Raw genomic sequence first — 121,896 nt, 5'->3', positions numbered from 1 at the left:
CTCCTCTGTCATAGCATGAGGAAGAGTGGGCAAGTTTTAAATGCACACGAACATGACAAATCATGACCTTAGACAACCCCGCTTCCAAAATGCATGTACAAAGTACATGATATCATCAAAAGATTCTGAGAATCTGGAGATATTTCTGTGCACAAGAGACACTACTTGAAATTCATATTGGATGCCCAACACTTTATGGGCTCAAGAACACGTCCTTCAGCATGGTTACATTCACAGTTGAGTTGAGCCACGGTAACAGTTTGACATATAACTGGACCACTGGAACTGTTTAGATGCACGAGAGCGGAATCAAGTTATTGTGTGAGGTATGTCTGATGCTCCAATGCATTGGGGAGTGAGAAAATGTTCAAAACCTTCTGGCACCTCTAACTACTATGTGGGAGATCATCATACATGTAAGTACAGTTGATTTCAATGTCTTTGAGTTTCTTGAATGGTGAAGTTAAAGCTCTATCGTGCAGAGAAGGCCTGAACATGATCCAGAATCACTGCCATCTTCTTTGGGCCAAAGCTCATTTAGGACAGACTGAAGGAAAATGGAGAACTGTTTTGGAGTCAAAAGAATCATTATTCTAAATTTCTTTTGGAATAATCTACTCTGTGTTAAAGAGGAAAGGGAGCCTCCAGCTTGTTATCACCGCTCAGTTCTAAAGTCTGCGTCTCTGATGCCTTTGGGGTGCATAAGTGTGTATTGAACTGGCAGCTTGCACATCTGGGAAAGTACCATCAATGCTGTAAGGTATAAACAGGTTTAAGAACAACATATGCTCCCAGCCAGACAATGTTTTTTTCAGGCAATGCCTTGCATATAATAGCAAAACTGCGTCGATTGTACAATCATGTCTTTGTAGCAGAAGAGTCCAGGTGCTGGACTGGCCTGTCTGGACTGGACTGTTGAGCAGCTAGAATCCTATATCAGACAGGAATGGGACAACTTTCCTCTCTCAAAGGTGGTCTCCTCAATTCACTGACAATTACAGACTGTTGTTAAAAGAGAGGATGCTACACAGTGGTAAACATGGCTGGGTCCCCACTTTTTTTAGTTCCTACCATCAAATTCACGATGAGCTAATCGATTCCAGGAAATAAGATAATTTCATTGCATTTGACATATTCTAAATGTTAACCCTAACCCAGTAAATTATTTGTTCATGAGATTAGCAAATGAATGCATTCTGTTTTTATTTACAATTTGTACAGCGTCACAGCTGTTTTGGAGTTGGGGTTGTAATTTTGAGCCTGATAGGTGTGAAATGGCATGAAAGGACAGGGCCATCAGAGGGGAGTTCACTTTTGATTGAGCTGGTACAATGGTCAGTTACAGTAATTTTGTTTTAACGATACTATTAGATTTGAAAGAATGATATAACAAAACAAGAGCCGGTCACTGGAGGGATCATAAAGGACTTCATGTCAAAAGACTGGTTTATGGGCTCTTAGTCATGTTACACACTGTGTGTTGGCCATTGAATCGCTTCTCTTGTAGCTTCCCAGCTGTCCAAAGGCCCAAACTTCCAGCAACCAGACACATGTCAGTATTGATGGGTAAAAGAAGGACAGCCTGTGAAAAAGGGGGAAGGCTGTACATACATCAACTTTGTCCTCCCAAATTGGCATGGATTGTCACAGTGTAACACAATCCCTGTTTTCATGCCCTCAGAGAGAGGAGAGCAAGTGAAAAAAGTAATCCCAAAATCCCCCAGTGGACACCCAATGTCTTGTTTTGGAGGGTCTGCGGTACTCAGAATTCTTCTGGTAACAGAAACCCAAAGTGAACGATGTGCGTTTTCTATTCTTAGCATCAGCTGAATCTCCCCAACCTTTGCTTCTTCCATGCTACAAATATCACATTGCTGATGTATTCCATATTAAATTACTGAGTTTTAACAGAGCAGTGACATGCAGTGTCTGTTATCTGCAACCATAATGTGGAAGATTAGCACACACATGATGCCCACCTGTTGCCCAGCTCTGTTTTATGAAGGTCACAGCTGTGATACTGAAACCGGTCTTTTTAAAGGCTGTCGTCGTCGTCTGAGGCTGGCGCTATTCAAGAGTCATTCAACAGAAATAAAGCTGAAATGTAATACTTTTGAATATACTGCATTTATACTAGATGACCAAGAACTGACAACATCAAACCCTCAAACTTTAACTTCATAAGTATTTCATTAAATCTAAAAAAGTCGTCATGGAAACTTGAGGCGGCCATGTTAAAATTGTGTGTCACAGTTCACGATCCCAGGAGAAGGACCCAAGTGCACGGCAAAACAGGCAGGTTTTAAAGAAATAAAAGCTCTCCTTTCAACAAAAGGATAGGCACCACCAAGGCAAGAAACACCAAAAACCAAAACCATTGAAGTAGCTGTACTGGGGTGAACAGAGGTAGTTATGATGAGGATCTGGTAACGAACACAGAAAATCAGGGAGTTTTTGTATGAGGAAGCTAATAAGTAACATGGGGCAGGTGATGGTAATCAGCTAACTGAAAGAAAGAGTACAGGGAGAGCAATTAAATTCAATATAGTTTTAATTGCATAGCACCAAATCACAACAAATGTCATCTCATGGCACTTCAGAGATGGTCCAATTCTATTTTGACAAAATTTCAACAGGTTGCATTAAAACTTCTCTTCGATTCAATCCTCCATCCTGATCATGGAAAGAACACTCCCTTCTAACAGGAAGAGACCTCCAGCAGAACCAAAGGACTAAGGAAAGGACAAGTTCCTGTGGACAAAGATTCAATATGAACTAAACCAAGCTCACCCACAAAACCTCACTTCCTGTTTGTCAGCATAGCTACCAGTTCAGTGAGCCTGCGATGGACAACCGCTTTCCAAAATCAAAAAAATACAAACTAGAACTTTTGTGAGGCAGGTGTTTACATCTGTGCCAGCTTTGATGAAGCCTGGAGAGATCTCAAGGTCATTTCAAGGCTCCTTAAAAAGATCGTAAACATGTTGCTGGGGGCGAGGCATGTTTACCATAGTGTTACACCAGCCCTCATTTTGATCACACGTTTTAGTTGCTTGAGAACTGAGGAGACTAACTGTGATTATAAGATTTCAGCTGTTTAAGAGTTTGTGGTTGACAGTGACTGATTCTCCTCCCTCTGATGCATCATACTGTACATTTTCAATTGGAGACAAATCTGGACTTTAGGCCAGACAAGCATACACACTCTAACAATGTAGTGACATTGATGTAAGTCGTATAGAAGAAGGTCTGACAATGTCCTGCTTAAATAACCTCCAGGGTCTTCTTATTTGACACATAGAGGCCAGTGTGAGTGTTTTTTCTCTTTTGTTAAAAGAAAGCTGAAAAGTGGACTCAACTAACCACAAAGCATTTCTACTCTCGAGCTGATATATGGCATCCTCCTTGAGTAATACAGTTTCATGTTACATTTTTGGATGCAGCAGTGGACTGTGTTGAGTGGAAATTGTTTTCCCTAAGCCCCCACACGCCCATGTGGCTATACTGATCATGGTGACATGAAGGTTTCTCATGCAGTGCCACCTGAGAATATTGAAAATAAAATTCAAGTGCAAAATTAAGAAACTGGTAAACAGCACAATAAACAGAACACTATATTTATATATTTGGGCTTGGGTTAGCAGCAACAGCAACAAGTGCCATGTTAGCATGTGTTGATGTGAGGTGCTTCATAAGATTCAAGGTGCTTGAGGCAGACATGGATGACGTCTTTTTTAAACATTCTTGTCTTTAATTAAAACGAGAGAGAAGTTGTGCCGGTACCTCCAGTCTGAGAACGCTACCTTTGCATTTCCCTGGCTCGTCGCCATTGTCGATGTCATGCTGTGTTTGGCGTAAGACAGCGTGAGCAGTGCACGTTCCGCCCACCCAGCCAATCATCATCGCATTTGCAACGGCGTCATCATCCCCACCCCTGCTCTCTCCAGGCAGCTGATGTGTGGCCAGAACCTGACACTTCATCTGACCAACTTCACATTCTCAGTAACGGCAACGGCGTTACAACGATGGGAAAATAATTAATTAGATTACTCGTTACTGAAAAAAATAATGCTGTTATACTCTATAATCTTACCAACACTAATATAGGCGCAACTTTGAGACATTTTTAAATTTTCTTTAACTGACTGATGATTATCTAATGGAATTTGACACAAAGTAGGAAATGATTAGCCTTTGGTGTCTCCTTTTATCCTCAGTCTGGACACGCACACCTGTCACTTCTGCTGAATGTAGAATCTTTTCTGTACTTCTTTGTCTCTTTTGAGTGTGTTGCTGGCTTACAGTTCCAGATTTGTCTGTAAAGAGATTGTGAGACAGGTGAAAATTGTTTCCTTGTAGTTCTACTTCTGGCGGTTAAATGAAGAAATTGAAAAAAAAAACTGTCTATGTTTATAGAAAGAATATTGGTGCCTGAGCAACGTTTTTGCTTGGGTCCTAGTAATACTGAAGTTTCAGCTGAGAGGAATGAAATTATAATGGACTAAAGTTTATAAGAAAATATTGTAAAACATTAATAGGCTGTTCATTTACTTCATGTTGTTTATGGATATTGAAAACATTGTAATGACATTATAACATATGGTAATCAGCTGTTTATTTGAAATTCTCTGCATTTTCATTTCAGACAGTTTCTCTCTCATCTCAGTTAACGGTTCTGCTCTCTTATGAGTCAGATATCACTTTATGATTGACCTGTTCCTGTGCTTAACAAATATTTTCTGTTTTGCTTCCACATCTGTGACCAAAACTTCATTTTTTTTTTCAGTTTGACCTGGGATTGTTCCTTCTCTAAAGTCAGAAATGAGTGACACTTCCTGCATTATGCAACCATAGATTTGCTAGTTTCTTTGTATCACTGAGTCTGTGGCTCATAATGAGAGATATTTATCGAGGCAGATTAATGCAGGTGCATATGCACACTCAGTAAATTCTAACGTTCTTGTATGTGCAAACAGACAAACCACTTTAAGCCGCTTCATCATCATTTTCTTCCCCAGAAATTACAGTTGAAAGGCTTTCACATAATTAACATAAAAATGAGTCACACGGCGCTGGTGCCAGAGTCAAACGGTTTTACAGCTCTGTCGAACGCTGTCTGTTCTGTGTTCCAGCCGTCATCGCACAGCAGAAACACCATGTTGGACCATTTCAGCTTAATGTCAGCCAATATGCCAGGCTTTTTCCCTGAAAGAAAATGATCCCATTCCCCTCGGACTCATGTCAAATTAAGCAAATTTACAGCTTAGCACTTAAGAACTTCTCCGTTTGCCAAGAAAGCGGCAGCAGCAGCAGGCCTCAGTTGCCAGTTAGCGGTGCTGTGCTGCGGCGACTGAAGTGGAATGAGAATTACTCTGGCTTCTGAGAGAGAGAAAAGGCCCCTCTGACTTTTTGCTGTAAGCTCTCTCGTTTTGGATCAGACTTATGAAGTGATGAAATGCTCCCACTCAGCTCTGGAGATCACTGGTCCAATTCTGAGGCAAACTACTTGAGCGGTAATGGCCACGTGGCTTCAAGCCAGCTTTGATCAGCCGTTTTATGCACTTCTTCCCTGCTGTTTGTTCTGCTGGCAAAGTTGTGTTTAACTCTGGGAATGACTAATCTACGGCAATAGGGCAAACTTGCGGAAAAGTAAAACAAATAAAACACAATGTTTGGTATTTCTTAGTAAACATTTATGTAACCGGGTTGACAGGAGGCTCATTTTTCACAAGCTTTTTAATGGGACTCAACACTAATCTTTCCAATGGATTGCATTTGTGTTTGTAAGATGACAACTGCATGTTTACCAAATAACATCTCATGTGCAGCATTACGTTCCCACCTTTCCCCTTTTGTGAAAATGCGTTCTGCTCAGACAGAGCCGACAGAAAGATGGGAACTGTGTTTATTCCCAGCCTAACTACACTTGGTCATTTCTCAGCTTGTGGTGGAAGGTTACAATCAAGAAGTTGTGCAGCAGGTCTCGTCTGAGGAGTTTCTATTCAGCCGTGGTGAAAAATTACTCAAGTTTCAGCAAACATAGTTTAAAAGGTCACAATTATTTAATTTAGTTTCTTATTTTTAAAAAAAGCCTTGACTAACTTTCAACACCTGTGTCTTTATTAAGCTGCTCTGAATTTGCACTTCTTTTCAAGTGCTCTTGAGCATGACCCTGGGCCTCGGTCCTCTGACACACCCTGACGTCACTGTGGGGCTAAAAAACGAAAAGGACCGGAGCTTTTCAGAGAACAATAATAAAATGATCTGAGTCATTTCCGTGACGACCAGATCAACGGTTTCCAGCAAAAACTGTGCAAAGAGAACGCTTTGTTATCTGCACGTCCTCCACTGAAAATGTGTTGAACGATGAAGATTTCTAGATACACCTCCCTCTGAAGAATGTGAAATGTGTTTATGGGAAGAAAGAAAGAAAAAAAGAGGTGGACAAAAAATGTCACCAGACCAGAAACAAAACACACAGGTGCTGCGCAGGCGAGAACGTCTGATTTAGATTTAGATCTGCTGAGCGTATAGAGAAGTAGATCTGTGCTTTAAGGGGGAAAAGAACTTTAAAGACAATTATATATTCGCTTAACGAATGAAATCATGGAGGAAGATGAAGTCAATACTTGCAGTGGTTGCTATGTTAAAGAGCTTTACAAAAACTTAGCTCTCTTGGTGTGGTTGGAAATATATGTGGAAAGTATAAAACGGATGGAAATCTTGTATTTGCAGATCTTTGTGGACCAGCTTTGCTGTTTGATGTCTGAAACGATCTCATATTACAACTCAGACTTTCCTGTGGATTTCTTTAATAGTTCCGTACACATGGAAATTGCAACAAGTACTTATTGCAGTGACGGCTTTGAGTTAGTTTTTTTTCTGTCTGTATACACCACTGAAGCAGAGTGACATATAGATATCACATTTTGATCCCAAATCACAAATGCCAATAATATCACAGACCCCAGTCACACGCATTCAAGAGGAACAGCAGCACATCTCAACAGAGGCACATAAGGCAAAGCCACATGTTTCTAAGGGCCTGCATCCAATAAGTTCTTGTTAATGGTAAATTGGATGAGTGTGTGTCCAATTCTCCATTTCCTCAGAGGTGTCTCAGCAACAACAGCTGCTACCAATGGCAAAGCTGCTGTTTTCACACAGCCCCCTTTTCTGCAATGTGACTGAGGTCTTTCCAAAATAAGCTCATACACATGCAAAAATAGATAAATAAGCATCTATTGCAAAGGGCACAGCATTTAAAGAGAGGTCTAACCAGGGCAGAGTGCTGAGAGAGATGAGGGACACATCTCATCCAAAAATGTGAACTATAAATGTGCCAATGAAGCAGTGAAATGAATGCTGCAGACCTGTCATATATACACAATCCATTATATGTTGTATACCTGTGCGGACTATCAACAACAAGCTACTCTTAAAACAACGATATCACACACAAGGTAGCTCATGCATTTTATGCAAAAGGCTTCTGTCTCATTTTGCAATGTTGAGCTTGGCAGCTCCAGGGCTTAGTTATAAAAACTTCTCCTGCTACATTAAAGGCAGGCATGATCACAGTGGATGATTTAAACATCTACTGGTAGAACAAATACCATCTCACAGTCTAAATTAGTCAGTTGTTAAGCTCTCAAGAGACACTTGTCATTTTCTCACCATGTTTCAGAATTTGTGGGTTTTCGGGGTTTCAGTGACAGCACATTTCTCGGATGCTGACGCTGTATGTTTTGTAGTTCATTATTGTTTTGTTACCAGATGTTTTTATGTGTGCACTTTCAATTTGAGGATAAAATCACTTGAATGAAAACAAGATTTTGGGAACATCAGATAGGTTTAACTGAAACTTTTTATATCATCTTGTGTTGCCACTTATCTCAAAGAACCAACATGTTAGTGGATAAAAAGATGTGTATACTTGCATTTTGTATTGTCAAGTTTAAAATTTATGATGAATAACGAGGGAAACACATCACTCAAACTCTTTTGGAAAGATAGACATAGACCATTTACATAAACTGGACTGTTGTGTTAGTTCGACCAAAACCTACTTTTAAAATCCATGTTAACCTGTGAGATAACGTACTGAATTTTCATGAAACTGAGCTTCTCAAACCTGGGCTAACACACCCATATAATGCGCTTGGGGTTTGACTCACTCAGTATGCATATAGAAAACTAGACTTAAATAGGCCTGCGTGCTTCACACATGCACCAAAGTTCCATTTTTATGGATCACTTGGTAAAAACAGTAATGAGTAGTATATTTCAATTTACAAGAAAGGTGCTCTCATTCAGTGCTGCATGGTGATGTGGTGGTTAGCATTGTCACCTCACAGCAAGAGGGTTGTTTCGAATCCCAGCCGGGACCTTTCTGTGTGGAGTTTACATGTTCTCTGCGTGTATACGTGGGTTCCCTCTGGGCACCTCCTTCCACCGTCCAAAAACATGCATGTTAGGCTAATTGGTGACTCTGAATTGTCTCTGGTAGTGAGTGTGAGCATGCATGGTTGTGTGTCTCGTTTGTCTCCGTGTGTCCCTGTGATGGATTGGCGACCCATCAAGGGTGTACCCTACCTCTCGCCCAATGACAGCTGGCATAACATGCTTCAAAATATTAGAATGATAATATTCTGACTTACGTATGCACTCTCGCGTGTCCAACCTGTCAGTGACATTGATAAATAGTGTTTCTCCAAACACATTGTGGTGAATAGAGAATTTAATATTTTCTGTTTCATGACTGTTATTGGTCAAGGATTGGCTTCTTGTATGTCCTGTCTTTTGGCTTTTGTGTATTTCACCTGGTTGATTTTACAAGGAATACATTTTTTTTTTTTTTTTTGATAACTTTTGCTAAACATCTGATGAGGCTTGAACAGTAGGCCATTTATCAAAACTCTAAAAAGCTAGCTAAATTATTAATTTTGGATATCTGAAAATGATGTGCATCTTAAATTTCATCACAATGTTCTTAAGTTTCCCCACAGAAAAGCCTCAACTTTATCTTATAGTTTTGACAGAATGAGATGAAAGCTATCAAGATACACAAAAGGTTGGAGGTTCAAACTAGCTAGCTGCAGGAAGCTAAGTATTGTAGATTAGATTAGATTTCCCTTTATTGTCCCACAATGGAGAAAGTCACATTGTTACAGAAGCAAGAAAGAGCCTTAGCCCAGAAGAAAGATAAAGAAAAAACAATAGAAACACACAACAGCAGATAGTATCAACAATAGCAGCAGTTGTACATGGGCTAGTGAATTGCACAGTGGAAAAGTGGTTGGTGTACATTAATTATTGCACATTTGATCTTATTTCACAGTATTTGAATGATTGTTAAGCAGTCTGACAGCAGCAGGAAGGAAGGACCTATGATATCTCTACTTCACTCACTTGGGGTGAAGGAGTCTGTTGCTGTATGTGCTGTATTTAGCAATGGCTAAAGACCACGAATAATAATCTGTCGTGAAAATTTGCCTATAAAAACAATACCTCCATCGGGACAAAAAGGCAACTTCAGAGATCTTTTAAAGTTCTGTTTCTGTCAACATAATGAATTCCAGTAAGACACCCACAGTTTTAACTGGTCTCCACCAAGGTGCTAAATTCACCAGTTTGTTCAACAATGACTGTCTGTATGCAAGTTTGGGCAGAACAGGTTTTACGCAGTGTGTTTATCCGAGCTTTTGCTCTTTAAACAGCTGCTGGGGCCAAAAACGAGAACCAAAACAGATAAGTTGTGACTGAAACACCAAAACGATTAAATGTAAAGTTGTTATAAGTTTCATTTCAAGGTGCAGTTGCTATATAATCCAATAATATGAAAACCTTGATTATAAGGGCACATTTGTTCTCTGTGTTAAATCAACAAGTGCCTGTTAGGATTGAAAAACTGGTTCCAGAAACTTACCTGAGGTCTTTAGTGAACCTATAACTGCTAGCTAACATCAAAAGGCCTGATGGCAGCAGGCAGATCAATTAATCCCAAATAGTCTGTTTTTGTGGTGTGACTAAGCTCAAATACAATGCAAAGAGATTTCACTGATAAATGTGTGTGGGGTGTGAATCCAGAGTCCTATAAAAACTCCTTATTGTTGGCAGCCATCACACATTAAAGTACATTCAGTCCAAAAAGATACAACTTTACTCTCAAGACTTTAATCATTGAGTTTTCTGTGGATGTGGATGTTTCTGTGTGGATCCACATAAATGTTCACAATATAGTAACTGTGAGGAAAGACATGAGCGCAAAAACTTCTCTTGTTGGTTTCAAGCAGTGCCTACATATCTTCATTTAAAATGGGTACGTAATTGTGTTATTTTATATATCATTTCTGTGTTCATCTTTAAATGTGGACATAATTAGATGTTTACACACACTCGTGAACAAAACATAAAATAGAATTTTTTTTTTTTAAATGTATTTTTTTCCCAATACATGTCATATGTCTGGCAGCCTTCTTACTTTTGAAATGTTGCTCATATTTATTTGGACTGTTGTGCAATTTGTTCTATATCTGTACATGTTCTTAGTTGTTGTTTTTTTCAGCGACAAACTATCCACACGTTTTATTATAGCTCTACTCTCATCTTATATGATCACACTCTCTGGTTTCATAGCTGACACATTTTTCTCTCAGAGCTCTTCCAGCTCTCTGCCTATTACTGCAGGACTCAGGAACAGGCAGGCGGTGAGTCCAGAGCAGGCAAATCTCCATAAATCCTTCCACAGCAGCTACGCTCTTCAGGCTCCGCTGTACAATATCTGTCTTCATCTAGGAGTGCACAAGCCCAGCCACCTGCTTTTCCTCTGTTCACCCCCCTCCTCCTCCTCCCTCTATGCTTTGTGAACTTAATAAAAGCTGCCATTAAGCAGCGCTTCATCTGTTTGGGCCCTAATCTGCCTTATAGGCATCATGTGACCACATATGCACTACACACCTGTCGTGTATGTTCCCAGCCTCAACTGTTGCCTCTCCACACTGCTTGCACACTCACTCAACCTGTTCCTGGCACATCAACCAACTGCATGTCAGCTTTGGCCGGCACATAACCCACAGCCGCCACACGCACAGTTGGCACTCATATTATGTGTAACTTGAGGGCTTTTTTCCCCTTTTTTTCTGAAAAAAGCAAAAATTACTACAAATTAAGTTTTTTTTTCTTCTTTTTTTTACACATTGACACTGACACTGAAAAAGGCCAAAAGTTTAGTTGTTTTTTTTTATTTCACTGAGTGAAGAGCTCAGTCTTCACATCCGACATGCAAACTAGAAGGAAAACACAAATAAAACACAAAGAAGATGAACAGCACTGTATGCAAAGAGAAATAAGCAGTTTTATTAGAATGTATAGTAGTGCTGAGGGAGACCAGTTCAAGTAGAGACTTGTTTTAAAAATATGCTTCGTTGACTATTTTTCAAACAAAATGTCTCACAAATCTGGCTAAACTGAATGCTAATGGAAGATAGCTTTTAGTCCAAAACTCCAATATATTTTACAAGGTCTGACATGCTTTTCTGTTGATCCACTGCTCTGCAGTAAGCAGACAGATTCCACATTACATTGTTCCATCAGTAAAAAAAGATCTCCTCCACTGTTTTATACCATCCTTTTTATTCTGTTAATTAAAGCAGTAAAATGATCTGTCTTTTCAGTATCAGCCTATGCAGGATTTGGAGGTTGTTTCCGTCTGGTTTTTGTGTAATATAATTTTCATGTTTATCTTTTTTTTCTCCTCTGGTAGATTATATACAGGATACCAGCTGGCTGACAGATGGTGATGCTTTTACCCATGTTCTTTTTTCCCCGTCTTTTTTTATAAAAAAAAAAATCACGAGGAAGAGAAGAAGGAAGGACAGGAACAGCTGTAGATGAGGGGACAGACAGTCGGCACTCTGGCCACTGGGTAACATGAGGGAGGAGCACCCAGCATGTGGCTTGAGGGAAAAAAAAAAAAAAAAAGATAGAATAAAATGATAATAATAAATGTGCCCTGTTAACGGTGAGAGATGCAGAGAGCTATCTTGTTAGTGATAGCAGACCTCTAAATCTTCCTAATGGTCTTCGACTCCTATCTTGTTCTTGTACCAGAACGTGAGGACTGAACAACCCCAGCAAGAAACCTCGTTGATTCCTCTAGCTGCATGAATGCGGGAGGTTTTTGTTGTCTTCAAATCCTGCGACAAAAAGTGTTCCAGTTGGATTTCTAGGGGTCAGAAAGCAGGAAAGATGCACAACACGATGAGGTTACCGGTTTGGAATTGGAGGTCTGAGTTGCTGAGAAAGAAAAAAAAGACGTCTGCTGTTACAGTCTCTTTCAGGAGGGAGACACATGCAGACACACACCTCAGTGGTATCACTAACTGACACAGAGCGCTACTTTGACCTTCTGCCCTGTTGTTATCATCCAACACCTTTCCCCTCCACTCGCTCTGTAATGTCCCCAGGCTGGATCCCTATCAAGCATTACATGTTTTCTGTCATTATAATTATGGTTTCTTTATTTTCAACTTTTTACAGATCCTGCTATTTTACACCCTGACAGGCACACACACGAACACACACACACACACACACACACACAAACTGAATTCAAGTGCATGACGCCTCCCAGCCCCTACAGTTGATCTCAGCAAATAAGGAGAAAATAAAACAATTGCAGTAATCCTTCTGCTTTGTGACAGTTTCCAGGAAACATTTGAGTCTGTGAGTGAAGCACATCTACAGCAAAGTAAAGACAAACCAAGAATTTTAGTTAATGAGTCAAAAAGAAAATCATAATAAATGAGTAAAATAGAATACAAAACACAGAAAAGTGACAGTGAATAAAAAGAGTCAATAAATAAACAAGAAACATCAGTGAATTAATTCAAATCAGTGTATTTGAGTTTGAGCTTCTGACAGAGTTTTGAAAAAAAAAAGGGAAAAAAAGAAAATCTACAAAAACTGGAATCTGCACCTGCTGTAGTATGAACAACTTTGGGTGTTAATAAAAAAAAAAACACACAAGCAAACTATAATGAGGCTATTTGAATTTTTAACTTTTTATTATTCATTTCTCCTTTTAAGGGTTTTCTTTTTAAAGGAAACTGTTCATCAAAGAGCATTTTGTTCATATATAGTTATTTTTACAGAGGAAAATACTGTACAACCTTTTTTTTTCTTCTCAAAACAATATCTGGAAGGAATATCATCTACACATATTATTATTCCCTATATTGTGATCATTTATTTCCAATGCCAAGCTCAGGAGATAATTCAATGTGTCCACTCCTCAGTTGTACATATTTGCTCAATAAAAACCAGAGGGTGGTTTGACAGATTTATAATTTAGTACTACAGTAAGTGAACATTGCTGTGAACTTAATTTGAACCACAGTCCATATTAGTGTTTTGTATTGTGGCGCCTTTTTCTGGCGCAGCGCAGTTCCTTCCTTTTTTTTTTTTTTTTTTTTCAAATTTCAAACTGTCCAATCATAGCAGAAGCAAAATAAAAACCTTTAAATAAACCACAGAACAACAATTTGTTGTCACACTAACATCTATTTGTGCATGAAAGCAAAAGTGAACTAAAACAACATATTTTAAAGCAAATTCCCTGTTAAAAGATAGATATCATTCTTTTTTTTTTTCAGACGGTAAAAATGAACCTAAAAAGTGCAATAACACCCTAGAAATTTCTCATTGGAAGGTCACATAAATATTAAATAAAAACTGTTAACAACAGGAGCTCAACCACAGCCATAGTGAATGGAAAACAAAATGCCATTGAGACATTTTCGGTCTGTACATTTTCAACATAAAACACACTCCCTGACGCTTCCTCTGTCGTCCAGCCTGCTGCATCTGGGAGACTCATCGTTTCCTCTGGTCAGTCTGATCAAACCCCCCCACCCCACCCCCCAAACCCCCCACTTAATCCGAACCGACTCGCCAGTCATAAAACATGACCTCACCTGCTTACAGATCGATATGCTTCTGACTGACAGCACAACAAAACGTTTTAATGCAAAGATGCAAAAATGGTAACAAAAATATTTTTAAATATACTCAAAACGTATCTATCATCACCGTTATCATCATGGTCAGCTAATATAAAAGTGCACTATCCACGCACAAACTTGATTCCTCCACGGGTGGGTAAAAGTACATGGGCTACTCTTGGAGTTGGTGCCAGCTGAACGTTATAAGCGAATGTCGGAGAGAACTGTTGAGGCTGCCGGCCTGCTGGATGCCTGGCCACAGCTGAAACTGACCAAACAGTTACTGGTCAATTCCCTGTTTTACTGAGAACAAAGAAAAGCATACCAAAGAGATGGGAACAAAATGTAACCCCTTTATCTCGCCATCTAATAATATTAATCAATATTAATATTAATATTATCAATAATACAGAAAAAAGATTAAATGTTTGAAACACATCCTGTTTCCCTTAGTGATTCATGTCCCTTTTTTCTATGTATCCATGGCCCTGCAGTTCACGTCGCCTGTGCCAGCAATTTCCTTTTCTATATCATCGTTCATACACACACACACACACTCACACACTTACATATATAGTTATATAGAGAGATTTGTTTTTGTTTTTCTAATGTGTTTTTTTTTCCACACACAAAACAGTGAAAAAAATGAAAATAAATTAAAGTCAAACATGCACGCACACAAAAAGACTGATGTGTAGTAAAATGCTTTACATTGCTGCCCCACGTGTAAAACAGGGCCTAACTCTGTGTGTCTCCGTTCATATTTTTTAATGCATAATTGAATTAATAATGTTGGTCATCTTGTAAACATCATGATAAATCATTTTGGGCCGTCATTTTCTCAACGCTGCTGTTGTTTTGTTGTTGTCATCTCAAGTCTCTAAGCATGATGAATGAGGCCACTTTCATTTGAGTTAATTCATAGTACACAGGATTTTTCTGCAGTTCCCACAGTCACTGTTGGTTTGTCTTTTTTATGGGTCAGCATCTTGCTTTTCCAACAGGGAAGTATCAGTGTGGTTAACGGAAGCTTCAAAACTCTCGCAGTTGTCCTTTTCACCATCGGGCTCTGCCATTGAATCATCATTTGAGTCAGTGTTGAGATCATCTTCTGCCTCTTCCTCGTCCTCTTCTTCATCCTCTTCCTCAGCATGTGCCTCCTCCTCTGGCGACATGTCATCTTCAGCCTCTCCGGATGTTCCTGTGGTGTCATCCTGAACTGTTTGCAGACCGAGCAGGGGAGCAGAATTGAGGCCCAATCGTGCTGCATTGTGGGGGATCTTCTTGCTGAGGTCCAGCGAGTCGCTGAGACCCAGACCGGCTGCGTTCTTCAAGAAGAACAGTGAGCTGCTGGTGTCGGTGCCCAGGTTGAGGGAGCTGTCCAGGCTGATGGAGGACAGCTGGTATGAGTGGTTATAGTCAGAACTGATGCCACCCGTCTGGTAGAGCATGGAGGGAGCACTGCTGTTAATATGGTGGGGCAACCCGTGGAGGCTACCAGGTGAGGAAGTAGAAAGAACCATGGAGGAAGGAGGGACCGCCACCACATTTCCTGTCAGGCGGTGCGCCCCTTCCTGCTTTGGTGACACAGATGGGATCTCACCTCGCTCTTGCTTCTCATGCTTTCTCTTATGGGAGTCCATCTGGGACATACCCACCACCGTGTGTTTACACTCAGGGAAGGTGCAGTGGAAGTGTGAGCACTTGAGCTTATATTTGCAGTCAGGAACTTCACAGTCCACACTGGAGCTGTACTGGCAGAATCCAGCAGCACTGATCACATCTTGCTTGCCATGGTGCTTGCGGTGGGCCGTCACCTTGGTGCTGTCAGTGCAGCGGAAGCCACAGCGCAGACAGTGGAAGTGGGTGCTGTTGCCAGAAAACTGGCAGTCAGGGAAGTTGCAGCTGAGCGAGGATTTGAAGCGTTTGAAGTCATCCAGGACCAGGTTGTCCACACGGTCATGGTGCTGCGCATGTTTGTACATGTGGGTGCGACCACAGAACTTGTAGCCACAGTTCTCACGAGTGCAGTGGTAGTGGGTCACCTTCAGAGAAAACTGGCAGCTCGAGTCCTTGCAGTTCTCGTACAGGTCATAGCGTCGGAAGCCCTCCAGCATCATCCCTTCGTCCAGCATCTTACGTGATGAGGCTGTCTTGCGGCGCTTGCCATATGGTGACATGTCCTCGATGATCCAGAAGCGCTTCTTTGCACCAGTGGCTGTGGGAATGGAGATGGTGTTGCCTGGAGAAAAGACGGAAGGAGATTAAAGATTAATCAATCGGTATACAAAGTAAAACCCACAAACTACAAGGAAATTAGTGTCCGGGTTAAAACTCTTGTGTTAAACTTGACTCAGCCTGAAGTGGTTCACAGCTGAGTAAGCACAGAGAGCCACAATTTATTTATTTTTTTCTAATTTCTAATTCCCAGAATGATTAAAGGAGGGGGAAAATGATAAATTGACTGTGGAACATGACACTTTTACAGGGTGTCTCCAGCCTCCAAACAGAGACGGAGCTGTGAGTCTTAAGCAACCCTCTTCTCTCCTTGTTGTTTTATGAGGGGCACCCACCTTTTGCAACACCCTGGGGTCACTGCTAATGATGTGATCCCTGTTCTGCGAGACAGCAAGCAGTGGGTCTCGATAAAACTTGAGGCGTGATTAAAATAAGAAGCTGCTGATGCAGCCTTGTTAATGGAAACTAAACAAGGCCCAGGCTTCATAGAACAGGTGCTGGATTTACTGCGCTATCTCTTTATAATAGTAATGCCAAAGATGAAAGCACACACGAAGGTGTACTTGAAGCAATTCAACATATTTTTGTTCTAACTGTAATGTTCCATCGTTTCCACATAAATGTTCTCTTTTTGCATGCCTCTTATTTTTTTCATCTCTCCATTACAATAATGAAGAGAAAGGCTGGATCACACAGTTAAATGCTGCACAGAACTCAGTAACTTAGAGTGACAGCTGCAGTGTTGGTTTGCGCCGGGGATAAGTACCTGCAGCATCCTGCACTATAGGGACGTCATTTTTAACCGGAGACGGAGTGGCAATGATGGGGCTGAAAGCTGGTGTGTTGGTTGGCATGACAACACTCCGAGTGGCTCCCAGAGAGGCGCTGAGCAGAGAGTATGACAGACAGGATGGAGAGAGGAGGTATGGGAGTGAGGGGAGAGCAGGTCGGAGAAGAGCAGGAGAAAGGGATGGGGCCTGGGACTGGAAGCCAGGCTGAGGAGCGGAGGGAAGAGGTGGTGGTGGTGGTGGTGGAGGAGGGGAGGAAGTAGGTGCATTTTGGGTAGCGCTAGTGTCAGCAGGGGTGGTAGGAGCAGAAGTGGTGGCGGGGCAGCCTTGTCCTGGAGAGACAGGTTGACCAGAAGGGGTGAAGGACAGGCGAGAAGGGAAAAAACACGTACACAAAAACAGGGGCAAAATCACACATGCGCACACACCCACGCGCGCACACACACACACACACACACACACCCACAAGGATGGGAGGTAAAAAGGGAAAGATAAAAGATAAGAGAATGATACAAAATGAGGCCCATTCAAGACAAGTAACCCAAACACCAGCCAAAACGACAATGATGAGAGTAGTTGATAATATTGGCAACAAGTGAAGAAATGTGAAAATCATAGCCAGGCTTAGCTTTTGTAAAAACAGAGAAGAATCTGTTCAGTAGGTTTGAGAAAAAGAGGCAGTTTTTAATTTCCTGTCATTTCTCCCACAATCCAACCGACTAAAAGTGCTAAAGTAGACATATAGCCACAGGGACGAGGATCTCTGGCCAAAGGAAAATGTGATAAGCTCCATTCAGAGCAATAACTCAGACCACTGATGTACAGAATGGAGGTTTCATTGCGATGACCAAGCAAACTGCAAAATGTCTCACTCAGAACATAAGAAAACAGCATTGTCATCAACCTCGTATATTATGACTAATGTGTCTATTGATTTTTAATTCAAACTACTGAATCTTGAAATGCATGATTGAGGAATATGTGAAATGACTGGCTTTCTTAGTGTAGTTTGTGAGTGTGAACTGAGTAAGACAGAGTAGACAACCAGTATTCATCTTGAGACTGAATACACTTTAAGGTCAACATGCTGACCTGGGCTTTCAGGGCTATTTTACTTATTCTCACCTGCTGGGGAGCTATCGTTGCCTACAGGTGTGCTGGTGCAGCTTCGGTCCTGGTTGGAAGACTCAGATGAGAGGCCTAAGGGGCTTCCTCCTCCCATGTAGTCCATATAGTCATCAGTCTCATCAATGACAGCAGAGGAGAAGCTAGAAGTGATACCATGCTGGGCCCCCATGGGCCCAGACACTAAACTGGTTGCATGCTGCATCTCGTCTGGCCTCTGGCCGAGTGGCATCACCTGGAAAACAAATCATCTTTACTGTAAAGGAACATCTGAAACAAATGACTTGGGATATAATGAGTCATTCATGCAGGCGTTGGCTCTTGGCTTAAAAACAAGAATTTCTCAAGATGTCAAAAGTATTTTAGGTCTGTCACATGACAGCTACAAAAGAAGTAAAAGAAACAAACAAAACTAGAATATCAACATGTTTATATACAGTACATAACGTGCTCCAGAGCTTAAGTGAGGAAATTGTGCTCAATCCAGCGTGACAAACATATACCAAAGAATGTCATGACCAATTTGTTGTTGACTGGTGTGACAGGATGTGAGTGGTACTCTCTTTTTTACAGAGAAACACTAAATGAACACAGTCTTTCCCTGAATCTGAGTCGTTGAACAGGAAACAAAACGTTAAAAGTCACGCAGACACACATTATTAGTCTTAAGCTTTAAAGAAATATTGCACATTCCCATCTCTAAGTGAAAGGGTGTGTGAGGTACTTGAGTTTTGTTTGTGTGTTTGTACCTGGGACGGAACTCTGTCGAAGTTCTTCCCCAGCATTCGCCTCATGTGTTTGCGTGCGTGCGAAGTCATCTGATGCTTGAGCAGGAAGGAGAACTGGCAACCCTCTCGGATGCAGTGGAAGTGGCTGTTGACTTGGTTATACTTACAACCTGCCAAAGAGAAAACAGTGACAGCTGTACACTCTCAATTTGCAGATTAATTTGTCTTTGGCTCATTGCAAGGCATCCAAAAGCAGCTCAAGCGCTAAAGGCAATATTATCAGTGTGAGGGTGTTGTGATTAGATCAAACACAACGTGAAATATTTTTAGTTTTTCTTAATTTCATGATATAGCTCTGACAAAAGAGGGGTTGGGTTTCAAAGTGTTTCTCAGTGTACATGTAGGAGGAATATTAGATCACTGGTGTCACACTGTGCAAGTCAAGGCTTCTGTGCACTAAACCTGTGGAGCTCTTTTATTACACTGACATGCTTTATTCAATTAGGAATTTACATAAATAAATTCTCATTTTCTGTGGGCCAATAATGCACACATCCCTGCAAACCAAAGTAAATATACGATTATTACCATATTAAATTCATTTCTCAAAGTATCTCCATTGTCATTCCTCCTTTTGTTCTGCATTGTTCTACTGTCTGCTTCACAGTCTTATGTTCTTTTCTCTTGTTTTAACCAGTCTAGCTCTAATTGCTTTATGATTTCAAATTAAATGATTGTTTCGTTTTGTGCCTGTTAATCAAATACCATTATATAAAAGCAGGCAGAAATAATTGAAAGAGTAACATGCTGGGCAGGTGTTAGCATGCAAGTAACCATGGTGCCCAGTTTAAGAGAAAAACATGTCTGTGTCATCAAATAGCTTTTGCACACACAGTGTTTTAGACACGCAAAGTTGAGCAAATAACAGTAACCCCTGTGACACAGAGGCCCCTTTGTGAGACAGAAACCAGGTAACATCATCAGTGGTGTTCAGTTTAATGTTGCTGCCATGGATACTGGCAACCCATCAATTCTTTATGACTGGAGTGCTGGCGATGGTAATCCTTTCTGTTTCTCCCCCAGCCTGAACAATACAGTTGGCAGATCAGGCTGGGGACAAAAAACAGCTGTTTAGGGCCTGGTTTTGTTTGCTTTGTTTCTGTGTTCTGAAAAGCTTGTGTAACCGCCTGAAAAAACAGATCACTTTTAATTCATTTCTGTGTGATGGCAGCAGTGGCTGTGAGGTGCAGCTTCACAACACAAACAGGCTAAACCAGACAAGCCAGATAATTAACAAACACAAACCTAATTGCTCATTTCTGACAGGGGCAAAAGAAAGAGGAAAACAACCTGGATGTGATTGCCCTCTTTGCTCATATAGTAGTACAGGCAAGACTTCCTTTGGGACTTGAGGTGCCATTGTGAATATGCAAAATGCAGCGGCAAAAAATACGAGGCAGTCTTGTTTCATGCCTCTTAAACCACTCACAAAGCACAACATTGTGTTTGCCAACACTGGTCTCTCTCCCTTTGTAAACATAGAATATCCTCTTGCAAAAGCCAGTATAAATCAATCTACATATCTTTTAGTGTAACACCTTTAATCCACATATCTCCCTTGGCAAAATGTCATGTCATTTTGGGGAAACAGGAGGCAACCAGGCCTACATGTATACAGAGGGAACTTTATTCTTACCCAGCCTTCCACACTCCTCCCTCTTGGTAAAATATTTGAAGCCGTTGGCAGCGCGGCGCTCTGCTTTCTCGTGCTTCTTGACGTGCCATGGCAGCTTGGTGGTGATGTTGGTGACAAAGAAGCAGCCAGGCCGCAGACAGTGATAGTGGCCCCTCATTCTAAACTCGCATTGCTGCAGTGGAGACAAATAATTTCACAATTTCATATGTTGAACATGGTGAATGTTTAAAAAGCTAAAGAAACTAATTAAATTCATTTGATATGTCTTGTTTGAAAAGTTTATATTTACACTACAGAAATTCAATAAATACATAATAGTAATATTCTGAATATCCCACATCTCTAACTACGTTAATTTTCCAGGCTTCTCACAAACACCTCTCCTCTCTAACATGTCTGTACACCGCCATCTGTTTGTGAGGCCCAGATCCCAGGGGACTGGGCCAAATAAGATCTGCTCAGTTCAGGAGACGGAGACTAAAGGGAGAAAGAAGGGGAGTAGAAGGGAGGGGAGACTTTTTGTGAGAGGGGTGATTTTCGACACATTAATGAATTCATTTAAACCGTTTTCCAAATACGGGCCCATGAGAGCAGGCAGGGGCTGCCATTTAGGTTTCATTTGGAAAGCATTCCCCTGATTTTTGCCCTATTCCAGACAGCCTTGTTTACTGTGCAAGTGACAATGATTTATTGGGTAATATCAGCTAAATTGGCCTTTTCTGAGAGGAGAATGCGGCAGTCAAAATGACATCATTGACATATAAACAGGCATTACTGGGGAGAGTCGACTGTCTTTCCCAGAAGAGATGGAAGACGGGGAGCAGTGGTTGTGAAAGCCTTGAGTCAAATAACCTCAAATACTGGTCTAATAGATAGCATACTTCATGCTTAGAAACCTCTGGGAGGTGACAGTCAGACAGTTCCTTGCTGAGTTATCAAACCTCTCTCACCTGGTTGGGACAGAGACACTGAAGAGAGTAGTAGGAAAACTGGTCACGGACATTGACCAGGTTGTTGTTGGGGTTGATGTGGTCCAAACAATGGGACTCTGCCTTCCCAGAGGTCTTGCACACATACTTGCAGTTCCCGAACAAGCAGTGGAAATGGAACTTGTTTGAGTACTTGCAGTCGGTAGCCAAACACGGATCACTGGATAAATGAAAATGGAAAATACGGTTTAATCAGCTCTTGTGGAAAAATCAAAAAGCAGCACATTAATTTGATCATAAGTCCCATTCTTTTCACATACTTTTCCTGGAACTGCAGAAAACCAGGTTTGACTTGTGGCTTAGCATTCTCCAGAGAGGTGGTGGCCAGAGGGGAGTTAGCTGGCAGGTTGGGCATTGAGGCCGGCATCTGAGGGATGCTGCCGGTCAGCTGCTTCCAGGCCAGCAGGGAGGGAGGAGGAGAGCTGTAGCCGCCAGAAGATGTGAGCTGTGCCACATCCATAGAGGGATTGTTGGCCATAGAGACAGGGGTGACAGGGCCTGCCTCACTGGATTCCTTGCCGTCAGCAAATGGAGGCTCCGACTTCACTTTTAAGGTGGCTCGGAGGTGGAAGCTGAAAGACAAGATCAAAGCTCATTTTTGTAATTATGAATAAAACAAAAACATGAGTAAATTCCGAAAGTGAACCAGTCTGACACTCACTTAGCATGTTTTATGGCCCCATCCACAGTGCTGAAGAGTGCGCCACAATCCTCCACCAGGCAGTGAAAGTGCACTTTCTGAAGGAAGTCACACTGAGCCTCACAGAAGTCATCGGTGTCAAACCTTTACATAGACGGATTGGAAAAAACTGTATGTTGACTTTCCTCCCAAACATCAACAAAGAGGACAACAGGTTCAACTTCTCATCTGACAGTAAATGCTTTCGGGCCTGACATACTGTAACCCATGCCAAATTCCAGCAAGATCAGATTCTTTATGTTTCAGGGGGTTTCCAGTTATACAGTGAAGTATGTGAGGAATAGTATTTACAGGAAAGGACCTCAAAGAGACAGAGTTGTCTAACAGACTCTTTTTTTCATTATCAAAATGAATAAGCAATGTTTTTTCTTTATTTCGTTTTCTTTATTTCTTTCACCTGCGAAGGTATGTCCTCCAAATCTCTGAGGGTTTTTCTGGCTGGGGCCTCTTCAGCACTCTGTTCAGATACTGTGCTGCCTCAGAAGTGTCGTTGCCCTGGCCTCCCTCCAACTCCGTCTTCAGATTCATGGCATTGAATAGGGCAGGGTTCACCTGTGACATCTAACAAAATACAGCACATAAACCACCAGCCGTTGGGTTAGGAGCGCACTTGTAATCATCGGCTCTTGCATATGTTAGTGACAGTGTGACAATAAACAAACACATATGTAAAGGATTTGGCAAAGCAAAAAAGAGCAGCTACAATTACAAACATCCAGGCTTTTGCTTGAGTTCAAGCCAAGCATATTTGCTAAGCATTCTCTGGGGGCATTTGTTAACCCTTTTATGTGATGTGATGGCTTAAACCAAAACCCAAAAAGTCTGACATTCCAACAGCTGAGTTGTTTCACAACTCCACTGTCTGTTTTCAGTGACTGCAACCCTGAAGTTAAGGTGTCCCACTGTAGGGAAACGTTTAAAGGACATACAAAGTGTGTATGTGGAGGGGAAGTATATATTGGATGAGAGGAGGTTTTGATCAGTTGGTGAGAGTAGAAAAAAGTGAAGACTGATCTGCCATCACATCATGAATGTGATGGAAACCACCCAGCCCATTTGCATCAGTCAAACAAGATCTATGACAAAGACAATGTCCATTTTAATCTTGAGAAAAACATACACACATTTAAATTTCCATACGCTAACATTTAGACTTCTTAAAAAATGAGGGCAGCGCCTCTTGTTTTTCCTCCTCTGACTTTTTAATCAAATAATTTATAAACTCTATAAATAAATGTAGAGTGAGGCAGTGAAGAAAAAGTATAAAGGGGGAGAAAAAATGGACGGCGAGTTCAGAACAGCTCATCAAAAAACAAACATCTCTATATATCTGGCATGGCACCCAGCTACTGCTTCATTATATTAATTTGTGAGAGGTGCAGTGAAAATTACACCGTATGAAAAATGGTTGGAAAATTTAAATGATACAAACTCATCTTATTAGCAGTGAAACATTAAAAAACAAACAGGCCCCTCCGTGTCCCGCTAATTTATCTTGGGATGAAAGGCGTTTGATGGATGGATCTTACCTTATTCATAAGCGAGGATAAAAGAGATGTATTCCCCGGTACAGGGTGTCCGTTTGATTCATTACTGGAACAAGGAAAATTAACAATGTTTAGTCAAGATTTGCATGAGAACAGTAAATATTACTATTTATCACACAAGGTGTGCAATATAATGAAAAAGAAAAATGCTGTCTTCTTAAGAAATAGGATCTACTGTAGGGCGGAGGGAAGATTGGTGTTGAAGGATTATGTAAATACCATTCTTCCACAAAAATGGAGGAATATTATGACAAACAGCTGTGGATATAGCCATGGCTGCCATACTTAGAGAAAAGATCAATCAATCAAATAACATTATTTCCGGTATACCTGTGGTCTTTCTTGCTCAGGTCCAGGCTGTGTTCCTGTGCAGAGTCTTGGGAAGCCCCAGAGTTGGCATCCACTGGCTCCTGCTTCACTTGAACCAGACTGAACTGGCTGGCTGAACCCAACTGCCCATTCCCTGAGGATCATGCAAGAGATGCGGAGAAGAAAGGAGACAACAAAGTTATTGTTGGTCAGCATTATTACCCCATGACGAGATCCAATCTGACTTCTGTCCTGGCCCGAAAAGAATACTCCGAGTGATAATTATTGTGAAATTATGTCAGGCCGTCAAGCCTTTTAAATGATGATTGAGAGGCGGGAGATATGAGGGAAAAAGACTCCTTTTTCTGCAGCAGTTGTCACAACTCATTTGCCAGGCTGCCTCTTAACTGGTCATTAAGTGAGATGCTAATGCTGAGGGAAAGTGGCAGTCTCAGATTGGCCACCCCCTCCCTTCCCACCTTCCCAGGCTCCTTGTTGGCCTGACAACGGACGGCGGCCATTGCCACTGAGCGTGCCCACAAGGAACAGGGGTGCTATGTCGGTCAGATTGGAGCTGACAGCCAATCAGATTGGTTCAAATAGCGTGACCTCTCGATCACAGTCTGCTCCAAATAGGTATTCAGTGAATGCTAGGAGTGTGCACAAGTGAGCTGAATTGAAATAAATAAACACCAGGGGACAACCTGAGGTAAAAATGCTGACAGGAAGGTGATTTCTGCCCCCCTCCCAATCCCAAGGGGCTGAAATATTAATTTGCCCTGGGGCTATACAGAGAAAGCAGAGCTTCTGGCTGACAATAAGTGGTGGGTTATCTTAAAAAATATATGTGAGTGGGAGGTATGATGGCTGTGGCATAGCCTCTGAGACACTAAAACTGGAGTGCACCAGAAGCCTTTATTGGTTTGGTGAGAAATCTCTTGTTTAGGAATCAGGCCTGGTGTTGAAGAATAGTGACAGGCAAGGTCATGGGCAACCAAGTGTGCGTCCCCTTAGCCGCCCTCAGCCTGGTAAAGATCTTTTAATTTTCATTGCAAGAGAATAAGACAACAAAAAAACAAGACCATCCTACATAAGGATAAGGGGAAACCAAGCAGAGCCCCCCCCCCCCCCCCCCCCCCCCCCCTTGCTACAAGATGACCCAGAGACATATCAGACAGAATAGGAGCGGAAAAGCCAGTCTTGGGCCCTGTCAGCTGAAAGCTAGGAGATGGGGAAGTGTCAGTGTCAGTTCTGTTTGACAAAGACTGAGGTTGGAGGGGCTGGGGGGTGGGGCAGGGGTGGAGCAAAAAGGAAAACAACAGTCAAACAGTTTTGTGTCTGGTTCGAGGTCACTGAATGCTTACCAAGTCCATGTCCAGCCCCCCCGACTTGTTAAGAGTATACCCAAAATTAACTAGCCAGACAAATCCTGCCTTGTCATTGACAATTACATCAACTCTCAGACAAAATGAGAGCACATTACATCAAGAGCAGTCACTCAGTGTATGATCTACAAATAATTACCAGACTGACTACAATGTTACTTCACTAAATCAGAACAGAAGTTTACTGTTTAAGGTGGATCACATTGAAAAAAAATACTCTTTCCCTTATGCACTTCATGAATTTTAATATTTTTTATTCACTTCCTAAGAAGCGAGAACAAATGAGTTTGACTCAAAGCAGCTTCTTTCTGGAAATTATCCAGGAATAATGTACCACCATGTAATTACTCCGGATAAGATACAGAGCTTGTGAAAGATCATTTGTACTGTGTGTCTAATTAGTAAACCCTTCAAATGCTTGAATCTCTGGGAAAAACACTTAGGGGTAAATTAGAGCGGAACATTAATAAAAAAGAAAAGAAAAAAGAAAAACAACACTACTGACAAATACTGAAGGCAGAAACAGGATAAATGTGCAATTCACCGCAAAAGGGACTAAGTTTCACAACCGATACAGAAAATAAACACTGAAAAATAGCCACAAACAGAATGACTTTTCTCACACCTTTTTGTCAGAGAAGCAAAAACCACTTCCTCCTAGTTTTAGCCCCAAATGTCCTGTTCACACATTTTATGAAGCAAATATGAGAAACAAAACCACAGCTACCCCTCCATCCTGTGTCTGCATCAAGTTTTACAAAGAAAAAACCTATGTGATTGAAAATGAGGAGTTTATTTTAAACCATTTATTTCCCCACATAGAGAACTTAGTTGCACTTTGAGTGAGCTAGTGAAACGAGTGGTGAAGACACCATCTGTGGAGGCCCCACCCTCAGCGGGGGGGGCTTCCCAGTATTCAGGCTACCTGCTGGAAGCCCAGAGGTGGAGCTCAGCCTGACAGCCTGGGCTCAGCTCAGCTCCCTGGAGCAGATGCCCCAGCTCTCTCCCTGGGTCTGTCCTGCTCCAGGAGCACCACCAGGAATTGTAATCCTTCCCAGTCCCAGCATCCGGAGCAGTCCCATTTAAAATCCATATCACACCTGCTCAAACTAAGAAACTACTCTAATTGAATGCCACACCATGCTCTGCAGTGCTTTATCAAAACTAAATAACTTTATTTCCATTTCCAGGGGCTTTGTTTAGAGCAATATGATAAACATAGACGTGTCAATTACCTCCAAAATTTATATGAGTTATGTTTATGCTAAACGGATTCTGACATGTTTTTGTGGAAACAGAAGGTTTCTAGAAATCCAAAAGGTGTGTATTTGCTGATGCATGCAAGTGTGTCTGTCTTGTATCAAAGCCTGTTCCTTCGCTCTGGTGGATTGAGTTATTTCTGCCTCAGTGATTTCTGTGTTTTTTTTTTTTTTTTATCAGTTTGCATAGAGGATACCAAAAAATCTTTCTTTTTTTTTTTGTTCTTGCAATTTCTGACTTAATTTCATTCCACCTCCATTTGCTTGGAACGGGCGCAGACAGAGATAAGAGACCAATGATGAGGAAACATGTTCGACACAAGCCCCAAGAGCCCCCACTCTGAACATCATAAGAGACTTTTACAGGCTCTACTCTCCCCTGTCAGCGCATTTATCTCCAAATGGATTGTGGGTATCTAACAAACGATCAACACAATAACAAGGCCAGAGCAGAGGACCATGCCTCCGGTATGTCCCTTTAAGCCTGAAAGCAGTGATTCTTCTGCCTTTCTCTCCGCTTTGGGATAGTTACAGGGATGACCTCTGAGTGCACTCTCCCTGCTCTGTCCACACACAGAAAAAAGGCTGAAGCCTTGCACACACACATGTACTTTACTCGCTCTGGATATCAATTGGCTCAAATTGTCAGCGCTTGCTTTATGTTGACGCTTTAGTCCCCAAATATAATATAATTAAACAAGCAAAGGTAGTTCTGATAATATCTTCTTTCTTCATTTGACCTAAATCTATTCAATTTGGGATTTTTTTTTTATGTAGAAATGCTCATTTTCTGGTGTGTAATATAGAAATATTTTAGACATACCTGTGTCCGGGTGGATGGAGGGCTTCAGGGCAGCAGCTGCCAGTCTGGCCATCATGGGTGATATTAGACCCTTGCTGGCAGAGATCTTCTCCATAATGGAAGAGGTGGCAAAGGAGGCTGGGGTAGATGCCATGGCTGCATCTCCTGCCACAGTGGAGCAGCCTTGGCTCAGTGAGTCAGTGGGCATGGAGTGGCCCCCAGAAGACGTGGCTGATATCAGGCTAGCGGCTGGTGCAGGAGGCTGAAGAGGCAGTCTAGGCATAAGGTGGAAGAATGGGTTGGAGGTGGCCAGAGTGCTGTTGGAATGAGCAAGGCCCACTGGCATGTTGCTTGGTAGGGCCTGAGTCAGCAGATTCGACATGCGTTGGCCGGTGCTGGCCAGCGATGGTGTAAGCTTGAGGGCGTGGCCCGACATAGAGGAGGAGACAGCGGTGGTGGGTGTGGTCATCAAGTGCGGTACAGTGGTGGACTGCTGAGTTGTAGGTGAAGCGCTCAGGCTGGAGTTCTTGCTGCTGATGGTTGAAAAGTCCATCAGGTCATCATTACTGGATTCCTCTGGCTCATCCTTTGGAGCCAGGAAGGTGGAAGTGAGGCCCACGACTCCGGAGGAGCGAATGTGCCGACGCTCATGTTTGCGTTTGTGGGAGGTCATCTGACTGGTGGAGGTAAAGGTGAAGCCACAGCCTGAGCGGATACAGTGGAAGTGGTTGGTGGCTTTGCTGTACACGCAGCCCTCATACTTGCATTCCTCATACTTATAGAACTTCTTGAAGCCATCTTTGGCATAGGCATCATCCTTGATGTGGTAGCTCTTGTGCTTCTCAATGTCACACTTGTTCTTGAAAGTAAAAGTGCAACCTGGACGTCTGAGGCCATAAAATAAAGAAAAAACACAATTGGGTGTGTTGCTTTGTTACAAAACCACCTCAGTATCGCAGTACAGACAGGAGACATGGAGAGGATCACAATGGAGGAATGACAACAGGCACAGTTCAGTGACACAACAGCAACGCAATGGCATGTCACCAGGTACAACTTTGGCCAGAGAAACTTAAATTAATCAACATTTTTTGTGGATTGAATATGTTTTTTATGTTTTCATCTAAACTGTGATTCCAGTTGGGATATCACTTTGGTCTTCTGTTATTCTTCTAAAGATAGTTGCTTATATTTTTCTGATACTGACTTGTTTGCTCCCCCCCCCCTCCTCCTCCACACACACATACACACACATACACACACACTAATGCGCTGTGATTTTACCAAAGCACAAAAAAACAGAACAGTGGAGCAACTTCCACTGCCTGAGGTCTTCTCACCTGCAGTGGAAGTGCGTCGTTTTCTGCCCATAGAATTGACACCCGACTGTGCCGCAGTCCTCAGTGGCACGAAATCTCTGGAAACCATCATTGATCAGCTGGGCATTCTTTTTATGGAAGTTCTCATGAGTCATGACATCTGAGGTGCTGGTGTACACCTTGCTGCACCCCACCTGTTAAGTGGAGATAAAACAGGGTAATGGAAAATAAGGTCTGATCTCAGAGCATGCATGTGAGTTTCAGTTTGCAATAATGGTTTGAAGAAAGCCGTCTTCTGAAAGGCTGTGCTTTAAAAAGATCTGATATACTGTACAAGCTATATAGAGGAGAACTCATTGTGGTTAAGAAAATGCTAGTGGCCTAGAAATGCATAGAACAAGGCTGTTTTCTCACATTCAAGATTTAATTTGTGGTAATGCACATGCAAGCATTATGCGTTTCATACCAAACCCGTGAATTGGAAACAATCTTTGTCATCATTGTGACAATTGGAAAGAAGTAACTGAAAGAGGTAGAAGTCACAGAACGCGGCTGAAACTACAGTACCTTCCTGGCAAAGCAGCCTTTTAGAAAGTGAAATTCATATTAGGAGCGTGACGGTGGCAACAAACTTACTGTAACTCTGAGAACAAATTTCAGAAGTGGAGGGGGCAGAGGAAAAGACACAGGACTAAGATGACTGTCTTAGTCTTTAGTTTAAAACCTTCTGGTACTAACAAGTCCCCAGAGCTAACAAAGAGGAGAAAAAACAGGTAATGTTTGAATTAAAAGCAGCGATTGTATATCATCTGTGGCACCTTTCCGCCACACAAACCGGGAAACTTCTCCATATTGAGTCAAACAATGAAAAAAATGCCACTCTGTTCTTTTTCCCCCTAAATCAAGGGAGCCGATGCCAACATCTGCACGTTCTCAGGGACTGTTAAAACAAGGGCTGAAATATCCTAATAACAATTACGCTGTTAGAGGGGTATAAAGAAGTATATAACTTAGGCCATCCCCTGCTGTACTGCTGCCCTGCCGATGAGAAAGCTGTCGGTACAATGACACATTGAAAATAAGCAGATGTAAAAAAATTAAACAAATCCAGAAGGGGGAATAATCTTCACCAGGCTGCTTGGTACTAAAAGATGAAAAATGTGTAGTTTATATAAACACCTAACTGAATTTCATCCATGCCAATTAAGGAGCGAGAGAGCGAAGAGGTGGGGACAGCACCAGCAGCCCCACACAGATTCACTTTTATTGTTTTCAATTTATTTTCCTCAGGACGCGTTTTGCCAAACAACTCTTTAAAGATAGAAGTTTGATTCCATTGCATAAATGACAGTAAACTGCGTGATTTTCAAACACCCAAACATCATTTAGGATTTTTATTTTCTGATCACGTCGTTCTGAAGCTGCTTTTTTTTTTTTTTACCTTCCTTGCCCTATTTTCAACAAAAACTAAAACTTTTTAAGTTGTTTTTAAAATTGTTTAATAGACAGAACCAAGCTTTAGTTTCTCAGTGAACTATTGTCTGATTTACTGTCATCCAAGTATCACCCGTGGTTCATAGGTTAGCAGTAGATTGTTTGGACAGTACATAATCATGTGGAATCATGATTGCATGATGATGTTTCCAATGCGAGTGCAGTAACCCACTTCCGAGGCTACTGTACATGTTTGTGGGTTTACTGCAGGTTTGTGTGTAGGTGGAAGATGAGCCGTGGGTCTGTGTTGTGTACCTGCATGCAGTGGTAATGGGTGCTTTTTCCATTGAGGTGACAGCCATGGTAGTAGACGCTGCAGTCGTCCAGAGGGCTGAAGCGCATGAAGCCATGCTGCAGGGAGTTGTCCCTCTTCTTGTGCATGTTGTAGTGCCTGATTACATCCTGCTTACTGGTAAACCTCTGCAAAAGGGGAGGGGGAAAATGTACGGCAACAGGTTGGTGTTTATTTAAACCAGTCACAGAATCAGCAACAAGTCACTTTATCTCTGTGGAAGCAGCAGCTGCAACATGCAGGAGCCAGTTGGCAGTTGGTTAGGGATGTACACACTGCAATGGAGAGGGCCAGAATGTCTTTAAAGATGACGCATTTTGTGGTTATTGATTTACTCTGCATATCTTAAAGTTGAGTCCTTTCCAAAAGCAGCACCCAAAACTCTGCGACTCTAACCGCAGGAGAAGCCTCCGCATGGAACATGAAATATGCTCCACAAACACCACTCGTCTTTCTTATTTTTTCCACTTCCTATAAAATGTTTTGTTTTTTTTAAACTAAACTTAAGATGAATCAATTGACATGCAAGATCACAGTTCTCATATTTTTTGACTCTGGAAACCCCCCCCCAAAAAAAAAACTCATGTTCCATGCTGATGGTTTCTCATACGTTCGCAGGGGAAAACAGAAGACAACAGAAACAAACAAACAAACAAGTCAACCAAAAAACATTTTCCCTTTTAATTCGCTGAGATATGATTCCATTTTTAATTAAAGCATTAACGCTTGCTATTGGTGCTGGTTTCGCTTGTAATGATGAATGAATATGCTAAGAGACCCGCCTGGTAAAATTACAAATAAATAAATAAATCCCTCCCACACCCAGGAGTCAGGAAGAGGAAACAGAAAAAAGTTGCTCCACAGAGACCTGCAGCAACCAAATCTGCTGTAATTGGGTTTAAGCTGATGTTACAGAAACTGTAACAGGAGAAGCTTAAATCAATGAGACAGTTCTGTCTTCAATCCATATCTATCTGCAGTTGAGGGAAAAACATCAGATAGAACTTTTCTAAAAAGCAACTAATTGCTGTACAAAGTAGGGTAATTGCTTTGTGTCATGTGTTCCACTTGCGCACATGTAAAAAGCTAAGATCTTACACAGCTGTTCATTCCCTCACTCTTGGACTGTTTCCCACCATATATTTCGGAGATGTCTGCCTCCTGTAGGAGCACACACTTCATTAAGATTTTTTAATCTGACTGATAAATGCGTCATCACTTCTTGACTTTTTTTTTTTTTTTTTTTTACTAATTCATTTTTGAAAAATTCAGATCTTAATTCTCCACATAGAGCTTTCTGGTATGTAATGGTGGATGATGACCGGAAGACAAGATGAACTGCGGTCATGGTACATTCGATCCATCAAGCCGTCCAAAATAGGCTATGGAGAGAGCTGACTGGGAAAAAGATCTCATTTTCAGTTGAGTGGTGATGAAGGTTGGGAGCCACTTGCTACATTTATTTTAGGATTCCCACTAGTGTGGCAAGATGCACACTCTCCCTCGTGTACAAGTCCATGAAAGGAGAATGTTAGGACTCAGCCAATCACTTGCAGGCTGGCAGTGGGATAATATTCCAGGAGTGTGTGTCATGTAACATTTCATGAGTTATCGCTCTGAAAAGCACTGCTCATCACAGCCTGCCTGTTTTTTTCAGTGTATTGATATCTCGAGAGCTGGCTTCCAAAGCTTTTCAGTGTTTCCACGCAACATAAAAGCAACAAAGAAATGTGGACCTGACCGTGAAAATTGCCATGATAACCTGAACTAACACTCTAAATAATGACATGGAATGATTTTCCTTTGTATTCCTCAAAGAATGTGTCTCATCACACTGAAGTGGGAATGAAGCAGAAAATTAAAGCTTAGATCTGTGATGCTTCTCACAACATAAACAATATTTATCATGAGATAATCTCACTTGATCGGGAGCAGACCCAAGATTACAGCTGAAGGTGGCTTAATTCAGGAAATTGTTAAGAAAGGGATGAGAAGTTCCCCGTTTTTTTTTCTTTTAACATCTTTGACAAATATTCTCATGTTTGTCTAACTCTCTGTGTCCATATGCTACGGCAAACACAGGGCTTGTATTAGGATCTGCTCTGTGTTTTTTTTCAACTTCCTGTACCTGACACGACGTCTCGTGGGACCAGGGCAAGATTAATAACAAGAGTCGATTAAAAAACAGGCACTGTCTCTTAAAAAAGAAAAAGAAAATGAATAGGAAAAAAAAATCACATCTCAGCCCTTTTCACAATAAACCTTTGATTTTAAAAAAAGGCAAACTGTCAAAGACCAGCTGTGTCTGAGGGTGCCTGGAAACTGAGCACTTGTATATACTTGTAGCCTGTTCAACACACCTAAGAAAAACACATTTCTCATCTGACTGGGTGTGAGCACTGATAAAAGGATAACCCATTATTTAATTTTCCTATCCTAGGAGCACCACATCCCCTTTATTGTGTCCTAAAATAAAACTTTAAACTTTCAGTTTTTAATCCCCCACTTTAATAACTCTCTAACAGGTTTTAACCAGTGAGGAATGCCTTTGAAATCTTCTGGCACACTTGATAGCATTTAAATGTGTATTTGGGTTATGCTCAGAAAAAGTGAGGAAGTACTCACGCTGACCTGGTAGTTACAATCAGGGTCCATGCAGTGATAATGCTCTCTGTATTGGTAGGCACAATGCACATGCCCACAGTGTTGACTTCCAGAGAACCTGAAAACCAAGTTACAGGACAAATTTCAACAGCTGCACATTTTAACAACCACACAGAGCATTGAATAAAACTTCACCAACATGGCAACTCGTCAGAGCTTATTACAGAGGAAGGAATCACAGGGTGAATAATGAAACAACTCAAAAAGGTGGTTTTCAAAAAATAAATCAAGAGCTAATCAAGAATGACTAGAGAAGAAATCATCTAAAATACTTAAAACACAACAAATTGAAACGGGTGAAGGATTTCTTAAAGGCATTATGCTCATCTCACCTTCAATGTAACACAGCTCACACCTTCAAGCTAACTGCTGCTTTCCACACTCTTGGAACAATTTACCCATCTGTCACACCAATTTCAACCAAATTATCTTCATTTATTTCCAAAGGAGCCGTAAGAGATACTTATTACGCTAAAATACCCTCTCTTCACATTTACACACACAGCCACTAAATCATTAAGAGCCCCGTGACTTCTTTATTTCTCATCACTGTTAAGTCCTTGTCTAATCAATGCGCAGATCTCTCAGGCTAACTACAGTTTTACTCTGTGAGGTAAGGGTTTGGGTATCAAACATTTTTTATCTTCTCAACTGGAGTCTAGAAATTCGATTTTAGTCTGGCAAAAGTTAAAAAAAGGCAGCTACTTGCTTCAGTACAACCACTTTTATGGTGGTGATTATAAGCCTGACGATGATGACTGTTAAAATCCTCCAATTACCAGTGAAAACACACAAATAAACATTTGCACTGCTGCTGCCAAGGACTCCATCTGCTATAGTGCAGAGGAGAGGGTGAAAAGGGGGCTAAGTAATATTTTTTTCCACCTCTCTCTCTGTTTTTCCTTGTTAGATTATCCCAGAGCTGCATTTACGGATCATTTTCCAGAGTTCATTAAGTTAATTGAATGGCATATCCACCACTGTTTTTAAGTTGGCTCTGTGTGTGTGTCTTTGTAAGTCTGGCAAAAAGTGATGGATGTAGAGGAAGCATTGGGAAAGTCTGACGGCTCTTTTAGAGAAATCAGGCAAAAAGTCAAACTATGATAAAGCTCCAACAATGAATGTTTTCTACACTATTTTTTCATGTGTATTCACATGCACATTTTCAAATGATCAGCACACACAAAGCCCCTCTACCGATCCCCCTGAGACGATGGCCCACCCCTCTGCTCATAGCCCAGCTGTATCACTTTGCCTCTGGACAATTCCCACTTGCCGCGTCAGGGGGCCTAATGGGCCTCTGCTATTCAGCAGCAGATTAAATATTAATATTGCCACGATACAGAGATTGCAGCGCATCTCCAGTTACAATAGAGATACACAGATCAAAGTGCTGAGGCAATGGTGGGTGCATGAAAGCCTTTAAAGAGTGAAAACTGTGACTAAACACTACCGGGGAACCTCTTTAAAACACCAAACTCTTGTGTGGTGAAAAAATGACTTTTCTTCTCTTTATGTGATGACCAAATAAAAAACATATTTAGAAAGCTTGATTTTAGTCTTCTTATGCACTCATTAGCCCAGGCTCAAAAGAGACCCTTCCCCCCGCCTCTGTCTCCATTTTCGCTGCTACATTTGCCCTTTTTATGAGCCCTCCTTTTCCATTTTTCCCCTCCCTCCTCTTCTTTCCTTTTTCTTTTTTTTTTCAGCCCCAACACGGAAATTGAAACTGTATCTGGGCTTATCTGCAACCTCCCCGTGCATCAACTGCCGAGATGTTTAGACAAATTTTATGCATTATGCAGCGCAAATATCAAAACAGTTCTTGGCAGTGCCAGCAGAAGCCTCATTAAAAATTCCTTAATTAAATCTTCTTGCAAAATGTAATCAGTCCAAGGAAGGGGTTTGTGTGTGTGTGTGTGTGTGTGTAGAGGAGGCTGTGTGTGCATGTGTGTTTCTGTCTGTGCCAAGGCTTTGATTTGTGCCCTTCATGTTATGGCTTGGAGAAGTAATCATTAACGCCACAGCCACTTTGGCTTTTCAAATGCTGTTTTTCTTTCTTTTTAAACAGAATAAACAAACAAGTGATAATCACCTTTCTAGTGTCGGCTCAAGATGAATCGAGAATGGGGTACATTGTTCTGTGTCCACTGAAACATAAGATACCTTCCCTCCTCTGATGCTTTTGTCTCTGTTGCTGTGAATGACTTTTTACATCAGCCAGTCTGTCATGTGTTTAGATGGCAGAACTCAAGAGAAACCCGGCCTGATCTCATGTCATCTCTGAGTCAGCCATGGTTAGCAATTGCACATTTTAGTGCTATACACTGTGAGCACTTATTCGTTCAGTTAAAGTGAACTATCATCAAACAATTTCTCTTTCATTAACTTTCATCCTTCCACTTCCTCTAAGCAAATAAATTGGAGTTTTCTTAATTAATCTACTGCCCACAGAACATTCTAATATCAGTCTGTAACGTAGTTACATCATTCAATAAAATGTGGATAAAAAATAATAAATAAAAACCTTTGTCTCTGTTTTGAGTATACTCTATTGGTGCAGCACGTTGAGGGATTTGCATACCTGGCAATATATTTCTGGTAGAGGTTGATGTCGTCGCTGGCAGGTTTATCTGGCGGCAGACCATTCCTAATGAAACAACAGTCACAAAACAGACAGGATTAATGCTGAGGTAGAGCTGCCTGTTGTTAATAAGGACAAACTGTCACAATATTTACTTACAAGCCACTCCCAAACTTTGAACTATCAATATACAATTTTCTTTGGCATGACAGTGTTTTCATGTGCAGTATGAATTACGGATGGAAGGCGCAAATGTTGGCGCATGGTCTCCCAACCAATGAAAGGCAAATTGCAGGAGGAAAATTACATTAATCTTTTATGAGGTATTTTGGTGGGTGCTCATATGAAAAACTGGATAACGGGGAGAAAAAGCTGTGAAAAGGTCTTTTCTGATAACCCCATAACGGTTTGTCTGTAATGTTCATGTCAGTGTGGAACCAGTTCAAACAAAGATGTAAGACAACTCTAGATGCATATGGATCAAGCTGATAGACTTAGTGCAAGTTTAAATTCAAACTAATTAATTTGAAGGCAGGAAATGAAGAGGAATTTATCACATAAGAAAGGCAGGCTGAGGAAGCGTGTTTGCTTTCTGTCACCTGTATGATGATCTCTTCGTAAAGCCTGGCAGCAGTGTTGCCCACGGAATAACAGCCACACTACAGAACTGGTTCTGTTTGCTCCCTCTCAACGAGTGGCATTTAACGCCATGTGAGCAGCTCCACACAGGGGATGACCTGAGGTTAATCTGGCCCAGAGGGGAGGATGCACTGCTACACACTCTCCAAAGTAACCCATGTCCTCCCTGTGTATAAGTATTAGACTAGGTCAGTCAGCCAAGACTATAGCTTTGCAGAGCCCCAACCTGACAAAGGCCAAAGCCTCAGGGAAAGGTGCCTGAGGGCTCTTAAACAGTGTCTTTGATAGGTCTTGACTAACTAGAGACAAGGTCAAAACCAATCAAACACACTCTAGGAGCTTTTTCCTACTGGTAATGCACACAGCTGTAGGTTAGCTCCCTAAACCCCTCGTTTGCTTCCTTTAAAGTGCACTCGTCAGGCAGTGTTGAATCGGGCCCTGCAACTCGCCGGGAGGTTAGTCATGGCTCCAAAGTAATTAAAGGGAGAGTTGTTACACCCCAGCCAAACGAAAGAAGTCAGTCACTTTGCGATGACTGTGCTAAATCAGTCTCCACAGAGTGCTACAGTAAGTAAACACTTCATGCGCCTTCGCAACTCATCATGTCGTGGATCTATTGGGCGCTATGCGCTATTTCACACTACATTCTTGTTGGCATCTATGAAGGTAGCAATTACCTTTGCGCTAGCCTAACTGACTCACAGAAGCAGTTAAGTGTATGTGAGCTTCACATTAGGTCCAAGGGGCTCCACTGAGAGACTATTAGTGTGAAGAGGACATAAATGTGAGTTTGGAATCTTTTCAATCCACCAGTGAAGTTTAAAATTGTATTTCAATATCAGCTTGATTTTGTTAAAGAGATAAGAACCCCAACATGTATTCATGTTTTTGGTGCAAATAATAAATGGAGTGAATCAAAAAGTATTTTAGGTCAGAAAGCACATGCTGCACAATTTCCATTAAAAAAGGATGAACTGCTTAGTTACATGCTGTTATCTGTTGTCCACTAAGTTATAAAAGATAATTCTACATTTGCTTTGTGAGGACGAATTGATGCAGCTTTTATCTGTTTGTTATCTGAATGATGGTAAAAACAGATCTTAGTTATACTATATTTAGTGACAGACTTGGAGCCAAGGAGCACTTATAATGGGGCAGATATAGCGACACTGTTTCAATCTGTACTTATGCACCCATTTTTGGATTGGCTAGTGTAGAGATAAGAGTGCCACCTTTCATGTGGATGAACTGGGTTCAAATCCCTTGCATGAAAGGTACTACCTACAATAGGGGTCCTTAGGCAAGACCCCCATACCCTACCAGTGTAAGTCGCTTTGGATAAAAGTGTCTGCCAAATGCATAAACATAATGTTGTTTCTCAATTTCATGATAAACCTCAAGTGTATTCATATAAGCCACACCCAATTTCAGCTATGTATAATCACCAATATTTTCACTTCCATAACTCCATATTAAATCTAAATGCCAAGTTTGATACATCTTCCAAATGTGGTGTTGATATAAAGATTAATGAAGTAACTTGCTTGAAAATTTGTACAATTCAGTCTTGTAAAAAACAGCTCAGTTAAATTTTTTTGCAGAATTTAACCAAATTCAGTCTTGTGTAGTTTTTGGTCAAGGGTTTTCTGGTGTAATGTTTGAGCAAACTTACTTAACGGAGGACACGGTGCCTGTGGTGATGGAGTCGGTCTTGGAAAAGCTGGATTTTATGTAGTCAGCAGCATTGAAACTTATTTGCCCTGTCTGGTCCATTGTGAGTCCTGGCGCAATACTAGCCCCAGCCGCCCCCACAGTGGGGACACCAGGAGCTCCAGGGTTCCCTGGCGCTGTAGCGAGGACATTGGGCATCAGTGATGCTTCAGGGTTTCCTGGCATTAGCTTCTGAATTGTTCTGATGTCATACTTAGAAGGGCGGCCCACTTTGCCAGTCTTAAAGGCGATGGCACCACCCATGTCAGGGTTGCCCTCACCAGGTTTGAAGAGGTGCAGAAACTTGACGTTCTCCAGGTCGTACTTAGAGGGTCGCTTGTAAGCATTACCATTCTGCTGCTGTAAACTCTCCCCCATCTTCAGCTTCTGAATGAAGAAGTCATACTTGGAGGCTCGGGAGGCCATGTTCTGCATGTGGGAAGGATTGGGTGGTTGAGAATTTCCCAGCTGAGGTGCCACTGGCTGTTTGTGGTCCAGGCTGGAGGGGTAAATCTGCGCCTCAGCCCCTGGTAAGCCCCCGGAGGTCTGGAGTATTGTAGCACTCTTGTCTTGGGTCAGTTTTGAGTTGAGGTCATCCGGTTTGGGTGGGGAAGCATGCATGGGCCAAGGTAGGGCCTCACCAGCTTTTAGCTTTCGAATGTACTCTTCGTACTTTGAGAAGCGGGCACGCCGTGAGGCCTCCTCACTGCTGAGGGACGAGGGATCTGAGGTAGCAGCTTTGAGCTTCTCAAAGCTGATCTTCTTGGTCAGCTCATCCCTTACCTGCTGGTCATCATAACCGAACATTCCCAGAAATTCATTCATGGTGTTGGCTGCATAGTCTCGCAGAGCAGATGCTTCTCCTTGACAAAAGAAAAGAGAAAAACGTCACTTTATGTATAGTTCTGCAAAATCCTTGCAGATTTTTTCTTTAAAAGTTACTAAAAGTAAAGCTGAAAGTTTATGTTTAGTAAACCTTTGGATGATTAGCGCTGTAAGGGATTATGATAATGCTTTCATAATGTAAAACTGCATACTGTATGTGGGCTGATTTTTTCTTTACTATGAGCAATAGTTATTATTTTGCAATCATAATGAAGTAGTTACTTATTGTCATTAAGTATACTGGTTACAAGAGGAAGTAACTTCATGTTACAAGTATAATATATATTTGGTCAGACTAATCAGTGAACCAACATTTTTGCAAACATATGGCTACATTGTGGTGATGTAATACAACTAACTGAATTAACTCTACTAAAGTGACTTTTAGAACAATGATTGTTTAGAAATAACATGGAGCCTTTATTCTCATAATATTGGAACAATAGCAAATTTGACAACAGGAAAAGTGCTTTTGCACTGCAAGCTACAACATCTGTAAATGTCTGTGTATTTATGTGTCTACAAACAAGCAGTCTGAGGCTCTTCCTGTTTTGGTTGCATTGTAAGTGAGTCCTGCAGAATTTGCAGGTGACTGTACTAAAGACTATGTTGGATAAACAATTTTTTTGTTTGTTTTCTGCATCCATTAAATTGCTGATTGCAATATTTATGAGAACTATCTTGTTTCAAATAAATCAATTTATGCAAAAACTTGAAACTTTATCAACCACGTTAAGAGATATTTTTCTAAACAAAATGTAAAGAACAAGTGAACAAATGACTGAGGTTTAATGTTATTACCTGTCAGAATTTTAAGTGCAATCTCCAGAGAAATTACAGCAGGGTAGGCATATTTTATAAAACTGAAGTTTATCCTTTTTCATTTTAAGATAACATGATCACCTTCAAAAGTGAAAAGATTAACTTCTTCCTTCTTTTTTACATATTTTTAACCTGAAACATCACTTTTTAAGAGTTCATTTAATTAGACAACTTCCCCAAGGACACAGTCGATGTGTAGTTTAATTGCATTATGTAAAGATTAATTCTGCCCCATTAAGTTTGATACAGGTTAGCACAAGTGGTCAGAGAATGGAGGAAAGGAAAAGAGCATTTGCCCTAAAAGTAGTGAAGGGAGCAAGCTCTGTGTAAAGAAGAAGAGCTTCAATAAAGGGGAAATGGTGCAGTGAAAAAGTGATTGAGACCGAAAGAAAAAAGGGAAAGAGATAATTGGGACCGGTGAGGCAGCCTTTCTCCAAACAGTTGTGTTTGCAGATCTAACCCATTTCCAAATGTCTCCTGTTGTGCCACTTTGCATATTAGGCAGGACCAAGAACACAAATATGCTAGTAATGTCCCAGGCGATCATTTGAACAGGACCATGTAACCCCTTTGGCCCTCTTAACTAAGACTTGGCACAGTCACGGGGACAGGATCCAAAATCTTTTTTAAAAATTTGTTTTATCGCTGTTTTCATCACTAGAGAACACATGAGCTGGCGGGAGGTGATACCACCTACCATCTGAGGTAATTAATACACAAATATTTCTGCTCTTGTATCATATTTCTCAGTTATTGCTAAATCAGTCTCCAAGCCCTGCTCTTCACATCTCCTGTGCAGCATGTAAAATAATCCCCAAATTTCCATTCATCATGTTGGGGTTGTTCCTCTGCTCTGTGTATCAGTATGAAAGAGTATCTGGTGGATCGAAGAGGCATGAAAAATTTAAGAGAAACAGATCGCATATTTGAGAGGAAATACCTACATGTTTGCAGCAGATTGGTTTGGCAAATCTGACGTGTTTTCATATGTACCAAAACCACAGTGACACTGTGTAAATATATATATATATATATATATACAAGCATTTGCTGTGTGGTGCAAAACCATATTCAATATTCAAGGTTTTATTTAATAGATAATAGTATATGGCATTGAAGATCATGACATTGAGTCTATTAAAAATGGAAAAACATGTGGTTAAATTTTGCTGCTTCTGTTTTTATAAGAGTATCTTAGTCCCAGTGTATCATATAGCTCTGAAGTTAGGTCAGGCCAGCCCACAGCAGAATGGTTCAGGTATGTAACAACACTTTGATGACTTTACATGAATTACACTTAAAAAAGCATATGGGAATGCAAAGTATGCAAAGTATTTAAATTAAATTCTAAGTTTTCTCATACAGAAACATTAAATATAATTGTTATCATTAAAAAAAATGTTTTCTGTTCCTTTGGAAAAAAGTGTCAAATTAACATCTAGAAATGTAATGAGAGTGAATGGCAAATTATTACAAAAGTTATGTAGTTTCTGTCATGTGTATGTCATAGTTCGTTTTCATTTTTGCTTGGGATATTATCATCACCCTCTCTGAAAAAGTAGCTTTGTCATGTGGCGCACTATCAATGAAAGGCAAATGATTGGGCTTGTAGGGATTATGACTGGGACCGTCAGGAGATAACCTTTCTAAAACACCATGTAAATGGGTTTTCTACTCAACCACTATCTGTCTGCCTAATAATGATGTCATGTGACACCAAGTGGGAAATTCTGTACGGTGTGACCCCCACTACCTCTGTTACCACCCACCTCAAAAGAATAGATGATTGAATAGAAAAATAAATAATCCTCTCTTTTTCTTCTACCTTCACCGATTCCTCTCCTGTTCCCTAACACATCTGACATTTCCTTCTGCACTCTCTCTGGTGACACTGGAAAAATCTGCAAACAAGTGGTTCCTAATCTTGACACTTCAAGCAAGCAAAATCCGACACACGACGCAGACCTGCCTTGTCTATATTTGAGGCAATTAGACCACATTTTCCATCCAAGATATGATAACAGATGGGTATTATATCTCCATTTGCTGACCAAACATGGCCATCAGTGTGGCATGGCTACACTGCTAACAGGAATGAGAGGCAGAGGTGTTGCTGATGATAAAGATGCAAGCTTGTGGCTATATATGGACCAATCTAGAGTCTAAATACCTTCTAAAGAGTGTCAGAACAGAGGTGCAAATACTGTTAATGTAAATCATTTGATTTTAGCTGCAGTGGTTCATCAATAAAAGTTTTGAATAGTGGGATTCTGCCATACGGCACAACAATACAAACAGAGTAAAAGCCATTTATGTTCATATCACAGAATCAGTTTGAGTGTGTTTTGTTTTAATGGACAGTGCAAAGCTAATAAAGAGTTGCTATGAATAAATGACATTATGTGCTTTTGTTTGATGTAATTTGTTACACAAAAAGTGTGGAGCTTCAAACTTCCTCACTGTTTGCTTAGTTAATTAACAGGCAGTAAATAGAGGAAGCTTTGAAATGGCTTGAAATGAACAATAACCTTTTAGGGTGAACCCAGAATTGCAAATGAAAGTCATGGTCAAGCCTGTTTGATCCATCGCAATGAACATCTCTGTCATTGCTTTCATAGTTTTTTTTCACTGTTTTTTTTCAATTGACTGGCTTATGAGGGCTCTAATGTGACATCTAAATTATCTAGGAAAAGTATTCTGGGGTTTTGCACTGATAGGAAATCTGCACGATGCCTCAATGTGAGGAGTTAAATGTTTTGAAGGTCGCAGTTTCTCTCATTGATCTTGCAATGTTTGTTAATTACATTGTCACTGATGTTGTGAGAGATAATTAAGCCACTATGTTTATATGCATAATTATGTGCACTCCACATCAGCCTTTGAAAGACAGCAGCGAGGAAGAGAGAGAGAGAAAGAGAGAGGAGGAAAAATGTTTTAATTGTGAGCTGAGCAGAAACATGGCAATATAGATGCCCTAGTTACAATCAACAAAGAGCAACTCAGAAAAAGAAAAAAACAATAACTCTGAAGATAAGATTTGCAACTGATGCAGTATGCTCTCCCCACAGTCTTTAAAAAAACTGGCTTTGTTGTAAGATTTAAAGCAGTAAAAGAGCCAGCAGAGGGAAAGGTGCAGGCCAACTACAAGATAGTTGCACATATTTACAGGCAGTCTTTTTTGTGGACCTGAAATAAACAAAATGACTAATTAAAACCACAAAGAACTTTTTTTATCTGCTTCTGACATGAAACCTACTTAGTTTCTGAGAAGCCCCTGCACTCAGTTCTGAGTATGGCCAAATACTGCTGTACAGTTGGTGAAAGCAATAAGAACTGATGACAAAAAAGAGCACGTGTACATGACTCTGAGGTACATACCTAAACCTAGATGAAAGCCTGACAAAACTGTTAAACTGAGGTGAGAAAGCACAAAACAAAACTTGTTCTCTACCGCAACAACCGGTCTCACCTAGAAAATGCTTCTCTGCCCCTCCTCTGTGTGAAACACACTTTATCTATTCATATAACAGAGCTATGCTTTTTTTTTTTTTACTTTTTACAACCATGTTTTAACTTCTGCTACACGAGGCCCCCTGCTCTTACAAGCACATGTGTCTAGTTTCAAGGGTCACAAAGTGTATAACACTAAACAGCACTTTCTTAAAAGATTATTTGTGCCATTAACACACACTGTCTGCCAGCTTTATCTATTTGATAATCAGTAAGTTATACTGAGAGAACATCATGTCACAATTAAACAAGGGTTACTTTGAGTCATTTACATTGAGAGCTCATCGCATTTAGGAATCTATTAAAATATTTTCATGTCTGCTAACAAAAAATAATCTACATCAATTGATTATTCTAAATCCATTAAATTAAAAGTGGGATGTGGCACTGTGACGTAACTTCCCTATTTCTGACTTTATTTGACAACTGATCTCTTTGAGTCGTCAACTGCAGGAAAAAAAAAACTAACTGAAGACTCCATGTAACAGAGGAGCTTGAGGCAGTGGCTAAGTTTAGTGAGCTTAGGGAAAAAATCAAAGACTCACTATGTAATCCTGGGTGTAATATGAAGCTTAGCCTGGCCCTGCCATGCGCTCTTGGTCCTCAGCTGCTGGGAGAATGCATAAACGCCTAAATGCCTAACATTGTGAGCCTTCTCCATTTATGAATTTCTTCATACAGCTAACCACACACAAGTTCCCCTCTATTTTCCCCTCTGGCCTGCCAGTTGAATCTGACTTTGGAGTAATAATGTCACTGGCTATTCATAATGTAACTCTAGAGTGTCTCTTTCCAATAATGGGCACACTTAAGCTTATGTGGATGTGGCAATGTCACCTCTCCTCTATTTAAGCCTTTACCCCTTAATACTATGAAGTGGAATGCATCAAAGGTGGTGTTGGTCGAAGATGTAAAGAAAGAATTGAGTATAACTCACAGATGATGAAAGATACTGGTCAGAGGAGACAGCTAAAACATACCTGGAGAGGAGAAAGGTGCTTGGCGACTCTGGGCCTCACTTGGTGGCATGTAGCTGTTGTTTTTTGGAAGCTTGTCGTCAGCTTCTTTGTCATCATGGTAACTGCCATCATGAGACCCAACAGTAGCCTCAGGCTCCTCATCATTGTCTTCCTCATCGCTGCAGCCTTTAGGTTGTACCATGTACACACCCTCAGGAGGGCCATCTTCATCATTGCCGACTTTGAGCTCAGGCTCCTGCTCATCATCAGGAGCTGGTGGCTCGTCACCGTACTCGCCGTTGACCCACTTCTCAATGGCCTCGCGTCTCTTCTGGTCCTCCTCGAGGCTCTGACTTAGGCTCTCGGGAAAGTTGGTCTCATTGTCATCGTAGTGAGAACTGCCACGTTCACTATTATCTGCTACACTCTGGTCTCCTTCTGCATTTTGGGAGCTGCCTTCAAACACCACTTGGCGGCTAAGCTTGGCACAGATAGCATTGAGTTTTAGGCCACCTTTCCTTTTGGCGGCCATCTTGGGTTTTCCTGAGGTCGTTTCAGTGCATAAACTCCTTTCAGCTGAAGAAAACAAGACAAAAACAGAAATATATGTTTGGATAAAGATGCATAAGAAGTTTTTTTTTTTTTTAAATGAGAGCCAGGCGTGCTTTTAGGATCTCTAGAAATAAACTTTGAAACTTTTTGGAAAGAATAAACTGGTACAGACAACAGTGGCTGCTGCTATTAATAACCACCAAAAGCGCTTAACAATAACAACAGAAAACTGGAAGGACACAGAGATACTGTACATATCTGTCAAAGTCGCAGTTCTTGGGTCAGCTTTGAACATGGTGGAAAAATGAAAAACAAAAACGAGTTCAAGCAGCTGAAATGACAGGCAGATAGCTATCAGACCCCCTACAGTACTACAAGCGGCAAGTACACGGCTACATAATCCCTCACATGACAGCGCTATATAGACACTGTGAAATGCTATCTCCACTTTCACCTCAAGAGGCTATGGTCCTGACACTGAGTGGGGGGGCTGCTCAGCATTTAAGCTGTCAGGATGAGGAGAGAAAATCCTGAGCGCTTTTGGACATTTTGGATCTCATATTAGCTATTGGGTGGGATTAGAATAAATGACTACAGAGGCTGCTGCAAGGTGAATGATATGCCACGTACATAAAAAATTTGCAATTTCTCTATTCTATATATCTTTACTTCACAATATATGATAAATCATAAAAAGTCTCAACATCTTCCCCTGGTGGGGCCTCTCCGAACAATAGCACATGATAGAGTGTACTTTGGGGCAGGAATGGGTGGCATTATTTCAACCCAAGTGGAGCTATCTTTATAACATGTCTTCTGATGAGGCAGGAACAGCTGCCTGTGGCATTCCATGTCCAGAGCTGCCTTTTTAGGGCAGAAACTTTACTGTGTTACCTTTCACTTTATTTTCAGAGCCCCCAAAGGTCACCTTCTGAGGACATTTTTTCACAGTTTATCTATCACTTTTCAAAGTAAGCAGAAGTTGACAGTGGTTGTATTTACAGAGAAAGCATGTCTCTTTGTTTTTTTTCAACAGGAAGTAAAGCCTTAAGGGTCTATATAACAACAAAAATATTTATTTTTGCCGGTTTGAACCACACTATTGCGAAGATAATCAAAAATGAGTGTAGAAAAATGTGTGATATCAGAGGTAACAAAGTTCTATCTTAAAGACTCAATCCACTCTCTATATCAATAAGAACAAGCCTCTTCATTTTCCCTCAGCCATAAAGCCAAGCACAATCATGTGTGAGCCATTGCCGGCATTATGTAAATCACATCGCAGCAACATAAAATCCTGTTTTCATTTTCTTTTGTAAAGCTGTGGAATCATTAGAGGATATGCAATTTGAAGGAGTTTACAGATCACCCCATCGCCAGACAATGAACCCAGTGCTACCCACACATGCTTTCTCAGTTACTGTATTTACATTGCAGGCTTCCCCTCTGAAACAATGACTTCAGGAATTATGCAGTTTTGAGGGGACCGTATATCAGAGGCTCATTACTGTACAATTTAGTCTTAGACAATTGCAGGCGGGGGTTAAAAGGGTCAGCTTTTAGAAGAGAGCAATTTTGAAAAAAAGTATCAGCTGGAAAAACTATTAGGCAGTGGAAGACATAAATTTTCAATTTTTTTTCAGAAATACTCTCCAATGGAAGATTGAGGTCATTTGGGTGTTGCTGTGGACGTCTTTTTTTTCTGTTTACAGTGTTCAGTACTTAACCACTGATTTCCTTTGTACTGTAATCTCCAGCTTTTTGTAGGAAATTACCACTACACTGTATTTTTTTTTCATTAGTGCCTATTTATATATGTTTTTACGTTAACAATAAGGAGCATGAGTGGAGGACCACTACCCACGGAGTTTAGAAGGAGGCCTAAAAGTGAATAATCAGATACCACATGTTCATTGTTATCTTTTTAAAGGTAGAACATGATTTAAATAAATGAAATGTTGTGTCTTTTCCTCAAGGGAGGAACATGCTATGGTTAAACAGTTTATGGAAGCAGTCTGAACTATTATTTATGCTATGGGTTTCTGTCTACTGCAGCTTTTTGCTACTGCTTACAGTAAGGATTGCTATGGTAACACTAAGCTGTTTACCTCAAGTCATTTGTGTGCATGATAGCGTACAATGAGATCAAATCTGTAGGGAACTAGAACAACTTTTCCCTCTGGGACCAACCCCCCACCTTTCTGAGAGTCCAGTAAGCATTCTGCCTTATTAATGAATATCAGAAAGAAAAACAACACTGTCACACGCATCGGACATTATTTACACTCTGTTTTAGCCTGGTGTGCTAATTGTCAAGGAGGAGACACTTCGGTAAGCACTGGGAGTTGAAAAGAATAGGCAGGTTTGAGTTTGAACACAACTGCTGAAACTAATTTTTCCAACTGCTTATGTTAACAGTGACATTATTTTAACTGGAAACAGTGCAGGACCCCAAAGAAGAGCCATATAGTGTCTGTATAAGGCAAAAACATGAGGAAAAAGTCAAGAAACTATTTTGAATACATTTGCACTACGTCAAGTTCCTTTTCATCTTCAGTCTAAGAGAAGTTCTTTTGGGTCCTGCTTATACTCAGAGCTCAAAGACAAGGCTTGTGTCATCCAGCCCTACACGCTGACAAACTGACTATTCCACAGCTCTAAGCCCCACAGGTCTTTTTGGTTTTTGATGCAGAGTGTCTGTTTGTGTGCCAGAATGATATCGTGTCAAATCAAGTGGGGTTTTAAATCGTAATAACGCTGTTGGAAGTGCATTATTTGTGTGAACGTGCTCAGACTGTAATCTAACCCTCTACAGTTGTGGGAGTAAAGAATGGTCGTGACTGGCAGGGTCATGGCTTTACTTCTGTCTAATGTACAACACCAAGCAGCTTATGTACAAAGTGCTCGTGCAATCAACTTGTGGAAGATGTAACATCACAAAGAAAATGGAACAACTTTGCTTTGTTGTCAATTCAGAGAACAGCGCTGCCCCATAAACACACCAACTCCCTGCTGTGTTTCAGTTTGTATGGAGCGAGCACACAGGAGGGGTCTGTATATAAGAGAGGTAGATATTACCTGTTTAAACTGAAGCTTATCTCTTCAACTAATCAAACACAGATACAGAGCCCGTTGTAGATTCCTGCTGAGTTCCAACATGACTGACACAGGGACAAACCCCCCTGCAATATCTCAAGTTAATTAATACAAACAAGGTCTGGGAGATGTCTGTTCAGCTCAGGATTATTTTACAATATGCAGCTGAGAGTTGCAGTAGCTCTTTTGAAAAAAAAAAAAAAAAAAGAAGTCCGGTTATAACTTTATGAACCTTTGGCAGATTAATCGACAAGGCTCCCAGTGTGTAGCTCAGTGAACCTTTCATGTTTCTGGCTCTCAAGGGAGATGTTTGTGTGAGAGTGTGCGTGCCTGCGTGTTTCAGGAAAATCACAGAGACACACAGGCAAGCGTACACAGACATGCTTGAAAATTAATGTGTTTTTATTTTTGTAAATTTCCAGCTTGCAAACAGGGAATGTTTCTCATTTCTCTCTCATTCTGTCTCTCCTCTTTCCTGCATGGAAGAGAAGCAACAGCCACAAGGAACTCAGGCAGAAAGCCACTGATGGACAACTATGCCACTGTAGCCAGACCCCAGCATCTGGCCCCTCTCTCATTTTTATTACAGAAGAATAACAATAAGCAGGTCGCCGACCCCACCATGAGATTTTGCCACAGTTTTCTAACAGTCGGTGCAGCGGATGCTGAGAAATTTCCATTTTTCCGCATGCATATTTAATTGAGTTTTGTCCCAGTGGTGCGGAAATGATTTGTTTTTTGCTCTCTGTTCACTTGACTCCTCTTCGGAGTCGCTAACCCTGATTAAGACGTTCCCGTTAATTTCCCAGCGCACACCTTTTTTTGTGCATTAATGGTTCTGATCGTCTAATTAAAACTTCTCAGCTCGGCTGCTGATCACCGCTCGTTGTGCCTCTGACCTGAAGTTTTAATTGCCGCATCAGAAGCGATAATAATAATTTTGAGGTTCTGATGATTAAAAACAATGCCATTGCCAACTAGTTGATAGATGGGGGTTTGGGTGGGTACAGCTGAGAAGTCTATGCAAAGAAGGGAATTATAAAAGGGACTGTAGAGTCAGGCGTACACCACAGAGGAGCACGAAGGTAACCGCAAGTGATCACTGACAAAAAGGGGTGGCAGAGCATATGTGGATCTCCCTGGCCTCTTGTCCCTCAGAGTCTTCCTGAGTAAACAAGTTTGGCTGGGATTGGGAACTAGCTTTCCTCATCTCAAATCTAAATCTGCTACTAACTGATCCACTTTGGAGCTCTACTCATTTGGCAGGTTTTTCAGGTCGGGGAGGAGAGAAAAAAAGAATAAAGAGAACATGAGAGAAAGAAAGATAAAGGCACATAAAAGATGACGACAGTCCAATACCTTCTGCTTATTTTCATAAAAACATAGTGGGAAGGTAGATAGAGTACAAAAGGCACATTGTTCATAAAGCAACTGAATGGAGAAAAAAAGGAAGCTCTGGTTGTCTCTGTCATAAAAACATGGTGCTGGTGAGATTATATGATATGTGTATTACTGTCAAAACAGGAGAAGTGAGTTGCTTGAAATCTGCTTTGAAACAGTACTTTCACACTGTAGTTTACAGATCAGACAAATTGTAGCATTGTTAGGAAATGATTCAGGCATGAAGAGAGTGCACCCTGGAAACTGCCACCAGCACTAATCTGTCACATTTATTTATTTATTTATTTTTCAACCACTGGATTTCTATTGGATTTTTTTTAGGTTTCAGCAAAAGATCAATGCTTCACAGTGAAGCTACTGTACATGCACACAGGCAAAAACACAGTATACAGATACATGGACATACAGTACCTCTTGCTCCATATTGTACCCTCCCCTTTTCCCTTTTTTGCACATATCTATTATTAATCAGTTGATTGCACATCTGCTTGCTTGTTTTTCTTCTTCTTCTTCTTCTTTTTTTTTTGTCAATAAAGCACTTTTAGTCTTGAATGTGACCTTGCACATTGTCTGCAGTCTTTCTGGGGCTACTGACCTTGAAGAACCTGTTTGGACTATTTCACTTCAGCTTAGTCCACGGGCTATTATCAAACACAAGCCCTCAGCCAAGTGCCACGCTCCCGTCACACCGCCGCAAAAAAACAAACAAGACACTGCAGGACAAAGGCAGACACAAACAGCCCTTGTAACACACTCACTGACTGCACAGGACAATGGCTGAAGAAAACAATGTATATTTCTAGCACAGATGGAGGAGGAAAGACACTGAACTTGAGGGCAATCAGGCAGGAAAGTTGAGATCTAAGGACAAATACGCCCTCTGGCTTCATCACAAACAGGGTAATTATGGTATTTTCCAGAGCAGAGGACAGGCAATCTAAAATGGTCTGGGGGAGAAAAAAACAATCTGACATGAGTGACAAGAACCATTCTGACAGCATCGTACCAAAACAGCTAACTTTTATTCAGTTTGCTGCTTAGGGTAATTCATGGGACACACGGCTAACTTGTTAAAATTGTACGTCAAATCTGGACTCGCAGCTGGCACCAGATGATAGCTTAATTTGTAAGTGTGTAGCAGAAGGCGAGAACTTGGCTTTAAAAATACACAACAGCACACAGTCCCATGCCTCCACAGGCTGAAACAAGGGAAATTTATTCTTGTGGCTTTGTTTTGAGACTCGTGTTCAGTTTCATGACACCAGGAGTGCAATTTGATAAGCCAACCAGCAGGGTAAATGAGCAGACGACCCCTGTGTTCCTCCCCCGTGGTAGCTTTGCTTGGTGCAGTAGCAAGGCAGTGTATAGTACAGTGGAGAAGGGGCTCAGCGGTGCACCTCTCAAGGGCCCTTGAGCTAATATCTGTACAGATTAACTGCTTCAGTTGTATTTTGGTCACGGGGATCTCTCTTTGCCTTAGTGGCTTGTTGGGCAAGAGAAGGGGAGGTGTGTGTGAGAGTGTGTATGGTGGTCATAAAGTCAGTTTAACACTTTTTATTGTGCAGTGAAAAAACGGCCTGCTTGCCTTTGAGGTCAGGAAGACTGGTGTGTGTCATTCCGTGTTATTATTTTTTGGGCCATATTTAGTATACTAGAATCCAGAATTTACACTGCTGAGTAAGTCATCTGCACTTTTGTACCACCACCTATGCTGTCTATCTCTCCACAGGACACACACACACACACTCACAGTTTCAATCCTCCAGGGTAAACTCAGCACACGCTGCTCCATTAGTTATCAATTAAGTCTGGAAATCTCCACCTGGCTTAAACACAGATGAAGCTGGCACATGTACATAGCATCTCTCTCAACAGGACGCTGAGGAGAGCGTGATTCCTTATTTGAGGGTGGGTGAGAGAGCGTATTTGCGTGTCCATGCGGGTGGCACTTTTGTCCATGAGGTTAACCTTGATATGAGGCCCTGTCAGGCCAGATAATGTCAATCAATGACAAGCCCTCACAGATAACCTCTAATGTGAAGCCTAAAAAGCAAAGCTGTTTAGATCTTTAGACATGCCCCCTTTCACCAGCATATGAATTGCATTACAAGGAAATGAGCTGTGGCATTTCTTTAATAAGACTCTTAAGACATTTTGACAGCATATAGGGCTGTCTGCCGTTAAAAAAAATTAAATAAAGCCCCTGCTGACAAAGCCTCCTCACACAAGGCAGTGTTCTGATGGGCAAATCTAAGTCCCTCTTAAGTGGAGGGAAGGAAAAGACAAGCAGGGAGGGGGAAAAGGAAAAAGAAGGGTGGACCGTACCCTTCTTTTTCCCCCGGCTCCCGGGGACTTCTTAATTGATTTCCAAGGTTACGTTTTAAAATTGTTTTTCAGACACGAGGGCCTTGTGAATGAGAGTGTGAGTCAATGTTTTTCAAGCAATTTCCCTAAATTCAGCCTAGTTTGGCATGTTTGCATCACATCCCGCTGACCTCCTTTCATGCCCCCCACCCACTAGTTTCCCTCTTTTTCTCCTTTCTCTCTCCTTGAAAAGAAAGGAGGTGACTTTAACCCAAAAAAAGCATGTATTTCCAGACAGGATGCCTGTGCTGACAGCATCGATCCCTGGCTACCATTAAAACATTTGCTCTGCCTGACAGACTTTCCTCTTTTGGACTTTACATGTAGTAGAATGAATCAAAGGTGCCTGTTAAAATGTCATCCTGAGTAGCTTCTGCACCTGTCCAAAAATGATCCATGGCTCGAAGAAAGCATACTTTTTATTACTTTTTACTGTACACTTAGACTGTTCAAAGTCTTTCTCTCATGAAACACAAATAAAATTTGATTAAAAAAAAAAAGAAACACTCTTTGTAGGCCTAAGACAGGTAGTGATGCAAATAAGTCTTCCTATTCATGGGATTTGCATTTTTTAGATCCTGTGGCTGTGGCTCTTCTGTCAGAACATTGCTTTTGTATGTACTACCTTTCAGACAAGCAGGATGGAGGTAGCAACAGGGTTTGTGATCACACAAGACATTTTGAAGTGTCTTCTACGTGTCTGTGTGGTTGGCGAAATGTGGGTAGGTGCTCAATTCACTGTAAACATATACTGTACGTTAAGTGGCTTAGGCCAATATCAAATGTGTTGGTGTTTGTATGTTTGCACGGTTGTAGACAGCAGGGCATTGTGCTCTAAGCTCTCCTTCTGCTCGTCTCTGTCTAGTGGTTGCAGGTCACGTCTATTTCTCTGAGACACACACTGACATTTCCACACACTCATGAAAAGCTGATCCACATCGAGGGTAATAAACACAGCTGTGTCAGTGACAGCACTAGAATAAAAGTTTGACGTGAACTAAGGGCAGAAGTAAATGTGGCAGTTTTGACCTAAAACAGGAACATTCATATTTCTGGGAGTTTAGCAGAAGCAAAGATGTGCTATGACTAAATTTGAAGGTGTGATAAAACAACATGCACAATAAAGGGGGGGAAGGGTGGTGAAAAAATGACTGAAATGATGAAACAAGCAAAGCTGCTTTACAGGAAAAAAAGAATGCTGTCTATTTTGGGTCTCAGTATACAAAAGGAAGCGCTGCTAAGTTGACTCAAACAAATAAATTTGCTTTTGATAAAACCACAGTAACTACTTTTGCATTCTACACCAAACCCACTTTGTTTCCTGCATCTTTATCTTCGTGACTTGCCACATTTGTGAGAAGCCTCTCAATAAACAGTCTCGCAAAACAACTGAAACTTTTAAAATGATGCAGTGTTGATGGCTTAAAATGTAATTTCATTTGAAAAGTGGCAGGTTAAAGGAAAATCACAGAAGTGAACATAGAACGCTTGCCTATTTGCGCTGTAACCAGCTGCCCGTTTTACATTTCTGCAACATTAATATTCCTCTTATTATTATTTTAAAGTGAAAACGGATACTCTGTTGAAGTGCAAATCTGATGAATTACGGGAGCAGATTGCTGCTATTAATTATTAAAACCTATTTTATAAATATTCAGGTCTGTCATGCATCTAATAATGAACGCTTTAGAGGAGGTTACTTCCTGTGCGCATCCTAATGTGTCAGAAATATCGCTTTTAATCACACTCATGTCAGTGAGTGTGCCAAGTTTGAACCTGACGAAAAAAAATCTGCAAAATCAAGGAAACTCAGATGGAAAACTACTGTGCTTATCACAGCTCTTCAGTTCCTGCAGGTTTGCACAAACCTGGTTCCTCTTCTGCCCCATCTAAAGCCATGGTGAACACCTCCCTGCTCCCTCCTGCATTCTTACTCTGGTAATTTGAATGGGGAATAATGCATCGGCAGCACTCTACCTTCTGGACACACCTAGTCCCAGTGCTACTGCTGCCATATGCTGCATTGATACATATTCATATCACTTTCTCCTGTGTTGTGTGTCTGCGAGCAATGAGGCTTAAATGACTGCCTCAGAACTTCAGATGGGAAGAAGGAAAAGGAAAAGAAACGACGAGCACAAAGAAAGTTTGAATACTCTTCTCCTATTTCCTCTTTTCTGTGAATAAAAACAAGTTTGGGTGGATTAACGAAAGGCTGTGGAGTTTCAGAACTGGCTCTAAGAAGCTGTGCGAGGCGGCGACTGTCGACACGGTTAGATAAAACTGTCAGGTGGATGGTTTCCCTGGTAGAACAAGAGTCGACGATACTGTACCACAACTTCCATACATCCAAGCAGTATTTTCATTTGCTGCATACACACACCCAGAGACACACACAGACACACACTGTGGAGCACTGAGATTAACACTGTCAGGGCTACAATGATACCCCGTCATTATCTGCGCACGGGGCCTCCTTCATGCGCTTGCTTGCCTCACTGTCCTCTCCACTGCTTCTCTGTGGAGGTAGTAATTACTAAAGCTAACATTTCTTTCTCTCTATGCCTCCAACTACCCTCCACTTCCCCATCTTTTATCTCTCTTTATGTAGTTCTCTCAATTGCCTAACCAGCTTTTTGCCCACTGGTGATACAGCTGAAGGTATGCCAGTGCTTATGGCAGCAGCGGTGTGACTCCCTCTGTTATTAATATATTTGATGCCAAACTGATGTGTGATAACAGCACGATGTGGTGCCTAAGATTCCAATCAGTCATCTGGGTCAAACACTCATTGTGATACAGCAACAGAGAAATGCTTGATGTATCACTGCTGTATCTGTTCTACTATACATTGTTGGTGTAACAAGTTAGGATCAGAGAGATGTTCCCTCTTTCATGGCATTTTTCATTATCAACAATGCTCTTACTCTTTCGCTTTCTTCTTCCTCTCCCACTGGAACTATGGCTTCATCAAAGGTGATGGCTTGCTCAAGCGCATTTTCTCAAACGTCTTCTTCAGCCAACAATTTCCCAAGCTGCTCTCGGGTAAACGTCACTCATAAAAACTGGGGAAGATTTGATGGCGAGATCAAAAAGAAAGGAAGGATAGCAAGGAGAACAGGGAGATTGGGGGGGAAATCGTGATGATACCCTCCTCCCCCATCTGACACCAACGAGTGGTGAGGGTAATTCCTCCAAGCAGGGCCTGTGTTTTCAGATGCAAAGACAACAAAACGCAGGGCGCTGCCACGAGACATCAAAATGGACGATTTTGACTTCAGAGGGTCTTCAGATGCTTGAGGAGTTGTCAGTGTTGGGCCAGTGGGACTGAACAGAGAGAACAGAAGGTACAAGCAGGCTGTTAACAACTAATACGGGAACCAAGCCAGAAAGGCCGTCTCCTCCCAAAATGCCAATCGGCACCAGATCACTAAAAGGCTTCAACCACACTGTAATATCCCACCTGAGCACTTTCATCTGCTGAAAGTTACATGGCTTGAAAGTCTAACAGCTGTTGCATCTCGGTTATTCATTGCGCATTTGAAAAAGACGGTAAAAAGTAAAAATTCCACATATAGAGAGAAACTGAACAAACCTCACACAAACACTCTTCTTAGCAGACTGTGGCTTCAACAGGTGTCCTGAAAGAAGAAATTTTATGTTCTTTTCCTCACAGAGAGATTTTCATCAGCAAATCAAAGACTTGCTCTCTTTGGAGACCTGAGCTGTGTTGTGACACGCTAAGAGGGATGTCCGCATTTTCTCCTGAGTTGTTCTCGCTCATTCTTGGAGCATTAGGCTCACTCTAAATAGCCTCAAGCAGATTAGGCTGGCTCATATTCAAATGCACATTTCTTATAAAACCCACTCCACGAGTGGGCCAAGGAGATCAGCGCAGGAGCCTGGTGAGATGGTAGTCAGAGAAGATTCTGTCACGTATAAATCAGCACAGAGGAGGAAAGGAGGCAGAGAGGAAGGGTGAGGGAGAAAGGCTGAGGTAAAAGACAAACAAGTGTTGGCTCTGCTATATGAGTTTAGTTAGCTAGAGAGTTAGTGCATGAGTTATGGCTAGCGAAGGGCTGAGGGACGCTGTATTTATGAGGGGACTGAGTGAGTGTTAAATCCCTGGTAAGAAATAAAGTCGTCCCTGAGCGAACAGGGGAAACATTTCACTCAGTCTAAGAGGTGCCTTGAAAAAAAATGAGAGCCATCCCTCTTCCAGGGGAAGCACTGGTTCAATATTACCTAAAATTGCTTTATTTCTTAAAAATGCTATAGATCACATCCAAGTAGACTGAATCTCATATTTGAGTAAAGTGGAGGATTCTGTCTGTGTGCATAATATCAAGTGAGTTCACAAGCCAAGGAAAGGGAAAGAATCTGATTCTTCTAAAATTGCATGCAGATTTTCTGAGGGATCTTTGGCTAAGAGGAGCTGCCAAAACACACAGTGCACTTGTTGCAGTGCAAGGGTTCATCCAAGAAAAGTTTTCCATTGTGGTTTACCCAGGAAAGAGTGTTGTTTTTCAATTCAGATATTTGAATTTAGCTACCCAAACAAATCTCTCAATATCCATCTATGTATCAAGCTATCGATCTAAATGCATGTCATTTCTTTAGTTTGTTCTTGGAAAAAACTTTCCCTGTTAAATGGAGTCAAAGTTAAAAAGCCAGAAACAAAGCAGGGCTCTTGGCCAACGGAAAAGGAAAAGCTTAACATTGCACATTGTGCACATCCAAGTTTAACTCAGACCTTTGTCCAAACCCCTGCAGTAGTAATAACAATTATTACTTAAAAAGGCAATATTTTTGCATTAACTTAAAAGGCTATATCTTTTTCTTCCCCTCAAGCCTGTGCGGCCTCACTTACCCTAAGTATCTTCATAAATCACCGGTTACTGTTAACATGTACTCCACAATTCAGTCATCAATCTCCTACCAGGTCAGAGTGAAAACAGAGGGGGAAATGTCTGCTTAGTAAAATGTCTCTCTCGTGAATGCTGCTACCACCACCCACAACTCAAAGACAGAAACACACACTCTATGCGTGTAGACCAGTAGCGTACAGTACACATCAGTTAGATAATAAACACGCGCCCAGCACACTGCAACCAAAGCAGTCCTATGGGACATGGGAGCAGTTGCCAGATCGCCACGGTAACTCAAGCCAAATTCAATTCTGACTTCACCTCTCACTCCACTGGTTCCATTTGTTCTAAAAACAAATAAACAGCAAGCGAGGAGTTGAAGTCAGCCAACTTCTGCCTCGACAAGAAATCTCGGGCCCAGGCTGAAGCGCTCATCTGTTTGAGAGGCAGACACCCACAGGGCCGCATGTAAATCTGTGTTTATGTTCACAGACACAGTATTTATTTAACCAAAAGGAGAAAATCTAATTGTACACAAGGAGGATTATTCCTCTCAGAAACGTGTCTCCATGAGGGAAAAAAGGACTCTTTAGCCTTTCTTCAACAGACACTGTTTACATCAGCAGAGTGGAAAATCCCTCCAATGACGAACCTCTCCATCACATCTGTATCTAAACAGCTAGATCAATCACGAGCAACACCGCAAATTACTTCATGACCGATCTGAGCGCATCTGCACTTGACATCAGAGCAGGGGGATTAAGGTGCTTTTAAATAATTCCTATTTTTAGCCTTCAGAGGCAGATGTTTTTTCCTCATCTAAAGTCAAATAAGAATGTGTTCATAATTTAGATCAGATCATTTACCTGCATAAAGAAAACAATAGTCCTCTATTTGAATATATTAGATACATGTTCATAGTCAAGGTTGGGCTTGAAATATTAATCAGTAAAGTAATTAAAAAATGCTAATATCACATATATGTACATAAATGGAAAAAGTCTTTTCCTCTGACGTGTACTGACTATAAACTGCATATAGTAGTTTAAAATTTAAAGTAATAATAACTTAAAATTGTAAGGTACAATATTCTAATATTTATATATTTCTTTCATAGAATAAATGTTACTTCCCTTCACTCTCTGTCATGAATGTAACTGTGAAATGTAACAAGTGGAAGAGTGCAACAAGGCCCAGCACCAGTCAAAGAGAAAACTTTCGGAGAAGCAACTGACATTTAAAAAGTCATGTGAACACATTACTGACATTCAATGCACCATAGGTGCAAATGTACCTAAAAAATACTAAATGTTTTCCAGAAAGCAAACATTCCACCTGCTGTTTCCTGACTCAGACGTGCACTCACTTTGACACCACCCACCACATCACTACACATGCGTGCCTTACTCATGCCAACTGCAAATAGTAGCAAAGCCGTCCACGACGTAACACTCAACTTGTGAGTGTGTGTTTGTATGAGAGGGGAGGAAGAGGAAGGTGTGTGTGTTCATTTGTGTGTGTGTGTGTGTAGGGGGGGGTCTTACCTGGCAGCAAACCGCCCTCTGCGCTCTGTCTCACCTCTCCCTCCTGCCCTGGAAGAATTCTCTCCACAAAGCAAGGCATTTTCTCCACAACTGCTCTCTGCCAAGACTCTGCTCCCTCTCTCCCCCTCTCCCTCCCTTTCTCCTTCTCACTTCTTTCCTCTCTCCCACTCTGTCCTCTTCTCTTGCTGTCTATCTCTCCTCCCTCCTTACCCTCCCCCTCTCCCTTTCTCACAGATGTCGAGGCTGTGCGAGTTTACCCACTTTACCAGTAGGGGTCCTTCATCGCCCTTCTCCACCCCACAGCCACATGGGGGAACAAAACACACATACACACAGAGGCCACTTAACGGGCGCCCTCCTGTCACTGCTACAATGAGAGCCCAGCACAGAATACAGAGAGAGAGACAGGTGTGAAGTGGGTGGTGTGTAGCGGGGGCTGGCCCTCAGCCCTTTCCAGCCCCGCTCAGCCCTGTGCGGCTCTGCTCTGCCCCGGCTCCTGAAGTGTAGTACAGTAGTGGCTCACTCACACACACACACATACATTCACACACTCATGGGTATATGAGCACACAGATTGACTTACAGTGAGTCCCTCAGAGCCAGCAGCCAAAGAGACAGAGAGTGTTTGCGGGCACGCACAAGCGCACACTCTTTCACTAGTACGCTGCACAGACACACAGAACAACTGCTGCCGTTTGCTACTGCCGCTGTTGACAGTGATAACATGTGCTTTGTGCCCTATGTGTGAGTGCGTGTGGTAAAGTGCATGTGCACGCACGGATAAACACACACACTCATACACAAACACAGCAGATGCCTATCGGCTCTCGTATTTCAGGTCTCTGTTCTACAGGGTTCTTTTTTTTTTTTAATTTAAAAAAAGAAAACAGTGTTCATTGACACTGGCATGTTAGATTTGAAGGCTCTCAGCCAGTGTACAGTGGGGAATTTCTAGTTTCTCTTCTAGTTGTGGGGCACTTTTCACATTGCAGCATCAATACTGGAAAATATTAGCTGTCCTGTTGAAGAATGTTAGATCTCTGCTTGCTTTTGAATAAGATCAGATTCCCTTTAAAGCATGAAGGATATAGCTTTATGAGTTTAATTGTGCATCACCATGTTAACAACTCAATTAAATGTGAAAATGTTGGTATATGGATAAAATAAATGTTTAGATGTCGACTGAAGATTGTGAGGATCCCAGCAAGTAAACACACTAAGATCAACACATCATGAAAGTTGATCCCGCAGTTTTTAAATCAAATATTAACCAACTTTTATGGTGTTTTATAATGTAGGAAAGGACTGTACTGATCAGGATCATATGCTATTAAAGCATCATAACAGTAATTATCAGGCCAAGTATGTATGTGGACCTGTTTTTCCATTTATTGCAGTCTCAAACAGGATAAGGGTATCTGCACTTATGACATAATATCCCGGACCTGCTGTTTGTATAATTTGAACAGAGGGTGGATCACCTCTATTTGAATCAAACAAAGCCCTCTAATGACAAAAAAAATATTACATGACAGACAAAACTGCAACGCCTAGTCAGACTGCCCTTAAAAATCTTGGCAGCGACTAATGAACTAAATAGGATGTTAAAACGAGCAGGACACGGATGTTGAATAAAGCTACCAGAAAGTGTACTCACTTAAAATTATGATAAGCCAACGTGGAAAAAAGAGTTTTGCTTTTGATTGACTCTTATCACATTTGACATCAGTGGCAAAACTCCCTTGACAGCAATACTGAAATCAAATACAGGTTTTTAGAAAAAAGTAATTTATGTTTACAGGAAATAAGAATGACGCACTCAATCCTTATTCCCTTGTTGTGTTAACTAGAACACAGTGCCTGTATTAAATGTTGGAGAAGCAGCAGCACAAGGACAAGTAAAACATACCTTAAATAGACTACAAATGAAGTCACTTAACACCCACTCGTTCCCTCGCCACCCCATGCTCTGTCTGTCTTCAAGAGAAAAAGCCTGTGTTTGACTTTCTCCCGCTCTGGTTCATAGTTGTCTTTTGCTTTTTAAACAGGCACCTCGCCTGTCACAGTGCAACAACGGGCGCATTCCCCTTAAATGGCTCCTTTTGACAACTGATCTGTAAATACAGCAGGATCTGCAACTTCCCTCTTTCTCGCTCTGCTTGACTTTCTCCCTTTTTGTCTGTGCTTTCTTTTCCTCTGCCCAAACTCCTGACAGACCCCCACACACTCAGAACATGAAGGTCTCCCGATGACCCCCACCACCACCCATACACACACACATACACACACACACGAGCATACACACACATTTACCCCCACGTCCCCCTCCCAACTTCCCCAACTCCATTCCCCCTGCCTCTATAAAAACACAAATATGCCATAACTCAGGCAGTGCTGCCACATAGCCTCCATCTTGCCCTGTACCGGGAGGGGGAGGCCTCTCAGGAAGGTCACCAACAAATGGTTTTCCGATTCACTGCCCCTGAAATAATTTTGTGTATTAAAACCTGAATCTGCACTTTCTGGCCTGAAAGCTTTTCTAATTATTCCAGTGTCCTTGGGACAGACACAGATCCTTCACACGCCGGAGGAAACAAGCCATAGAGCAACCACTACAGCCACAAACACCCCTGCACCACTACCCCCTCCTTCCCTCCCTCCCAGCCTCCCTCTCTCTATCCCTCCATCTCCCCACCTCCTCTCTCCTCTGCTCTCCTCTTTACAGCCACCCCACCTCCCTCCCCAATCTGTTTTCAAAGCGTGTCTGTCCTTTATTAAATTGTTTTCTTTTCCACATTATCAGTTGCCATGGAGACCTCATCTCTCGGATTATTTGAATTTCATTATATCTATTGATTTGGGAGCATTTCATCTTTTTTATTGTTTTTCTGTCAATTTTCGAAACGAATAACCATCTAATTTGCGTCAGCGCTGATTACGTTCGTCCCTCAATAGAGGTCGGCAGCTGCGCCGGGGAAACAAATCAATGGAAAAACATCATAAAACTCGAAAGTACAATCAACCAGGATATGGGTGACATTCCGTGGTTGCTGAAACGAAGTCATCAAAAAATATATACTTTTTTTTTTTTCCTGCGCCTCTGCATGTGTGGGGGGTGCCGTGAGGAGGACACATATGTGTCTGGGTAGATATATTACTATATTTCAGCAGATAATATACTATGGTAGATTTCCATACTGATAACAGCCCCTCCTGGCCTGACTAAAACCAAAAAATGCTTACTGTATCTAAATAATTTATGCAATTTTAGCATTTCTATATAAATTTTTTAATAAGCTGCTTGGAGCAAAGTGGCCATTAACAAAACACACAGCTGTCCAATGGGCTAAGCCCAGCAGATCAATTGCACTTTTTTATGACATGATAAAATGCTTTTAAAGCAATTTACACAAATATGGAAAAAATGACTTCATGGGCTTCATTTATTCATAAGGAGGTGTATTAGGGGGAAAAAAATCTTACAAAAGCTAGACAGGAGAAATCGTCCCGGTCCTAACTGGAACGGACTTGCTGCCCTCTCCACAAGGACATAAAGTTTCATTACTGATGCACGCAGTCAAAGGCAATTTAGCAAACACAGTGTGCAAAAGAAAACATCAGCATATTGCAAGTGTTCTTGTATTAGGCAGACCTTGCTTGTTGTTTTCCAATTTTTATTCTTTTTTTGGGGGGGGGGGTTCTTGTCTTGCCCTGCCTAGTGTCACCCTGACCCAACGCCAAGGGGAGGTAGCCTCAGTTTCACAGATGTGTACTTTCAGGGCCACAAAACCAAGCCAAACCATTTGCCGGACAAAGAGGCCTTGCATGTGTGCACACACAACTTCTGCTTTACGGTTACATTGAAGATGATAACCATACTCATTATATGAGAAAGCACTAACACATACACATTGGCACATGAGTCTGGATGGATCGGGGGGGGGGGGGGGGGGGGGGGGCTAATCTTATTTCAAAGCATCCTCTTCATCTGCAGACAATGTGCCTGAGCTGCTCCATGAGATGCTGCTGCTGAAGGCCTCATGTTTGCAACACATGTCAACATTTGACAAAGCATCACTTTTCCCCCCTACAATATTCTGTTGCTCAGGCCTCTGAAATGAGGGCGCTAACAAATTAGCTTTTTATGTTTATTTGTGTGTGGGTGTGTCAGAGCAGAGAGAAAGGGAGATCTCATTTTCTAAGGCACCAGCTCTTAACCTGAGAAAGGAAGGGAGAGAAAGAGAAAGAAAAGGCTGAATGTTTTGGAGTCACGATTCTTCTCCTGATTGCCCTAGCTGTCTCAGTTGTGCAAAACATGACCCTCCCCTCCCTCAACCACGACAGTAACACGGGCGACTGGATAAACACTATTTTATGCACTGACTAGATGAATTGCCAGACAGTAATTGCAGTCCTCCTCTCGCACCAACAAAACTCAACTGCACAGGCTTTTTCTCTGACACCAAACTGCAGTAGCACATAGTACCAAGCTGCAGGTGTGTGCCACATTTGTCAATGCCTCTCCCAACTAGATAAATATAAATATCAGACCCAGTAACAACAACAAACCCTTCTCTGGTGCTTTCAGTGATGTGTTAATAATCTGTAGCTGAAAGAGGACTTGTTGTGTGGACGGACAGTGTTATCATGTGCAGTCAAACGCTGTCAGAGCTGGCTTTGTAGAGAAAGTTTGGTGATTTTTTTTTCTGCTACCCTTGCATTTTGGGCTTTCCTCTCCTCAACATAACAAAACTAACAAGCCTGTGTCCCAAACTAAACATTCCCACACAGTGACCGGCATGGACTCTGACATCAACATGTCAACTCAGCCCTGATGCTACATTTAAGAGAGGTCTGAACTTGACCAATTTGCAAAAAGAATTGAGAAAAATTGAGATTTGAGAGAAGGGGCTAATTTTGTGAATTTGGTATTGACACCCACTAGAATTTAAAAAATGAAGATCAGTTCTATATCAGATCAAGAGCTGGTGATCAGTGCAGAGAAACACTCTTTATTTTGCTTGACAGTGCTTTATCCGGTCAGACTGTGGCCCAAAAGTGATGCAGTAAACTATGTTGTTAATGTCCGAGCTCTAAAAAGCACAATTATGGAGGACCTCGACTGAATAATTTAAAGAGTATAATTATTGACCTCTATCCAAATTCCTTTGAAAGGTACATTAAGATATAGAAAAGCTCTGGAGGTGGAAGTGAAACTGAGGGGAAGTGAGAGTGTGTGTCTCTCCAGGCCTCCCTAATGCACTCTCCTGCTGTACTCTAACTTCCTGTGGACCCCTAATGTGCCCACTGCTCGCTGGTCTGATGAAGACTACAGTTAATGAGGCCCCTGTTTCTGAAATGAAGTATCTCTGCAACCATCAACATGCATTACTATCAAACCACCACCCCCCGCAAAACCACATATACATACACAAACACACAGCGACACGGCCGCTGTCCCAAACCAGCATACACACACAGACATGGGCCACCAATCCTTATCAAGCCTCCCCACTTTTTTGTGTCACCACAGGTTTCGCTAAGCTGGACCAGACTAAGCTACGGCAGGGGGGGGGGGGGGGGGGGGGGGGGGTGTTGGTAACTGTCCCTCAGGGGGCTATCAGTGAGCAGGGCAGCCATCACTGCTGGTGTCTCCGCTTGTCAATTGAAAACCTGGGTATGACAGCCACCAGTCAAGAGGTAGATGAGGACAGAGAAAATTTTTTTTTTTCAAATTTAGCTGAGTACATGTGACTGCAAAAAGCAGTGGATTTAAATAAAGCATTATCAGGATTTGGGCTGTGTGTGTATGCGTGTGTGTGCGTGTGTGGAGGGGAGGGGGGGTCAGTAAGAGCTGGCAGCAGGCTTCGAGGAGGATACTGCAAGATGAGGACTTTTAATTAAAGGAAAATATTTGTGTTTGCGAACAATCACTGCTGGAACATGGAACAATTCAGAGAATTCTGGTTGTTAAATTACTTGCTCTTTTAAGTGATTTGAGGTATTTCAAATCCTCTTTGCACACATGCATTTTTAAAATTTCAATTATGCCGTACATCTTTAAAGTTTAGATTCAGAAGCTGTTTTAAGTAAAAAAATTTTGACAAGGAACTACATATTTTCGATTAAGAACAATTTAAAGAATGAATTATTTTTAACAACAATAGGGCTGCTCTCTCTGCTGTATGTCAGCCTGGAAGGATAGAGGGCACTGAAATAATTAGGCGACTTCTGCAACATCCTGAATGCCAAGGACAGGTGGATTAAAGTATTAAAACAATCGCATTTCAGTCTTGAAATAGTCCTGTGCACGACTCAGCACCATGCGCCTCTGTTCAAGTTCAGCTGCCAGCTCCATAACGCCACAGGAGAGGACTAGAAAAAAAAGCCCAATCCCATTAGCTACGTACATCTCTGCAGTCCTGCTGGAAACGTGAGCAAATCTTAGTGATGATTATCCCCCAAAGCTTTTAAATGATAACACATAATCGAAAAGTACAAACATTTTCTCTGTAATCGCACAATCAATTTGGGTTTCCCCACTTGTGTTAGAATCTGCTCCTTTCTAAATTAAACAGAAGAGACTGGGTCAGAAGAGGACACATTTAGCCACTGTTCTCCAATCAAAGGCTTGAGAACAGAGCTCCCTGTATGAGAAGAAGGAAATTATCCAAGATAAAGCTATCTATAGTGACACATTTATAAGAAAAGCAGTGAATTTTGTCGTGCTGGTTCGCGCAAACATTTGTGTAAGTGATCCTCGGGTTAATCAGATATGTTTAATACTTTGAAAATTAGAGAAAAATGGTTCAAATTGGTATTGACAACACTAAAAACTGCTATTCAGCAAAATTTGTGAAATGCAGACTAAAATACACTCCCATTTTCCTTACTGACAAAGGTTAGCTTCAGTTTATACTTTAAACTGAGGCATCCTCTTATATAGATGCTTGAAAAGACAACCAAAGAAGGACGTATAAGTGAAAAAATATAAAAATCAGTTTTAAAAACTGTTTCTAGAAAATAAATAATGCTTTTATTTATATTTTATATTCATCAGTAACATTTGCATAAGCAGTGAAAATGCCCTTTTTTAAACAATTAATTAAGGTGAGCTCTTTGAAGAAATCTAAGCCTCTTAGCCCACCTTCTGCCATCTGTGGCTCCAATAAGAGAGCTCTTAAAGGTTAGCTCTTTTGCCCTCTGAAAGGAAGAAATAAGTGCTGCCTGTTCTGTGAGTTAGAGTACCAACGTCAGTCTGCTATCACAGCTGTACCGTGAAGGTGGAATGAACTGTCTGTGACAGAAGAAGAAAAAAAACAGGAAGCTGAAAGAGGTGAGAGACAGAAACCTGTGCCCTCCACTCTCCCCCAGTAAAGACGCTCTTAACCAGATCTGACAGATAACAGCTCTTTAGCAATTGGGGTCAGTTAAAGGAAAAGTAGCTCAAGTTTTGTTGGGGCTTTAGCTTCATAGACGTTCAGGAGCTGCTGCCCATTGCAGCATCAAAGGGGATTATGGGGACAGGGCCATCTGCCATCTGTACAAGAATAAGTGTGAGTCCTTTTATGTTTCTGCCTGTATGTTTGCGTGTGTTTGTGAAATAAAGACAGTGAGACAGTGTAAATGTGCTTTAACTTAAAACAGAGATAGCCTAAGTGCATTAAAGGTTAGCATCATACCAGTCAAATATGATATGCTGAGTCCAGTATTAGAATCATAAGAACTTAGGGCTCGTATAAACACTAAAACTAAAGCACAGGGATGTATCAGTGTTTAATGGTGACTTGTTTAAAATATACTTTAATGGAGAATAGTGTGCCTTATGTCAAAACATATAATTAGTTTTTGTTATGGGTTTATTTGAACACAGTGCCAAACCTTGTTCCCCCTTCACCTCTCTAATTTGTTTTGGGTCTTGTTTCCAGCCTCTACCTGGGAATGTTTTTTGCTCAATAGTCTGCTTCCTTTTAGCTGCACCGCCCAGTGCTTGACCTTCTGCCGACACATATTTTCAGCACTCTAATTGTCGTTTAATCACATATCAACTTGTCATTTAAAGACCCCTTTTTTTCCAAGGGGGAACATTTGCATATGTTGTAAAACTAATTTCGTTCGAAAGTGCCAGTGCATGTGAAAGCAGGCGTTCTTTCTCTCTCCTTTGCTTTCACACCCACGAAGACACAGTTACACACAAGAGGCTATGACACACATAACGTCTACCGTATCTCACCTTAACAGACAAAAACACACATAGGAAGACGCCATACCTGATATTCTCGATTGAGGTGGTTTTATCACATTTGTTAACAGTGTGTGGTGACACATAACGTGTTAGAGTTGGGACAGCGACAAGAGTGATTCAAGAGCATGTTCTTGTGCGAGCTAAAGTGAAGGTGACAGTAAATGTATAGTGTTATAGAGGAGTCAATTAGAGTTAATAACGTATCACTCTTTCAAATGTTGCATTCATTTGTTCTCACTTAGATAAAGCTACTGCAAAGTAGGTTGTGCTGGGTTTTGCCTACCAGACAACACTACATTTACATTATCACCCTTATACATCGAGGAGCCATGTTCCGCTTGAGTGGTGGCAGCAGAGTGGGGTGTGGGGAGGTTGAGGTGGGGGTGAGAATCATGCTTTTCAGGCCCAAGGAATGCAAGTCCTCTGGAGATCTCTCCCTCTAATTACAGAGCAGGAGAAAGACAGCTCTTTGTTCTACCTTTTATAACATTAATTGATAAAATAGAGCTAGGGTGGAGCCATCATATGGGGGGAGGAGTGTGTAGGGTTGGGATGAGCTGAGGGGGATCCTTTTGGGCAGATGAAGGTTGGTGAGAGGTATTTGGAGCTGAGGCCCTATTTTCACAGGACTCCTAATCCCTTTAGGGGCTGTGATAGTGGCACAGACCTGGCACTCAAACTTACCCAAAGGAGTGGTGGAGGACGGGGCAGACTTTGGTGCCAGCATTGTCTGGGCCCATGCCTTAATTAACTCTCTCTTCAGGGGACACAGATGACCACACTAAGAACGTATGTCACAAACAACAGGGAGTTCTGACAACCTCTAAGAGGAAGTGGCATCTCACCCACCGTGGAATCATGGAAATTCTGGGCAACTGTAATATGGTCCCCATACAGCTCAAAGCCATACAGACATTGCAGGACATCATCATCACCATCAGTGTTATTTTAAATATTAGAAGTTGTTACTTTCCAAAACTGCAAGATCAATAAGTTCCATTTCTACTCATGCAGGATTGGCCAATCTTATTTGTCAGCAGTTAAGTAGCTGTAACAGGCTTTGCCATGGCTGTAATCTGCTTCTGCTCGTTTAGTCTACCTGCAGTCAACAGAGGCTGAGAAGTGCTGGTACAGTGGCCAAATGGAGTTTGAATATGTTACAGAGGCAATTAAGCATGTTGGTGTGTGTGCACGCACACAACAGTGTCAGAGGTGCTAAGCCGGGCCAAACACGCCTCATTGAAATGTCCATCTTAAAGCCACCCAAGTTCCTCATCTCCCCCGCCCTCCGACAACCAAGATGCTTCAAGACTGTCAAAAGCATTTTCCACAAAGCTGAGGGGAGGCCAAGGAAAAAAAAGGACCTGCCACTGTCACATGCATGCCTGCGCGTGCATTCACAGTCGCGAGGCTGTCAGGTAAATTAGATCTGAAAGCTGACAATTTCTGACCATATTTCCTTGATTATTTCAAACAAATGCACACCAGCCGCTCTAAGGAGATTAAAGTGACATAAAAGTCCCGAGTGGGAGGAGGGAGGGCAGAGAATCCAGGTCACCCCCATTTGTCCCCCTGCCTGACAGCAGCTATATCGCTATCCAATCCAATAAAAGTCCCCCCCCCCTCCTTTTGCTTTAATTAATTTTACAGCTAGCTTGCTTAATTACTTTCAATCAAAATCCTCTTGCCATCACAAAATTAGAAATGGTTCAACTCCATTAGTCTAAATTCTTCATTTACATACACAAAGACTGTCAGCTCTTGCTAAGCAAACGGCCTCCTGCTTGATGAGATTGTTTTTTCCACACACTCTATCACTCTCTCAGTTACACACATGCATGCGACTGTGGTGTTAATTTTTCTGAAGGGAGAAAAGTAGCATTAAATTATTTGAGCCACTTGCTTAAGAAATTCTCTGCCTAATCAGAGTTCAGGTAAGCTGTGGTGCACATTGGCCAAGGCTCATCAACAACTTGTGAAATTGATACAACATCCACAACCGTGTCAAAAGAAAACTCCTTGAATTCAAACAATGGGGCACAAAACAAATACTGCACTTTAGAATAAACTGAATTAGTACGGCTATGGCCTTGTAAATTAAACTAAGTAGTTTGTCCACTAACCACTTACACTTAGTTCCTTAAAAATCTGACTGTTTTGTAGCAGGGTGTCACTAGTTTTGATTGGACTGTGGAAGTTAGTGATGCAATACAGCTCTACGGTTGCTGGACAGAGCAACTGGATTTTTCAGTGTGATGAGGGCCCATGCCCTGTCGCCCAATCACTTCAACTTGGCACGCAGGCATCCTCTCCATCACGCACACACTGCCTAAGGCCTGCACATCATCAAGAATTAAGGACATGCAGATAGGGTTTGTGCACTGACCAAAGTGAAAACCCAAGCACACCAACGCATGCATGTGCACACGCACGTACACTTAACACTTTATACACACTCCTAGTGCCATAATTACTGTAGGTCCAGAGAGGAGGGCACTGAACTGGTGTAATGCACACACTGCTGCAGCACCCCAATACAATATATATCAACACTAAACCTACATGCTCGTCAGTTGTTTTTTTTTTGTATGTGTTCATATGCATGGCACTCAGCAGAACCAGTGCAAACACAACATTAAAACAGGCATATACTGTCTTGAAGTTGCTTTTGTTTTACTAAAGAGGAGGTGAAACATGTAATCATTACATGTAGAATTTCTGAACTGGGAACTTGAATAAAAATCCTAAAAAGTGACTAAACATTTGAAAAAAAAAGAAAAAGCATGCATATATGTGTGTGTGGCTGATCCATTATGGGCTGGCAGCCTGAGCACAGTAGATCTGACCTGGCCCCTTTACTCCATGACTCCAACCTCTGGTTTTCCTTGCCCTCTTTAACCAGTCCCCATTAACTCTGTTAATTATCCAAATCCATCATTCTTGGGGTAAATGAAGACTGCCTCTTTAATTCAATTTAATAGGATCATTTTCCAACTCACGTTCACTTTAGCCCCAGCTGCCCGCCTACTAGTCCCCCACTGTGTCTCCCCCCACTGTATCTGTGACTCCTTTGGCTGCGTCTTCTCTGGTCTGGCTCTCTTTCGTTGGTGGAAGGGGAGGGTGGTGAGGGGCTGGTGCTTGATGGCAGTGATGGACCGACACGCTGTTGATCTCCCATGTCTTGTCTTGGCTCGGCTGGTGGCAAGCAGCAGTTCTGGGTTCCCAGTCTGCTGTGCGCACTTCCTGCCTGCCGCACACAAACACTGACACACACACACACACATGCTCACAGTACCAGCCATGTTCAGCGGGGCTTAGCTAATCCTGTCACATCAGACCACGTTGGCTGAGTTGAGGTCTTTCGCAGCACACCCCCTGACACACACAGACACACACACATACGACTACTACCTCCACACACTTTCACTGATTCCTCTTACTCACTTTCGCTGTCTGTCTTACCTTTGTTCACTTCACAAAGTAATGGGGTGGCTGACTACTGCATGCAAGCTGTGAGGCGGTACAGGGGACACATCTCTGTGTATTCCAGCAGTATAAGTTGTTCCAATCTTATGACTAATGTACACACAAGTAAATATTAGGATATAGAACACAAAGAAATTATAATATTAAAGTTTGAACTTTTACAATGTGAACAAGTAAAAACACAGTTTTATCTTTTTCAAACGGATATTTCAGAGACTATTTCAATGACCGCTGCTTAATATAACACTGGCATGTCACGTCACCAAAACATGTTTATAAAATAGACAAATGTATGAGTATCAAAACATTTTTTCCATTTTGCCAGGGTGTCTTAAATTCAAAATTCAACCAAGATTAACATATGCTGTGGCTTACAGAGAAATCTCTGTGAATGTTTTTTTCAGTGAAATTTTAACCATTATTCACATAAAACCTAAATATAGAAAACACAATTAAATTAATGATTGCAGTTAAAAACAAAACACCAGTGCTTTTGAATTCTCTTTAGAGCCAGTTAAATATTAGCTCTTCACATCCCATTATTTGGTGTGAGGGTAAAAGTGCCCCCATTTCCACAATATACTCCCCAATCTCTCAGGACTAAATCCACTCAAACCCACACATGCACACAGTGTTCCCTTTACAATTTTCCCAGCTCTCATTTGAGACAGACTCTGGGAGAGTTTCAAATGATTTTAGCCATGATTTAATTTGGTTTGTTAAAGGGTGATGTCAGCACAATGGGAGACGAGCCTTTAAATCCACCACATTCACCCAAAATGCTTAGATGAGATAATCATTGGTGACGTCTACGAAAACACTTATTATATTTGCCCATCGCCTGGCTGAAGCTGTTAAAACTCATCAGTGTTATTCGCTTTTTTTTTCTCTCTCTCTCTGGGAAAGAGAAAAGAAAATAGCTCAACTTATAGTCAAAACTGTCTCTATTAAAGAGACAGAGCAACAGTGTTGTGGCAGTGGAAAAAGTTCATAAAAGGAAAAGACTGGGCACAGGGCTATCGGGAATCTACTCAATACTCATTTTGTTTGCACCCAATACTAATTAAATAAAACATGTACAACTTCTTCATTGCTTTTACAGAGATCAACAGTTACATAGAAGCTGAAGGAATATGATATGCACTGTAGTTACCTATAATAAGATACTATAGAATGCCAAAAACTTTATAAAAGAGCATTTTTCTTGTCCATTAATTTGAACACACAAGTTGAAGAGGCTTGGTGCTGACAAGGTAGTAAAGGAGATAAGAAATGGATCAACGTGAGCCTTTCTCATAGCTTAATTTATTTTAAATCCAAGCCTATTTACACACAGCACACAGGCCTTGTCAGCTCCAACTAGCATTGAGATATTTAAAAGCATTAATGCTGCACAGCGGCAGCCTGAATGTGTATGACACAAGCTGTTGCTGTAACAAAGCCAGACAAAGCCATCAAGGCTACAAAACCGTTATCATGAACTCAGACAGCACGATAATTTCACAAATTAGAAAATCTTAACTATGAGAACAGCTTTAAAAACTGCAGTGAGCTTTAGAACAAAAAGAGTGCTACATTCCTAATCTGTAAATTCAGTACATCTTCAGTGCAGAGCTAACCCCTCAGAGGCAAGGGTCAGCATATGAAACACACAGGTTATCTGCCTCCCGACAGGATATCCTCATGGATCAGCAGCGGAGGCCATGTTGACCCGCCCTGTTATTAAATAGGCTAATCTGTTCAACATGTCAATGTTAGCACTTTTAGCTGCGATTAATAAAAGAAGACCCCAGGAGTGCTGTGTGTGCTTTTTCAGTGCCCCAGGTTGTTTTCATTTGGTTTATATTTTTAGTTGTTTTGCCGTTTGGTAATTCAACAGTCCTTTCTTCTCCTATTAGCATAAACAGTGTTAATTATTAACTTTGTTAAAAGAATAATTATCATGTATGAATCCTCTGTAGTAGCTTTTGTGTGGTTTTTCTTTTACGCCACTGGCAAAAACTCACTATGGCATTGCAGGAATCATTAAAGCAAATGTAACTTTATATTTTATAGATACGGAACAACGCACACGTGATGCCAGATTCTGCGGCCATTTAAGTGATGCTTAAAATGTATGGCCCAGTGGCTTTCACAGGCTGGTAGTAATAGAGCTGCTCTCTAACAGACTTGCTTTCTAAGTGCCTGGTGCTGTGTCTTAATTTGTAATCTAGTCAAACCAATTGTCCGCTAGCTAAAAAGGTCACAGAGACAATAGACTACACAGCCTCCCACAATGTAGAGAAAACCCAGGGTGTCTTTTGTAGCTTTTTAACCAAAGATGTAATTAAGACACCTTCATCTTCAGGGGTGAGAAGGGCACCAACAAGCGTCTGCTGGAAACACAAAGAGGAACTTCACATAACTGGAAACGTACACTAAGACAGAGTATTTTATTAGAGGTGAAATTCACCAGTCTCCACTACAAAGTTTAACCTCTGAAGATAAGATTACCTGCTCATCTAGTCAGCTTGTGATTTTATAGATTGTGACCAACAACTGTGGTATAGAAAGCTTGTTGGGAAGAACTGAGTGATGCAAAGCAACGCAGGAGAGGCAGAGGGGGGACTTAAAGGACGTGATTTATCTGGGCTTGATTGCGTGTTAATCGAGGTTACGTGTATTAAGTGGAATCTAATTGGAACAGACACTGGCAGTCTGACAGATCGACATGATGCAGATGGATTGAAGGGGGGAGAGAAACGAGGAGTGAGTGAGACAGAGAAAGGAAGAGGGAATGGAAGAGAAGAGCACAGAGCAGCCGAGAAAAGAGAGAACAACAGATGCAAATGAAAATTTTCTTTTCTAACACGGCCAAACAGAAAGAGTTTTATGCTCCCAAACATTAGAGAAAAACCGACGGAGTCAGTAAAACCACAAGAAAGAAGACCCTCTGTTGGGGTAGCTTCACGTGCATCTGATGATTGGCAGCTGATGAAACGTGAAGAGGGGGACACACACGAGTGGGATTTTGAGTGACACGACACAGTGCTGAAGTTGCCCTCCCCCTACAGTTGCCTCAAACATTCATTTCTGGTTTATTGGAAATGAGGGGAAAAAAATACCCCTGCAAAAAAACACAAGGTAAAGAGGTCAGGTGACAGCTGCCGGAAAATTTCTCACCTCGAAGAAGGGACAACCAACTGTTCCACCGATCTTTCTAACTGTTCCACATGGTCTTTCTGCTTGTCCTGACAGGCAACAACTGTTTCAAAAGCCTTCTCCCAAAATCTGAGGTATTTAGCTAGTTGAATGAATGAAGCTTTCATATGTTACCAGAGTAACAGATCATAAAAGGAAGGCCACCTGTTAAGGTCAAGCAACTGCCACCACATAACTAATATCCCACAGTCTCTGTGGACAAGAAAGAAGAACTTTGTTCAAAGAGTAGAAATAAGATTTGAAGATTAAAATACAGTGCTGCAAATGCATAATTTCTGTTATGCCATTTCTTTGATTTGGTCAGTGTGGCTATAATTGGTGACGGGGGGATACAAAGTGTGAGTGACAATTATGGCCTCAAAGCAGCAAATAGCCCAAGAGCAAAAACGACTGTCACAGTGTCATTATATAAATCAGGGTTAGAAATTCAACACTTCCAAACAAAAGAGTCACCTCTTCTTAAATCTGACCAAAAACAAAAGTGACAATGAAAAATAAATGTTTCAAGATACTAAAATGTCAATGAAATCTGTGAAAAAGAAACCAGAGAAAAAGAGGAGTAAGTAGAGTGGAAAACAGGTAGAGAATAACTACTGTATGAACATAATTTAGCATGGTTAGCAGGACACTACAGCACTCGAAACTTCACTCATCAACACAAAATGCCTAAATTGTTCCCGACATGATCCCGTCATAGCACAGAGACAGGGGAGTTGCTTCGGTCATCCGTTGATTTGATCCATTGTGACTGTTACACTAATGGCATTAATAAGGGCAAAATTACTATTTTGAAACTGAATTTTCATCCTCTTCATTTGGCTAATCTTGTTGCCTTTCTCTTCCTACATGAAAGCCCACTATGTGTGTGTGTGTTCCCATCATTTAATGGCTGTAAGGTTATCTTATTTTTCCTGGCTTGGTGTACTATGTTGATGCATTGCAACATTCTGCATAGTTAAAAACAACAAGATATTTTGATTCTAATGATATTAGATATTTTCATTCAGCAACACGGATAAAAAAAAGCCTTATTTAAAGCTATAACTTTTTTAAAAAGCCTAGCATCTTAGGATATGAAAAATAAAATTACTTCTGATGAATATGTGAGAAGCCTGTTTAAGAGAAATCAAAAGAAAGTCTTTCAAAATAAATGTCTTCTTGAACTTTGTATTTAATTTACTCTAAACTCACTGCATCACCACAAAGACTGTGTGTGCATGTTTCCTGCATGTTTGTGCTGAATATGAGTATGCATGTGTGTGTTGAGCCCTCATCAGCCTCTAACATTGAGAGGAATGACACTCTGTGATCAAGGACATGAATTGCTCATTGATTTTTAGGGGCCAGCTTAACTATCCATTCCAATTGATTTTTAGCTTTGCTGGGTGTGCGAGTTATGGCAGTTTTAATGTATCATCTGTATGTGTACTCATCACCCACTGCAAGAGGATTTACAATAGTCTGGTGAAAATGCATATACAGCACCATGTGCAAATGAACAACTGAGACTTTATCTTTTTGTCTTCTTTTCTATTATAAATTCCAAAGATCAAAAGCCATAAAATCTGCTAGGTGAAGAAAAAAAAAACCTTTAACTTTCTTTTTCAGAGCTTAGCCACTATCTCCTTCGGAACTTTGTAAATGATCTATCGGTAACAGAACACTTTATTTTTTCCATTGTAATGCATTAATGGAAAATAAAACCAAAGCATGTGAATGAGCTGTAATCTCCTTAATGCCAATCAGCGGCAGTTTAGAGCATTCATATCCATTTGCAATAGCTACGCTTTGCAGAACAGAGAAAATATTTCAAGAGGCCTCCATTCAACACAAACAGGCAAACCACAGCTTTGCCACAAACTATGTAGATACGCTCAAAATGCTTTTAAGACTTTTTTGTCTTTCAGTTCTTAGCCATTTTCTTACCTTTAGTTGTGTACTGCCATAATCACTCATATTACCTCAAATTAACAATTCATATAAACTATTAATAATCAATGATTTGATGATGTAAGAAACAAAGTCAGAGCAATGTGATCCAAAAGGCAGTCTAAAGTCATCTGTCAGGTAGAAAGTCATTAAAATAGGGGCTCGTTTTCCTGTACCCAGCTTAGGTTTCATTGGGCAGGGATACATTTCTATTCTTCAGCAAAGGACTGTGCTCTCGTATGATATCATCTCTTTTAGAATATCACTCTCAATAGCTTGTCTTTTTTGTCTTTTGTGTTTTTCTCCAATTCAAATTGCCCTTTTTTTCAAATGGTTTGGGTGAAGCGGTCCTCTGTGTGAGGTAACTGCCTTTTGTTCAGAGAAAAAGGACTGCATAAAGCACACTTTACTCCATCCTTTAAAAAAAACAAGTCTGCTTAATTAATGTTTTACAAGTGCTGCTGTATTCTTAGTAAAAAAAAAAAAAAGCCTCTATCAAAGCCGGCAGGTTCAGATTACGTACGCTAATTGAAATTCTGAATTTCTAAGCCAACTTCTTTTTTCCCCTGCTCACACTCTTTCTCCCTGCTCACACAATAAAGCCTTGCGTTTTGTAGTCCACAAATGACATCAAATCATCTAAGTAATATGGGCTTTTCTTTTTTTTTTTCCTGTATTCTAATGTTCTGCTGGTGGGTTCATGAGACAGCTTAATAAAGCAGTAAATGCTTGGGGAAGCCTGAGAGCCTACTGTGTTCATGTGTATGTGTGTGCCTATGTGCACACACATGCTCTCATGTTTTACCTCCACCAGGGACCTCAAAGCAGGAGGCAAAGCCTGGTTCCACACACTCAAGCAGATTTTCCAAAAGAATAAAGCAAGAATAAAGCCAGTGAACAAAAGAGGATGACTAATACTGAAACTAAAACCAAAAACTAAGACACTTATCTCATGGGTTGACATTGATAGAGCCTATATTAATGTGGCCTGTGCGGAACGAATACAGCATAATTCACAGGTTATACATGCGTTAGCTGCAGGTGTGGGAGCAGGCGGATTGAGGCTGCATTTGGACCAAATGGCCCAATGGGGGAAACATAGGTTTCCTCACACTGGTGACAATGATCTAAGATGTAGTTGGAGACTGGATCAACTCGGATAACGAAGAAAATCTTTTTTATCTCAGTTCATACATATGTTAGCTTCAAAGGGAAGCTTTCAACTTTTCCTGACATCACTGTTTATCTTGCAAGGTAACTGTAACAGGTGATTACATAAATTACAGAGTTTAAAAAAATGTCATCCTTGATAACCTTTGTTCTGAGTTAATGATTGCAGCAAAAGAAAACTGCTTCTCTTCCTTTCTCCTTTATATTCACCCAAACTCCCTCCTTTCAGCGGGTTATTATTTTATTGTCTTGTTTTGCAAGCATTATAACTTTGGATTCTTTTCCCAAGGTCAACTTCTAGTGTGCCACGAGGCATATTTACACATGGGGCTTTTCAGGTCAGTTACATTGAATTTACATCAAATATTTTTTGATAAGGGATGTAAAAGACCTATAAACCCAACATCATAAACAGGAGAGGTGTAGCTGAAATAAGGACAAAAGATCAACGGCTGAATTTTTTTCTTATCGTAGACACGTTAATGTTTTGGAGTCAACTTGTCACTCCCTCCCACTCAACCATCCCCCCATACAACCCCCGCCTCTCCCTCTCTCTAAGTAGGAGCATAGACTTGTTAGATTTAGTCCAATGGCTTCCCAGTGCGGCCCGCAAAGCAAGCTCTTGTTTCATAGAGAAGTACCTCCCCTGTTATCTCCCTAGCACTATAATCACTTAACAAAGACTTGGGCATTTGCACAAATTAAAACATCAATAATTCATAAGAGCTTTTCAGTTTTGAGTGATAGTGTCCCTGTATTGGGATGAAATAACCCCTCTAGCAGTGGAAAAACTCTTGCTCACCATCCCGTGTCCCACAAACAACTTAAAGAAGCCACGGCCTGGCTTTGAGCAACAACCCCCTCTTCGTTTAAGCTGTGGTGAGCATTTGGGATCTGCTTTGGTGACGGGACAAAATGGCTGGGTCTGAGTGGGATGCGGAAGTTGTTTTAAAGCAAGAGGCGGTAAGTGGTGGTGGTGCATCAATGCAAACAGGCAACACCCTTGAGTGGCGCAGCGTGGCATCCTTCCATAAACAACACCACCGCTGTGTCCCCGACATTTATGATTTGTGGTCAGAACGGCAACACAAACCTGATTCTAATCCAAGTCTGCGTGTTTGCTCTATCCTTGCATGGCTAAATCTGCCCAACCTAGTCTCTTATTTTCCCAGATGAAAACACCAGACGTTTCATATGGTTGTCGAGGAGAGCTTTGCTTAAAGCAAGTTATATGAGAACATTACATCTGGACAAGGATGTGAAGGGCGGAGGCATCATGGGAAAGAAACTTAGTGACACTCTTAAACCAGGATGCTGTTCAGGCTACTGTTTAATTTAGAGAGAAAACCTCCTTCATATTTATTACTGCAGTTGTGACTGAAGTTGCGCTGACTATGGAGGAGTTAAGTATCATTATTGGACTAGTAAATCCATGACCAGTACCATTCCAACACCAATCGAGGACGAGCCATTCTATACAGATGGCCTCAAGGACAATTAGCAGTAATGATTGGTTGCCACATAAATGAGGGAAATTCTATTTGCTGCTGCACTTGCTGATGATCACACACCAAATGCCTCTGACAATAATATGGATGGCTGCTTTAAGCCTACTTGTAAATGCTGGTTAAAAACGCACTGCATTGAAAAAGGAAAACACAATAGGGAAAGGTTGAACTTTAAATCTTCTGCAATCATCACATTATTATGAAAAATAAGAGACAAACATCAGTGTGATCTAAAATATTATCTCTTCAATCATATCCTTTTCCTCAGATATCTTCATTTCCCCCTCCCTTCTCTGTCAGTTAGTCTGGCAAACAATCCCCTTGTTAGCAAACTGTTAAGACAGCCGCTTGGTATACAAATTGCGCTCGACCAAGCGAATTTGTTTTGCAAGGGTGACCTGTTTAATCATCTCATTTTCTTTGGCGGACATTTATTCATCTGGTTTCCACGGTTACAGAGAACATTAAGGGGCTACAGTAATAAGGCTGGAGAGTCAAACAGGTAATAAAAAAATTAACGCCATTTTCCAGCAGCCGAGGACAGTGGGTGAAATGAATCAAGGGAGAGGTGAGAGAAGCAGCAGGGGGAGCAGGAGGGTTGGCTGTGTGATGGGGTGGGGGCTCCAATATTGTCCAAACAATAAGTAGTTATTTTACTCTGTAGATCAGGTGGTGCTGTTAGGGACACGTCACTTTGGGCACAGAGCAGGAGAGATAAAGCTTTTAACATGGCCCTGCTCCTTTTTTTATTGTCATTTGGCGATTGCATATCAGAGCAATTTAAAAGTTAGCCTGATATATTTATCAACTTGGCTCTTTTTTTTATGTCTCCCTTGGTTCCTCTAAGATAATATACACTACTTGCGATGCAACGTGTCAATAACATGCAAGGGACAACATGACATTTAGAAGCCCTGGTGAGAAATGTCTTGTAGTCTTCCCAAGTTGAATCATGTTGCTCAGTTTTTCAGATGACAACAGCAGAGAAAAAAAGAAAAGCAAAATAACCTTCTAGATTACAGTGTTTGTTGCTCTCTATTACAAACGGTGACCTACACACAAATTGAGGGAGCCCGACTTCATGCCAAATATAGAAAATTCCGGCACAATAGGGGGAACAGGTGCTGAGGGCCCATAGAAAGTGACGAAGCCGAAGAGCTGGGTGTCTGCTGAATGCCAAATAAGGCAGTGAGACACGTTGCACCAAGGCACAAACAACCTACTGTGATTTTCTAAGTCTGATGACTGCTACAGATTCTTCCCAAACTGTCTTCCCTATTTTAAAATACTCTTCAGGATTGTTTCTCCCCGAATAATAACTGAACAAGAGAAAACAGGCAACAAATTTTATGCATTACTCATTTCTCCACTCCTTCCAAAAGTATGTCCGATTAACAACGCAGCTTTGACACTCCTAAAATATGTACAAAACGTCTCAACCTCGCCGTTCATTATTTAAATCGTCTGGTTTAACCTGTATTTGGGTATTTTACTCTGCCAACACCTGTCCCCCACCCTTGTAAAAAACAAAGCAAATCAAATTCTTTCTTTGTTTGCTGTTGAGTTCCTTGGCTATACATCGTTGCTGGGGTGGCTCCGATGTGACTGAGGCTGGAGAGGGAAACACAACTGCTGGCACAGAGAATCTCTCAGGAGAGAGAGGGAAAAAGAGATGTCAGTCGAACCGGTCTCACGCGCATACACACACACACAATGTAGGGGACGCACTCTTAACATCAAAACGCTCGCATGTCACAAGGAGCACTCTCCTCTCCTCTCCTCTCCTATACGGCAGGCAGAATCCTAGAGAAACAAACTCATCACACACGGGGTGAAATCCCCAAAAGGAGACGGCAAAAAGGCTAAGTTGGGGCTCTGTAACTGCCAACTGTTCTGCTAACAGCCTCTTAACAGGTGTGGGCTGTAGGACCATGTAATCCTATCAAGTTACAGAGAAAAAAAAAAAAGGAAAGAAATCCGGTAAACTGCATACTCCTGAGCTCTTCCCTTCTCTCCCCCTCTTCCCTATCTTTCCCCCTCTCTTTCTGTTGTGACAGAAACGAACAGCTGGGCTTCAGATTTATCATGTACAGACAGTAATTATTGCTGGTGCTGCCTGCTACCGACCCAAGTGAATAGAATGTCACATGAAAAAAAAAAAAAAAAACACGCAGCAGAAGGGGAGCTGAATTTGAGGGGTGCCAGGTTGGGGACTGTGTGGAAGATGTGTGACACAAAAGGCAGAGCAGGGCAGTGTTTAAACGTCACCACGCTCCTGTTTGCAGTCAATTACAGTTGAGGACAGGGGTATTGGCTCTGTAACTCTGCAGTGCAAATATTTATCGCTCATGGTAAAGGTGAAAAAAATGGTTCTTGTGTTTGTTTCAGATTGTTTTCTCTCTCCTATTATCAAAGATAAACCCAGACGTTACACCAAGCTCTGGATTCCTGTCAAAGAAAAGCTGACAGAGAAATGAAACTGAGAAATTTGCTCAACACTAAAAAATGACGTCAAAGTGAGAAAGAGATAAGCTTCAAACGCACTCTTCTCTTGTCCTTCATTTAAGGTTTTATCATTCATGTATAATTAACTAAGCTTTCCAACATTAACTGTTCTACAAAATAATAAGGAAAAGCTGTTGGTATTGGACCACACAAACTGTTTTATTTGATCACAAACCAGTCTGACCCCACCTGCTGTATTTACCACACAGATAAGAGGGTCAGGAGATAAACTATGCATTTATTATCTGTGTCAATCACTGTTCTGGTCATTAAATAGTTAACCCGCTGTAACCCGCCTTTCCTAAACATCCAGCAGAATGTTGTGGTCTGTCACATTCCATGCCCCCTAACCTACGTACGGGCTGGTTCACACCTTAAAGACCCTCTGCCACATTTAAAAGGATTAGTCACCATATTTTGTGCGGGCTTAATCTCTCTTTCAGCTGGCCTAATAAGTGCGCTTCGATAAGCAAAGCATGCAAATTCATTCATGGCCAGTTGAGACCATGCTTTCAGACAAATGCGCTGAAGTCTTCCATTCTGCTAATTACCTCTTCATTTTCCCTTTTTCCCCTCTTATATAGCATATCAACAACTAGAGATTATTCTTTTCCCTGACTTTGCATGAAATTATAATTTCATATGTAAGATTAGGAAATGGAAAGAAGTTAGTGGAATCTTCTCCCCTGACTCTACACACAAGCATACATGACACGGCAGTCAGCTGTGAGATTAAAGGCAGGATTTTTTCTGCCTTGGTTATGCAGCCATTGAGAAGTAAAAAAAAAAAAAAGAAGACAGTTTTCATTATTTGGTGGATTCTGAAACTTTACAAATCTTTTTCTTCTTAAGGGTATAATTTGTATTGTCTCACTTCATCTCTCAGATTGCATAATTAAAAAGGAAATTTCCCCATTCCCCAAATTTATCTATTTTTCATATTTTCTTGTAAAACATTTGGAAAAATACAGATTATCTGTGATATTAAAACCTGATCCAGTTATAATTTTAGATAATAAAGGCAATGAAGACCCAGGGTGCAACCTGTTTATCATTCTGGAATATTTCTTCGCGAAGTATTAATTAGGCCATTACTCCAGATTGGTGACGGGAGCTTTGAGGTTTTAATTAGGTGCTGGCCACTGCATGAGTGCACAGGAGCGAAGAAAGGGGGTGGTGATGCCACTTGCCTCGCTCCTGGCCCATATCAAGTAGCCCTGAACTCTTTGGCTTCTGTGGCAAGATGCATGGCAGCCCACGTGCATCTGGAGTTTATTTGATCATTTGATCTCTGATGTTTCCTTTTCCTGCCGGTACAAAAGAGGAAAAAAAGAAAAAAAAGAAAAGAAAAGGCCAGTTGGTGCGATTTGGGTATTAAAAGATGGGGGTTAAGGTAATTATGGTGTTGGGTTGTTTGTGTCTGATGACGGGGCACATGCTCACATACTCAATCAGGACTCAGCTGTCCCTCTCTTTCTCTTTGCTCCCCCACAACACACACACACACACACCTCCCTGCCCTTGTCTGCTGTTGTCTGTGTCCCCCCTTCTCTACCCCATCACTCTGCTAAAACCAGGCACAGCACACACACGCACAGCCTTGCGCAACATCAATCAAATACTGAGCGGCCCATAAAACTACACAAACATGTACGCTGCCATTAACTGCTGTATTTGACACTTTGTTAAAAAAAATAAAAATAAAATCTGATGAAATTAAAAGAATTACTGTCGGAAAATTTTAATTGCTTGCTGCTTTACAGTTTTTTACATATGAGTTCACACTTTTAAATAAAATTTCTCTTTTTTTGTATAAAAAAAAATCTAATTAAATAGAAACCTAAATATCACATTTCATTATTCACACAATCTACTATAACCTAAAAAACTGTTTTGTGTCATTACATTTAAATGCTAATGTTCATCCCAACCAAAACGTATATTTTCCTATAATTCGAACAAGGTCTTGAAAAAATAAATCCTGAGAATGTGAGTGTTTTTCCTGGTCGACAAGGCGATACTAATCACCTCGTTGCTGAGAAGCACTCTTCCCTGACAAGGCTCCTTGGAATACAAGGATCCCCCAGGAGAAATTGGCATGAAAGAGGTTAAAGACAATGACTCGCATTTTTTCCCCTCCAAATGTCTCCCTGTTAAATTTATTTCAAAACTCTGTTAATCTGCTGTACACAACATTTCCATTAGCATAGCCCAGCCCCCTAATAAAAATTCCGGCTAGTTTAATTAAAAAATGTAAATTTACTGTCATCCAAGGAGCAGCAGAAAGAGGAGTGCAACAGCATATTTTATTGCTTAAGACATCAAATTGATTCAGGTTATTGCCAAATTGTGATAAAAGGTTATTGAGGGCCTTCAGACCTGAGCTTGTTTTTCTCCCTCATTTCATCCAGGTTTTGTGGAGGGCCGTAAATGATGGAGAAGGCCACAAAGGGTTAATGAGACAGCTCAGTGAGGGAGAAGGCAATCAACATTATGACTCATAAGAGAGGAGAAAAACATTTTCCAAGCTGACGAAAAGTTTGAAAGTAGGGTGTGTCACCATAACAGTTAAACTTGTTTGTTGTTATTTCAAAAGATAATGCAGGACACCTGAAATAACCAGACATAATACGTGAGCCCTAATGTCTGTCGCATGTGTTTGTCAACTGCTGTGGTCACAGTGGACTGCTGGAGTGCTTCTTCTCAGTTAATAGGACGCAATGTTTTTTTATTTTGTACATGTACAAGTTAAGGTAGTAGTGTCAAGAGTTCCGTAAAGCTATAGAGAGCAATAGAAAACATAATGAGGGGGATGAAAATAAAATCCAGAGGTACATAAATGAAAAGTAAACGTATTAAAAATAACAGCCTGGAGCAAAGCCTGTCTGAAGTATGAATTACACATTTCTTTCTAAATATTTCAAATACTGTTGATGGGTTTTTTTTGTTGTTTTTTTTATGACAGATCTTTCTGTAATTCAGAACTCTTAAAGTTCCTCTTCGAAAATATCTCACTCAAAAATATCCCAACCTTGGCTAAATTCTACAAATTTGAAATAATGCGTTTCAAAAATAGGTCAGATAAAAGTGATCAAAGCAAAACAGAGGCCACGATGTCACAAAAAACAACTTTTGACTTTCATGTAATATCTATTAAAATTATGACATGTACAGGGAGTATTGCACACACGATACCACGCAGTCAGAAAATACACACATACCTACAATTCACACAACAAGGAAGTGTGGCCCTAAAAATATGACTTATTTTAGAACTCACGCAAAAATGTTCTTACAAGTAAAGTGGTGAGAAGCGTGATGATTACAAGATGCAATCCAGTTACAACAGGACCAGTTTATCTTTCTAAAAGTACGCACACAATGGCTGTGGTAAACCTGGCAGCTGCAGGTTTAATAAAATCCCAAACAACCTTCTTCACATGTGAACATTCATACAAGTACTGAGCTCTGAGAACAACCATATTAGATACCTTAATTGATATCGTGTTTGGGAATATTTTTATCATAACTGTAATCATTTTCATTTGTCAGAATGGAAGATTTTAATTCAGCAATACCTGTGTACTGTGTGCCCACTAATTAGAGGTACCTGAAAGGTGTTAGCACTGCTCCTGTTCCCTTTACATGTGTGACAACACAAGCAACACAACAGTATGTTTGCTTTGTCCCCTTGGCAACAAACCCTTAGGCCATTCATGCTACCCTTACGGCATTGCCAGTGCCTCTGTGGGTCAAAGCAGTACCTGGATTTCTGTACAACTAAACACTAAAAATGAAAGTAGTCAATGGTGAAGGGGAAAAAATACGCCTGACAGGAGTTGTACCGGTCCTAGAATAAAAACATACCCTGACAAGAGAAAATGAAACTTGCTTTGTGAACTTTCCTCACATGTGTGCTGCATGTAACACAGCGTCATGAGCCGTGTGGTAGAGAAGTGGCAATCATATTTGATATTGCAGTCACCTTTAGGGACTGTCAAAGAGCTATAAATAAGGGTGTCGCAACACTTGGGTATACGTACGCACTGGCACATAGTTTAATCATGAACAACTTCCCTTCTCTGTATATTTAGTCAGAGATAAAGGCACACCTTAAACAGTCAGTTAATGAAACATATCTGACAAAAGGTAGAAAAGAAGAAGAGTACTCACCATATTCAGGGAAGTCGAAGTTAAATCCTCTCAGACATGTAACTTTCATAATATTACTCAACTCTGTTAGAAAGTCATTCGAATGTTCGTTGGTGGAGGGGGAAATAAAGCGGAAAAGTAACTAGATAAAAAAAAAAGGCTTCCTTCAATCAAGCACTAAACTCCTTGACATGTAATCTGTCAATAGTTTGTTGCTGAGATAATGCCGGCTGCCACGAGCGGATTTGATTGGCAGCTTAGGGTCTGGCCCCTCCTTCCTGTGGTTTGACGGTATGGGGGGGGGTAGGTGAAAGAATATGGAGCCTCCCCCTTCGCTGCTCTCGCTCTCTCTCTGTCGGTCTCTCTGCTCTGCTGCCATACACACACAGACACACACACACACAGACCAAGCTGTTGGTGATGTTGTCTGAATAGGCTGATAGGAAATTATGGCAGAGGGACCGGAGCAGTTTTTTTCTCCCTCCCTCAGTGGGCTGGCCTTTCCATCTTTGTGGTCTTCTAGCCTTTCAACTCTCTTGGGGTGGAGCCTCCACTGCCTCTATTCAAATGAGGGGAGAACTACACTTTACAGAAAGGGTTATGTGGAGTAAAAGACTACACGTTTGTTAAAATATATCATACTTTTATTGATTTGAAGCTTTTCGACTGATCATTCAAATGAAATACAGTGTAATAACAAGTAAAAGCAGCACCATAATCAATTGTTTGGTGTATAAGTGAAAGGATATTTTGATGCAATTCGCACACTTATAGAATCATAATCAAATGTGCAATCAGTAAAAATGCACAGTCCTATCAACTCATGTCTTTTGAGGCACTGAAAATTACAAGAATATTTGAGAAAAATGTCACTTTAGCACTTCAGCTCGAAGCAAATAACTCTTTCACTTCTCTCACAAAACAGAGATCTTCTCTTTTTCAGTACTCTGTAGTTTACTTTTTTGCTCTCCCTCCCGTAGAGAGCACTCTTTCTCCTTCCCTTCCGACGATAAGCTATCAGTTTTCATTGTAATTTCAGGTGAAATGATAAGCGACGGCCGTTACCAGGTGACAATGAATACTTTATAAGACAAACCCCTTATTTGCCTGGCAGTTTCTTCCGCAGTGGCATGCAAAGTGCCTCTGGACCATTTGTACATAATGCCCATGTACTGTAAACATGGCTCTGAGTCAAGAATGAGGAATTTACAGAGGGACACAAAATAACAAGAAAGTCTAAACTTTCAAAGGTAACTGGATATTCCTGTTTTTTACAAGTTTTCTTTTTCAATAAAGGTGTTGTATAACTAACATTTACTGGTAAGAGAAAAGAGGAAATGATAAACTTTATGGCTGTGAACCATAATACATAGATATATAGTTCTGGCTTCAGTTCCTGAATGCTGTCAAAGGAGTGCAAAGTATGTACATAAAACAGGTTTTGGTTTATTCTGAAATTATGATGACTCATTCTGGTTAATGGAGAAAAAACCATTTGTCTCCTCCTTCTTTGCTCACATAAAGGAATATGTCCTTAAAAGAGTTTCTATCAGGTTCCACCCTTGCTCTAACATTGTACTGTAAATAATACTTCAGGTTTATTTTTCAAAAGCCATTTTAAACTCTAATTGTTTTTGCTGTTTATGACCCAACCTGTCATTCTGTTGCAAAACTGCTTTGGATAAAATCTTTTGTGAGCTGTCTTTATCCATCACATATTGAACAAACAACATGTTTTGGTCTGTGGATTTGTTAGGTCCTAACATCCATGTTGATCATTACTTGAAAACTTAATTTTAATCCTTCCTCTAGCACTTTTATAAATCTTGGTTATTTACTTGAAATGTGATAAAGTTTGAAAAATGTTAAAACTGTCTCAGATTGACAAATCGTTACAATAAAAACTTCCATGGTATTTACAAAGTTGATATCAGAGGACATTTTGGTGTGCTGGGTGAATTGTTTTCCTACAACAATGTCCACACGAAGGAGGGGTTTGTCGTCCGTGTATTACAGCCCTCTGGCCCTCGAGCTGCCATCTTTGAGGGTGAAACCATTACTTTTCAAAAGGAGCTGTGGGGCTTTTCGTTTGATGTGCTCCGAGGGTATTGTATGGTGCATGCGGGAGAATGTTGAGGGCAAGGTGGAGTGTGTATGCGTGTGAGCGCATGTGCGCACAGCTGTGCGTGTGACATGGTAGGGGTACATCAGTCAAAGGGCTGCTGGGCCAGACGTTTGGCTGCCCCTGACAGTGCACTCCAGGAGGGGCTGGTCGGTTGCAGGGCCCACTCCAAGTCCTCCATTCCCCAGGACAAAAGCTATGGCCCAGTTGAAAGATGTGAATTCAGTGGCTTTTGTGCCCAAAGCCCAGAGACATGCCGAGAGAGAAATCTGACCTTTGCCGAAAGTCAGATTGTGTTTTTGAACCCCTCTTGCTGTCTCTGGCAGTTTGGGGCAAGAAGTGACTGAGCGAATGGGATGGAGTGGGAGTGAGCTGGTGTGGGGTGGAGGTCGGTTCAAACCAGCAGAGTGTACAGGTGGTGTGTGTGCACATGTGACATGAGGTTACACAAACAACATGAAGCAGTTCAACAGCATCTAAGTTGACTGGACAACAAATCAAAATAGTGTGTTTTTCGGCGCACAACAAACGGAGTTCATTCTTGATATTCACTGTCATGTTGTGTGAAATTGGCAGGAAATTGAACGTGTAAAAGCTTAATTCTGAAGCAGAGACTTTTAAAGTGGGACTCAACAAGAGTTCAACATAGCGTTATTCGAGGATGTCTCTGATGTGGAATATTATTCCCTCTCACGTCTGTTTATATTTCATTATATATTTATTTTAAGCAGAGAAGGAACTGAATATTAAACTTACACACAAATATAGCTGGAATAATGATCACAGCAAAACACCACATTTTGATGATTATCATTTGCATCACTCATGACGATTATTCTTTAGTATCCCATTTGATTCTCATAATTGCTGCATAGCTGTATACTTTATGCATCTCAGTACGTACACTATGGCAAAATCTCATTACAGATACACATTGGAAGGTAATTAACACTAAGTTTGCATGAAGTATAAGGTATATTTGTATGTCAAAATGCTTTATTCTTTGTGCTATACACTGTTGATAGTTCATGAATCATGATATAGCACGTTGCGGGGCTGCAGTGTGCTGAGAGCAGAGATTTTGTAGATAGAACAGGCCTATGTTTTTCAGTCATACATTTTTCTTGACACTGCTTTCATCCCCCGGCCTTAATCATCATATCTCCCCCATTGCTCTCCCGGATGCAGACATCCATAATGCAATCTTCCTAATTTTGATCCCTCGCAATCTGGTTTTAAAAGGGAGGAGAAAAAAGGGGACATATTTCTGAAGGCTCGCTCGGTAATCATTTTAGACAGATAGCCTTTCCCATCGCAGATGAGCAAATATTTGTAAACCAGCTATCTAATGGAAAATTATAGTGAAATTAGAGTGAAATTCATGACGGTGAAATTCGATTATCTGTAATTCTATTATGCCATCTTAGCCCACACAGCATATTTTTGTAGAGTTTTTTCCATAAATACCTATGCCAGGGGTCCTGCTAATCAAATAAAATTGAAATTCATCTTCCCATTAAATTCAATTAGCTGCAATTTCTAAAGCCTAACAAAGATTTTAATTACTAAATTATAAAATTCTCCCTAGCCAAATTGGGGAGAGAAAAAGTGCATCCCCTGCATCTGAAAAACAAACCCATGAAAGGAAATTGTTGATCAAAAAAGATATCCAGGGGAAAATAACATTAGGGAGAGCACTGGGGCCCTTATTCAGCGGGTCTGGGTGGGGAGTGACGTGTGCCAAGCGCTAGGCTCCTGGGCTGGAGGAAATGAACTTAGCTGAGGTTCTCTTTGTCTCTAAATGTCTGCCCTCAGAGTTATTATGCCGTAATTGACTAATTGACACCTTAATTTCATTTATGGGGCTCCTGTGTTCATAAAGCAACCTCTGGGTGGGGCAGTGGTCTTGAGCGGAAACAGGGAAGTCTACATCCAGGAAGCCAGGTAGGGCCTTAGGCCTTCAGTTCTGTCCTCTGCAAATGACGATTATGTATTTGATAATGAAATGGTCAGGAAGAACACACTGACTTAGTAAAGGCTTAAGACCCATCTTACAGTACTCATATGTTTAAATCCCTCTGATGCATGCTGATGGGTAATAATCATGCATGTCCAGCCCTACAATCTGTCACTGCAGACACAAATGACCTCCTTCAGGGTCAGATGAATGTATTTTTCTGAAGTTTCTTAAAATCTCCAGTGCAGATTGAAGCATGTTTTTTCTCTTCTTTAACTTTGCATTTGACCTGAATTGCATTTTCTACAGGTGTATTCCAGCTCTGTGAATACAACTCAATCCAGGAACTACTATTGGTAGTGTTAAGTAGAATAAAGACTGCTAATAGGACAGCTCAGGGTTTTCAGGTCATCTACCAGGTCCATTTCCCAGCCACCCCCTGCTCCTCACCAGTGGGCCACTAAAATAACAGCTCAGCACCCTCTGCAGACTACAAAGCCTCATCTGAAAAGGCACCTGCTGCTGTTATTCATTTTAGTCCCTTTGGCAGCTCAGTCTGTCTGTTTAAAGGACACGTAGAAGAGAAAGACTGACTGGGAAATGATGAATTATTTAAGTATGATGTCTAATTGTTTCAAGGCATACGTCTTGTTTCTGGAAGGTAAAGCTTGGGGGTGGATGTGGGTGTACTTGTGGTGGGAGGACACTCAGTAAAGAAGTCTCTGCACTGAGTAATGCAGACTTGTACTTGAAGTGGCTGCGTAAATATGACCAAACGGAAACTTTAATCTGCTTTTTCCACACCCAAGCTGGCTGGGTATTAAAGATAATCTTTTTTGTGTGTCATATGGTGGGAGATATAGATGGGGCTAATTTTTTAGAGACAAATCTGATATTTGTCAACTGGTTGAAAAAAACCTGGGGATTTTCTCCTAATCCTCCCTTGGATATGAAGGCGCGTTAACAGCAAAATGCAGATGGTGTTCTGTGCAGGGAGAGTACCCAGTACTACGGAAAGGCGCAGCTAGCCTCGCCAGGGCTCAGCACAACCTGCAGATAGCAAACTCCCCCCCACATTCAATTAACAAGCCACTTATGAAGGCAAAGGCATGTTAGTTTATACCAAAGCACAAACTTTGCAAAACACATTTCTTGATTCTTTCTCTTTGTTTCCTTGCTGACATAACATCTTTACTTCTAGGCTGTGTTCATCAAATATTCAGTTGCAACTCAACTCCAATAAGGAAAAGAAAACAAATTATAAATAAAATGGAAACATAAATCTTTCAGGATCCTAATTCTAACTTTCCCTTGGAGTGTTTCTGTCTTTATTTTGTCACATTAAGCAGTTTTGCTTTCCGTTCCCACTGCTAGGCGTGGCTGACTTTACACTGGTGGAAAGAGCCCTTTATTCTTCTGCTCTCTTGTTTTGGAACACTGTGTATTTTGTGGTGTCACTGCTTTTATGCACAATTATCACTTGTGTAACTTCTGGTTTTGTTTTTATGAGCGATAGAACAATAAAACCTATGTGATGTTCCTTTTTTGGTTGCAGAGAGACTGTTGTAAGTCTGCACTCGCCCTGTCAAGTATAGCTACAGCAATACTACAACCAATCACCACAGTGATGCAAAGCTGCCCTGACTGCCTTATCTTATCCAGTATTTTAGGAAGATATTTGCTCTGGTCATTTTAGCACCAGAATGCAACATGGCAAAGCCCTCTGGATGCATTCCTTAACTGCTTTGTGGCTCGGCATTACATTTGACATTGTATTGATAGTTATTCTGTGGTTCTAAACAAACTTTGGGTCAAACATATCTTGTGCCACGTCTTTGCTCAAAAGAAACGAAACGACTCAGAAAATTCACCTGAGAGGGACATATGGTGTATGTAGTGAAATACAACACATCTCATTATTGTACTGATGGACTTAAGGCCTCTAAACCAATTACTGAATATATAGCTATGAGTACTAAGATTGACAGAATGGAACAGAGCAGATTAATGTCAGGAGGACAATGAAGACGCTGACAGCATAAAAGCTAAAATAGGTGCGGGGGAAATAACCATCTGACCTTCAAACTCTACATAAACTGAGCTAATATGTCTGCACTCACACTCCTAAAGAGACTTTAATGTTTAGAACAATAGCTGTTTTTGCCAGTGAAGCTTCATAACAAGGGACAATTATTCAAACAAATGAAAGAAGAAAACACCAGACAAAAAATAAAGCTTATGTAAATCCACTTCAAGTATGCATTTAAGAATTTAATAACATAAAATAACTTCTTTCAATCAAAAATCCGAATTAAGCGAAATCCAAATAACTAAGAGGTTTGCATAAGCTGTTATATCTTTTGAACATTTAGGTAGTAATGGTTGTTAGAAAGCCTCAAAATTGAAACGCAACAGGCAAGGAAGCCATATTAGGCTGCCTTGTGTGTATTTGTTCTGCTCAAGATTAAGCTGCCTTCTATTGATTAGCTCTGCTATGGAAAAAAAATTGACATTATATGCACTATGAAATTCAGCATTTTTTTAACCTTCAGCGATGCTTGTCATTTGCTTGTAAAATAAATATATAAATATACACCAGGAGGAAGAGAAGGGGGGAAAAAAATCGCTAAAGCTCTTTTGCTGTAATTGGCTGAATAGCAAGGGCAGCAGAAAATTTACAGGCAGACAACAGTGTGAAGGGGACTCGGTCACAATGCAAAACTAAGCACCAGCAAGGGAGTAAGAATGCCAGCGCAGGCAAGGAAGAGTCTAGGTGGCTGTCTGATATCTTAACTACCGTGAGGCACTTGTCTCTCCCCAGCTTTGGCGGTAAGCTGCAGATCACAGTCCATTTTCTGGACAAGTAAAGTAAATAACCCGAGCAAGCATGCAGAAGACAGTGACAGAGAAAGAAAAATCCCCCAAAGTCACAGTGGTGACACTCTCCTAAATCCAATCAAACTGAGGAGAGAGAGGGAGAGGAGGAAGGAGGGAGGAAGATATCCTCTTTGGTGCCGGTGTGTGTCCAACAGCATTGATGCAATAACACCTCATTCAGTGTTTAGCCCTTCTCAAAGGACAGGCAGGGATAACACTTTAAACCCTGTGGCTTTATCTCCTGCAGATTTTCCATAAAATGCCATGCCAGGGAGCCGGGGCCATGTGACTACCATGTAGGTCAGGGCAGATGGGGGGTAGAGAGTGTGGGAGGTGAAGGGAGAGACACAGAGTGGGGGAGGATGAGAGTTTTCTAATGGAACTGTTGAAAATAGCAAGCGGTAACCAGATTAGATCAATTAAGATTCTGTCTGAAGCTGGAGATTCTCTCTGTTCTTATTCAAACATGAGCACAGAGCTACCACGATACCAAACAGAAAAAAAATGTTGGTGACAATGTCCATCTTGCGTTCTCAGAAAAGTTTATTGTAAAAAGTTAGAATGTGTCAAAAAGCTGTTTCTGGAGATTATAGAAGCATTTTCCTCACACTGTACTGAATATGTAGCGCTTGTTTTAAGTTCTCCTAAGTTCCTTGTTCACAAACACCATAATATCTAATTACAATTGCAGCAGGAATTCATTTAACAGAAGTCTACTTCTTCCATTTTTATTTCTGAGTTTGAAAAGTTGTAATTAAAGCAACTCTCTTCCTTTACAGTGGTCAATAATTAGACAGCTCTGGATGTCCAATGAACTGAAATATATTCCTGAAGTTTCACAATTTATTTCATCCGTGGGTAAAGTCTATCTCTGTGCAACCAGACGGGGATAATGGAAATTAATAGTGATCACTGAGCATAACTAGATTTGTTGTGTAACCACTCAACCCACTTATCACCACCTTTGCAAAACACCTGGTTCACAATATGATGTCTTATTTTTGTGAACACTGTGTGGCAGAGGATGTGTGATAACCATCCACAGAAAAGCAAAAGCCCTTTTGCACATCAAACCCACCTACAGTATAAGCAAGTATCCTGACCTTATAGCAGGTCCAAAATTCAATACATTTTCCATCTTGCCTCCAAATCTTGGTTTCAATGAAAGCTTTTTCTGGTGAACTAGTTGATCGTTATCCATGACATTTTCAGAATACGGAGATATGTCAATATTCTGAAGCTCAATGGGCTTGTATAATTGAACTAAGCCCCCTTAGTTTCCATATGCTGAGGGCACAGAGGTTCCCAGTGGAATACCAGTGACGCTTGATTGAATACAAAGGATGGACAGGACTAGGCATTGTGCTGGCAACTGACCTTGACTTATTTTTTGACCCACACCTTCACTTAATCACATCATTCTAATTTTGATCAATGAAACACAGGTGAATGGTACCAAAAGATGCGCCCAAATGTCGAGTGCATCGCATCTGAACATCTGCATTTCTATATGGACTCAGAGCAGCAATGGCTAGGTTTGAGCAACCTGGCCTCAATCAAACTGGAATGCACCACCCCTCTGAAAATAGTATTGATCAAAACTAGCATCTATCTATGCATAAGAGCTTTTTTCAATTGATTTTTCCTATTTGTGCTGAAAAACATAATAGAGTGGATATGAATAACAGGGTATTTTGCCTCAGTTCATGTTCAAGCAAGATAATGCAGGCCGTTTCCATGGAAACAGGATAACGGTTTTTGACTGATATTCAGCAATCAATAACTATAATGCATTCAAAGAGTTTACTCAACAACACACAACAGTCTGTTGAAGTCACCAATAGTGCAACTAAATGTTTTTTAACACATATGCGTGTGGTTTGGAAACTGCTCGAGGATATGACCAACAACATTTCATTCCATTGCAAATAAATTATATCTTTATATCTTAGTTTGCCACTAATGTGCAGCTACACACTGTATAATAATTGTTGTTGACTAAATGCAGGTTACCACTGTGTTATGGTTCAGAAAAACTGTATCAACAGCATAAATAACTTTAAGAAGCTCTATTAACTATATAAAATTGTTCTAAAAAAGCTGCTTCCCACCTGCATTCCACTAAACTATCCCAGTTGTCACGTTATGTGCAAAGATTTGCTGTGTCTAATTCCCAAGCTCAAGCCTGATCAGTGTTATTCAAGTGACGCTTCCCCTAAAGCTTTCTGACATTAAGCCTTTATAAGACAGTTATGGGTATTACAATGGTCTTGCAGAATAAAATACTTTTTATTCCTTTACTATTGTGTTTAAATAGATAGCTAGAGCAACAGATTAAACTCAATAGGCTACCTCTGACATTGTTAACAGGCTATTATTGCATTGTTATCCTTGGAGTATCTTCTGTAGGTTTTAAGCTTGGGGGGCTGAATATTATTGAAGTAGCTGAGGTGCAGTGTGTAACAGAGGAATATACTAATAATGTCTCTTTAAATTCATTTCATAGTCCTTCCTCATTTATATCATTCTGGGCCAGGAGAACACATAATAATAAACCAATATGAGCAGACTAATTCTCATTATTATCAGGTGTGGAGAAAAAAACAGGCTATTGTAAAGCAGGCAAAGAGACTGAAATCCATACCATGGTAGATGGCAGGCTTACCTCATCACCAAAGCTTATCTATACCGACCCCTCAAAACTATCTGTAGAAAATAAAATTACCTTTAATATTCACATTTTACTGCCTATGTCTCTCATGAACGTAATGAAAAAGTCATCACTACGAACTGCAGCATGAATATGCATTCAGTTTATGTTGTTTGTTCCAAACTCTAACTGCAATCAAAATAGGAGATTGCAGGTGATCTTATATAACAAATTTTAGCCAAATACAAATGTTTTAAAAAGTTAAAATGTTTTTTTGACCTAATCATTAATTTAACTCTTTAATCATTGATTTAATATCAGCTAGCTTTTATGAATAGTAACGTAACATAGATTACAAAACTGACAGTATTTAAAGCTTTATATATTTTGCTATGAATGCTACTCGGCTGTGTAATGCAATGTTTTAATAGTCCTGCTTTCTGAGTCCATATGAACAAATAAATAGATACAATTTTGTGACTTTTTTGCAAACTGCCCTTAGAAAGGCTTGCGTGACCATACATGATGACTGGAATATGAATCTATCGATTACGCCTTTTTTACGTCAGCACCCTTATCGCTTCATTCATTTCATCATTTTGCAATTTAACTACAAGTTTAAATGTGTGTTTCGACAAGATGAGAGTAGACTTGACTATGTTTTGATAATACTACTAAGGCAGCTGTTTTAATGTAAGAACTCGTTAGGATGTTTTTGAACATTGGTATGGCCAAGGACTGGGTTTCAGATGGGTTACAAATCAGCTTATGAGACAAAATTCCTGTTGCAATAAGTTGTTATTGCTGCATTTCCAACACGGATCAAATGAGGCCACATGTAAAGCCATTTTCACACAGGTACAACAGTCCAGAATGATTCTAGAGATTTTCTGAAGCTGTAGCATTTGAGAATGCAAATGTTTGCAATATTTGTTTAGGACTTCTTGTCGTAATTGTCCACCCGGCCCCCTTGTAAAATCTCTGGAACATCAGCTGGTCAGACAATGCATGAATGTAGCAACAAATATTTCAAAGCATGCGCGAGTTAGCATATGTGCATTCTCGCTTTCTACTGACCCCCGTGTTGCCTTCCAGATTCATGTGGTATTAATATGAACACAACAAGGCGCATCATCTGCTATTCTCAACATGATGTAAATAAAACAGCTATTTCCACAGCCTACATTCTGCACCCTGTCTTGCGCGATATATACAGAGGTTCCCCTACAACCTCTCTCTCACATTTTCACATTTACAGCAGTAAGAAAGTCTCCAGCTGTGAAGCACATGCGTCATCTGCAACTGCAGGAAAAAGTCTGGGCCAAACTGTCCGTGCTTTCCCTTAAAAATTTCTTCAGTAAAGCTAATCTTTTAATGGCTTTAAAGTATGTAGCAAGGACAACAGTTCCAAAAAAGTTTCTTTGGTCAGGTAATTTTGCCACAGTGCATCTACTTGTATTGCCAGCTATGATCTTTTGTTAACGTGTTTAAGTGAATTAATGCTTCTGTAACGCGTTAGTTCTGACAGCTAAATGTACAAAGAATGATGTCTGAACATCTACCAAGTTGACTGGAGATAAATTACAGAGCATTTTACCCCAAAACTGCTTCAAAATCATCTTTTATGGGAAACTGAATTTTAAAAGGGAAGAAGCTCCTTTTTCATCACCGTTCAGAGCCCTTGCATTACGTAACGTGGGTTGAGTTGGAACATTTAAATTTGCTTTGTGACACCAGAAAGAGATTAACAGAAAAAATTAAAAAAAAATAAAAAGCTGGTCTGCTACACCTTGCTGGCAAAAAAATCACACTGGAAGAGCATCATCTTTACTCAACTGGCAATATAACTTCTGACTTCAGCTTCTATAACATATTTAAAATAACTATTTGAACTTAGAGCTCAATAAAGGCTAATGCACCAGAACTCTGTTTTGCAGACTGTGGCCACAGACGCTGCTGTTGTCACTTGATCAGCAAACTGATATACTGTTGCTTTAAGTATTTTTGTTAAAGTATTATGCAAAAAGAATAAGATAAGCAAAGATACCGTGAGAATATGGTTGTATTTCTGTTCATCTGACAATAGATACTATTAGACTCTGGTGCTATGCACTATTAGATTTAATTAGAAAAATGGATGTCTGTATAAATTATGAGGTTTTTTTCAAAGATCATTTTTATCCAGTCAAGACAATCACAAAAAATGTCAACATAGCTAACATTCAAAGCATCGCTCCTACCCTGTAACACTGATGGAAGAAAAAAAAAAAGCCCTTCACTTATTGACAAAGTTTCTCAAAGCTCAACAATCTTAACCTATCTGGGTCTTTGGACTGAAAATAATATGATGCTCCATCTTTCAAAGATGTACTTTTCCTAAAGCATTGTTGATTGCCCTGTGTCCATTACTTGGAAGGATTATGATAATATTCCACATTGTGCTCGGCATGATGCACAGGAAATTCAATACTCAAAAGGTTAATGCAATCAATTAGGATGACAAAGGAGTAAAGTAAAACCCTCCTGCTTGTGGAAAAAAGAGACAGGAGAAGAGAGGGAGAGAAAAGGTATTGAAAGCTTGAATGGATGCAGAGAGAAAAGAGGCACTTGAAACGATAGAAAAATGGCATTTATTCGGCGTGTATAGTCCAAGGCTAACTGAATGGAACACACACAAAGTGTACACAAAAAGAGAGAAAAAATAGCTCTTAGATGGTGAATTGCATCATTCAGCACTAAACCAGCGGTAATTGAACAGGACAGGAGCAATATTTTTGTTTGAAGGTAATCAGATACCTAAGCCAAGGAAGAAATGGCTATTACTAGAGGCATGAACATCGATTCATAATGCTCATAATGTTCTATGGACTTTTTTTCTGTTCTGAGTCAAGTTTTGTTTCAGTACTCCATTCCCATGAGCATTGTTGCATGGGCTGAATATGAACAGCACAACAACTGTGTACGGGAAAGATATCCATTGTTATTTAGATAGATGTTACAAAGTCATACAACACAAAAGAGTCTCATCATTGTAGATAAATGGATAAACTTGGGTGGCAGTATTGAGTTCTACAACCATTCTAATAATCCATATTACCTATTCAGGCTCGCTCTGTCAAAATCGTGATGTATTAATCACATTTCAGCAATCCTCCATGGCTAATGATAATGTTATGAGAGTCAGGGTTGCAATATTTTGTTAACGTCTGCAACGCCTATTTTCTGTCAATAAGTTGTGCAAGGAGAAAAGCCTAAAACCTTGTAATCCACTTAGGTAAGGCAGCAGACTTACCTACTTCTGCAAACACACAACCTAATAAATCTACTGCACCTTTGCATTCTTAAAGACTGTCGAGCTTAAAAAAAGAGCAGCAGATCCTTCATCCCACTTTGTTTGTACCAAATGAAGACATGTTGCACAAGTCAGAAACTGTGCAAGCACAGGTTTAAACAGATACTCTGTGTCTGTACACGAGCCCCATTCTTGCTTCCAAAAGTAAATAATTTCAAAATGAAGAAACTCTGCAACTAAGCTATTTGACATTTTCTTTCTGAATGGAGTATTACAAGAGAAAGAAGACACAAAACAATATAAAACACTCTAACTACAGACTTTTTATTCTACAATTCCCAACTTCCATTCAGCTCCATTATGAACAAATAAAGAGGTATGTGGACAACAAGCACAGAGGCAATGGTTAGGCGGTAACCAGGGCTTTATGTTTTGACAATAAGAATTACATTTTTTTTCAGGGGCACAACTCTGTAATTTGACCTACATCACATTTTTCTGTTTGGGCATTTTCAGGTCCAGCAGCCACGTCACAGAAACAATGGGCCAAAACGGGCTTTGAAGTCAGCCCTGAATGAAAATGGAGGGGCTGACACATGAAATGCCCTCACAGCTGGGCTGCCCCCAGTCAAAAGAAAAACAAATACTTTGAATGAGAGGGGGACACGCCACTCCTGTCTGAGCTTCCTAAGGCCCTGAGCCACCGCCGGGAGGTGGGCTTTCACAATATGCCTGTAATGATGGATGGATTGGGAAGAAAGTCTATTCACATGGAGATGTTACATCATAAATATTTACACAGGGCTGCCGTTTCCATGTAGGTTTTGCTTTGACACACTGGAAAGATTTAAAGGACAAAAAAGTGTCGGAGAGAGCAAAGTGCAGGAAAGCTGAAGGCAACCTCTCGTTTTTGTTATTATGTGACACCCAGTGATACAATAATACTAAGATGAGTCCCATGAGTTGTTGCTCTTTTTTCTTCGTGATACAAATTATATTTCCTGAGGCATACTGTGGGCTTTGTTTACCTTTAGCCATAACTAAATGTACTGCAGTTTATCAAATAATCACTGGCCTCCAACACACAAATTCTCAAAAACTGTGACACAAAACTAAACAATGAATGAAGAAGCTCTGGCTTTCTATCATCAAGTCTCATTAAACTAATACTGCATTTTCCAAGAGGGTTAAAAACAACCTTAGCAGAGTCCTAAGCCACAAAACACATGTGATTTTTTTAACTGATCATCACTTTCCTTTCAAACAATTACACCCAAGCTGCCAAAGACCAGAGAGAAGTAAAGAGGAGACACAAATGTTGTTGATAAGCAGTCATACGAATTTCTGCTCGGTGAGCTCAATTAAAAGCCTTGAAGTCCCCTGAGATTATCCCTGTAACCAATGAAAACAATTTTAGTGGTTTAATTTTGTTCCCACTGTCTAAGAGAGGGACTCCATCTTCTAGAAAAGTCTGCGGGAGCCAAAAGGAGTGGGGGGATGTCATGGCAGCCTTGTGTTAGAGCCAGTTGGCCTTTATGATTAGTTTCTATTAACATACATCAAAAGCCAATTAAAGTAAGTGTGCTCAGTTATGTTGTTGTTTTGTGGTTAGACAAGAAGTAGTAACCTGCACTACAGTTGAATCTCACTTAACTTTGCTTCAACGGACTTACGGTACAAAACAACCTGTTTAAAGATGTCTTTGTGTGTGTGTTCATGCATCCACCTGTGACTGTAACTTAAAGGAGGGAAATTGGCTGTGCTTAATCTCATCTGACCCTCCTCCTTATGTTATTCATTCCATCTTTGTGGGAATCTGTGGATAATGTCGTCATCATGCAACAGGGGAGGTAAAGAGAGCATGAATCTCAGGCTCTGATTGATGCAAGGAGTGTGTCTTCTTTCTGGTGTGTGAGTGACACCAGCTGAAACAAAAGAGTGTGGTGTAGACCTCCACCTCAATTCACGGCCATGCCACCCCCCAGTGACAGTGAGGGTCTCTGGTTTGACATGAGACAGCCCAGACTGTCACTTCTGAATGTTTAGATCCCTCTTGACTAGGAGGCCAGGGGCAAGGGCTGTTGTATGCATCCTCATGACAGACTCCCACATCAGCATTGTGCTCATACCAGCTAACATCATTAGCACAGAAGGTTTCATCTCATGGAGAGAAAAAAAAAAAAGCAACCCAGTTTCTTCAAGTCACAAGTCATTAGTGTCCTCTCGAGAGTCAAATTGTACAGAGGCAGATTTTCTATCAGCAGCAAAAGGTTTTATACTCTTGTTAATTTGGTGGATGTCATCTGTACTTAGATGTCTGTGTCTAATGTCTGTTACAGTAATAAATGCCACATTGTGGAAAAATTATATTATTTTGTCAAGATGACAATGTGGGATGTTGTTACAACAACATCTAGACATAAAGCAGGCATACAAGAAGCTGTAATTAACAGACCATTGTAACCTTGATAACAAGAACTTGGCTTACATGCTTGTTAAAATGTAGAAACCATGTTGATAGAATTCCCTTTTTTCAATGGATTGTTCTTTTATTTTTGTATCAAGATACTTCAAGTCAGCCAATGTGATGCCTCATAGGAAACAAAAATGGCAGTATTGATATATCAGAACCACCTTATCATTTTTGCACTTTTGAGCTGTTGGAGCCTGGCAGGGCTTCCATCCTACAGTGTTGTGCATTTTACTCAGTATAGATCCTTCACAGTGAGACAGAAAGATAGAGAGTGAGAGAGAGGCAGAGGGGGCCCTCCTTGGAAAACAGATACATCAGTGAGCCTGTATAGTGTACAACATTGCTGTGAGTTAATCAGTTGGAAAATAAAACGGTGGGATTCTAATAAGTCATTTGTCAATTTTTACAACCCCCAGACACATTGATCCACAGGGATTAATGAAGATGCCTGATATTGTTGGAGATATGAACAGGGGAGATGGTGGAGACAGTAATCAGTCATGTTGGGGATTTGCCCTACCTCGTTTTCTCTTCCTGGGGAGTCAATCCATACAGGGGCTCACCTCATCTGAGAAAGAGAGCAAAGGAAAAACATTAAAAACCTGAACACTGATTATTCCAACGCACTGTGTATGTATGTACATACAGGTTCTTAAAAAATCTATGCATTTACATTTCCCATCTAATCTGCAGTGGTTGACATAATGTAACAAGCCTGCAGATGATAGAAAAAGAAGACAGGGCTTTTGTTCACTCCTGTCCTTTTGATATAAAGAAGAAAAAAAGCACAGATGCACAGGCCCCACGTTCCAGCTGGGGGAAAGGATGATGACTGAGGGAGGAGACTGCAGTTCTTGAAGCCCTTTGAAACATGGGGAGCAATTGTACAGAGTACAGTTAACTTCGTCCGTTCAAGTTTTAGCTTTTAAGAGATAATAAGTTAGAGTTTTAAAGTCAGATTTAGGTGAACATTTTAACGCCTACTTTCTAATTCTTAATTGAGGGTGACTCAACACAGCCCTTTCCATTAAACCTTAGAAGCAGACAAAAAGACTGCAGGGTCATTATGGGTAATCTAAGGAAATACATTGTGTTACACATGCCTAAAATATAAGCCTGACAGTTCCTACAATATGGTTTTTTTTCTTCCATCCAGAAAAATTAAGCTGTTTGTAAATATATTCATTAACAGAGATAAAGTGTTGCACCATGAAAGACTGACTTTGGCAGAACCAGTTGAGTCCCTTTTAAATCCTCTGCAAAGTTTTCTAACCTTGAGAGCCTATGCATCCCAGAAAAAGTAATAATAATTCTAACCTGATCTTCCTACTTATTTTATATCTCCCCTCAGCAACCTAACTTCTTCTCGGCAACAGTGCAGTTATTAATTCATGAGGCACTAATTAGTTCTTTGTTTAATTTTGTGTTAAACAGACTGACCGGAATGATAACGACTCGCGCTGTAGCGCTTCGGTCCCATGCCACTCCTGTTTGCTACAACAAGGGAGCATCGTGCGACTAGCATGATGAACCCAATTCCCTTCTAAGTTGCACTTCATTAAGTCAAAATGTGACAAGGAGCTTAGAGGAAGAACTGGCAGATCTGATCATACATAACAATGCAGGCCCAGTAAGTTTGAGGGGAGTGGGTGGGTGCCAGTGCAGGAGCCAGTGAGGGGGATAGTGGAATTCAGCATGCATGTTGATAATTTTCTATTTTTAACCCTTGGGGGCCATCTTTCATTTTCCTTTAATTGTTTTTGTTCATAGCTGCAGAGTCCTCTCTTTAAATTGCAGTGCCTATCAACTCTCCTGATCAACCCCCTGTGCAACATTACAGGCAAACAAGTAAACAACAAGGTTGCCCTTTTCCATGATGTAGAGCAAATGTTGAAATAATATGGGTAACGCCTTCCTACCACACATATGTACTGTGGGTCATATAGTCGGCTGGATGACATGTCAGAAGTGCAGCGTCAAGAGTTTAAATGAACTTGAAAAGTAATTTTTTTTTTTAAAAACCTGCTGAGTGAGAGCATTGTTTTCATAATGAGTGAAAAAGAAAAGAAATATGAGAATGTACTCTATGAGAATCTTAAAGGCTGGTGTCTACAGAGCTGGTCATGAGTTTTGTGGCTCTGAAAAGATCATTTCTGTCTAAATGAATCCCACATAACGCTTAAGTATCACATCCAACATATTTAATCGAAGACAATACCCGAAGAAGCCAACACATACACACACAATAGGTAAACCCCTCAGTAAATGACAATTCACGACTTCTTATATGCAGTAGACGGCACTTTCATCTGCAAAGTGTTTTTTTTTCCTTTTCTTTTTCACAGCAAATCATCTGCATCCAAAAAGCTCCGCTAAGATATTTAGCCTCTCCAAGCATCTTCCCACTGTCTGAAGATACGATAAAAATCAAAAAGCAGACAAGTAATTACACTGTATAATAGGCAAGATTGGCATTTTCAAAATCATTTTCATGTGGATGGAAATGACATTGCATAGACTATTCTGTATTCACTGGTGCAGATAAATAAACAAGGCATGGAGAAGAGGGGGGGATACAGAACGCACAGTACAATGGCAAGCAGGTCAGTAATTAGAAACTCTGTTTGCACAGTAATAATTTTAATATATTCATCAGGAAACAGAGCATGCCTAGCATGATAAAATCCCATCAAGAAACATATCCCAACTGCGTTAACCTTTTAAACAGGCTCGCAGCACATTGCTGAGAACCTCAAAGAGATGAACATAAACATGCAGCTTCAGCCATCCATATATTTTGAAATTTCCCCACAATCAACTACTGTTGTAGCATGACATGGATATGCCACTCTCTCATTAAACAAAAATTATTAAATATTTTATCAGCGTCTCTAAATATACGTGTCTCTGGACTTTCTTTTTCCGAATGTGAATAAGCTGAAACCCTGCAACACATGTTTAGTTTGATTGTGTGAGTATATGGAGCAAAACGTGTGTGTAACCTTGTTTGTTATTGAAGGTGGCAGTGATTATGCTATGGAAATTATTGCAAATTACTTAAAGGACTCCTGACATGTAAAAACCTTGACCTCATAATGCCATTCCCCAAAGACAGAAGAATGCATAATTTTTAGAGAAATTCAAGGTGCAGCACAAAGCTAACCGCTATGAAAAACAGTAGAAGGATCTCAAAGCAGTTTGTGTGTGCGTTCATATGTTGATGCCATATATACAGATACTGCAAACCAAAGGTCTTTCAAACTTCAAGAGAGTAAACAAGTTATATCAGATCACAGAGTCTCAATTATTACATATCTAAATAACAGGAACGCACAAACAGGCACTCAGCTGAACAGAACAGTTTAAAATAATAACCTTCTTTGCTGTAATGACTGCCAGTCTATTGTCTAAGTTTCCTGGTTTCATTTCCCATACATAAACTCAGAAACTTACAAGTTTACATGACCTCATTCTACTTGAAACAACCTCTAATTACATGAAGTGGAAGCCGCAACAAGAATACACTTCTCACTAAATAGGTCTGTACTTTGTGTCCTTTAGTTTGTGTTTCGTTTAGAGATTTTAAACACGCTGCAGAGCGAGCAACTGGTCATTTACTCATGCATATTTGACAGCACCTAGTAGGCCCCTTTTTGTTTTGTCACTTCTGGCTCCTATTCTCCTTTTACCCTAGGAGAGGACAGAGTCAGGGGCTTGAGGGCAGCTACCTCCATGGTCCCGCTGTCCCCTCCTCGCCTAATTTTTGTTGTCCTGCCCTTTGAAACCTCAATCTCATGCAGAACCAAAGAATAGTGATCCATGTGCAACAAGTGCCGGTGCCATGGAAACCCCCGTTTTGCCCCCAAAATATTCCTTTTTATCCCTTTTGAAGACCTGTCACCAGGCAGAGCAGGCATCACACGACCCCAGGCCTAGCCATGACAAAGCCTATTTTCTGCCTGCTTCTTGATTGATTAAAAAAGACTTTTTAGTAAAACCATGTTAAAGGACACAAAAAGTGACACACAGAAGAAAGGAGTCTTGGGTATGGGCCAATCAGATGGGCTCCCCCGTACTATTGAACAGAAAGTGAAGTAATATCATAATCGCCACAAAGGAAGGGTCAGGCCAAGCATGAAAGCTGACAACAATTGTAATTACGATAATGATGGAAAAAGTTTGGTATCTGGTAGGTCCATCACTCCAAATGAAACTTAAGTGTATTGTTTTGCAGAAAATGCGTGTTTTGCCCTGCTATCAGACACCTGAAATAATAATTGTCATGGAATACAAGCATTAATTTTAGAATATTCAAACTACAATATTCCTAAATATTGGCCTATGCCTGTTATTTTTGGCTTCTGCCACACTTAGGAGCAAAATTATACATGTGGTGTTGAGGTTCATATGTGATATGGAATCAATATTTTATACATTGGACATTTTACACCTCCAGTTGACCTAAGTGACGGACCATTTAAAACAGAAAAAGACTACCTCAGCCGCCCTGCAAGACACCAAAGGGAGACCGCATTATTAATTCATTTCAAAAGCACAGCTCGAAAGGAGAAGCCTACTGCTTAAGTTTTCTGATTTTGTTGACAGTTTCTTATATAGTAGCTTTGAATACACGACCTCTCTCTGTGAACTGATAGTTGAAAAACACAACAGAAATTGCCTGCATGTTGTGTTTTATCATTGTAAAAAAGAGGGACCCATTCCCCAGCCTTAAAAGAAAGAACTCTGCTGTCTTTGTTTCTGTGTGGAGACGTGGAGCAGATATTTACCAAGACGAGAGGAGGCGTGGGGGGCTGTGGAGAGGAGGGGAGACATTAGAAGCGTCCGCACATAAGCAATTAGTATTCCAGATCCTGATGGTTCTAAACACAAAAAGGCCTTACCAAATCCCCACGGCGGAGGTGTCAGACGGAAAATGACGAAAATCTGCTCCTTGACAGGGAGTCATTTATATTTTAGCTTCGTTCCATTATCTTAACGAATCCATCATCAGCCAATGCAATATTAACAGCAGAAAATCAACTCATTAGATCCAGGGGGATTTAATCAAGATTGCAATCATGTATGCGGTTCCTGGAGAGTTGCCGTCTTCCTTTTTTTTTTTCTTTTTGGTCCTTTCCACGTAATTGCCACATCTCAGATCTTAATAAATTATTCTCGATATGAGATTGATGCCTTTTTTTCCTTGCCTCTCACGCCATGCCCTCACTGTCTCCAACTATAATATTTACCATAAACATTATTATGTCATGGGCACACAGTTTAAAATGGCCTTTAGCTAACTCACAGAAGTAATTGGCTTCTCCATTTCTCTCTAGTTTCCTTACTAATTGCCCAGTGATATTGCTAACAGTTCCCTCAGAAAGAAAGAAAAGGCCTCTTTTGCACAAGCTGGGATGTGTTGCTAGGATTTTTCAACCTTTATATGTGGATGTAGAAAGAATTTCCTGTGTTTGATATTGCTTAACAAGACATGCACGCAGATGAAAGAACATTCCACTTTTGATATGTAAAACTTTATGTGAAACCCTGGCAGCAGAGAGAAAATAGAAAGAGCTCGAATTTCAGGTGGATATATTTTGGTCTTGTTTCTCAGAAAAACGCTTAGCAGAAAAGGAATTGCAGCAGATAACTGCAACAGATGTATTAATCTTCAAGCCTTAAACAAGACTTTATATCTGCCAAGGAAACAAATGTACAGGCCTACCTTGTAACTCTGTATACTTCCCCCCATACATTATGGTATTACAGACACATAGCATCTATGAACAGAAAAGCCATAACAACTCAGACTTAATTTAAGTTGGTATAACATTTTTCTTTTTTTTAAACTATATGTTCTTAAAAACAACTGTGTTGGATGAGGACAGTACACACATGACTGCCAAGTGAAAGCACCAAGGTTGAGTCCAATGCTGGTCACTAACTTTAAAATAACTTGGAAATCTTGTTTTGCATTCACTCACTATCTCACGCATAACAAACTACTTGATAAAGGTTAGATATTTAAAATGAAATGGTTAAGTTTAAGAAACAAAATGACTTGCATTAAAACAAACACAAATCACATCTGAATATTCTTTTCTGATATTGCTGCCTGCTGAGTCCCTCTGGCTCGGATAAACTTTTGAACACACAAACTATATGTCCCATTGAAATACGTTACTTTGAAAGTGTTGCTGGGAGGCACACGTTTAGGTATAGCATATTCACACTGAAATCAAAACTGTCTGAATGTGGCTGAAATCACTTCTATGATAAACATTGTACTGTATCATGCAAATGATTTTGATCAAAGTTATTGTGTGTTTTACAGTTGAATTTCATGTTAAATCCCATTAAAGTTCTGCTGACATAAACTGATACCTGCATTGTCTTTTTGTTAGGAAGGAATAAAACCTTGGAATGTTACAGTGACTTTAGGCTCTAGTCAGAAAACAAGGGCCGTATGGCATATCTGATCAAACTATATCTTTTTAAATTATTAATTAAAAACAGATCTTATAATTAAGGCCACCACAGTCCACGATTTGTGTCATCAGGTGCGTGCTGAAGCACAACATTTCCTACTGGTGCTAGTGACCACACTTGACAGTGGTCTTAAGACACTACTAGTGTGTTGTCAGCTTGACACTGAGCTGGGTCCAAATATTCAGCCACTGCAGAAAAGCCTTACAATGCTACCTAGTTCTACTGAAGCCCACCAGATGTTGGCTTGAAGACATACAAAGAAGCTCTTGCTCTTATTCAAAAAGCATCAAGTAAAAAGTTACTTGATTTCATCAACATGTCATTACTGTTCCATGAGGAAGTAAATATTAGGCCTAAAAGAGAGGTAAAATCAGTATTCATGTATCAATGTCCATCTCACCCAAAAATGTTATCAATAAACCCGTGGGTAGAGTCATAGTGGGTACGTCTTAGAAACAATTCAATTTCTCTGCATCTGCTAAGCTGAATCTTGTCATTCTCCACAGTCTTTGAGGTCTCTCTGCAACTGACTGCATGCTGCCCAAAAATATTTGTGTGGTTTGAGTGCACCAGCTACATATGGGCTTGAATCAATTTCCATTATGAAAAACAACAGGCCAAACAAAGAAGATGAGGACCAAAACAAACATGCATGTCAACACAGGATGCAATATTAAGTTATTTTCTACAACAATCTCCAAAATCATGTTGTCACACAATAATTCCGTAATGTAATTATTGTGACAAGGCTACAACTCACATGAAAATTGTATTGACTCCATTAGCTGAAGGTGACCTGATGTGCCTCTGCAAAATATTGCAAATGATGCATCCCATCAGAGTATTTCTGACATGGACTAAACTTTTTGTTCTCCTGTTTTCAAATACAATGAAGAATAGAAAACTTCCCCATGAACCGCAGCTTCTAACGGTAGGTAAATAAGAGAGACAATACAAACCAACATGACCTGTTCTTAAATGATCAGTTTCTTTTCTGTTTCTGTGTGAGAAAATCTTTGGCAGTAAAAGTTATGAAACTATCTTATCACAAAGATACAATATCAGGGGCTGTATCTGGCTGTGGGAGACAGCCTTGTCTGCTATTTAATATGGACCAAAAAATAACACAGGATATGGTAAAAAAATCTGACCAATGCTAATTTTACGATAGTATGGTCACCATCCTCTGCACCTATCATTCATATGGCAATAGTGCGTCTTTCCCCTAACAGACAGGATTAACTCCTAACATGTTCAACATGATTCAAAAGTGTAAAAACTGTCAGAGAGACCTTTAATCTGCCTATGGAACAAAGCCTTTTGTACAAGGACTAACCTGACCTTGTCACTGCAAGTTTAACTTGCTGTCTGCAAGGCAATATAAAGCCAGAGCCAGCCCTTCTCTCCATCTCCCTCCCTCTAAGTCTTCCTCCCTCCTTCTGTCTTGGTCTCCCTGTTCCTCTTCCCAGGCACAGAACTGAGGGGGGGTGTAACTACAGCACCAAATGCTGTGTTAATCCCTGTTTCTCTGAGATGGCCAACAGTAAATCCGAGTCCTCTGTAAACCAATCTCAGGGTTTTTTATCTTGATTTATTAGATTACGTGTCCCGGGTCCCTGAGCCCATGCTACACATACTAATCCTAATCGGAATAGACAAGTATTAGCCCAGTTCAAGGGGAGCTAAACAGCAGCAGTGGCCAACTTTCAGTAAGAGGGAAACTATAAGCTTATAGGCTTGATGGAGCTTTTTATCCGTTTTCCTTTTTTCTCCACTTACATTAGTAGAATGAGTGTGTAATTAAATACATAAATCCTGACACAACCCTCAAAAGGACTAAAACCACTGAAGCCTGTCCAGTTTGACTTTCTTTTCCCTGTACAATGAAGTTACTGAGCCAAGCCCAATCATTTGTATTTTTCTCAGATTTTTAACAGTGAGCAAGGCAAACATGAAAGTCCCATTGAAAACAACTGCAAGAATTAATTTTACATCTCAGTGAATTCAAGGCAGTGTTGTCAAATTGTAAGCAACAGTGCTACATAACTAATTTCCCTTGGTCCAGAGACTGTAAGTAATCACTTTTCATCTGTAATAATAAATCGTATATAATTAGTAAGGTGTCTTCTCTCTGTTTGCTTTCTGTGGGCAAACAGAGGCCATCAAAAGAGCAGGTCCACAAAGTATTGTTACTAACATTAAAGCATAATGAAAGGATAGTTGAAGCACATTGTAAATTGCTGGTCTCGCACTGTTTTCAACCAATCCAGCCAATGTGGATAGCAACTGGGTTAGGTTGGATGGAGTCCATGTGACACATGAGGCCAGGGCTGGGGAACATTAAGAAGTGTCTGCTCATACACTAATGCTGGTGGCAGCTGTTAGTCTGCCAAAAACTGCAGCAGCAGCAGCAAGGATATCCTGAAATACTATTGAAAACCACTAAACCTCCTCCTCGCTGATGTAAAGCTATACAGCTGCTCGGCGCCAGTACGATCACTGATCAATCTGGGAAAGTTAAAAACGGAGCCAGGTTTGTGGACTAAATGCGCTGCTTTTCAACTCGGAAGGTCAGACCAATGATCTCAGGAGAATGACGAAGAATATTTTTGCTACGGCGCGAGTGAGTTTGTGCTGTAACCACAACACATGCAACATATGCTTATGCATTTGTGTGTACGTGCTGCAAATGTGTGTCTGTCCGTGTATTTCTGGCTCTGCATGAGCACATGTAGATTTTCATGGCATCACCAGAGCACAGAGGTTGCCCCTGCTCACTGCCCTCAGGGGTGACAGAGGAGCTAAGGGAGATGTGACAGCCATGTCTGCTCCCTGTATGTGTTTGTTTGCCCCTGAAAATGAGACACCAATCTCACTCAAGCCCCCTGGGCATGTTTAGCTCTGCCTCCACCACACTGCCTTCATATGATACAAAGTGGAAGTCCACTCCATGATAACATGCATCTCCGCTGGTGGGATGAAAATGGATACATAGAGACTGCAGACGAGGAGGAAAGTTGATTGATTAATCCCTTTACTTTTTAGTTTTAGATCTAACCAGTAGACTGAAAAAATACTTTTTTCTAAAACGGGGTTGTTGAAAAGCAGAGCATACACTGCAGTAATGTCACTACAAACAGTTCAATATAGCACATAAGGTGATATATGACATTTAAAAAACACAATACCGGGTCTTTGTCTAACAAATAAAAAGTGAGGAATGAATCTCCTTTGCTCTTGTGTTTTGTCCTTAGACCTCAGTGTCACCAAGTGTACTTTGCAAGGAATATTCAGTTCCTTAGGATGGCCTCGTCAGCCTTGTGACCCAATCCATATCCATTCTGTCCTGTCTGCCCTCCCCAGTCCCTGCCTCTTTTCTGTAAGTGGCAGATATTTCACCTGCCTATCAGTTTCCCTTTAAACATGCTGCTATATGCAGGAAAGGCGCCCATATAGGGTCACTGACTGTCCTCTACAGGGCCCTCTTTGAAGCAACTATCTGGCTGTCTCTTGTTCCTCTCCTTCTTCTATCACTCAAATTACAGCAAATGGAGGTCACTGATAGAAATGAGGTTCAACAGAGCTGATTAACTTAGATTTAGTTTTACATATTATTGTGATGGGAAAAGAACAAGCCATGGGTGGTCATGGTTTAAAAAGCAGGTCATAAATCTAGACCTCCCTAATTCATAACAGGGAAAAAGTAGGCTTTTTTCATTTTGTCTTCCCTGCCTGCAAAAGAAGCTGGAAGATGTTCAGCAAAATAGGGAATGCCTATCTGGATAACAAACATTACTTATAAAATTGTGCTTGCATGCAACCCCCTGCAAATACGGTTTACTAGCAAATAATGGGAATCAGATCAGAACATTTTAATGCATAAATGTAAGGCGGGAAGGAAAGCAGCTGCTTCAATGTGAGGAAGTTAGGAGGAGGTTAAAAGGAGTCAATGGAGGCTAAAGAGACAGCAGGTCTACCGATGACAGAAAGAGTGGTCAGGGACTGCAGTTCAGGACTTCTGGAAACCACATCAAACAGGTTATGGAGCGCTGCCAAGATGAACACACACCAACTGTTGCAAAAAAAAGAGGAGAGAAGGAAGAAAGGGGGGGGCAAACGGAATAAAAGGAAATTTTAGTAACATAATCGAAATATGTGTTTGAGGATCAGAGGAAAATCAGGAATGAAAGTCAAGGCATATTAGCTTACAGACAGAAAATGAGAAAAAAAGGAAATGGAGAACGTGGTGTTACATGTGCTTGCAGGATCATTCTAATTCTTTGATGTTATCATTTGAAAAAAGTACAATTGACATTTTTCCAGTTCCTTGGTGAACCTGCCATCTTTCAATTTCATGAACTTCTGTTACTAATATTTCTACTAATAGTAGACCCTCTCTATGCTTTTCAACAACCCTCTATGAACAATTTTGAACTTGATTTTTCAAGTCAAAGGAGGGTATGAATACAGAAAGCTTTGGGAACATTGATACAGCCGACAATGAAAAGTTTTAGACAATCATCTATAATGTTGATCAAGTTAAAACAATCAAAACTTTTCAGATATCACCATTAAAAACGGAAAGACTGAATTATCATAATTTCATTGGTATATGGTCACATCAAGGCTACCAATAAAAAGTTAATATCTTCTTGACTATTGCTTTATATTTGTGTATATACAGATGAACTGGATTAAATTGGTAATCCAAGTGATTTGTTAGTCAACCTTGGAGCCAAACCACCAGTCAAAAGATGAAGAGCAGAACAATGAGAGGTAAAGAAGTCAAAGAAATCTTTTTTTTTAGATTGTAGATATCAAACAGAGAAGCACTTACAGTGACTGTGTTCCCATCTGGCTGTCAAGCCACTTTAAAGCTATGTTTTGTGATGTTTTTAAACATAAACTGTATATCAGTCACATTTCTATTACCAGGTTTGGACCGAGTAAACTATGTATTATAATGAGAATGTGACAGCATTGCCCGCAATATTGGAAAACTGGAGACCCAAACCAGAAAAATCGAGTCACTAAAGATGACAACAAACAAAACCATTGGGCTTGGTCATAAAGAGAGAGATGTTTTTTTATTGGGTGTGTTGGGATTAGCCTTTCATGTCAGAAAGAGTTGGTCATATCTGTCTTATGATCCTATCTGCAAATCAAGTTTCAAAATGAGGGAGAAAAAGAACAAAGAAAACCCCAAAATAGAAGAATTTACTTGTATCTTCATTTGTTTTGTAGTTGTTATCACACATTTAAATATAGTGATACAAGTTGCAAAACGTATGCCTCCATTCTAGCTCCATAGCCTCTGCCCCTTCTTGGCAGTTCACACATGCCATACAGATGCAGTTCATCTCTGCATCAATGTGTACTTACACACATTAGTACACAATCTGGCATCGCAGATCAGCTAAATGACAACAGCACTGTTGGTTAGAGTGGCGTGTTTTGCGATGCAGGCTTGCCCTTACACACATACACACATAGCCTGTTTCGCCAGTGTTACCACCTCCCTTGCCAGCTCAGAGGCGTATCACCACCGTCTCTGTTCTTTCACAAATGACACAGATGCGCAAAGAAGGCGCATCACGTCTGGCTTGAAAGGCATATGAGAAAAGACCTACAAACTCTTTTTCTTTGTTTGGCTAACGCTCCAACACATTTCTGCCAGCTGTTACCCAGGAACAAACTAAATAAAGACACAGACAGCTATAAACAACGCTATCAAAGCTTAGCTAAAAAAAATTATATTGATATATATGAGTGATACAAATATTCTACAGGAGCATTAAGTTGTGTCTTTAGAAAGAGCAAAAGCCTTTTTTTTTGCTGCTGTCCACTGTATCTTGTCTTTTTGCAGTCTGTCCAGCAAACTGTCTTCACAGCCTGCAGTCGGGGCCCATTCTCAGGGCTATCAGGAACCAACCACTTGTTCAGCACCTGACTAATACCCACTATAATGTCACTTCTATATTTGTATCCTGCTAATCTCCTCCCAGGCTCCAATCTTTTCCACTTTCTTGCAAATTTATCACTAGACTGAAAGACTGCTGCCAGATCCTAAGTGCCTCACCCTTTTAAATTAAATAGTGGCATTTGTGATAAAGCCACTAAATTCCTTATCTAACTGACCTGAAGAGTCTTTCAAGGCAAAGTGTCACTTTTCCTAAACTGGAGCACTTGTGATGCCATGCACCCCACCCTATCCAACTGCCACACAAACACATGCATGCACGCATGCACACACCCACAGACTGACAGTTTTTCTTGTCCTTTCCAAGGACAGAATCAGGTCAAAAATAGAACAAAACTCAAGTGAAGCATGTTGTGGAAGGAACTGGCACTTTTATGAAGTGCAGCCATACATAAACAGTTTGTGAGATTTTTTCACTCTCAATTACTAATTTTGGTAACCTGTCGTGTTTTCAACTAGCACTTTACTGTAATAACAGTTCTTTAGCTGGGCTATCATATGCTTGGGAGCCATTCTAAAACATGGTATTCTCATTATATGACAGACATACTGAGATATATATATATATATACATATATATATTTGTATATTTGTATATTTGTATCATATATATCAATACTGTGCTTCTCTTCCATTACTCAGACAGTTTATTTACTTCAGTAAGCCTGCGGCAGTAACATCATCTCTGTGTACACCTAGTAAGCCTAATTCAATGTAACACATATTTTTACTTAAACTAATAGAGCTGAAACCCAGCTTAAACTCTGCAAAACCTTATTAATCACTCTCAAAGAAAAAAGCCAAGGCCAGCAGCTCCAACTTAGGTTATCTTGTCCTGTGTTTGGACTCAAAGAAACACTAGCCTGTCAATAAATTTTTGTTCACTTCCTTCCCATTGTAGATTCATGACCTAATAAGGCACTGTTTGAAATCTGGGGTTATTTTGAGTTTGTGTGATAATGCTCACTCTAACTTTGTCCCTCTTTAGAAATTCTAACAGGGAGCCCGGCAGGAACTTTAAAAGAATGTCTGTTTAATCAGATAAAAGAGAGAAACCTGAAAATAAAACTACTACTACTTGCTACTCCAACTACCAACTACCAACTACTACCACTGCTGTTACTGTTACTAATACTTGTAATAATAATAATAATAATAATAATAATAATAATGATAACAACATTGATGGTTTTGATATAAAAGGTTATGTACATAGCCATGTAAAAGTTGCAAGGTGACATATCTTAAAGATGTGCTTCTTTATGAGCTCACACATGGTTCAAAGAACCAGTATTGAAATTATTTATGTGTATATATGTGTATATATATATGTATATTCTTAAATAATTATGGCATATTCATTGTATTTCTTCTTCAGTTTCTAATCTGTTTTTGATAAGGTGAGATGTGACTTCCTATCCAACCCTGTTCCATTGTTTTCCTTAATTTTAAGAGGAATGAGGCTAAAACAAACAGTTCCTATGTAGAAGGTCAAACAACAATGTTATGAAACTAAGAAAATGAGACTAAAGGTAACAGCTTAAGACCAACAGGGTATTCCTGTTCCTGAGCAAGAACCTGAGTATACCAGTCTGCTGATTTACACTTAAGAGGAAAAAACTTCACTTTAGCACAGTGGGCTTCTTGCAGTGATACTTCCACTTAATCTCAGTCTCTTGTGTTTATTTATCAGTTGTGAAAACTGTATGCTGAAGGACTCCTTGATTATTTAGACAAGACTCAGGAGAATTTCCTGGGCCAACAGAGTGAAATCTCTGATGCAGGGATCCAAGCAGGCAGCTTGCTTAATACTTGACCCATGACCTCTCTTGGGTAATAATGCTTCCATATCTATCCTCACACACGTAGCGGTAGAGAACAATCACATATTCAGATGCCTGGAGAGGTTTTACAAAGCCTCGAGAAACACTGTGGAATAAACAAGTTTCTATTTCCAGCAACTCCTCTGTTATGACCTTTTTTTTTTTTCAAACATTCAACATGTCTTCCTTATCAAAATAACATCAAAATATCAATATTTTGAATTCACGAAGCAGGAAGATACAAATCATATACATTAACCGTGAAACAGCCCCTGACCTTTGTAACATGTTTTGTCCTCCTTTCCCTTTTTCTTTCTAAAGAGCTATAGGGAATCAACATTTAGCATTTCCAGAGATCTAAACTGACCTCTGGGTAACATTTCTGGCATTTTCCATTTTCTTCACATTTTAACACCCTTTTCAGCCTCTCAGCTGTTCCTCGCTTTAGTCATACTCGCTTCACACAATTCAGAAAATCTACCATAAAGCCAAGCAACTGCAAGCTGAGAACCGCTTGCAAAAATAAAGGGCTCTCAGAATAGATAAATAAAATCTCTGTTATCCAGCTGCCCTCCCTAAATCACTCCCAACCCCTTCAACAAGTGGTCACAAGCCGGGGCAAAGCAGACTCTTTCAATAGCACAAAACAACCACAAAAGAGGATTCTTTTAGATTCCTAAACTGATTGCTCAAGTTTTACAAGTGAAAACTGGGCTGAATCTGTATCTTTGAACATAATTATAGTATGTCCTTGTATCATCCTTCCTGTTGGTGAAACTTACTGCCCTGCATACATTCCTGGGAATGAAAAAAACATTCTCAAAGAGGGGAAGTGGGAGGTTTGTCAGGCTTATTTTCAGTCAATATTTCAGGACTTCAGCTTTTCGAAGAGAGAAGAAATTGACTGAGATGGCATATAAACACGAAGACAGACAGTCCCCATATTTCACACATCTATCACAGAATGGAAGCACACATGTGGACGGAGGTTTCAGTAAAATAAGACTTCAAGAACTGTTTGTTTTATTTCTTAAGTGTTTTTAAGTGTGACTGAATCCCATAAATACTGAGCTAGCCTAACAAGCAAGTTTTTTATTGTGCTCGCGCGATTGCTTCAGATTTCTGCAGAGCATTCCCAAACCCTGTCATCTCTGAAGATCAGTTCCTGCACATGCAGCCACAGTGCAGAAGACTTGCATATGCTGCTCTGATCTGGAAAGACTTTCAGCCAGCTGCTAAAATTAGAGCATTTTTAGCTTTTTTTGGAGAATGATCAAATAAGCAAAACACACAGCACATAATAAAGTAGCTGCTTTGGGTAGAATACAAATGTCTTTCAAATAAGATGATTGCATTATGACACTTTATCAGCTTTTTAACAGAACAAACGGATAACGTTTTTATAAGGACATCATAAAGATAATATTTGCAACCCTCATCAAAGGCTGTAAGAGAGAATAAAAGCACACAGAAATACTTTCAGTTTTGACATTTTCAAACTGTACTCCACATAAAGTCAAAACATCCACTTTCTCAAAGGTGTTGACCACGTAAACAATATACACAGAAGGCACTGTACAAGCAGTGGTCTCTTGCTTTCATACAACTAACAGTGCAGTGGTCAGACTCACCAAGACAATAAATCCACAGCCAGCTCAGGGATGGTCTCTGAAATCCCTACAATCAGGCTGCAGATAAATGGTATTTTGTGCTGACTGCATTGTCTCCTGCCTCTATTCTGGTAATCTAATGTGTGCTACATGCTCTTGGTCACCTTGACTTTGGTTGCCATAGTGCTCAACACAAACATATCCCCACCCAGAAATACACCAAATAAGGCTTGGGGGAAAATCTCATAATCAGACGGCGCAGAGGGAGAGGCAGATATAACCTTAAATATATTGTAAACAGGTCAAAGCTATTCCTGTGTGTACATACAGTGCTTGCAAGAGGTTACTGGTGACACACACGCACACATTCTGGTTAATTAGTATACAACAATAATTGTCCTAAGCTCAGCTATTGTTGACTCAAAGAAAATGATAATTGCATGGGCATCAACAGAAAATAAATTGAAGTTCTTTGGAAGAGCGAGGTCTTTGAGGACAAGTCTGTTTGTACCAAAAATGACCTTTAAACACCTTCCTCTTACAGAGAGGAATCAGGCTACAAGAAGGCAGCCGTCCTGTCTAGCTGTCGACCCCGGCAGATGTGAGTTCTGAAGAGTTCAAAAGAATTCTGCATGGGGGCACCGCCATTTACATAATCCTCCAGATATATTCCCCTGCAACCTAATCAAATTATTCACAAGTCTAGCCCCTAACTATGTAGACCACACGATACACAGCCTTTCCATTACCAGCCTCTGTGCCTTAATCGTATCGAAACAACCAATGTCACTTTTCCCTTCAGAATGGCCAACAGACATGGCGAACAAAGCACGGTTGTGTCTGACGCACAAAGATTTCCGACTAACAACATCTTTCCCCACTTGTCCACTTTGTTTGGCATTTCTTATTGTCCTGGGATTTAACTAACTTTTGAAGAACAGAGTGCACTAAGAGAAAGAGAATTTTATCACTGGAAGAACACAATCTTTAGACAATAGGGCATTATGTTCAAATGATGCTTTCAAGGGAAGATGGTTGTTATAGTAATTAGTAGAGCAGAGTTGCTGTTATTGAGAATAACTTTGAAAGACAACTGCAGATGACACAAGGGATTTTGATAATCACGGGGTTGGGTCCCTCAAGGCCTAATCCGAAAAGAAGATAAAAACAAAACTGCTGATTCAAATGCAACTATGGGTTTACGCAGTAACAGAATTTCCAAGCTTGAAAATGTGGCAGTCCTTCTTACATGGTTAAACTGCTTGATTAATTAGTGGCATATTCCTTGGTTCGGTGCCAACAGGTTTCTCTCTAGCATCAGTGTTAGATTTGTTAGTTCTGATTCTGTTTTAAAAAGAAGATATGTATTGTTTTATTAATGCACTAAATCACTTTGCCATCAGGTTTGATTATATGTGTAAAAAGTGCAAAGCTTTGATCATAGACAGCTAAGAATGATAACATATAAACAAAACAAATTTAGCACACTGCCAACTTACTTATATAGCAGGTAGAACTCTGTTGATGTCATATGCGTGTAGGATGTTAACTTTGCTGAGGTAGAAAAGTTTGTGTTGCCAGCATCATCGATGCCACATTCGGTAATTTGGTTGTTTGCCATTCACATTTGTTAGAAAGTTCCAAAAGTTTAAATTTGTAAAATTGAAATTCACTTGCAAATCTTCTAAGTTCAACAAACATTTTCCTCCCTGATGATTAAATGCGCTCCACTAAGATGACTATCAGAGAAGGCCATAGGGTTTAGATTGTCTCATGGTAGAAGGACACAGGAGAGAAGAAGTCCCTCTCATTTTCACATACAGCAGTCCACTGGATCAATAATTATTAACAGACCAGTTCATCAAATAACCTGTCTATCACTAGTTTCCGATTATATGTAATTTACAGATGAATCCTGTATCTCAAACATAACCTGCTCAGTAGCAAAGCATCAAGACGCGAGTCACTACAGTAACCCTGGCAACCCAAGGTTATACCTGAAATTGCCTCACAAACCCAAAATCTGTCTTGATAGTGCAGACTCCAGTTAAGTTTCAGTGCCTATCTGTACCTGTATCACTGTTACCTACAATTCTGCCCTGAGATATCTGTAAAAAGCCATAATTCATGAAGATGTAAGATCAAAAATAATATCTAAAATAAATGTAACCAGTTAGTCTGAAGTCGTGAAGTCAGTCTGTCACAACAGCACATCTGCAATCTGCTTTATTGTTTATTTGTCACATTTATTGATAAAAAAATGCCACAATGTAACAAAACCATAACACACAAAAAACAAATAACACCTCATCATACGAGTTTCATCTCACTGCTCCGTTATTGCATCTGGCTTTGGATTGTTGGAGTCTCAGAAACATCATCCCATTGTTAATCAGTCTGTTGTTGCTTTGTGTTCAGTCTGCTGCTGGGGGGTAAAGGGTTAATGGATCAGCCAAAGTTAACATCCAATACGCGGTCAATTTTCAATGACTTCTGTTCCCACATTGAAATAAACTATTTTATGTCTCCAAATATGCAGATCATTTTGCTTAATGAAAGATGCTTGACGTCTCAGATCCAATTAATATGCAAATGTAAGTGAGGATTTATTTGTGACATTCTGTATGGGTGAGAGAAAACAAAAAGGCTTCTTAACAGTAACACTAATTGCTGTGACTGATTGTCACATATCATCATTCACTCTGAATCTACTAAATACCAAAATCCAGATAAAAAATTCTGACATGCACATCGTTAGATGTATTTATTTTCCTTTGTTTATTGGTTTGTTGTCGCGGTACAGTGCACCGTGTCTCGTTTAGGCATGATGAGAGCGTATGTTTAACCAACAGTTTTTCACCCTCTGCAGTTTGTCTAAAATGTAGATAATTGAATTGAACATGAGAAAAATAGAGGTTCTGATCTTGTACACCAAGTTCAAGTGGAATATTGCATATACTGGGTGTATTTTACTTTTTACACGGTGCGTTAGATAACAAATTAAAATGTGTAAAGACACAGGCTACGTATAGTTCCTTCCTCTGATTACTCATTACCACTTTGTAAAACAATACTGTGAAAAGGCTGCACTCACACAGTTGTCACAGATACAGATTTTATGGCTTTCACACATCCAATCTCTCCTCCAGCTGCTCAAAAAGCCAGACTAATGCAATTCATCTTTGATATGGAAAAACCTTCAATCAGTGATGTATTTATCACTGTAAAATAGAATCAATAACTATTAAAATCCTTTAATGGATAGCGCAGTATACTTAGCTGTTTGCATCATCCTAAAGCTTTAATACTTTAGACACTATACAGACTGGGACTTACATTTCAAGAATCGTAAAGCGTGACTGACACCTATTGTGACATACTACTTAAACATACAGTTTATATCAAACTAGCCAATTTGTCCAACAATGGAATTTAGCTGAGTGACCAGTGATCCAGGAAAAGATACAAGAAAATGAGTTGCTCAAGAAAACACTGAATAAAATAATAGAAGTCAGTGATGCCATTTTTATGGTATTTTTGTGCTCTTAATTAATAGACAGCAACATGCAGTCAGACTGGTGTTGTTGCTGTGCCTCTATAACAAATTACACATATTAAAGGCTCCCCACTGGACAACCTATAGAGTTTTATAAAGCATTGAGCGAAGCGGTGATTTAGCGCCTTCCAATTGAGAAACACTTCTGGGGCTGTAAAAACAACAATCAGCCACTTTGAATTAAAAGGCCATATGTCCTTTAAAAACAACATAAAAAAAAACCTGCTGACTAACAGTAGGGTAAGCAAAATAAAATGATCCACTGACATTGCCGCTAATGCGTTTTAATCTTGTTGTGATATCTTTGTAGCTCGTTACCTTGCTCCGTAAGGCAAACATATGTCCCAGTTAAGCATTAGTTCAAAGGACAGCATTTGGATCCGGACTTGGGAATAGCTGACAGCTTCTCAACTTTTGAGATTTTAATAAAACTTGAGGAAAAAGTGTGTAACTGTGGTATCTTGACTAGATCTTGTCAGTGTCACCTTTAGCCTGATACTTGAAATACAGCTTTATTTTTCTATTATCTCTGTTGGGGCTCAAGAGTAAATCATATCTACTTTGCCCTTTTTTCTTAAAAATAAAGCAAATATTTATATATGCCGATTAGTGCGTTTTGCTATCATGCCTCAAAATAGTGAACAAACATTCAAGTAGTGATTTGAGAAGGCTTTTTACTTTCATTTTATTACTTGTACACAGTACAAAGAGTCGCAGTATATTTACACACAAACATGAGCTACAAACATTTGACGAGATAAAGATATCTGGATTTTTTTTTTTAAATCCACCATCAGCTCAAACATGTGAGTGCTTTCAAAAGCATATGGTGGCATGTTTCCGATTCAGGTTTCTTACGCTGCTTTTTAATCAGGCAAAGTAAAATTAGACACTCAGGCCCACGTGTCAGCAAAATAACTGTACTGTACACGTGCAACACGAGATAGGCTAAACATATTCAAACCCAAGGCTTTACAAGACTCTGCAAAGTCTTGAGCAAACGTATTGCTTGTGTCTGAATCTGTCAGTGTTTGTGTGTGTACTTGATGTCTGTTTGCATGCCGACCTAGCCCCAGATTGCTGTTTGAGGATGTAATTGCTCTGCTCCTCTCCTCTTCGGAGTGGCCCAGGATGGATCTGCGCGGGCTGTTTAGCAGTCAATGGCCGGTGCAGATTGTAAACAGATCTCCCATGAATTGCGGGTTTAGCGGTTTTGTGAGTCTCTAAACAAGGTTCTACTGATAACGCCATTCTCTCCCTGACAAAATCAGCCACTTTGCTGCAAGGGTGTGATTTGAGAGGTGCCAGTCAACATGATTGACACTATTAATCCCCCACAGGAGCAAAGAGGAGGAGAAAACAAACCATGCCCTTATAGAAAACATGTTCCTGTTTAAATCCTACTTTGGGTAAATATTTCACCTACCTAACCGCCATGCAGTTAGATAGCAAAGCATGTTTTTCGGCAGGTTAGAAATACATTAGGCTGTATATTTGACTAAATCAATGTTCTGAAAGAAAACCCAACTGCTAAACGGTTAAACAATGTTGTCTAAGGACAAGAAAGTTTAAGTATTCCATTACATACAACCTCCTGACAATCAGTCACAGACAAAATGCACAAAACTGAGTTTCTACCTATATAAACAAAAAGATCAGCAACTTAGATATGATAGTTTCCATTTGCCTTCTGAATTATTCCTTGACTTGTTTGCTGTCATCCTGATTAAGATCTGAGACAGTTGCACAGCTCTGACATACAAAGCACATTCAAATCATGCATTAAGCTTTGCTTGCTCGTAGAAAAGGAAGCCATCAAGCATCAGGCACATATATACATTTTTCCAACGGTAATGGGAACATCTCGAAGATGGTAACACTGACTTCCCTGAAGCTGACAGGACACCCCAACCTAAACTCCTGTTTCAGACACATTTTAAACCCACAACACAAAATATGCACTTTGAAGACATTTTGCATGATGTTATGATCCACCTCGAAAAACAAAACTAATTTAGGCTTTGTATCCAGTTTAATGGAGGACATTGCAGGAGCTGAGATAAAGCTAATGACACAACCAAGACAAACAATGCAAATTCGTGGGAACTCTTTGTTTTCACAGTCCCTTTGTCCCGAGAGAAGAACAGAAAGGAAAACTCAATACAATAAATTACAATTACACACTAAAATCTTGGAAATTTGATTAAAAACACCTCAAAACCATCTGGATTGTACCCAGTTTCATAATGATTTCAGAAATTATAATGAGTGTTTTTATGACAAATAATGTGGGCTATTGAACAGATTATCACATCCATTTACTGTGGTTCTCTATATAGGGACCTAAACATCATAATGCAGTGAGAGTTAAAATAATTAAATAAAACTGGTGTTCTTTATAACATACAAACATTTTGTGCAAAAAAACACCTTACTTTAAAAAGCTGTAGATTATAGAACAGAAAAAAACTCAAGTCTAACAAACAGACATGTGTTTTCAGACTTCAAGAAGATCAATAGATTATAAAAATTACGAAAAATTTGTCCACAGAAAATTTGTCCTCCTTTCTAGTTAATCAGTCAGTATATCACGCTGCAC

General features: G+C 40.5%; 1 protein-coding gene across 6 annotated transcripts; it reads right to left on the bottom strand.

Moving 5' to 3' along the window:
- Window positions 1–13,936: 13,936 nt before the first annotated feature.
- Window positions 13,937–84,905, bottom strand: casz1 (castor zinc finger 1). Of its 6 annotated transcripts, XM_072366221.1 has the most exons (20): window positions 84,490–84,905; window positions 54,788–55,187; window positions 44,469–45,023; window positions 38,234–39,134; window positions 35,923–35,988; window positions 33,300–33,396; window positions 30,638–30,802; window positions 28,910–29,082; window positions 27,591–28,456; window positions 24,145–24,277; window positions 23,797–23,860; window positions 22,665–22,828; window positions 22,229–22,351; window positions 21,828–22,139; window positions 21,529–21,727; window positions 20,579–20,750; window positions 18,904–19,052; window positions 18,155–18,389; window positions 17,008–17,361; window positions 13,937–16,245 (listed from the first exon to the last, which is right to left on the bottom strand). In XM_072366221.1, the coding sequence occupies exons 3-20, from the start codon at window positions 44,977–44,979 to the stop codon at window positions 14,978–14,980; spliced, it is 5,952 nt and encodes a 1,983-aa protein (XP_072222322.1). In that variant the 5' UTR covers window positions 44,980–45,023; window positions 54,788–55,187; window positions 84,490–84,905; the 3' UTR covers window positions 13,937–14,977. The 6 variants fall into 6 exon arrangements, with proteins under 6 accessions (XP_072222322.1, XP_072222321.1, XP_072222319.1 ...); XM_072366220.1 differs by lacking the exon at window positions 54,788–55,187; XM_072366218.1 differs by lacking the exons at window positions 54,788–55,187; window positions 84,490–84,905 and adding an exon at window positions 58,273–58,404.
- Window positions 84,906–121,896: the final 36,991 nt, after the last annotated feature.

This window comes from Leuresthes tenuis, unplaced genomic scaffold (assembly GCF_036924035.1).
Source record: "Leuresthes tenuis unplaced genomic scaffold, fLeuTen1.0.hap1 SCAF_16, whole genome shotgun sequence".
NCBI lineage: Eukaryota > Metazoa > Chordata > Actinopteri > Atheriniformes > Atherinopsidae > Leuresthes > Leuresthes tenuis.
Note: the sequence above shows the minus strand (reverse complement) of the source record. Positions and strands in the feature narration are given on the sequence as shown.

Excerpts from the sequence above, each read along its gene's own strand:
- casz1 (XM_072366218.1), bottom strand. The coding sequence starts at position 58,351 with ATGCCTTGCTTTGTGGAGAGAATTCTTCCAGGGCAGGAGGGAGAGGTG. Across the intron at positions 23,861-24,144 it reads CTGAGCAAGAAAGACCACAG|TAATGAATCAAACGGACACC; the intron begins GTATACCGGAAA and ends TCCTTGTTCCAG. Across the intron at positions 16,246-17,007 it reads TATAGTGCAGGATGCTGCAG|GCAACACCATCTCCATTCCC; the intron begins GTACTTATCCCC and ends TCTTTTCTCCAG.